This window comes from Salmo salar, chromosome 20, assembly GCF_965601325.2.
Source record: "Salmo salar chromosome 20, fSalSal1, whole genome shotgun sequence".
Taxonomy (NCBI): Eukaryota; Metazoa; Chordata; class Actinopteri; order Salmoniformes; family Salmonidae; genus Salmo; species Salmo salar.
The window spans coordinates 21,441,145-21,563,040 of record NC_138310.1 but is presented as its reverse complement, the minus strand read 5'-3'; the positions used below and the strand labels follow the sequence as shown (position 1 = coordinate 21,563,040).

Here is a 121,896-nt window from a genome sequence, read left to right as displayed (position 1 = left end):
GTTCCGTCACGCTTGTGTGGTTTGAATCCAACCACCAGCCTCTATCAACTGTGCTATATAGGAAACGGCCCGGCGCTGTTGCCTCGGCTGTAAGGCCTCAGCATTACCGCATGATTTGTGATGTGGCGATTTCAATCCCAGTCTGACAAAACTATGAAGAAATATGCCTCCTCTTCACTGGAAATGCCAAACTTGACTCATGAGTCACAATAAGATCTCATACCGCTGTGTTATGCAAACTATTATATGACAACCTGCCAAGGGGTCTCCCATTTCTAAGAGAAATAATAGGGCCACACTGGACGAGAAGTGGCATGTCGTAATAGCCACATAACATAACCCTGATTATGGCAGATATACGCAAACATATGTTTTACAACTACGGTAACTTATAGCATCAATATGACTAAAATGCTTAAAGTTTGGCTTTTGCCCAGGTTTAAAAGTCGTGCAAGAATTGATGTCAATCATTGCATGTCAAGTCCTAAAGGATAGGATTAAAATAGTGTTTAATTTAGAGTTTCAAATGTAGAAAATTACCAATTTAAAGGCTTGTAATAGACTTTATTGGCAAAAATAACAAACCACAAAAAAAAAACACCATTCAACCAACAAACACTGTAATAACGACCAAAATGGTTGTTTTCAGCCACTGTCATTGAGTTAGTAAGTGGTTCCAATGTGATAGCTAAAGGTAAACTCAAGCCACATACCTGATAAATCTGTAAACAGCTATGTCATAAGATCTCAAAAGTAGTATACTAACTCTTCTTAACAATTGTATTGGTAGTCTTTAATAATTAATTATTCCACATCCCTTGAGCCCAGAGTGGATTTTGGTTATAAAATACCTTACTTTCAGCTTTCACTTCTAGATAAAGCAAAAATGCAGATCACTCCCCCCCAAAAAAATCACTTGTTGGGTCAAACAACAATACATTGTGGATCTTGCTGCTTAACAAAACACTCAGAAAACCTGGAACATTCCTACGACATTAGCGAACATTCCCATTAAGTTTAAGTGGTTTACTGAACATTAGGATAACATCCCAAAAACATTCAAATAATGTTTTTCAGAAAATGTTTTAAATGAAATGTCCTCCAAACATTCCTTAAACTCTTTTGCACAATATCTGTAACAACCACCACAGAACCTTCCCCTAAGGTTTTTAATAGGTCTCCAGGTAATGTAATAAATGTGTGTTCTGGAACGACACCAAAAGGCACCAAATTGGTGGAACGACCCAGAACATCCCGTTTCAGGAACACCATGTTGTGCTTTTGCAGGCTAAGGGTGGTTAGTCTAGGAGTAAATGATGGTAAATAAACCAAAATGGTATACAAGTTCAAACAGCTGGCACTACATCCATTTAATATGTAATTGTTTTTTTCTGTAATCAGATTAAAAGAGTGATTTAAAATCATTGCATAGTGGAAAAGTAAGTCTAAGCCTTATTTATGGATTTAGCAGACAAATGTAATTCAATAAATACCTTTAATATTTAAGTACCTCTCGATCTGAAAACAAAGTGTATGTATATATGAACAGCATGACATTGTTCAAAATTATGAGACGGAATACATAGTACCATGGTTAGTAAAAGCCCCTGTTCTATTTAACCCATACATGTCAATCATAACCACAAGTTAAAAAAAAAGCTATATAGCAAATGTCAAACACCAAGGCCCTAATCACAATTTTGAGTAATGTTCAATACAGTTTGAATATGGCACAATTCCTCTACAAGAAGAAAGGCTTTAAGAGCAAACAAACAAGTACAAACCAGATCAGTCAATAACAAGTCGATGAAGCCTCTAAGGTTTTTCAAAGTTGTGTGTCTGGGGGGTGTTTTAAATTGTTCATTGATCTATGATCAGAGTGAAAAGGCCACTCAGTTGTATAATGCCATACTTATCTGACAACAGGAGTGAGTTATTTGAGCAGCTTACATTAAATAATTGGTTTAAATGATTATAAATTACACCATTCGTATTCAAGGGCAACCTGACCTCTGCAGATAGAACAGGTTCAGACACAGTAATGATCACTTAAATAAGGTTACTGTACAATAAATAAACATTCAGATGAACTTGATCTCATGTGAGGATGTGTGAGTGTACAGTAAATGTACAGTACCAGTCAAAAGTTTGGACACACCTACTCATTCAAGGGTTTTTCTTTGTTTTACATTGTAGAATTATAGTGAAGACATCCAAACTGTAAAGAAATAACACATTTGGAATCATACAGTAAAAAAATAAAAATTAAAAAAGTGTTAAACAAACCAAAGAAATGTTATAACTGAGATTCTTCAAAGTAGCCACACATTGCCTTGATGAACGCTTTGCGCAATCTGGCATTCTCTCAACCAGCTTCAAGAGGTTGATCTATGTTTAAACAGCAAGATCCACGATGTATTTGTGTTAACAGGTGTGCCTTGTTAAGTTAATTTGTCAAATTTCTTTCCTTCTTAATCTGTTTGAGCCAATCAGTTGTGTTGTGACAAGGTATGGGTGGTATACAGAAGATAGCCATATTTGGTAAAAGAGCTTGCCATTTTATGACAAGAACAGCTCAAATAAGAAAAGAGAAATGACAGTCCATCATTACTTTAATACATGAAGGTCAGTCAATCCAGAACAAAGAACTTTGAAAGTTTCTTCAAGTGCAGTCGCAAAAACTATTAAGCGCCATGATGAAACTGGCTCTCATGAGGACCACCACAGGAAAGGAAGACCCAGAGTTACCTCTGCTGCAGAGGATACATTCATTAGTTACCAGCCTCAGAAATTGCAGCCCAAATAAATGCTTCACAGAGTTCAAGTAACAGACATCTCAACAACTGTTCAGAGGAGACTGCGTGAATCAGGCCTTCATGGTCGAAGTGATGCAGAGAAACCACTACTAAAGGACACCAATAAAAATAAGATACTTGCTTAGGCCAAGAAACACGAGCAATGGACATTATACCGGTGGAAATCGGTCCTTTGGTCTGATGAGTCCAAATTTGAGATTTTTTATTCTAACCGCAGTGTCTTTGTGAGACACAGAGGTGAACGGATGATCACCGCATGTGTGGTTCCCACCATGAAGCATGGAGGAGGTGGTGTGATGGTCTGGTGGTGCTTTGCTGGTGACACTGTCAGTAATTTATTTAGAATTCAAGGCACACTTAACCAGCATGGCTACCACAGCATTCTGCAGCGATACGTCATCCCATCTGGTTTGCACTTAGTGAGACTATCATTTATTTTTCAACAGGACAATAACCCAACACACCTCCAGGTGGTGTAAGCGCTATTTGACCAAGAAGAAGAGTGATGAGTGCTGCATCAGATGACCTGGTCTCCACAATCACCCGACCTCAAACAAATTGAGATGGTTTGGGATGAGTTGGACCGCAGAGTGAAGGAAAAGCAGCCAACAAGTGCTCAGCATATGTGGGAACTCCTTCAAGACTGTTGAAAAGCATTCCAGGTGAAGCTGGTTGAGAGAATGCCAAGTCTGTGCAAAGCTGTCATCAAGGCGAATAGTAGCTACTTTGAAGAATCTAAAATATTTGTTTAAACACTTGTTTGGTTACTAAATGATTTCATATGTGTTATTTCTTTATAGTTTGGATGTCTTCACTATTATTCTACAATGTAGAAAATAGTAAAAATAAAGAAAAACCCTTAAATGAGTAGGTGTGTCCAAACTTTGACTGGTACTGTTTTTTTTTATTGCATTAAAATGTAATAGTCTTACAAACCCATTGAGGAGGAAAAATAAAAACTCTATCCCATACCAAATCACAGAGGTGTTTTGGCATGAACCACTATGCACTAAGGCAGGTAGGGTGAAGTCAGATGGACATGGGTCAGTCCTGGGGTTAAGAGGGAGTGATGCCCAGCCTTTGGCTTCCTGCTCTACTACTCTTCTGTTTGTCGTATTTGACCGACACGATGAGGAAGACCAGCAGGGTAACACACTGGATCCCCGCTAGCAGGAAGAAGTAGTAGTTGAGCTGGGAGTCATTGATGTTACCTGGAAAGAGGGATGGAGAGAGGGAGATGGTAGGAACAGTGCCATTGTTATGACAGAATTCAAGTGCCACACCTCAGAAAGAGACACCACAAAAAGCTGTAGGGAGGAAGAGATGGGTCAAAATAAAGAGGCATATAGAAATTATTAGAAATAAATGACAAACAGCAGTGGTTGATGCATCCTGCAGAGGGAAAAAGAGGTAGAGAGGGATGGGAGCATGACACCAACATCACAAAGCAACATTCCACATTAAAGGGATACATACAACTGTTCATTCGCATAACCTGGCAATGTCACATGGCAACGACAGTTGCTTTGTCTCCATGTTTAGCTCGTTCTTTTAAGAGAAATTAAATCTGTCTGAAGTGGCTTATGCTTGAGAAAAAAAAGACAGCTCTGTCAGTGTAGCTGGAAGCCACTTCTTGTCTTATTACTATGAGATGCTTAACGCAGTTTGACCCCACACTTCAATGATCATATGAATTGCATTATTGATTATCTGGGATTGAAGCATGAGAAAATAACAGAACATTCTGGACCCTCAGCTGTGAGGACAGGCAAGGAGTCTCAATACTATGAAAGGATTGTTTGTTTCCTTGGGGGAACGGATTCAATAACAAGGCGTAAAAACACAATGATGCGCACTTAATTGTTTGCCTTCATTCTGGCTTAGCGGATTGAAATAATGAGTTTGTGTCTCACGCTAGATTTGGATTGGAGATACTGGCATCGTATGTTATAGAAAAGCTATTTGACCGTTTACAGTACAAACACCATCTCCTTAACAAAGACCCGCAATAGAGCAACTCCGTAACCTTAAGTCATATCACCACCTTATAATCTATAATACTGTACTGTGAAAAAAAATTGTTTCAAACTGTCCATGATGACCCTTCTGTCTTCATGAGATATAAAATTGTCACCCTCCTTTCTCAGCTAACATCACCAGTCTCCGCAGTGCATTGTTATGAACAAGCCTCTTTCCGAGGTTTATGCTTGCACCCAGCTATTGCTGTCTGCTTCTGAATGCTGGCACTGCTGATTGGAGTGGTTGTCCCTATTCATCAAACAAACACCGGAGGGCAATTCTAAACAAAATCTAGCCCCCCCCCCCACCCCCACCCACCCGCTACAGTTTCACATGAAGGGAAAAGCCGACAGCTGCACTAAATCAATGATTTTGCAAACTAAAACAGTGCTTTGTTTGACAATTGTGTTGGCGTTAGAGAAGCCTTCCACCCCTGGCCATGTTAAGCAGTGGTTTACTGGCCTTAATGTTTAACCAGCAGCACATCTGACGCAAATCACAGCTATTCTTTTGACGGCTTCCCAATCAGAGTACCCAGCATAGGGTTTTTCTCACGTTTATTAAAAAAGGGTTTGAGTTTATACAATAGGCACACAGCATGGCACGGTTTCTTAGCCTGGAAGGATACATGGGAGAACGGACAGCGCTCAGCTAGCTAGCCTACATACTGTATCTTCAAATGAGGAAGTCCAAAGCTCCAGGACAGTGTGCTGTCAAAATGCACCTATTAAGTTCTCCACGTGGGACTGTCACAGTGAATAACGACCTAGAGGAGGACCAGGCTTAATTTTAATTGGAGAAGGGGGTAATCCCACAGAAGTCTTGTCATTTCCCATGGTGAGGGTGGGCGGCGCGGGCGGGCTGGGAGAGAGTGAACAGGGAGAGTGGTCTGACGGCCCTCCGAACCCTGGGGTTCAGAGACCGTCCAATTATACTGGTCCATCCAGAGCTGGGGGCCCCGGGAGCCAGGAGAACACAAGGACTCACACAGTCACCATGTACACGACAGGGGGAAGAGGTCAAACTCACACATGATACTGGTGCGGTCATCAACATGACCCCAATTAACCAAGGGCTTGAACTTTTGACTGGACATGCTTTGGAATTTGCTGAAATCATTTTGACAATTTGAGTCACGAGGCATGACCAAAATATGACACTAATACATATACCGTTGGATTGCATATATATTTTTTTGTGTGCATAATTTTCACTAACAATTAACTTATTGGTGACAATACGGCCAAATACGCAAACCAATCTATACAAAGTTGTTCCTCCCTGGTAGGGAAGACTCTGTATAGTCTACCATCTGACCAGAGCAGTAAAAAGGAGACATGATTTAAAACGCAGTACCAAGACCCCTGATATCTCATTAATTTCCAAAACACAAAACCTATAAACTATACTCACTCAAAGCCTAAACTGAAAATAAATCACGCCTACAACTCAACAGATCGCTGCTAGCAGCACTTCACCAGGGGAGGCAGAAGACATGCAAGTTGGGATATTTTAACCGTAAAGAACCTCCAAAACGTAACGGAGGACTCACTCTGCAGGCCGTCTAAATAGTGTCCTTTGCAGTTCATCATACGATTGTTTTCACCTTTATATGAGTGGTGCAGTACTGCATCTCCTGTCACTAGCACATCTGAATCCATATCATATCCAAACCCAGAGATGTGTCTCACTGCCTCGGTCTGTGCTCTTTATGGATAATTGGAAAAGGAGAAGACCGGCAGGATAATGTTCACGGGGGGGGGGGGGGGGGGGGGGGTTTATGCCGGCAGAGTCTGCTGCTTGCCTTTCAAATCGATAATTCGCTTTAACCGACACTCAGTCTGCAAGCACAGCCTTAATTAACACAAGGGAGTTGGCCTTAAGGAGAATGGGAGAGGAGAGAGGGCATGACAGAACTGCAGCTGAATAAATGCATGTTGAGGGGAAAGAGCCACCCGTTCATTGACCTTAATTGTGTAGTGTTTTATAGATTCAATAAACATCACCAGAGAATAAGTTATATAACTGGATCCTGAGAAATATCAGGGGACGACTGATGAAATCAAATGAAAATAAGTCTTTACATCTCAGTTTATGGAGTAGGTTTGAAAAATTGTGCAGGGTTTACATTTTTGTAATGGTACCTTCTTAATTTCATTATGTCTGCCTCTGCTTACCTCCTTCCCACTCATGCCTCCCCAGGGCCCACTTGGCTGGTAATTACAGCAGCAAAAACAAAACAAGGACTTGTTGTACAAACCATTAACGAACCCCATACATATTTGACAGGTATTTAGGGAACTCGATCGATATGGAGGAATGCAGCACTATCCAGAGGTGGGACACTGAAGGGAACTTCTATGTCTGTTTGCCTCTAACTGAATAATATTAGCCACCATGATGCATTCATTTAGGCAGAGAGCTGCTGCAATAATAACAACAACAACTGAAACACACAGACCTCCAATGATCTTCTGCCCCAGCTGTGGACATGAACATACTTTGTCTGACTTCCCTTTCTTGTACTGTAAAACTTCTGGATGGACTAGAGACGAAATGGAAGCAGTTGATCAATAATGAGTACCGGTAATTGTAAATACATTGATAACTATCTATCAATACCATTATTAACTTATCAATGGATAAATCACTACCCTGAACTCTGACACCATTAAAAGGAAAGAACAAGCGTCTGCTGCTAGATAGGCTGGAAATAGCATTAGTCAGTTGAAAAGCTGCCGTTTACAGTATTTAAAACATACATCTCACATTGATTATTCTTTCATTTAAAGAAATACCTTCCCTTATACAGTACATGTATTATATTAAGCAGGAAGACTTGAGCACCAATCTCAAGAAGAGCTCCTTATAAGAAGAGCTCATGTGACCATTTTTCCTGCTTTGGCACCGTTGCCCTCCATTAAAAACAGTCTTTTCATGAAGTATCATCAAAGGAGTCTTGAGCAGGATATGTGGGTCTCAACCCAAACTGTGAATGTCTAAAAGATCCCGACATCTGATCCTGGACCAGTCAGGACTTGAACCAAGTACAATTAAAATAAAAAGGCCATTTCCTGGTCTGTGACTGCAGCTACCTACTCAGAGCTCAAGCTTTGTGTTCCTTAAAGTCAATGGTGGATGAATACATTGAGCAGCAATTCAAAGGAGCACACGTTTCAGCAGAACAAAACATCTTTATGTATACAAGCCAACTCATGAGGCAGAAGGAGAGAAGGTTGACCTTTCATTGACTGACCGTGGGGTTAACTCCGCACAATGCAGTCTCTGTCAAAGCGGAGGTGAGATGGCTGCCTTTTCTAGGACCAAATAAAAGGATTGTGATGAATGACCAGTCAGATGTGATGTCAGCCTGACTGTGGAAAAAGCCCATTGGGATTTTAACCCTCCTGTTGTGTTCGTTTCATGTTAAATAATTCTGTGTTCCCGGTCCAAAATGACCGCCCCATTATAGCGGATTATAAATCCATAATAATACATATATGATCACCTCATGTTGTGTTAGATCTTTTTATCAACTTAAGTTATTGTGAACATTACAAGTTTTGAACTTCTATTTGCTATTTATGGCCTGTAGGCCTCATTGACCTGAACTCATACAACTTGTTTTTGAGTAAAAAAAGCATAATGTTTGGATTATTTTGACTATAACAAATACTCAGATTAAACATATTGTGCTATTTATCGCAGACTACTTTGTGTCAAAGTTTAACAAGGACTCTCTCCTCCTCACCAGTGTCATGATCCTCACATACAGTATATCGTTTGGTCATTGTGCTGCCACAGAATGAATTGTGAGCAAGGCCTCAAAATGCTTAATATACCAGAGCTGCGAGAAAAGGTTGTATACATTATTGAAACAATGTTGAGATTTTGTAGTCTCACCCATTCATTTCTAATGACAGGTCATTTTTGACAGGGAACACCACAGGTGTACAAAAGTTAAATAAAACACCCAAAATGTAATGAAAATCAGCAAAATGTATTTTGTGTGTTCAGATGCCCTGTGTGGACAAAGTCATGGAACCTTATGATAATCAGATTAAAGGAACTACATTTTTCAGAGAGAAAACTCAGTCCAATTTGACCAGAACACAGCAGGAGAGTTAGAGTCACCAAGTCGAAAACATAATACAAATACAGTCACGACCAGAATAACTGACACCCTTGACAAAGATGAGCAAAAAAATACTGTATACAGTAAGGTAATACAAATACTGAGCTATATTGTATGCAAAAATATATATATTTTATACTGATACAATTGGCCACAATTTTTTGTTTGTTCAACAACTAATACTTATTAAACAAAAAATACAAATTGGGGGTCAAAATTATTGGTAACCCTGTTTTCAATACTCCAGCACCCTCCCCTTGCGAGGAAAATGTCACAGACCCATTTTATAAAATATTTTATGAGATTGGAGAACACATTGGGAGGGATCTTAGACCATTCCTCTACACAGAATCTTCCCAGATCGTTGATATCCTTCATTTGCGCTTATGGACTACCCTCTTCAATTCAAACCACAGGTTTTCAATGAGTTTCAAGTCCGGAGACAGATGGCCATTGCAAAGTGTTGATTTATTGGTCAATTAACAATTTTTTTATGGATTTTGATGTGTGTTTGGGGTCATTCTCTTGCTGGAAGATCCACAGCCAAGTTACAGCTTCCCGGTAGAGGCAACCGGGTTTTGGGCTAAAAAAGTCCAGGTACTGGGTAAAGTTCATCATTGTTTTGAGCATACAATAGTATTGGTATTATTTATTGTACCGTTTTATTTTCTCATCTTTCTCAAGGGTGCCAATAATTTTGGTTGTGAGTGTACTACAGTTCCCAAAGGCATATGCCTTTACATTTGGACAGACGGACTGTATCGTTGTATCTTACATTGCTTCTCTACCTGTGCATGCCTGCTGCTAGTTTGTGAGGACAAGACGTGAAGAGAGAAGGTGGTGTAGTGAGACAGAGGTGAGTAGTAGCCTCCAGCTGCCAAGGTAGCTAGCTAGCTGGCTGGCTGTGGCAGCTCTATGGTGCGCACTCCAGGGGCAGTTTTACTTAAGAGGAGAGGGCTGTGTAATCAGGCCCCCAGCTTGTCATTAATACTGGGTGTCTATCCCCAGGTCTGCACCACTTTGCTCACCAAACCTCCTGTTTACTCCACGCTTCGCTCTGCCTCCGCATCACACAGCCCTCAGCCATGGAAATGAGGAGGATACGCTTCCATCGCTCCTGCAGAGCGCTGAGCCAAGGGGGGTGGGGGGGATAAAGACAGGTAAAGCCCAGCAAGGTATGTGAAGGAAAGACAAAAAGCAACTGCACAACAAACTGACAGGCTTTGAGGCCAAAGCTTTGGCCACCTGGATGTTTTATTCTGTTTGTTCACCCACCCCTACTCTGTGCGGTTTTTCTTGAAAATTACTTTTTCAAAAAGCAGCGCGAGATAGAGCGAAAGAGAGCAAGAAAGCTTGCAGGCAAGCCAGGCTCTCGTTTAACAATCAAATTATGCTTACTAAACAAACGGCTCCTCGGGCGAGGCTAGGCAAGTCGAAGGATGGATTTATGAAGCCGTGCCAAGCATCTCCAAGTGCTAATGTCATCAAAAATACCTCCCAACCTGTCGGCACACTGTATTAATGAGCTATTAGGTGTTTGTGGTTAAACAATTTACAGTGCAGCGTATATTCCGCATGCTCCCTGGAAAGTGCATCTGGGCCGGGGGGCTCCTTTCACCAGGGAACACATCCATCTGCTGCCACCGCCACACTATTTATTCCTGCACTACGACAGATTTACACAAACCTTTTGTCGTAGAGTCTGACATCTCTATTTATTACAGGAAACACTTAAAATAAGACAATTGCACCAGGATCATTTTTTCCTGCTTTGGTGCAACCAATTTACAAACTCCTTAAGTGGAATTTAAATCAGGACGACATGATAATTCTTGTGACGCGTCCCCCCAGGAAATACATTTCTGTTGATGTGAAAGTAAATACTGCAGATGGAATCCAAATGTCAATACTGTGCTCTTCTATACGAGGACAACAGTAAGCTATGACACAGTGCTGATGTTTTTGTCACACCATTTTTACAGTAACATCTATAAAAACTCTAGACAGTGTGCATGAGTGGAGCCAGAACATTATACTATTCCTCATCCCTGGAAAACTGTGTTCATACAGATCAATGGCCAGGGAGTTGAAGGTAGTTTTCAGAGGCCATGTTTAAGGCTGATTGTGATGGCAGGCTTCCCTAGAGTCTGTATACAGATCATTATACAGGCTGAGGCAATACAACGCACCTTCATTCTCACTCACATTTTTTTCTCCCTGAAGAGCCTGTCCAACTCCTATTATATGAGTAATGAACATTGTCTCATATGAAGAACCTACTTTAAGAACTTGTATTGGATGAGTGTTTTCTCTCTCTTACCAAAGTCCTTGTGGGAGGACATCCAGCCAATCCCCTTGAGGGAGACGATGGCCAGTAGGCCGGAGCCCACGAAGGAACCAATCCCAGAGAAGAAGAAGAACAGTCCCATGATGGCACTCTGCATGGACCTGGGGGCGGCTGAGTAGGCAAACTCCAGACCTGGGAGAGGAGACGGACACTGAACTCAACAGAGATCCATAGAAAAAACAAGGAATAAACAAGAAATACTAACAAGTAAACAAACACAATCATGCAGTACATCCGGTCATACTGTGTGGTGTGTGTATATGTAGTAGGCTTGGGAGTTATCCAGATTGTCATACCAACCTTGTGCTATACCGGGGTATTCGGTAATAATGGCACTGAACACAAAGGGTGCTGTTTTCAAACTCAATGATACTCTGAAATCCGAAGGATAGCAATGCTAACAAGTACATGTCAAATCCCATAGAGAATGCTAACTAAATGCTAAGGAGCGCATTGCAAACATTTTGTACAGTTCGACCTAAACTATACAAGTAACCAAAAATGCTACTCCCAGTTTGCTGCACGCACAAAACAAATATTAGCCAGCAAGGCTCTTGAACCAGGAGAGGATTCTCTGCTGTTACCAAGCAAATGCTTGATTTTGGAAGAAGCTAACCACTTTGCTAGATAACTAATTGGCTACTAAATTAGCAAACCAAATGCACAACTGCAGAGCATTTAGCACATTTTGGACAGTTAACTTAGATATCTAGTTGGCAAAACAGTTCCATACTGTAATTAGATCACCTGGTGCATGCTACACAACAGTGAGTGACTCAAGGCTAACGGGTTCGTTGTGCGCTTTTAAACAAACACCACGTGACGGGGGACTACCAGGTGAAATGAAGAAAGCGATTGTTTTTTATTTCCTATATGATTTGCACAAGTTAACTGCAGGTAACTATTTGTATCTACAAATATAAAAACTGATTTAAAAACGTCAAATAAATAGTTTCAACGGTATTGAAAAACCATCTCGTGGCTTTTTCCAAATACCTCGGTATACCGTCCAAGCCTAGTAAGTAGTGTAGTGGTCAGCAGCAGACAGTGTGTGTTACAGTGAGGATGACTTATTATCCATGGGTCCCACCCAGACAAAGTAGCCAGGGGGCGATCACTATGGAAACACCTCTCATGCAACACTGTAGAACTCCACTTACAGGAGATTAGATTTGCATCACAATAACAGGCCTTTCATCCATAACAACAATGTGATCAATTTATATACATGAGAGACTTGGCCTGCCGCTGCACTGTTTGACTGCTAAATATCAGTGAAACATAGGGCTGTTCTCTCCTCCTACACCCGCAGGCTACCTTACAGCAGCAGGGGACCATCTCAAGTACCTATTCAGCTGCAATTGTTTCTGGAAAAGGTCTCTCAATATTTTATGTGTCATGAGAGAGGAGGGGGTTGAGGGGGAAGGAGAACGAGTAAAAATAAAAAAAAGAAGATAAAATCATTTTTCTTTTGCCATAAGAGCTGCCTGCTAGCTGACATTGATAATTTCATGGTGCCTCAAACTTGTGATTTTTCAAATAAGGCCCTATAGCTGCAGCTGTCAGGAGAGATAAAGGAGCCTCTTAAGTACGGATGCCTTTTTAGGCATTCCTCCGAGGGGAACATTACAAGAAATCCATGTGACACAACTCCTCGTACACCTACCTGGTCTGAGACTAATGTAGCTTGTTACGATACAAAACACTTTCCTAATAGAAAAAAAATTATCTGGTGTGGAAACTTTATTACACTGTGTCAAACGCCCTGCCACAACACACCTGACCTTTCCATTTGTTTCCACCTGAAAACATTTAGTTATATCGTCAGGTAACCTTTTGACAGCCAATAAAAAAAAAGCTCTGGGCTTGGTTACTATTTAATGAAATACATATCATAGGGTGAATGCATTAGTTCTTTCTGACAATGCACAGCAGTACAATGGGACATGTTGTGAACAGAGGAATTTGCAGGACTATTTTCAATAGGGGTGTGAACGGTTAAACAAAATTGGGATGGTTTAGAAAAAAATCCCTATCCGATGTATTTTTTTTACAAAATGTACAATACCGTTCAAAAGTTCGGGGTTACTTAGAAATGTCCTTGTTTCATTAAATAGTATCCGCAAAACACCAGTCTCAACGTCAACAGTGAAGAGGCAACTCCGGGATGCTGGCCTTCCAGGCAGAGTTCCTCTGTCCAGTGTCTGTGTTCTTTAGCCCATCTTAATATTTTCTTCTCATTGGCTAGTCCGAGATATGGCTTTTTCTTTGCAACTCTGCCTAGAAGGCCAGCATCCTGGAGTCGCCTCTTCACTGTTGAAGTTGAGACTGGTGTTTTTCCGAGTACCATTTAATGAAGCTGCCAGTTGAGGACTTGTGAGGCGTCTGTTTCTCAAACTAGACCCTCGAATGTACTTGTCCTCTTGCTCAGTTGTGCACCGGGGATTCTCACTCCTCTTTCTTTTCTGATTAATGCCAGTTTGCGTGGTTCTGTGACGGGAGTAGTACACAGCGTTGTATGAGATCTTCAGTTTCTTGGCAATTTCTCACCTGGAATAGCCTTAATTTCCCAGAACAAGAATAGACTGACGAGTTTCAGGAGAAAGTTATTTGTTTCTGGCCATTTTGAGCCTGTAATCGAACCCACAAATGCTGATGCTCCAGATACTCAACTAGTCTAAAGGCGGCCAGTTTCACTGCTTCTGTTTTCAGCTGTGCTAACATAATTACAAAACTGTTTTCTAATGATCAATTATCCTTTTAAAACGATCAACTTGGATTAGCTAATACAACGTGCCATTGGAACACAGGAGTGATGGTTGCTGATAATGGGTGTCTGTACGCCTATGTAGATAGTCCATTAAAAATCTGCCGTTTCCAGCTACAATAGTCATTTACAACATTAACATTGTCACCACTGTATTTCTGATCAATTTGATATTATTTTAAAGGGACAAAAAAAAAGTCACTTTTCTTTCAAAAACAAGGACATTTCTAAGTGATCCCAAACTTTTGAATGGTAGTGTACATCGCAGTGCAGATAACAAAACTACCACTAACAGGTCCAGATCATCATCAAGTGAAAAATAAAAATTCTACAAATACCTAACGCAACAATTCCATAACATTAGAAGATATCCTTTTTTTAAATGATTTGCCACGGATATAAAGTCCTCCGCACGTCATCTTCATTAACAGTTTGGAAAATGGCAGAGAGTGAGACAGGGAAGTGACAGCAAAGTCCTGTCTGCTAATACTTTGAGGTTAAAAGAGAAGGTGGTGAAATACAAACTTTGCGAGGTGGAATTGAGCTACAGTGGCAGTACAGGTGTAAAGCTTAACCATCTGAAAGGGAGGCACCGTGAGACCCAACCCGTTGTTGGCAGCAGTGCAGTAAGGGATGAAGTGAGAAAATCACAGATCACTGACTACAAAAATGATTGCAGTTGATATGCAGCCATTGTCAATGGTAGAGGATGTTGGCTCGCTGTCCCGATGGCATATATAGAAGCAGACTACAGGATGCCATGTCGAAAAACTTTGACACCCCGGATGAAGAAAATGTACAATGATCGCTCAAAGTATAAAGCGCAAGCTCTCAAACACCATACGTGGCTTTAACAACAGATTGTTGGATGTCAAAGAACACAGTCATACATCACTGCAACGAGACATCACATTGATGAGAAGTGGGACATGAAGTCCCAACATGGAGGACAGGCACACAGAGAACCTAAAAATGGCATTAACTACCATCATTGCTGAGTGGGTGGGGACAGCAGTAAGGTCAGCGCTGTCTGGCAGCCATGACTGCAGTAGATTGAACTGCATTGCCCCCTAGTGGTCATACGCAAGACCAAATCTGAAGTGTGAATTCACATGTCATTTTACGATTTTTTTTCTTATAGTTTAAAAATAAACATTTTACATTTGTCACATCCCTAATTTTCAATCCCTTACTTGTCTATGTGGAGGTAGATAGAATGAGTTGAGATTTAATTATAATAATAATGTCCGCTTCCCAACCACACGCAAAACAAACAAAGTTAAAATATTTTATTTTGCCTTCTCCCGAGGGCTATGTTGGAGGGGTCGATTTTTTTTCTTCTTGAGAAATAACATTAGCTTTAAAAAAATTCAAAAGATCAATCCCAGAGGGGATCATTGTACAATGTTTTTGCATATCCTTAATGCCCGAAAGCAGGCAAACTGCGGGTGGTGCATAAGGAAAGAATTACCATAGTCCCTCCAAGGATAAAGGAATTGTAATGGGGTAGGAGGTGGGCCCTAGATGTATTAAAAAGGATGTACTCAAACAGAATAAGACCAGGGGAAAACTGTTTTTTTCCAGACATATGTCACAATTCTGTCATCTAATTTTCCTTGAAGATATCCCCAGTGGGGTGGTGTGGAAAAAGTGCAGAGGAAGTTTATTTAAGGGCTCCCCACAGCTTTATTCTGTCTGTATTTGAATTTCATGGGTGTACTAGTACAGAAATAAAGTATGACTGCCAATTGTTTTTAATAGACACCTGGGCAAACCAGTGTGTACACTGTTCCAAACATAACTTTATTATGTTCAATTTAACTGATAATGTGGATCTAAAAAAAAATAATTGTGAGTACATTACTTCAGGTGAATAAATGATCTGCCCTCAGCCACACAACAGCTACTGTACCTACAGTGTATTTTTCCCTGGTTAGGGTTTGTCCTGGTTGCAGTTGTTAGCAGTAATGCCTCCAGGGGACATAATGTGGAAGAGCTGCCATTGGCACCAATCCCTCCACAACAGTCAATATGGTTGACCTGTGTCATGGTAGGGGATCCACAGAGATTATGACCATAACAAGACAGGGCACCTGATGAGAGGACATCAGCTGCAGACAGCCAGTCATATACACTTCCTTAGAATGAGTCAGTAGCTAAGGGTGCCAGGAGTAAGTGGCTAAGTGGATGCTGGAGGTTTTACTCAAGACAGTCTTGAACAGTCAGTCCTCTGGCTTACATTTCAGTCTACTCGCCTAGGCACAATACAAAAGACTAAACACTAAGTTGCTAAGGGTCTCCTATGTGGCGACGCCATTGTTGGGCTGAGGAGGAGAAACACAATCTTCAGTAACAACTAGCACTAACTTATAGAGAGGGTATGCATGAAAGACATGTTGAAGAAAATGAGGAAAAAAAGCATTCCTCTTATATGAAACACTAGACCTTGAAGACTTACAAAATATATTTTTGTATGCAATGTAAAATATAGTGAGGAAGTGACGACGAGCCAAATAGACAGACGGGAGGATGGCTCAATCATGGACCGATGTCTCAACAACCCCAGTCATCCTGGTAATTGAAATCTGTCCCAAACAGAAGCCTTAGCCTGGTAATGATCATGACTGCAGGAGAAATAGAAAGAAAATAATAATGAGGTAGGATTCTATTGATTTCAAATGGTGCTCTGCTCAAAGACCCAAGATGAACAGCTTATGTAATATCTCGCAATAGCTTAACCTTCAAAGATGTGAGGGAGGAGAGATTATATGCTAGACAAGATTTGCTAATACTGGTCATGGTGCTACTACAGTATGTTGTTACAGCATAATCAGAGTGAGGACAATCGGCGAACTGCTGTATACTTATGGCCTATTGTAACACCTTTAACACTACTCCTCACAGCACCCCAAACTCTACCCTTACCATTAAAAAAAATGAGGTGTTTATCTATAAAAAAAAACTAAAAACATTGTGACCAAAGAGAACAGACGAAATGGACATAGAAATAAGCTGGCTTGATGAAAACTATGGTGCTACCCATTCCAAGGTTAGAACTAACCACCAGAGGACTTGAAAATGAGCCGGAGCTGAGAGGATCACCAAAACTAAAAGGTATTTTGGTTTCAGTGCATTTTCTTTAAAAACTAAATGGTATAGCCTATCAATGTGTTGGCATACTGTGTAATACAATAGATAATTGTGTACTAAAAACGTGAATGTGTTTTTGCAGAACATACAACCATGCCGACAACCATCCGTGGAGATCAGTGGACAAAGGGCTGGACAATGGGCTGCACCGAAAAATGCATGGTCCCCAAGAAAGCAGATTCTTAAAAATGTGTTTCTGTACGCGGCATGTGTGTTGGAGTCACTTAATTCTTAATTGATCTACCGTTTCTATCATAGGCCACTGTAATCAATGGGGGCTCAGGGCGATACCATTCTGATCATCTGATGAAGGTGCACATGGATCAGATTCAAACTTTGAACACCGAGATCGAGTCATTGAAGGCAGACCAGCAGAAAGAGAAACATTCTCTGGGGGCAGAGATACAGGCGACAGCTGATGCATTGGTTCAGAGCCAGGCGGCATTGGCGGAGAGCCTGGCGGCATTGGCGGAGAGCCAGGTGGAGAATGACGAGTTGAAGAGGGAGAGGAAAGAGATGGAGTCACCATCCATGCCAGGCCAGTCTGGAATTCCACCTCCGACAGGCAGAGTCAACATATGTGGCAGGTTCGTCAGGTCGTCGGTTCACCCTGACATTTCCATTCCTCTTCTGACATTAGAACTTGACGAACTGCTCACCAGGCACAGAATGGGGACTGGTCTTGATAAATCAATGAGATTTTTATTTATTTTCACAGATTCTCGATTGGCTATTGGTTAGCCTACAATTAGGGTGTGGATTATTTTGCTCTTCACTTGCAGTCACTTAGTGTCCTAGGCCTACTCCCGACCAGTCACGTGGTACAGCGCCATATTTTCCTACTATTAAAAACAGTCAAATGCATTCCTGATTTCAATCGCTTTTGCCGACATGTTGACATTTATTTATTGTTTAAATAGTCAAGGCTCCCTTTGTTCTTTTATTTTATAACTAAAATGCTTGAATGTGTTTAGAAGACATGTACGACTTGTATGCTGTGTGCTGACATGCACAAATGAATGAATGATAGATATACTGTCAATCGAAGTAGGCCTGTATGCCAATAAGTAAGTTAAACAGGACTCTTACTGTATGTCTACAGCTCCTTAACTTCTCAAAGATGCCCTCTGGTGGCCAAACTAGTATTAACAGCAACAATAGCTGACAAATAACGTGCCATATAATTCTTTATTCATTTTTAACCCTCCCCTAACCCGGGTCGATGCTGGGCCAATTGTGCACCGCCCCATGGGTCTCCCGGTCTGCTGCGGCAGAGCCTGGACACGAACCAGTATCTAGTGACACAGCTAGCAACTGCGATGCAGAGCCTTAGACCACAGCGCCACTCGGGAGGCCCCATGCCATAGAATTCTGCGGCACCCCGCAAGCTGTGCTGCAGTATGACGCAACTTTTAAAAGGAAGAACCACTGTACATCTAATATAGTTGTGTAAATTGAAGTTCAAAGTTTGCATTTCACCACCAAGGTCCAATGCCGATGTTCTCAATATGAAATCATTTCCGGGTAACGATTACGTACCTTACTAACCACGTTTCCATCCACACATTTTATGCGAGTAAAGTCATATCGTATAAAAAAATAAATGACAGCTATAATTTTATAAAATCCGATAGAAAATGTTTTCATTCGACATGGTGGGATCTTTTTGTGTCAGTAAAATATTAATGTTTTATACATTAAGTGTACAAATGCTTTCTGCACAACTGACAATTCATATCCACAATTCAAAGCATAATGTTCCTTTACTTTCGATGAGTGGATCAGCGTGAATTGGTTTAATTTCCAAACAACAAATATGATTGTTGGCATAATAGTTATCTATAGATCCATATTGTTAGCTCTTCTTTTAGCTTTGCCATGCCCATGCACAGAGCCCATGTATTTGTCTCATACTATTGTGTTACTGCTTTGACTTTGTCATCAACCATATAACGGCTCTCTGCAATCACTGAGGGAGAGTAAAGACTTTATGCTAGAAATTGAGTGACACTTACCTGCTTACTACATTACATTTACATTACATTTTAGTCATTTAGCAGACGCTCTTATCCAGAGTGACTTACAGTAGTGAATGCATACATTTCATACATTTTTTTTTGCTGGCCCCCGTGGGAATCGAACCCACAACCCTGGCGTTGCAAACACCATGCTCTACCAACTGTTCCAGCAAATATGTGTATATTTGCTGGAACATGAAACAGATTTTTTTTTGTCTGAGGGTACAAATCCACATAAAGAGATCAAATGAATTAACATCTGCTCAACCAGTTTCTACCCAGAGAATGAGTACACCAAATCCACAAGATAGACAGGAAAGACATTTAAAAAAGTACAGTCATTAAATCAGTTTAGATACATTCTTAGTACAAAAATATGTACAATTGTAAATAGTGCACACATGTAACCCTATAAATGAGCTAAAATCAGTGTCACCAGGGCACATATGACAAAGCTTTGGTTATAGTATAGCACAGGGTCAGTGTTCCTTCATCTTAGCAATCAAGTACCACCACAGTCATAATTGGAACCCAGCCAGGTGTCTGAAGCAATAATTGTGTAGGTCTCAGGTGGTGCTCAAGGCCCTCCTGTACATGTTCTTGTAGATGAGTCCCAGAATGTCCTCAAACACAGCCCTGTGGGGTTTCCCTTTGTAGCAGGCAACCTAACTGCTCCAGAATGTCCCATTGTCCAGGTGGACAGATGTCTCTCCAGGAGTGTCCCTGTCCTGGAAGGCCTGGCTATCACTTAAAGAGTCTTCGGCTAAGCGGGGGCCTCCGCTCTCCTGTGAACACCCATCCTCGTCAAAGTGTAGTTTCCTGTCAGTAGAATGGGGGTGGAGAATCTTCTGGACTCGACTGTGGATCTCCTTAGATGGACTGGACTCACTACTATGGAACCGCTCTCTGAGGGAGGAGCGGCTGAGCAGGGGACTCATCGGGCCACACACTGGGGTAGAGGACTGGGCAGCCAGGGCTGACCGGGCCTTCCTGACTGTGGTTCTGGAACAGTCCTGTCTGGAAGACTTCCCTGGTGATTTCTGAGTCTTCAGACAGCCAGTGCCTACTTTAACAGGCTTTGGTCTATAGCTGCCAAGGAGAGAGGAATCTCCTAAGGGGTCTAGAGCAAAGCTGGTGGACCTGCTGTGGGGAAGGCTTATTTTAGAGGAGAGACGAGATGAAGGAGTCTCGATCATAGAGACACGCCGAGTACTGGTGACCACAAAGGGGATCTGGGCCTCTGTTTCCTTCTTGAAATTGTAGGGCCCAAGTTGGAGGTAGCTGAGTCTCTGCCTGGCCTCCTCAGACAGTTGACACATCCTGCGGTGGGTGTAGGGAGAGAGAGCACGGGCCTGGGAGGCCACAGTGGGCTGCTCATAACCACTGGATGGACCAATCAGACTCAGATCCTTCCCTTTCAGCGTCTGTCTAGGGCTCCCGACAGCCTCTCTGACTGGTCTACGCCTCGCTGGGGACTGTTTGGCTGGGGATGGTCTACAATACGGAGGGGAGGCAGGCTGAGGCTGGATATCTTTCCCATCACATTCCTCAATGACGGACATGGTTGCAAACTCCACTTTAGGAGAGATTCCAGGGAAACAGATAGATCTCCTCATCAGCATCTCTCTACTATCAACCATCATGATGAAAATGCTAACAGAAATCATAGGGTTTTATTTTCTCTCAGGGGAAAAACTGGGAAATACAATTTAGACAGCATACCACAACAAGCTAAAACTATAACTTAATAAATGTCCTTGTGAAGGGTAAGGAAAGCATAATTCCTGCAGGTCCTATTCACTGTGAGAGGGTATGAACCAGGATGACCTTCTAAGGAGAGCTCTTGCAGCCATAGAGAAGAGATCCTCCTAATTCTATGATTGCAGCCTACATGCTGTGTTCAAAATAGCATACATACAAAGTAATTTGAATCAAATGGTCAAGACCAAAATCCTTGTTTACTACGCAACGTATTCCATTCACTCAGATAGCAATTCATGTATGTATTTTTGCCATTTACTCAGACGGCACCATTCACTGCAGGTCCAATTCACTGTGTGAGGGTGTCAACTAGTGTGGGTGAACTTCTGAGAAGAGCTCTAGTAGCCTATATGATGTGTTCAAAATACTTGAACCAAATGGACAATGTATTTTTGCCATTCACTCAGATGGCATTTCATGGACAGGGTCAATGTTGGGGCGGCAGCGTAGCCTAGTGGTTAGAGCGTTGGACTAGTAACCGAAAGGTTGCAAGATCGAATCCCTGAGTTGACAAGTTAGAAATCTGCCGTTCTGCCCCTGAACAGGGCAGTTAACCCACTGTTCCTAGGCCGTCATTGAAAATAAAAATGTGTTCTTAACTGACTTGCCTAGTTAAATAAAGGTTAAAAATAAATAAAAAATGTTATAGAATGTAATGTTACCCTTAGTAGCCGTACAGGTACTAGAGGTAGAACTAATGTAGCATGCCAGCACTGGTGGTGGTTACAGAGAACAATCAAACTATATGAATGTGGTTGTCCATTGTCTGTAGAGGCTGCAGATCATGCTGCTCAGCAAAGTATCTCTTTGTGGCAAACTCTATCCCTACTAATGTATCCCTCCCTGGATTCCTTACCTAGCCATTTCAACAGTTGCTATACATATGTAAGGATGCAGGAAGGGTTTTGTGTTTTAGAACAGAAAACCATTGGGGCATAAGGATGAAGAGGAAAACAATGTCAGGTTGTTCAAAGGCTGGAGGAGAGGACTATTAATCACAATGCATACTAAAAGGTTGCTTTACCATTACATAGACTACTGCACTTCAACTTCCCCTTTAACAAAACATTATATAATTGGCTACTGGATAATAGTGGTGGTGCAATCAAGATACATTTTAACAATTAAATCAACATCTATTAGTAGTGACTGTATGACTGCAAGACCAAATTATCACTTGTAACCAAATCTGTTAAGACAATCATTGTCATTATCAGATCTCTGCATCTCTTTGTAATGCTATATACGCTTCCTTTAGACATTTCTATATCCTCTGGGCAACAGAACAGCATTCCACTCACCTGCGATGCTGGCAAAGATTTCGCTGATTCCGATGAGCACATACTGGGGCACCTGCCACCATATGGGTAGATCTGCTGCGTAATAGATGACGTCGCCAAAGACCTGGTCGATGGTGCCATTAGATTTGATGATCTCAAGTCGTTTTGTCTCCAGTATACCTGTAGTGAAGGAGGCACAAAATGTGTATATAATGTAATTCGGCCTAGATGCTCGAATTATGTCAGTGCACGAAAACCAATGGGAACAAAAACTTGAACAACTCTTGTTTTTATGGATTATGAAAATACGTAATGGTTAATTTTGTTTGTAAACACTACAAGATAAAGCAATGGCTATCACCCATTGTTATTATTGATCGGCACCATCTAAAAGATGAGGACTTTCAACTTTCTATGCCGAGATGCAACACTTTTGCCCTCAATATTCAACAGTCATAAAAACAGAATACTTGTACAAGTCCATTAGGGCTTAAGTGTCAAGTCAAAGCCAGCGCTTAATTAAGATCACATCTGCATGCTCACACTCAGACATTACAGCAGATCGTAATGGAGGAGAGAGCCGACAACTCAACAATAACACCCCCAGCAGTCGTCATCAGCAGCTGCTTCCTAAAAGCTTTAAATCGATAACCATTATCATGGAACCAGCAGCTATTTCCAGATAACGCCCAGAGACAGCCTCCTATCGTTGCCCCACACTTAATGCTGTATTTGAGAGGGGATGGGGCCTTCTAATCCAGCTATCCTATAATACCGCCTGTCCATCCCAGGCAAGGCGGTCGCTGCCCTGCCCAGTGCAACTTCTTACACTCGCCATAAAACACACATATACTGCTTTTACAACATCATATCAGGCATTTAAGCTCTATCCCTGGGTGCTTTAAAAAAAATTAAACTAGAGCTACTTTTGCATATCAATTATAGAACACATTCAGCACTAGCTGAAGCAGATTAGAATTGAGTTTAACAGATTGTCAAAACTGATAAAAGGCAACGTCAATGGCCTTCAAAGGCAATGTCAACGCAGCTTTGCCATGTTTCCCACACCATGTGGTGAGGGCCAGCTTATTGCTCCACCACTCAACAAGGGCATAGCCATAGATGTCAACCCTGTGAACTGAGGATAGCAGGCGTGCAAGACAGTGTTGATGCTAGCTGTGCCCGAGGCAACAGATACCACTATGGCAGACGCACAGCTGCCAATCTGTGTCCTACGGTGTGAGTTCCCTATAGACCATTAGGTCAGTTACTGCGCAGCAGAGGATTAAGGCCTCTTTAATATAGTAGTTAGCAGGAGTAACAGAGTACAGACCATCAATTAACTATAAAAGGCACTCTCCAAAGTAGCCCATAGCACATTACATACACTGAAATGTATAGGACATAAATCAGTGTTTCTGAAACGAATTATTATACTATAATAGCTATGTGATTTGCTGCCTTACACATTAAAGAGAGCATTTCACAACTAAATCAGTGTGTGACGAGGTGGGGGCATGCAAGAGTAGAGTAAAGGAGTTATGCAGCATTCACCCCCTACCTGTCCACTGTGTGACCAATGGCCACAGTAGAGGCTGCTGTACTGCCATAAACCCTTTATCATCATTACTTTGAGTTCAAATTGTTTAAAAAAAAATATATTCTAAATCAAATTCAATTTATTTATATAGCCCTTCTTACATCAGCTGATATCTCAAAGTGCTGTACAGAAACCCAGCCTAAAACTCCAAACAGCAAGCAATGCAGGTGTAGAAGCACGGTGGCTAGGAAAAACTCCCTAGAAAGGCCAAAACCTAGGAAGAAACCTAGAGAGGAACCAGGTTATGAGGGGTGGCCAGTCCTCTTCTGGCTGTGCCGGGTGGAGATTATAACAGCACATGGCCAAGATGTTCAAATGTTCATAAATGACCAGCATGGTCAAATAATAATCAACCTTTTTCTTCTCCCTACTTTCAAGTGCTGCAATTTTCTACTTTTTTCTTCTCCCGACTTTCAAGTGCTGCAATTTTCTTTTAAAATGTTCTTATGGTAAATAACTGGCAAGAAAAGTCTTTGACCATATGAAACAAACATACACTAAATACATTTCCTTTTTGCAATAGTACTGGCATAGTGAGCATCTAGACAGCATTGTCTGTGTCCAAAGAATAGCATCATTAGAGGTGGTTAATATAAACGATACAATAGCAAAAAATCTAGTGTATATAGGTTCTTTATCAGACAGATTTTTCATTTAGCCTTTCTCACACAAATACACATCCCCACCTACCTACACTACAGTACCTAGTATAGATGCACACACATGCACACACACACCCATGTTTAGACAGTAAGTTGGTAAGTAATTCCTTCTGCAGGGTGCCTGTGGTTGGCTGTGGTTTATTAATGACAGTGCTGCAGTAGTGAGTGGGATCCTGCCGAGCTGGTCTGTCCATTGGGAGGGAGGGCTGTGTCTCTGGGGTCTTCATTAGGCTCTGATGACATCCCCACACCAGCTAGCTAAAGCCTCTGGATCACTATCCCTCTATCACACTGTCATACGCCTCATACAGTAGAATGTAATGCAATATCTATACACTGCATTAAAAAAGTACTCAGACCCCTTCACTTATTCCATTTTGTTACGTTACAGCCTTATTCTAAAATTGATTAAATAAAATTGATTAAATAAAATAAAAATCATTGATCTACACACAATTATACACATTTCCACACAGAGGTTGGAATAATACTGTGAAAATGATAATGCCCTTTTAGTGTAAGAGCAGGTACAAAAGAACGCCTGCAATTTCAGCCTGTTTTGGTGGGGTGGAGTTTTGGCCTACCTTATGCCATCAACAGGCGGTAAATTAGTTAATAGACCAATAAGAGTTCCAAACCTCTCTGCCAATAGCAGCTAATTTTCAGTTTTCCCCTCCCCAGTCATACCACTCCCAGACAGTCCAAACAAATGTCTTGCTTGAGAAATTGCTATTTGCTTAGAAGCTATTTTCTTTCTTTTTGAATATTTTAATTGAAAACATTTACAGTAGATGTTTCAATTGGCAAAACATTTTCATGCAAATATACTAGAATCTGCATAAAGAAAATGCAGTGCATTCAGAAAAGAATTCAGACCCCTTTTTCCACATTTTGTTACGTTACAGTCCAATTCTAATGGATTAAAAAAAAAATTATAATAATAATAAAGTCCATTAATCTACACACAATACCCCATAATGACAAATTTTTGCAAATGTATTAAAAATTAAAAACAGTATTACATGAGTATTCAGACCCTTTGCTATGAGCCTCGAAATTGAGTTCAGGTGCATCCTGTTTCCATTGATCATCCTTGAGATGTTTCTACAACTTGATTGGAGTCCACCTGTGGTAAATTCAATTGATTGGACATGATTTGGAAAGGCACACCTGTCTTATACAAGGTCCCACAGTTGATAGTGCATGTCAGAGCAAAAACCAAGCCATGAGGTTGAAGGAATTGTCCGTAGAGCTCCGAGACTGCACAGATCTAGGGAAGTGCACCAAAAAATGTCTGCAGCATTGCAATTCCCCAAGAACACAGTGGCCTCCATCATTCTTAGAATGGAAGAAGTTTGGAAACATCAAGACTCTTCATAGAGCTGGCCACCCGGCAAAACTGAGCAATCGTGGGAGAAGGGCTTTGGTCAGGAAGGTGACCAAGAACCCAACACTCTGAAAGAGGTCCAGAGTTCCTCTGTGGAGATGGGAGAACCTTCCAGAAGGACAACCATTTCTGCAGCACTCCACCAATCAGGCCTATATAGTAGAGTGGCCAGACGGAAGCCACTCCTCAGTAAAAGGCACGACAGCTCACTTGGAGTTTGCTAAAAGGCATCTAAAGGACTCTCAAACCATGAGAAACAAGATTCTATGGTCTGATGAAACCAACATTGAACTTGGCCTGAATGCCAAGTGTCACGTCTGCAGGAAACCTCGCACCATCCCTACGGTGAAGCATGGTGGTGGCAGCACCATGCTGTGGGGATGTTTTACAAGGGCAGGGACTGGGAGACCAGTCAGGATCGAGGGAAAGATGAACAGAGCAAAGTACAGAGAGAGATCCTTGATGAAAACCTGCTCCAGAGCGCTCATGACCTCACCTAACAGGAAAACGACTCTAAGCACACAGCCAAGACAATGCAGGATTGGCTTCAGGACAAGTCTCTGAATGACCTTGACTGGCCCAGCCAGAGCCCGGACTTGAACCCGATCGAACATCACAGGGGAGACCTGAAAATAGCTGTGCAGTGACACACCCCATCCACCCTGACAGAGCTTGAGAGGATCTGCAGAGAAGAATGTGAGAAACTCCCCAAATACAGGTGTGCCAAGCTTGTAGCGTCATTTTAATTCCTTATGTGACCCGTTTCAGGAAACTAGGCGTATGTCGCGGGTCACTACTTCACAGGAGAGCCATTTGAACATAAATTTTTATTTTTAATCAAAATGTGATTTTTGGCAGAAATGCCTTCTTGAATATGTGAACTTTCATGTGCCTTAAAAACAAACTTGTATGCCATCTGTAAATACGAATAAAATTGTTCAATTACGAGCCTAGTTGGTTTAGCCAAAGAAAAAGCGGCAACCTTCCCACTTGCCATGATATGCTGAGATGCCAAGAGATGAGTTCGGATTGGTCTACCATTTAGCACACTTCTGTCTATTTGAGCTGGTCAGTATGCCTAGGTAATCCTGTCTAATGCGTAAAAAAACGAATGTATTGTGTATTAAAACTGTATAAGTGTTGCTCTCCATTTTCTGGAGAACTGAGTTTTGAAATCAGTGGAATTTGAGTATGATAGTTTCCGGATTACATCTTCAAACTAAGGGCAACCATGGCATCCGACAGGAGATGCGTCCAACCATGAATGATGTATACGGGTAAGAGTCTGGCTAGCTACATTATCAGATATTAGTTTTCTAATTTTGACAGAGCCATTTACTTGGCTAGCTAACATCGAACCTGGTTGTTAGCTACCTGCAGATTCATGCAGGGTAGTAATGTCTTGAGTTGTGATTATGGTTCATTGTTTACCTATCTAGCTCCACTATGCAAGTAACCATTTCGCGTGCATTTGTAAATTCAGTCTGGCCATCAACTCCGATTTCAGAGCACTCTCGTCTGAGTGTGCCAGAGAGCGCAGAATAACCAATGTATTTACACTCAACACCGATTGAAATGGCCAGTGTCTGTAAACGCGAAACGCTCTGAATTTACAAATGGACAATCTGACAGCACAGTTGCAGTCACCAACGCTCTGGATAACATAAAATAACAGCCTAACCAGCTCTGCTTGGGCATGTAATGTTCTGTGAGCTGTTCTCTCTCACTTAGATGTCTGGAAGTAGCTAGCAAGTTAGCTTGGGCGCTTGACTGCTGCTGTTAGTACATTCGGATCAACCCCTTAAAGAGATGGGTGGGGCTAAAGCTTAAGAGGGTGTGAACGATGCTGAATGGGTGTAGACAAAGGGCTCTCCAATAGTAGTACCAAAACATTCAAAGGCCATTTCCTCAAAAGTGAGTTTACAAGTTTATCAACTTTCAAAGCAAAATTACTTTCCCACTGTTCCTCAACTGTAGCGCATGATATACAATTTTGTAGCTAAGAGTCTCCACTTTTATCCAATGTAAAAAACACAATTCATAAAATGTTGCTACATAAGACCAATTTGAGCCGGTCGGTCACATATTAAGCAAACCAGATGGCACCATTTTATTGGTTTTTAAATTTACGGAAAGCCAGGGGCACACTCCAACAGCATGTATGTTAAGTGAGTCCGCCAGATCTGAGGTAGTAGGGCTGACCAGTGATGTTCAGCTGATAAGTGTGTGAATTTGACTATTTTCCTGTCCTGCTAAACATTCAAAGAAAATGTATGGAGTAAAAAGTACAATATTTTAAGGAATGTAGAAGTACAAGTAGTCAAATATATAAATAGTAAAGTACAGCTAACCAAAAAAACTACTTACGTAGTACTTTAAAGTATTTTTACTGAAGTACTTTACACCACTGCTATTAGCCAATGTGCAATCATTGGATAACAAAATGGATGTGCTCTGATCAAGACTATCCTACCAACGGGACATTAAAAACTGTAATGTTATGTTTCACCAAGTCGTGGCTGAACGACAACATGGATAACATACAGCTGGCGGGGTTTTCAGTCCATTGGCAAGATAGAACAGCTGCCCCCTGTAAGACGATGGGTGGCGTCTATTTGTAAATAACAGCTGGTGCACAAAATCTAATATTCAGACTGTCTCGAGGTTTGGCCCGCCTGAGGAAGAGCATCTCATGATAAGCTGTAGACCACACTATTTACCAAGAGTTTATCCATTTCCCACCGCAAACCGATGCCAGCACTAAGATGGCACTCAAAGAGCTGTATAACGCCATAAGCAAAGAAGAAAATGCTCATCCAAAGGCGGCGCTCCAAGTGGCCGGGGACTTTAATGCCAGGAAACGTATACATTTTACCTCATTTCTACCAGTATATTAATGTGCAACCAGAGAAATTAAATTAAAATAAAAACTCTAGACCACCTTTACTCCACACAGATACATAGTGTACAAAGCTCTCCCTCACTCTCCATTTGGCAAATCCGACTAACTCTATCCTCCTGATTCCTGCTTACAAGCAAACAATTTATTTTTTATTTTTTTGTCATTTAGCAGATGCTCTTATCCAGAGCGACTTACAGTAGTGAGTGCATACATTTCATACATGTATTTTTTGTATTTTTTCCCCCGTACTGGTCCCCCGTGGGAATCGAACCCACAACCCTGGCATTGCAAACACCATGCTCTACCAACTGAGCCACACGGGACCAGAAGTCAGGAAGTACCAGTACCACGGGATGAAAGCAGGAAGTACCAGTGACTCGCTCAATAAGGAAGTACCAGATGACCCAGATGCTAAGCTACAGGACTGTTTTGCTAGCACAGACTGGAACATGTTGAAGAGTACACCACATCAGTCACTGGCTTCATCAATAAGTGCATCGATGACATCATCCCCACAGTACATTCCCTAACCAGAAGCCATGGATTACAGGCAACATCCGCACTGAGCTAAAGGGTAGAGATGCCGCTTTCAAGGAGCGGGACTCTAACCCGGAAGCTTATAAGAAATCCCGCTATGCCCTCCAATGAACCATCACAGGCAAAGCGTCAATACAGGACGAAGATTGAATCGTACTACACCGGCTCCGACGCCCGTCGGATGTGGCAAACTATTACGGACTACAGAGGGAAGCACAGCCGCAAGCTGCCCATTGACAAAAGCCTACCAGACGAGTTAAATAACTTCTATGCTCGCATTGAGGCAAGCAACACTGAAGCATGCATGAGAGCAACAGCTGTTCCAGGCAACTGTGACCATGCTCTCCATAGCCGATGTGAGTAAGACCTTTAAACAGGTCAACATTCACAAGGCCGCAGGGCCAGACGGATTACCAGGACGTGTACTCGAGCATGCGTCTGAATAACTGGTAAATGTCTTCACTGACATTTTCAACCTCTCCCTGACCGAGTCTGTAATACCTACATGTTTCAAGCAGACCACCATGGTCCCTGTGCCCAAGAAAGCAAAGGTACCGTCCTGTAGCACTCACGTCGGTAGCCAAGAAGTGCTTTGAAAGGCTGGTCATGGCTCACATCAACACCATTATCCCAGAAACCCTAGACCCACTCCAATTTGCATACCACCCCAACAGATACACAGATGATGCAATCTCTATTGCACTCCATACTGCCCTTTCCCACCTGGACAAAAGGAACATCTATGTGAGAATGCTATTCATTGACACAGCGTTCAACACCATAGTGCCCTTAAAGCTCATTATTAAGCTAAGGACCTTGGAACTAAACACCTCCCTCTGCAACTGGATCCTAAACTTCCTGACGGGCCGCCACCCAGGTGGTAAGGGTATTTGACAACACATCCGCCATGCTGATCCTCAACACGGGGGCCCCTCAGGGGTGCGTGCTCAGTCCCCTCCTGTACTCCCTGTTCACTCATGATTGCACGGCCAGGCACGACTCCAACACCATCATTAAGATTGCCGGTGACACAAGTGGTAGGTCTGATCACCAACAACGATGAGACAGCCTATAGGGCGGCGGTCAGAGACCTGGCAGTGTGGTGCCTGGATAACAACCTCTCCCTCAACGTGATCAAGACAAAGGAGATGATTGTAGACTACAGAAAAAGGAGGAAAGAGCACGCCCCCATTCTCATTGACAGGGCTGTTGTGGAGCAGGTTGAGAGCTCCAAGTTCCTTGGCGTCCACATCACCAACAAACTATAATGGCCCAAACACACCAAGACAATCGTGAAGAGGGCACGACAACGCCTATTCCCCCTCAGGAGACTGAAAAGATTTGTCAGCTGCACCATCGAGACCATCCTGACTGGTTGCTTCACCGCCTGGTATGGCAACTGCTCGGCCTTCAGAAGCATGGCAGAACAGAGGGTAGTGCGTACGGCCAAATACATCACTGGGGCCAAGCTTCCTGCCATCCAGGACCTCTATACCAAGTGGTGTCAGAGGAAGGCCTTAACCTGTTAGGGCTAGGGGGCAGCATTTGCACGTCTGGATAAAAAAAATGTACCCGATTTAATCTGGTTACTAATCCTACCCAGTAACTAGAATATGCATATACTTATTATATATGGATAGAAAACACTCTAAAGTTTCTAAAACTGTTTGAATGGTGTCTGTGAGTATAACAGAACTCATTTGGCACTCAAAACCCTGAGACATTTTCTGACAGGAAGTGGATACCTGATGTGTTGTATTACCTTTAAACCTATCCCATTGAAAAACACAGGGGCTGAGGAATATTTTGGCACTTCCTATTGCTTCCACTAGATGTCACCAGCCTTTACAAAGTGTTTTGAGTCTTCTGGAGGGAGATCTGACCGAACAAGAGCCATGGAACGATGATGTCCCATTAGACACCTGGCGCGCGAGTTCATGTTGGGTACCCTCGTTCCAATACGTTATAAAAGAGTATGCATTCGTCCACCTTGAATATTATTCATGTTCTGGTTAAAAAAGGCCCTAATGATTTATGCTATACAACGTTTGACATGTTTGAACGAACGTAAATATATTTTTTCCCCTCGTTCATGACGAGAAGTCCGGCTGGCTTAGATCATGTGCTAACAAGACGGAGATTTTTGGACATAAATGATGAGCTTTTTTGAACAAAACTACATTCGTTATGGACCTGTGATACCTGGAAGTGACATCTGATGAAGAGAATCAAAGGTAATGGATTATTTACATAGTATTTTCGATTTTAGATCTCCCCAACATGACGGCTAGTCTGTATCGCAACGCGTATTTTTCTGGGCGCAGTGCTCAGATTATTGCAAAGTGTGATTTCCCAGTAAGGTTATTTTTAAATCTGGCAAGTTGATTGCGTTCAAGAGATGTAAATCTATAATTCTTTAAATGACAATATAATATTTTACCAATGTTTTCTAATTTTAATTATTTAATTTGTGACGCTGAGTGGACTACCGGTTATTGGAGGGAAACGATTTCCTTAACATCAATGCCATAGTAAAACGCTGTTTTTGGATATAAATATGAACTTGATAGAACTAAAAATGCATGCATTGTCTAACATAATGTCCTAGGAGTGTCATCTGATGGAGATTGTAAAAGGTTAGTGCATCATTTTAGCTGGTTTTATGGTTTTGGTGACCCTGTCTTTGAATTGACAAAACATTACACACAACTCTTGTAAATGTACTGTCCTAACATACTCTAAGTTTATGCTTTCGCCGTAAAACCTTTTTGAAATCGTAAAACGTGGTTAGATTAAGGAGATGTTTATCTTTCAAAGGGTGTAAAATAGTTGTATGTTTGAAAAATTTGAATTTTGACATTTATTTGGATTCAAATTTGCCGCTCTTGAAATGCACCTGCTGTTGATGGAGTGCACCACGGGTGGCACGCTAGCGTCCCACCTAGCCCATAGAGGTTAAATTGTTAGACTCCAGCCACCCTAGTCATAGACTGTTCTCTCTGTTACCGCATGGCAAGCGTTACCGGAGCGCCAAGTCTAGGTCCAAAAGGCTTCTTAACAGCTTCTACCCCCAAGCCATAAGACTCCTGAACAGCTAATCAAATGGCTACCCGGACTATTTGCATTGTCCCCACCCCCCAGTTTTACACTGGTGCTACTTTTTATTATCCATGCATAGTCACTTTCTCTCTACCTACATGTACATATTACCTCATCTAACCAGTGCCCCCGCCCATTGACTCTGTACTGGTAGCACCTGTATATAGCCTCGCTTCCGCTATTTTGTTGCTTCTTATTTTGTATTTTATTACTGTTTATTTTAGTAAATACTTTAAACTTTTTTTCTTAACTGCATTGTTGGTTAAGGGCTTGTAAGTAAGCATTTCACTAAAGTTCTACACCTGTTGTACTCTGCACATGTGACAAATAAAATTTGATTTGTGACAATATGTGCATTGGTTCTCAAGTGTGCCACTGATTTGAGAAAAGGCTTGTCTCACTCAAAATATTTTAGCCTGAATACATCAATGCAGCAGCCAGTGACAGGCTAGGCTGGGTCTATTTCAAAGATAATCCACAGGCTGGAACTGGACTGAGCAGTGCTCTATGGGTGCAGTCAAACAGAACCAGAGTAGAAGATAAATGGCATCCTATCTACTCTCTTTGCTATATAAGGATGAGAAAACAAAAGTACACCTTTGGGACTTTTTTTATTTTCCAAGTCTGTATGATACCATCTTACCAGAGAGCTGTGTTTTGAGGCAAAGAATATGAATACCTTTGACAGACTACCTGCAGCGACTTGTGAAGGTCAGCTCCCCTTTGTAGAGGACAGTGGGGCTGGTCAAATATACAATACCTTCAAAAAGTATTCACACCCCTCAACTTTAAACATTTTGTTGTTACAAAGTGGGATTAAAATGGATTTAATTGTCCTTTTGTCAACAATCCACACTGTCAACTCTGTCAAAGTGGAAGAAAAATATTTATTAATGAAAAAGAAAAAACACTCATCTTGATTAGATAAGTATTCAACACCGAGTCAATACGTGTTAGAATCACCTTTTGCAGCAATTACAGCTGTGAGTGTTTTTGGATAAGTCTAACATGCTGACCAGACCGGACACATCGCGTGCGCGAGCGTTGCAAAATAAATTTAGAAATCCATGTTATTCAATTATTGCACCCACACTGCTCGCACGCGCCAACGAGCGTCTGCGTTGCCAAGGGCTAAAATAGAAGTAATTCCTATTTCTGACGCAGATCGTGCTGCAAGTCCTGCCTCTCCCATCTCCTCATTGGTTTATAGAAGCAGGTACCCACGTGCCATCTCCTCATTGGTTATACCCACGTGGGTGATTGAACGACTAACTGTTTTGCCGGTTGTCGTGGTAATACTATGAAAGTGTAGATGCCAATCACCATATAAGTTCAAAGATGGGAAAAAGCCTGGAAGGAGATATGGCTAGAAACGATTCGGTTGACCGTTTTGTGTGGATTAATTGTCGGAGTAGAGGACCTTGTGAATTTCAGGTAAAATAACAATGTTTATATCCCAGGACAGATTAGCTAGCAACAGCAAGCTAGCTAAATAGGAAAAATTAGCTAGCAGGTGCAAACTAACTAGCTAAATTGCCATACATGTTTAATGCTTTTCAACCTGTCCCCAAATTAATGTAATTGATTCAGAGTTTGTTTTGATATTTTAACCTGCGTGTCATGACCACGTTTGGTGTAGGGGGACAAAATAAATGTATGCACGATAGCGCACGCGCGCAGCCGGTTTGGGTTCCGTGTATGATCTTTGTATACCTGAATTGTACATTTGCCCATTCTTTTAAAATTCTTCAAGCTCAGTCAAGTTGGTTGTTGATCATTGCTAGACAGCCATTTAAGTATTCCTATAGATTTAAGCCAATTTAAGTCAAAACTTTAACTAGGCCACTCAGGAACATTCAATGTCGTCTTGGTAAACTCCAGTGTAAATTTGGCCTTGTGCTTTACGATATATTCCTGCTGAATGGTAAATATCTCCCAGTTTTTCCCTCAAGGATTTTGCCTATGCTTAGCTCTATTCTATTCATTTTTTATCCTAAACGCCAAACATTTTCACTCAGGCCCCCCTTCCGGAATTGGGGAACATCCCACGCCGCCTTTATTTTTTTACATTTAACCTTTAAGTCAGTTAAGAACAAATTCTAATTTACAATGACGGCCTACCCCGGGCCAAACCCGGATGACGCTGGGCCAAGTAGGAGTCCCATAGGGCGGCGCACAGTCACGGCCAGATGTGATATAGCCTGGATTCGAACCAGGGACTGTAGTGACACCTCTTGCACTGAGATGCTGTGCTACTCGGGAGCAATATAGGAATATGAAGTGTGGTACTCAGTGATGTGTTGTATTCAGGACAAAAATATATATTTTCTTTGCCACATTTTTGCAGTATTAGTTTAGTGGCTTATTGCAAACAGGATGCATGTTTTAGATGATTTTTATTCTGTACAGGCTTCCTTTTCTCTCTGTCAGTTAGGTTAGTATTGTGGAGTAACTACAATGTTGTTAATCCATCCTCAGTTATCCTATCACAGCCATTCAACTCGGTAACTGTTTTAAAGTCACCATTGGCCTCATGGTGAAATCTCTAAGCAGTTTCCTTCCTCTCCGGCAACAAAGTATTGATACACCATCCAAAGCATAATTGATAACTTCACCATGATCAGAGGGACATTCAGTGTCCTTTCAGCTTTTTTTTTTTACCCATCTACCAATAGGTCAAATCCAGTCAGGGAGGCATTGGAAAACCTCCCTGGTCTTTGTGGTTGAAATTCACTTCATGATTGAGGGACCTTAGAGATAATTGTATGTGTGGGGTATAGAGATGGGGTAGTAATTCAAAAATCATGTTAATCACTATTGCACACAGTCCATGCAACTTATTTAGGCTTGCCATAATAAAGAGGTTGAATACTTATTGACTCAAGACATTTCAGCTTTTAATTGTTAAATAATTTGTAAAAAAAATTAATAATAATCTACATTATGGGTTATTGTGTGTAGATCAGCGACACAATCTCTATTTAATCAATTTTAAATTCAGGCTGCAACAACAAAATGTGGAAAAAGTCAAGGGGTGTGAATCGTTTTTGAAGGATCGAATCCCCGAGCCGACAAGATAAAAATCTGTTGTTCTGCCCCTGAGCAAGGCAGTTAAATTAACCCCCCAACAACAACTGCTCCACGGGCACCGATGACATGGAGGTCGATTAAGGCAGCTCCGCGCACCTCTCTGATTCAGAGGGGTTGGGTTAAATGCGGAAGACACATTTCAGTTGAATGCATTCAGTTGTACAACTGACTAGGTATCCCACTTCCCTTTCACTCAAATTACATTTTTTTTAAGTTGTACGAATGTTGAATTTTTACAAATGATCCCTGTCTTGCTATCCTTTCCCTTCTCAAAAGTAATTGAACATGTTAAACATGCGCGACATACTGCTTAAGCAAAGCAACATTGGCTTGCTTGTCCTGTTTGCCTCGTGAGTCATGACTCCTGACCCTGACATCTTCTCAGCGACAGAATAAGGAACAGCAACACATCTCATTGAGAGATGAGATCAAGGAGATGGGTTTTCCCCTAACATGTGACATTTGAAATGTGTGACATTTATTATGGTGAACAGTATGACTGTGACATTGTGAAACTGTGGGTTGAAGAGGATGAGGAGTGGTTTAAATGGAAGATTTACTAGCATGATCTACCATGACAGGCTCTCAAGACATGCCATAGACACAGTAAGGATTAGCTGCTGCACTCCACTCACCAGCCGCTACAGCTGACCACATGACAAAGAACATCCCCACTGCAATCCTTTTGAGGGAGGAGGGCAGCAGGCCTCTGCGTTTGAGGATGGGGTCCACCACTTTGTCCTTAAGGGGGATCAGCATGAGAATAAGCACTGCGTCGAACATTGTCAGCCAGGCAGCAGGGAAGCGGAATGTGATCTGTCAGGAATCCAGAAGAAGACAAACATGAGAAACTATTTACAAGAAGTGCACAAGGCATGGAAAACAATACAGAGAATGTCAGTGCACTCCTGTCCAGTTCCTCAGGGGTGAGGGAGTGCTGTGCTGATGGCCTTGACACCGTGTTGGCGCCCTCAGCTGGATAGAACTAAAACTGAACCAAAACTGAAGTTAAATATATTCAAATAAAAAAATGAAAGTATCATTTAAATTTCACAAAATCTATTGCACACAAACTAAATCTGGTAAAACCATCTAAAGAACAATGAATCATGTATTAGAATAATTCAGAGTTACATGGGTAACATATTGTCCCAGCAGCAAGTGTGTTAGGGTGAAATGATAGACTGTTGCAGTGGCAATTAGTGTTAGCAAAAGACCAGAGATGGAGAAATTATTATTATCATCATCAAGAAGTCCATTGGCAGAACATTCTTTGAAATTATACATACGAATACACTGGATAACAAATTAATCCACATGGACAACAAAATGTGTTATTTGAAACATAGCATTTTCTTTCAATTGTAGGCTACAGGAAACTGCAAGGCGTAGTCCTTATTTATTTTGCAATTCAAATGTTAAGTGCCTCCTGATCTCCCAAAACATCTCTAGTTTTAAACATCTGACGGTCCCGTTTATTCCCCGATTGAATTTACATTTCTTAGACTAACCGCTGATAATTTATACATTGTGCCTTTGAGGTTTGAGAGTATGTCTGCCCCCCCCCCCCCTCATTATCATATCCGAAACATGAAAGTGTGCTAAGAATTTGCACCCGGGTGAGTCTAGTTTGATTGGCAGAGGTGCCCCAGTAGCCACGACTCAGTAGCGACCAGAGGGGGAGCACATTAATATCGGTAAGTGTTAATTAAGCAGAAAAACTTCCCACAGTGGAATGGCTCTTCATCCTGCAGCTACTCTTCCCTTGGACTGAGTACGCAGAGAAGTGACCCTAAAAACACAGGTGGACCAAACTTTTGAGAGTGTTGGTTTTTACTCAAGAAGTCTCTGCACTTTGGAAGACTAGGATTAATGAAATAATTACTTATTACACTTTTGGACTTTTCTGTCCATTACCTTACAATGTGCAATTGTCAAGAAAGTAATTGAACCAGAAAGAATACACATGACTGCCTCTCTACTGTACCCATTTGGCCTTGCCTCAACACTTACACATTAAAACTAACTGGGAGGGGAAAATACTAGAAAACTAAATTATTTATTTATTATTTAGGGTTATATTCTGGCCAGTAATATAAAATCTTCCATTTCCGCTTTGATGTCTTCATTGCTTGCCCTTGCTTTGCCAAGCTTACCCTGGCTACCTGCTCTCAGCTATCATCAGAGTAGGATATGATTTCCTGAAAAAATATATTCTCTGTAAATTACAGCTCAAATGTATCTCCAGAATTAAAGGTGCACAACATCACTGTGGTAAAGATATCTAATCTCACTTCCATTTTCAATTTGATGACTGCTTAGAATATGGTAAAAGCACTTCCTTTTTTTTGGAAACAGAAATACTACATGCTGAGAATTAAAATAAGCAATAACATTTCCTGTTTAAATGATACTTGAATGTAAAGACCATTTCATAAAATCACTTGCTGAGAAATGGCCATTTCACCTGAAAGCTGTTTTGACAGATAGTATTGAAATACAAATGAAAAACAGAATAAGTGGCATGTTTTTGCTCTTTTTTAGATCTGTAAAAAAAGGGGCAACCTGCAGTTGCTACATATATTTTTGGACATAAAAATGCATACGTACCCATTGAATCTTGAAGAATATAACTTATAAATGCCTCATGAGCTTAGTTCAAAAGTCGTACCCCATCAGAACACAAAATATAGGACTATTGGTCTCCAATGTTTGTAAACAAAGTAAAAGTAAACAAACACTATTGCCTCAAAACATGGTTAAAACTATAGTGTTGATATCATGCATGGTCAGTCCTTGCATCCATAGCTCTGTCTATGAATTTGAGAGTGGTTACGTTTCTCAAGCCCCATCCCTCGACTTTTTACCGAAACAGTGGCAGGGAGCGGTTTTGTTATTGTTTCAACTGTGGATTTCCCCCTTTAAGATGGTGGATGTTTTAGCACCATAGAATGTGTGGTTAAAGAGTTTCAGTTCACATTTTAGCCTACATACTTCCCTTACCACCCTATGCATGTTCAAATGCCTGACAGACTTTGAATCTAAAAGTAGCAACAAACCCAAACAGGTGCTAGTCTCTTAACCATTTGTAGTCAAAGTATGTGATGCAGATTAACCAAACACTTCACATAAACTACTCCCTGGGAGATAATGGGACACACACTACAACAGAAGATATATGGCCTAGTCTAGTCAGAGGCATCACCCAGGAAAAAAAAATGTCTGACCGAAGCACAAGAGACAACGGAAAACCAGGTTGTTTATCTGTGATTAGGGACTGGGTCAAACTTTTGATTTAATCCTCAGGGGTTTTAGCAACCTTGACTGCTTCCAGCTGTTGTCTCTGATGCTTTTTTCACTGGCCTACTGACTCATCTCTACTCTACAGGGAAACAAATCCTTCCCATTCTAAATCAGGTGAGACAGAGACAGCCAACTGGACCTGTGGGCTGTCTGCCAACAAACAAAACGTGATATTTAACCTTCAAGTTTGAGTAATGCCCAAAATGTGACAGACTATGTTTTATAGCATTTGTTCAGAGCAAAACATTTACTACCCACTGGGCAAAGACTGGTTGAATCAATGTTGTTTCCACGTCATTTCAACAAAACAATTCAATGTGATGCCGTTGAATCAAAGTGGAAAACTGATTGGATTTGCAAAAAGTCGTCAACGGAAGGGATTCAGTCGTTTTTTCACCTAACTTGTAACCTAGATCCAATGACATGGTGAATGTTTTTGCTGATTTCACATTAGTTGTCAATTCAACCAAATGTAAATCAAAACTACATATTGAAATTACATCTCTGCCTAGTGGGAATAATCATAGCACACATGCAGGCAAATCAGCTGGGGTTCAATTTGAGATTACCTGGAGGGTGCCGTCACTGCTGTTGGTGCCTGTGCTGGTGTCAGGAATCCTTAGATGTAGGCTCTGGAGGAAATATGTTGTCTGCATCTACAGAACAGTGAAAAGAAAATTCCTATTTCTTAACTGATGGCATTTTGCTGCAAAAACACTGAAAAAACCTACTGTACTTGATCCTGATGTAATTAATGTTGCTTAGATCTATGAAAACGAAAGGAGGGGAATAGATAAATAAATCTCTCACCTGAAAGTATACAGTCCAGTATGGGATAAGAGCAAAGAACACCGGGAGAACTTTAAGCATTGCTTTCACCTCCTCCACCTTCTCCTCAGGGAATCTCCCTCCATATGTCACCTTGGCACTGTCCAGCATGGTCGGTTTAGCCCTTAACAAGAGAAGAAATACAACACATTTTAACAACTTTAAAGACATACAAAGTTGTTACTGCATGTTTTGATAAGGGCCATACAATTTAGTAAATATCCCATAAACAAACTCAGCTACAATTCAACTAAATTCTGGAGTTAAGAGACTTAAATTTGGTATTTTTTGTGAATGTCTCTCCTTTAAAATAACAGCACTTCTAGTGAAAGGGCAGAAATGTTATACTAAAGCCTATAATCCCCATCTCTGGATAAAAAGCCTTAATAAGGAATTCTTGAAAGGCTGCAGGATTGACCAACTTAAAATATTCAATGTCAAGTTTTTGGACTGATTGTGCTACTTAGGTTCAAAGTCAAGCAACAGAACTTTGGAATAACTTTCCTCCACCACGAATGATGATGAACGCCAGGAAAAAAAATAAATAAAAATACTTCTACAGTACAGGCTGGGGATCAAAGAAAGGTTTAACATAAAGGGCTACCAGCAAAACCAAGTGGTGCGATCTTGGACCAGAGAAGCACCATACCATACATAGACACACGCTTTTATCCAAAGCGACTTAGTCATTTTACATATGGGGGGTGCTGGGAATGGAACCCACAACCCTGGCGTTGCAAGCGCCATACTCTACTAACTTAGCCAAACAGGAGCGCAGAGCCTTATTTTTTTTATCCTAAAGTAGATTTGAAGATGTTTGCTATAAAGTTAAGAGTATTGGGTGTCCATAGCGATCAGAGAGAGCCCAGCCTCATTCACACCCTTGATCTAGCCCACATCCAGCTACTGATATAGTATTACTAAGTAAGAGCAACACAATGGTGATCTGGCTGGCCCCTCTTACCGTAGCAGGTTGGGCTCTTTGGGCTGTGCAGTGCAGCAGGCGTAACCCAGGATCTTGAACATATCAGTGAAGGCACTACCGTCAGCTGGCTTGTTGATGAAGACTGTACGCCCCAGCAGGAACACCAGGAAGGAGACACCCAGGCACACGGCTGGGATGATGTACCCCAACTGGAAGTTGATGTTCTGCTGGATATAAGCCACGCCACCTAGGGACAAGATGGCCCCTAGGTTGATGCACCAGTAGAACCAGTTGAAGAACCTGCGAGTGGCCTCTGGGCCACGATCTTTTACCTGTGAGGCAAAATGGGTTGTCATGGCAACCAATATCATTCAACCTCTGCAATCCGTCAGCCTTTAGAAAAAAAACTGAATTGTAGTATTATAATCAAACTCAATAGGCTAGACCTAAAATGGGCATGCATGGCCATCTAAAATAAACAGTAGGCCTAATCATCATTCAATCTTGGACCATTAAATAAGAATTTGTTCTTAACTTACTTGCCTAGTTAAATAAAGGTCAAATAAAAATAAAATAAATTAGTGTATAACTACCATGTGATGCAGCCTACAGTGCTAATATATTCCTTCTATTCCGTGCTTCAAAAAAGGGGAAGTAACCTTGTGAAAAGCAATGACTGTCCGCTAAATCATGAATGGGTTAATCTAATAATGTTTTGAAGGTGAACAACTAATTCTACTCAATGGCATGACCATTTTACCCAAATATTACTTTTGTATCCCACATGAAACATTTAACAATCAAAATGAAAGTGTCTAAACCAATCACACACTAAAAATGTGGCAAGCAAAAACAATTGAAAATCATATGACGATGGAATTGAAATCTGTGCTAATCAAAGTCACCACCTCTGAAAACTATTTTGGCCAGCCTGGTTTAGCTAGATTTGAATAACAATGACCCCTTTCAGAGATTTCCCACTGAAATGGGCTTTCCTCCTTCATGACGGGTCTTATAGGTAGGCCTAATACTTCATTTCGATGAGAAAAAGAACGAGACACATGTGAGTTTCGCTTCCTATGCTGATGTAAAATTACTCATCTAGCATTCTTCTCAGCCTTAGATGACTGGTGTGTTGACCAGATTGATGGCATTACCCAAATGTAAACCTCATGATACAAATTGCCAATGGCTACAACTAGCAGGGGTCTTGCGGATTGAGTGATCATGGTAAACCTAGAGAGATGACAGGCATAGTACATCAAACATTTTCCTATTCCACGATTACCCTTTCAGTCCATATACAAGGCTGACCAAAGTAAGATCTTGTTAGAACCTTTCAGGCGTTATAAATTAGGCTGTGTTAGACGGGATCGCATTAGCAACAGTGTTAAGCATAATACATTGAGCATTCATTAAGTTTTCATAAGAGATCTTACAGAGATTGCTTTGTTCAGTCATAAGATATACTGTACCTGGTCTGCCCCAAATGGAGTGATGTTAGATTTCACTGTTCCCACACCAAGGGCAATGAGAACAAGGGCAGTGTAGATCACTGGCCCACAGTAAGGTGCCCGTGTGGGGCAGGTCACATTGCTTGGAAGGGTACCGTTTGTGCTCAAACACTCAGCCGGTTGCACTGGAAATGCCATTTCATCACCACACAGGGTATTCCGGGAGTCTGTACTTGCGATAAATGGGAAAAACAGCATGCCAAGAAAGTACAGGATCAAACTGCCAGCAATGGTCCAGAACTTTCCCAGATATGCATCTGCCAGCCAGCCACCAAATGGTGAGATCAGGTATGTAACCCCCATGAACATCAGTGGTGCCTGGCTGGCCTGAGTTCCCTCCCAATAAAATGGGCTACTGTTGAGGAAAAGGACCAGGTTGGAAGTGATGCCATAGAATGCCACTCGTTCCAATGATTCTGCCAGCAGAATAGTCGCACATGCCAGTCTTCTGCCCTGGAACACTGACACAGGCCTGTTCACAGTCACAGAGCTGCTGTCCAAAAGAGGGGTGCTCTCACTGGCATTCCTGCTGGCCATCTTCTGCTGACTTGTTGACTTGAAATGTTCACTGGAAAAACGTCAAACCTAAACAAAATGAACACGGGATGATAAAAATACAACGATACTAGGTGTTAAGATGTTGGAGAGATTACAACAGGGTAGTCCAGTTCAGTTTGAGAGATACTTGTTTTCTTAGATAGCTAAGTAAGGCATGGAATATTTGCTAGTTTACAAAGTTTGGTGTGGTTCATGACATCGGCATGCTAGCTTTAGCACGATGATTAACATCAAAACACTGAGAAGTAGCATACAGTACCTTTAATGAATGACACACGTTCCAACGTCTGCCATTTAGCCTCTTATCCTAACAGTTTTCTTGCTCGACCTGACACAAAATCAATGTGATAAGAAAAGAGAATATCTAGCAAGCTAGCTACTCGCGTAACTGTAATGAACCTGACACTCACACTGCCTGTCACAGCACTGGCGCGTGACTGTAAGCTCCTTCAGCAGTCTAAATTGTGCTTGTTCCCGAATAACATAAACAGATTAAACGACTTCACATAACACTACTGACGGTTTGAGCGACAGAGGCAGTCAATCCCTACTTTTACACATTTGTGATTCGTGCAGTTGTTGCGTTGTTTAGATGCACATAGTTGAGTCATCTTAATTCCTCCCACTGTCGTATTTTAGCCTAGATCCATTGGCCAGAATGGTAACATACTTATAATCTATTGGTCGAAAAGGAGCCATTCAATACTAACACTTCCTGCAGGGCTTGCAGTTCCTCTTTCTTTTGAGTAGAGAGTGTCATGAATGAAAATCAGATTACTCAAAATGGAATGAAACAAATTAATAAACATAGCCATATAAATAATTATATAGCTATATTGTTTTTTTTAATGGTCGCTAGGCTTTTTCTGGAGGGGGCAGAGAGAGCGTTCCTCGTGTCCAGGGGAACATTATGAAAGACGGACTGTCATTTGTAAACAGTCCCACGTGTGCCAACGATGACGTAGCTCATGGTGTCAACAGGATGAGCTATAAACAGCCTGTAACTCAGGCAACTCTACACTAATTGAACATTCTTTTTATATCTAACCTCTATTCAAATTGTAAATGTAGAGACGGCCCTGGGTGTAGCTATGAAATTGCTATTTCTTGCATGCCTCAGTCCAAAAACGGGAAACTGCACCACAGCCGAGAGAATAAGGTAACGTTAGCGAGCTAGTTTTTGGGTTGTCTTGAAAATAAGGAAGTAACGTTAACGTGCTAGCTAGCTCACTGTCAGGAAAATGTGGATCATTAAATATTGGAAACCGGAGATCAATTAATTTACCTAGCATATAATAAGGAATCATAGTATGTTGGATCTGCAATACATGCCCAGTATTGGCCAATGATTCCCATTGCCAGAGCCATGTATTTATCGAAATGCACGACTCTGGTCAGTACCCACCTCACCTGTCATTGGTTGTCAAATCTATTGGCTAACTTCAGCTGGATCAACGCTCCCATCGGGGAATCAGTTGTGATCAATCAAAAACATTAACGTGTAGAGACTGATGATAACCTGTGGAGGTAGAGGGGGGTTCGTTTCCGGAGAAATGTCAGTGCCGAACTGCCGATGAAGTGAACATAACAGAATAAATGAATTAAAGTATTTTGTTGATAGGAGATTGGAGGTGGAGTAAAATGGCGGAAGTGGATGCTGAGTTCAAATCAAGCAGCGAGTTGAGTAAAGTTGGTGAAGATGAATGTCCTGAATGGACAACCGTAGTTTTGAAAACTGGATCAAAAAGGAAATTGTTTAAAATGAGAGTGGAGGATACGTCTATGAATGATAATGATTCACATCTTCTTTGGATGCGTTTGTTGAGTAAGGATGTGTATGTGGGAAACCCATTTGAGGTGTCAAATGGTGAAGTATATGCTGGGAAAAGTGTCAGAGTGACCAGGACTCTGTCAGAGTGACCAGGAGTGGTCTTATTTTGATTCATTGTATTTCTGAAGAACAGAGGAAGATTGCAGTGGGCCTCAAAATTATCCCGACAACAGAAGTTTTGTGCTTTGAACTTCAGAGTAGACCACCTGTCAAAGGAGTCATCTCAGTGGTGACCACGGATGTTCAGGTTGAATACCTGAAGAGAATTCCTGGTGTGGTTGGTGCCCGGCGTTTGACCTGCTGGGTGACTGGAGAAAAAGAAGAAAGTCTCTGGCGGTCCTTTTGTTTTTTGATAAAGAGCATCTACCTATGCATGTGAAGCTTGGTTATGTAAGATGCGTTGTAAGAGCTTTTGTTCCCAAACTACTGCAGTGTAAGAACTGTAAAGGTTTTGGCAATGTTTCAAGTGTGTGTAGACGGATGGAGTATACTGAAAAACGTTGTGTAGAAGGACGACGGACTTGCAATTGTGGTGGGGATCATGATCCCGAGTTCCTGGGGTGAAGGAGTTTGAGGTGGCAAAAGTTAGAGCGACCAATCGAATCTCGTATGCGGAGGCGATTAAAAGATTGGAGAAAACAAGTAATCCTAGTGAAGTAATCCTAGGTAGTGGATCCACCACAGCCTGTTGTAAATGTTTGCTGTCAGTCAAAAGATGCCCTGTGTTAAAAAGGAAGATTTTTTGTGGCGTTCATTGCCACAGTTATAAACTGTATGGCTCAAGTCTCAAAGAAGTCTAAGAAACTGGACATTATTGTGGCTGCAGCAGAAATGTTTTTAGGACTTAAGAATTTTACATCTGAAGACTAGCAAGGGGTACTGGCGCCAGAAGACGGCCCGCCCGCCCTCCCAGGCTCCCCTTTAGCCTCTGTAGGGATCAGATCTGTTTATTTTTATAACAGTGAAGTTGTTTTATTTATTTTAAGTAGTTTTTTTGCCAGTAGTTCCATTTTTTGGGGGGGAATTCTTTTTCCATCCTGCACAGTAGGTGGCGGAATGCACATTTAAATGGTTGCCAATATACCATAGAAGAAGTAGTGCTCCCAACTAGCTAGCTATCCAGTTAACCTACACATAGAGATATAGCTATAGTGCTAGTTAACTGTAAGCTACAATCTTTTCATTTCAGGGCACACATTGAATCAGCGGGTCACACCTGTGAGCTTCGAGATGCTGCGGATTTCAAGTCATCGGCAGAGGTGGCCAGTTTGATAGAACAGAAGCCACCCTTCGAGGGTGCTATTGCCATTCACCTGTTCAAAGGAGGCAGGCTCCTTCTAGGTGAAGCTACAGTACCTTCAGAAAGTATTCATTCCCGTTGACTTATTCCACATTTTGTTGTGTTACAGCCTGAATTCTGAATTGATTAAATCTATTTTTTACACACAATTCCCCATAATTAGCCTTCCCTGTAGCTCAGTTGGTAGAGCATGGTGTTTGCAACGCCAGGGTTGTGGGTTCGATTCCCACGGGGGGCCAGCACAGAAAAAAAAAAGTATGAAATTGTATGCATTCACTACTGTAAGTCGCTCTGGATAAGAGCGTCTGCTAAATGACTAAAATGTAAATGTAAAAAAATAATAACAAAGTGACAACATTTTTTTAGAAATGTTTGCTTATTTATTGAAAATGAAATACAGAACCTCATTTACATCAGTATTCAAACCCCTTTGCTATGACACTTCAAATTGATCTCGGATGCATCCCATTTCCTTTGATCATCCTTGAGATGTCACTACAATTTGATTGGAGTCCACCTGTGACTAGGGATGCATATTTTGGGGAATATTCAGAGGTCGAAACTTTCCGTGGGAATTAACGGGAATATATGTGAATTAACGGAAATGTATGCAAATTAATATTAATACCATTTAAATGTAGATGTTTTTTTGCATTGATTTACAGTTGAAGTCGGAAGTTTACATACATCTTAGCCAAATACATTTAAACTCAGTTTTTCACAATTCCTGACATTTAATCCAAGTAAACATTCCCTGTCTTAGGTCAGTTAGGATCACCACTTTATTTTAAGAATGTGAAATATCAGAATAATAGTAGAATAAATGATTTATTTCAGCTTTTATTTCTTTCATCACATTCCCAGTGGGTCAGAAGTTTACATATACTCAATTAGTATTTGGTAGCATTGCCTTTAAATTGTTTAACTTGCGTCAAACGTTTTGGGTAGCTTTCCACAAGGTTCCCACAATAAGTTGGGTGAATTTTGGCCTATTCCTCCTGACAGAGCTGGTGTAACTGTGTCAGGTTGTAGGCCTCCTTGCTTGCACACGCTTTTCCAGTTCTGCCCACAAATGTGCTATAGGAGTGAGGTCAGGTATTTGTGATGACCACTCCAATACCTTGACTGTTGTCCTTAAGCCATTTTGTCACAAATTTGGAAGTATGCTCAGGGTCATTGTTCATTTGGAAGACCCATTTGCGACCAAGCTTTAACTTCCTGACTGATGTCTTGAGATGTTGCTTCAAATATCCACATAATTTTCCTTCCTCATGAAGCCATCTATTTTATGAAGTGCACCAGTCCCTCCTGCAGCAAAGCATCCCCACAACATGATGCTGCCACCTCTGTGCTTCATGGTTGGGATGGTGTTCTTTGGCTTGCAAGCCTCCCCCTTTTTCCTCCAAACATTACAATGGTCTTTATGGCCAAACAGTTCAAACCAGAGGACATTTCTCCAAAAAGTACGATCTTTGTCCCCATGTGCAGTTGCAAACTGTAGTCTAGCTTTTTAATGGCGGTTTTGGAGCAGTGGCTTCTTCCTTGCTGAGCAGTCTTTCAGGTTATGTCGATAGGACTCGTTTTACAGTGGATATAGTTACTTTTGTACCTGTTTCCTCCAGCATCTTCACAAGGTCCTTTGCTGTCGTTCTGGGATTGATTTGCACTTTTTGCACCAAAGTACGTTCAACTCTAGGAGACAGAACGCGTCTCCTTCCTGAGCGGTATGACGGCTGCGTGGTTCCATGGTGTTTATACTTGCGTACTATTGTTTGTACAGATGAACGTGGTACCTTCTGGCATTTGGAAATTGCTCCCAAGGATGAACCAGACTTGTGGAGGACTATCATTTTCTTTCTGATGTCTTGACTGATTTCTTTTGATTTTCTTATGATGTCAAGCCAAGAAACACTGAGTTTGAAGGTAGGCCTTGAAATACATCCACAGATACACCTCCAATTGACTCAAATGATGTCAATTAGTCTATCAGAAGCGATTAAATCCATGACATAATTTTCAGGAATTTTCCAAGCTGTTTAAAGGCACAGTCAACTTAGTGTATGTAAACTTCTGACCTGCTGGATTTGTGATGCAGTGAATTATAAGTGAAATAATCTGTCTGTAAACAATTGTTGGAAAAATGACTTGAGTCATGCACAAAGTAGATGTCTTAACCGACTTGCCAAAACTATAGTTTGTTAACAAGAAATTTGTGGAGTGGTTGAAAAACGGGTTTTAATGACTCCAACCTAAGTGTATGTAAACTTCTGACTTCAACTGTATTTACCATATCATATGGAGACAGAAACATAAACCTTTTACCTTATCATAAGTAGACATAATTGCAAATGAATAAATCCTTCCAATATAAATTTTAAAAAACAATTTAGTTACGAATTTAACTTTAATGAAATGAGTTGACTCTTCACATGGGATGGTTTCACTGAACAACAAAGGGAAGGGAATATTGAATGATCCATTGCATCTCCCAAAAATGTTTTCAACATACATCTGTAAAATGATAGTCTAGAAACTAAAGCTTTGGTTGTCTTCCTCTCAGGCTTCCATGTCTTCTCCCTGGACCTCCTCAATGTCCACCTCTTGAACATCAGACTCTGAGGCCTCGTCTTCACTGTCACTTTCCAACCTTTTTGAGGATGGCTTGTTGTCAGGCTCAAAATGCCTAATTTGCCCGGCTGGCCACCAATTTTTCAACCCTTGTATTGGTCACCCTGTTGGGTGCTTTGGTGTGTGTGTGTTCCCAAACAAAGACCATTTGCGCTCTGAGGTGGCTGATGTTGGTGGGATTTGGAGGATGATGGAGGCAACAGGGGAAAGAGCCTCAGATCCACAAAGTCCCTTCCACCAGATGGCTGATGAGATATGTTGGCACGACTGCCACATTGCATCTCCATCCCAAAGCCTTTGCTTGGAAGTGTACTTCGCCAGACTTCCAGGAACCTTGCCCTCATCCAGGCCAAGGTGGCGAGACACGGTAGTGATGACACCATAGGCTTTGTTGATCTCTGCACCAGACAGGATGCTCTTGCCAGAATACTTGGGGTCCAACATGTACGCTGCAACATGTATGGGTTTCAGGCAGAAGTCTTCACGCTTTTTGATGTATTTCAGAACTGCAGTTTCCTCTGCTTGGAGCAACAGTGAAGTGGGCAGGGCAGTACGGATTTCTTCTCTTACATCTGCAAGCAGAGTCTGAATATCAGACAGGATGGCATTGTCTACCTCAATCCATGCAATGGCTACTGCAATAGGTTTCAGGAGTTTTTCAGGCTGCTTACCACTCTCTCCAAAAATACATAATCCAGGAGGATCCTCTTGATGGAGCTGTCCATATCGGCAGACTGTGATGTGGCCATTTCTTGGAGCGACTCCTTCCCCTCCAGGAGACTGTCAGACATGATGACAACACCACCCCATAAAAACTCAGTTTAGCTGGCGCGCTTCAGTCAATAATCCACTCAGTTTCCCTCCTTTAAAATGAATCCCAAACATTACCAATAAACTTATCCAAAGTCAATCAACGTTTCTAATCAAATACGCAAATAAACAATACAATTTAAGACGGAGAATCGTTATTGTCTTTAACAGAGAAAAATACCAAAGAACGCGCTCTCATTCACGCGCTTGGAAACACTACAGCCAAAATGGGAGCCACCTAGAAAAACAACAAAAATTTCTGGCTCGTTTTTCCAAAAACCAGCCTGAAACTCTTTCTAAAGACTGTTGACATCTAGTGGAAGCCCTAGGAACTGCAATCGGGCACGATTTCGCCCTATTATAAAAGTGCCAGCTATTGAAATCAGTGGTAGGATGATATTTTTTTTAGGTTTGTCCTCGGGGTTTTGCCTGCCATTTCAGTTCTGTTATACTCACAGACATTATTTTAACAGGTTTAGAAACTTTAGAGTGTTTTCTATCCACATCTACCAATTATATGCATATCCTAGCTTCTGGGCCTGAGTAGCAGGCAGTTCACTTTGGGCAAGCTTTTCATCCGTACGTCAAAATCCCGCCCCCTATCCCAAAGAAGTTAACAAGTTAGAAATTATTTAAACACACTTTACTGTAGGCTACTATTTACTAGTTAACAAAAATGTATGTCATTTAAAATATATTCACCCCACCCAGTATTGTAATCAAAACTTACCAGAAAGCATGTAGTCCTTGGCCCAGACAGTGTAGTAGTGTGGGCTCAATAGCATCTCACCAGTGTGCAAGATCTTGAGAATCAGCTGTACATGTGATGGAAGAGTGCACAGCATATGTGATGGAAGAACGCACTGTGCATGCAGAGGGTTGCAATTCCATTGAACTGGGGCTAGTTTCATCAAAATATGCCAGAAGACCTAGAATTGCTTTATGTGTATCCCACGAAAAGGGTTCACTGTTATAAGCAAACTTTTTTTGATGAATTTAAGGAAAATTCCCAGGCTTAACTTACCATGGAAAATTTCCAGAACAATTCCGGAAATTTACGGGAAAGTTTTTGACCCTTTGCAACCTTACCTGTGACCAATTCAATTGTTTGGATGTGATTTAGAAAGAAACACACCTGTCAATATAAGGTCCGACAGTTGACAGAGCCGAAACTAAACCAAACTATATCTCGGCGAATTGTCCATAGATCGTTGAGATATAATTGTGATGAGGCATATATCTGGGGAAGGGTATAAAACTATTTCTAGAGTGTCGAAAGTTTCCAAGAGCACAGTGGTCTCCATCATTGGGAAATGGAAAAATATGGAACTACACAGACTCTGCCTAAAGCTGGCCAACTGGGCAAGAAGAACCTTGGTCAGGGAACCCAATGACAACTCTGACAGAACTACAGAGTTCCTTGGCTGAGATGGGAGAACCTGCCAGAAGGATAACAGTCTCTACAGCACTTCACCAATCTGGAGTTTATGGGAGAGTTACCAGACGATGCCATTCCTGAGAAAAAGGCACATGACGGCACACCTGTACTTTGCAGAAAGACTCTGAGAGCATAAGGCAAAAGATTATGTGGTCTGACGAGACATAAATTGAACTCTTTGGCCTGAATGCAAAGCACTATGTCTGGAGAACCAGGCACAGCTCATCACTCGTCTAACACCATCCCTACTGTGAATTATGGGGGTGGCAGCATCATGCTCAAATCAAATTTTATTTGTCACATGCTCCGACTTTACAGTGAAATGCTTACTTACAAGCCCTTAACCAACAATGCAGTTTTAAGAAAATCCCCCAAAAAGTAAGAGATAAGAATAACAAATAATTAAAGAGCAGCAGAAAATAACAATAGTGGGGCTATATACAGGGGTACCAGTGCAGAGTCAATGTGCAGGGGGCACCGTGTTGAGGTAATTGAGGTAATTATGTACATGTAGGTAGAGTTATCAAAGTGGCTATGCATAGATAATAACAGAGTAGCAACAGTGTAGGGGGGGGGCAATGCAAATAGTCTGGGTAGCCATTTGATTAGCTGTTCAGGAGTCTTATGGCTTGGGGGTAGAAACTGTTTAGAAGCCTCTTGGACCGCTTGCCGTGCGGTAGCAGAGAGAACTAGGGTAGCTGGAGTCTTGGACAATTTTTAGGGCCTTCCTCTGACACCGTCTGGTATAGAGGTCCTGGATGGCAGGAAGCTTGGCCCCGGTGATGTACTGGGCCGTCGCACTACCCTCTGTAGTGCCTTGCGGTTGGATGCCGAGTGACGCAACCCATCAGGATGCTCTCGATGGTGCAGCTATAAAACCTTTTGAGGACCCATGCCAAATCTTTTCAGTCTCTTGAGGGGGAACAGGTTTTGTCGTGCCCTCTTCACGACTGTCTTGGTGTGCTTGGACCATGTTAGTTTGTTGGTGATGTGCACACCAAGGAACTTGGTGTCAACCTGCACCACTAAAGCCCCGTCCATGAGAATGGGGGTGTCCAAGGTGATCCTTTTTCTGTAGTCCACAATCATCTCCTTTGTCTTGATCACATTGAGGGAGAGGTTGTTGTCCTTGCACCACATGGTCAGGTCTATGACCTCCCTATAGGCTGTCGTTGTCGGTAATCAGGCCCACCACTGTTGTGTCATCAGCAAATTTAATTATGGGGTTGGTGTCGTGCCTGTCCGTGCAGTTATGAGTGAACAGGGAGTACAGGAGGGGACTGAGCACGCACCCCTGAGGGGCCCCCGTGTTGAGGATCAGCATGGCTGATGTGTTGTTACCTACCCTTACCACCTGGGGGCGGCCCATCAGGAAGTCTAGGATCCAGATGCAGAGGGAGGTGTTTAGTTCCAAGGTCCTTAGCTTAGTAATGAGCTTTAAGGGCACTATGGTGTTGAGCTGAGCTGTAGTCAATGAATAGCATTCTCACATAGGTCTTGCTTTTGTCCAGGTGGGAAAGGGAGTGAAATAGCGATTGCATCATCTGTGGATCTGTTGGTGCGGTATGCAAATTGGAGTGGGTCTAGGGTTTCTGCGATAATGGTGTTGATGTGAGCCATGACCAGCCTTTCAAAGCATTTCATGGCTACAGACGTGAGTGCTACGGGTCGGTAGTCTGTGGATGCTTTTCAGCAGCAGGGTCTGGGAGACTGGTAAGGTTAGGGGGAACAATGAATTAAGCCAAATACAGGCAAATCCTTGATGAGAACCTGCTTCTGAGTGCAAACAACCTTAGACTGGGCGAAAATGTATGCTCCAACAGTACATTGACCCCAAGCATACAGACAAAGCAATGCTGGAATGGCTTCAGAACAGGAATGGGAAAGTCCTTGGGTGGCCAAGTCAAAGCCTGGACTTGAATCCCATTGAAAATATTTGGAAAGACTTGAAGATCGCTGTTCACCGCCGCTCCCCATCTAACTTAACAGAGTTTGAGAAAATCTGACACGCAAGGCTGATAGACATACTCAATTTGTCTCAAAGCTCTAATCGCCGCCAAAGTTGCTTCTACAAAGTATAGACTCGCGTTTGAATACTTTTGTAAATGAGATATTTATGTATTTCATTTTCAATACATTTGCAAAAATGTAAACAAAAACTAAAATAACTGTCATTATGGGGTATTGTGTGTGTTGAATTCTGTCTTTAACTATAAAATGTGGAATAAGTCGGTAATGAATACTTTTTGAAGCCACTGTATATTTGCATCTTATCACCTTTTCTTATTCCCTTATTGATTCACCCTTTCTTTGTGGTGAATTGTACCGATAATGTCATTGATAGTAGCTTAACTAGCTAATAATAGAAGGATAAAGGTTCCAACTTTATCAACATCCCCCCTTTTCTGCTCTTTTATACCAGATACTCAAGTGCCCTTTGGAGTAGTCTTCGGAGGAACAGACATTAATGAAGATGTGAAAGTGGAGCAGAAGCGTGCAGTTATGGAGCAGGTGTTGCTGAAAGCCAGGTGAAGTCAAGCCTCTCAGACTCTAGATTTGGAAACCATTAATGTCCAGTTGAACCACAGACTCAAATCAAATGTCTTTATAAAGCCCTTCTTACATCAGCTGATGTCACAAAGTGCTGTACAGAAACCCAGCCTAAAATCCCAAACAGCAAGCAATGCCGGTGTAGAAGCACAGTGGCTAGGGAAAAACTCCTTCGAAAGGCCAGAACATAGGAAGAAGTCTAGAGAGGAACCAGGTTATGAGGGGTGGCCAGTCCTCTTCTGGCTGTGCCGGGTGGAGATTATAACAGAACATGGCCAAGATGTTCAAATATTCATAGATGACCAGCAGGGTCAAATAATAATAATCATAGTGGTTGTTGAGGGTGCAACAGGTCAGCACCTCAGGAGTAAATGTCAGTTGGCTTTTCATAGCCAATCATTGAGAGTATCTCTACCGCTCCTGCTGTCTCTAGAGAGTTGAAAACAGCAGGTCTGGGACAGGTAGCACGTCCGGTGAACAGGTCAGGGTTCCATAGCTGCAGGCAGAACAGTTGAAACTGGAGCAGCAGCACGGCCAGGTGGACTGGGGACAGCAAGGAGTCATCGGGCCAGGTAGTCCTGAGGCATGGTCCTAGGGCTCATGTCTTCAGAAAGAAAGAAAGAAAGAAAGAAAGAAAGAAAGAAAGAATTAAAGAGAGCATACTTAAATTCACACAGGACACCGGATAAGACAGGAGAAATACTTCAGATATAACAGACTGACCCTTGCCCCCTGACACATAAACTACTGCAGCATAAATACTGGAGGCTGAGACAGGAGGGGTCGGGAGACACTGGCCCCATCCGACGATACCCCCGGACAGGGCCAAACAGGCAGGATATAACCCCACCCAATTTGCCAAAGCACAGCCCCCACACCACTAGAGGGATATCTTCAACCACCAACTTACCATCCTGAGACAAGGCCGAGTATAGCCCACAAAGATCTCCGCCATGGCACAACCCAAGGGGGGGCGCTAACCCGGACAGGAAGATCACGTCAGTGACTCAGCCCACTCAAGTGATGCACCCCTCCTAGGGACGGCATGGAAGAGCACCAGTAAGCCAGTGACTCAGCCCCTGTAATAGGGTTAGAGGCAGAGAATCCCAGTGGAGAGAGGGGAACCGGCCAGGCAGAGACAGCAAGGGCGGTTCGTTGCTCCAGTGCCTTTCCGTTCACCTACACACTCCTGGGCCAGACTACACTCAATCATAGGACCTACTGAAGAGATGAGTCTTCAATAAAGACTTAAAGGCTGAGACCGAGTCTGCAGCTCTCACATGGGTAGGCAGACCATTCCATAAAAATTGAGCTCTATAGGAGAAAGCTCTGGCTGTTTGCTTAGAAATTCTAGGGACAGTAAGTAGGCCTGCGTCTTGTGACCGTAGCATACGTTTAGGTATGTACGGCAGGACCAAATCGGAAAGATAGGTAGGAGCAAGCCCATGTAATGCTTTGTAGGTTAGCAGTAAAACCTTGAAATCAGCCCTTGCCTTAGCAGGAAGCCAGTGTAGAGAGGCTAGCACTGGAGTAATATGATCACATTTTTTGGTTCTAGTCAAGATTCTAGCAGTCGTGTTTAGCACTAACTGAAGTTTATTTAGTGCTTTATCCGGGTAGCTGGAAAGTAGAGCATTGCAGTAGTCCTAACCTAGAAGTGACAAAAGCATGGATTAATTTTTCTGCATAATTTTTGGACAGAAAGTTTCAGATTTTTGCAATGTTACGTAGATGGAAAAAAGCTGTCCTTGAAACAGTCTTGATATGTTCGTCAAAAGAGAGATCAGGGTCCAGAGTAACGCTGAGGTCCTTCATAGTTTTATTTGAGACGACTGTACAACCATCAAGATTAATTGTCAGATTCAACAGAAGATCTCTTTGTTTCTTGGCACCTAGAACAAGCATCTCTGTTTTGTCCGAGTTTAAAAGTAGAACATTTGCAGCCATCCACTTCCTTATGACTGAAACACAGGCTTCCAGGGAGGGCAATTTTGGGGCTTCACCATGTTTCATTTAAATGTACAGCTGTTTGTCATCTGCATAGCAGTGAAACTTAACATTATGTTTCCGAATGACATCACCAAGAGGTAAAATATATTGTGAAAACAATAGTGGTTCTAAAACGGAGCCTTGAGGAAAACTGAAATTTACAGTTGATTTGTCAGAGAACAAACCATCCACAGAGACAAACTGATATCTTTCCGCCAGGCCAGGACTTGACCATACATACAGAATGCATGATATCAATTTTCAACTACTGTACTCTGGACAGTTCCCTTGCTTTTTTGCAATTTTAAATGTCTACCCCTGAACACATTACCAAAAAGCCCATGCTGAAAAATATCTGAAAAATATAACATCAATAAACTTGCTATTGAATGAATGCGTTATAATTTACAGTATCACATTTTAAGACCACACACAAAAATAACAATTGTATAATTGCTGCCTTGACTGCACTATGTTTCTTTATATTGTCTCAGTAGTGGATAGTGCACCATAGAGGTTTGGCTGAAGTACAGTGAGAATGTGTGGGAAAATAAAGGCGGATTACTATGAGCTACCACTAGGAGACCTTCTGGGTCTTTATTACTGGCATGAAACAGTGAGGTTGAACTGTCTTACCAGTGAAGCTAACCCCATCTGGGCTGGTTATGTGTTCTATCTTCGTGGGATCCCGCCTTGTCTCTAATGCTGCTGGCTAGTGGTGCATTGGCTCAGTATCTGAGCGTAGGCTATACATCTTATTTCACAGAGAACTTTGTGTCTTTATTTTCAAGGGTGTTGTTTTGATTTTACAGCCCGTAAGACACCCATCTAGTATGAGTCTAGGGATAATTGCTTCTGGGGAACACTGGTGTAATCTGGGTCACATGACTTCAAACGTCTCAGTCATGGCGCCTCCTGCTGTTACCGCCTCTCCTCACAAACCTTGATCATGAAATTCAGTCACCCATAACTAGGCCTGTTGGCCCAATTCACAATCCTTACGAAATATAGCACATTACTGCCTTTTGTTCAACATTTCCTTTGTATTCTTAGTAAGGCCCGACCGATATATCGTTTCACCGACGTTATCAGCCGATATTGGCCTTTTATCGATATCGCCGATAATTCTATTCCACAATATACATTTAAGTAGGGTGAGAAAAGGGAATGTCATGCTTCTCTGAACACTTGTGGCCATTCTCATATTGGACAATTGCTCCTTTGAAAGGCTGTGTGGTAAATGTCACTTTTTCATGTCCCTGCTGTAAAACAGTATATCGGCAGATATTTTGGTATCAGTTAGGTTTGTCTCCCAAAAAATTGGAATTGTTATCAGACCCACCCAAAAGAACATACTGATTCACGCACAAACCCTTCCTCAAACCAGCAGCAGCAACTTCTCCTACCCACCCTCACCTACGCATCCTCAGTTAGGAGGTTTTTGTGGAGTTCCTGTCATATGCCTTTGATTTCTGCTCTGATATTTTCTCAACTGTTATTGTTTGGAAAGGAGTGACGGATGCCAACCCTGAAAGACAGTTGTGTTATCATACTGTCCATGACCATTAACTGAAGTAATGGATTTCCTTTTTTTTTTACAGATTTGCTGTTGCATTTACTGACAAACTGAAAGCAGAGGCTGAAGTATTTCTGGTAGCTATGATTCATTCATCAGTTTTAACTCTGCTTGTATTAGTGCTCACATATGACCATTTTAAACCGAGCAAGCACACTTACTGTAAAGTGGGGGTTCAAAGATGGCTCATTCAAGTACATGGCCAGGTGTGTTTTATGTCTACCATAGTGTTTAATTACAGTATGTATCTCAGTTATATAGTAGCTGGTTAAGTGAAATGTTCATATAAATCTGTGTTGAGAACATGGCAGTCGTAAAGGAAATTTCTGCAAATATTGTGCCAAATGATGTGTGTGATATGTGTAATGATGGCAGTCTAAAGGGGCAAGCCATCTCAGAGGTCATTGTGGAAGCGAGTTAAATATTTTTCACTTCCAATTTACAGCACATCAAGAGACAGCAGGAACCTGACAGCCACAGTAAATAAAACAGAATGGTTTTACTAACCAAAACACAATATCCTGGCCCGTCCCATAATAGTGTGGCAATATAACAATATTACCATGTTTTATTTCCAGATTAAGGCGAATAGCAAGCTTTATCGCTGTCATCTAGCAGTGACAGCATGCAATCAGGGCAGGCGCAGGGAGACTGTGCCACGCTTTTTATTGAGACAGAAAACACATGGGGGATAGATCAAGTCTAACTGTGTGATAACATCCAGTCAATTACCTTTCCATCAACTGTGAATTATTGGCTTGGGCTCACCCCTTTTACTTGGTGATGACTGTTTATGCTTATTTTGCGGTGGTGATGCACAGTGCCTTCAAAGTTTTCACACCACTTGACTTTTTCCATATTTTGTGTTACAACCTGAATTTAACATTTATTAAATTGATATTTTGTGTCATTGGCCTTTAATACCCCATAATGTCAATGTGGAGTTATGTTTAGACATTTTTACTAATTAATTAAAAATGAAAAGCTCCAATATCTTGAGTCAATAAGTATTCAACCCCTTTGTTATGGCAAGCCTAAATAAGTTCAGGAGTAAAAATTTGCTTAACAAGTCAGGGTACATGTTGGTAGATGGGTAAAAATAAAAAAAAGCAGACATTGAATATCCCTTTGAGCATGTTGAAGTTATTCATTACATTTTGGATGGTGTATCAATACACCCAGTCACTACAAAGATAAACGCGTCCTGACTAACTCAGTTGCCGGAGAGGAAGGAAACCGCTCAGGGATTTCACCATGAAGCCAATGGTGACTTTAAAACCGTTACAGAGTTTAATGGCTGTGATAGGAGAAACCTGAGGATGGATCAATAACATTGTAGTTACTTCACAATACTAACCTAATTGACAAAGGGAAAAGAAGGAACTCTGTACAGAATAAAAATATAAAAAATCATGCATCCTGTTTGCAATAGGTCACTAAAGTAAACCTGCAAAAAATGTGGCAAATAAATGAACTTTATGTCCTGAATACAAAGCGTTATGTTTGGGGCCAATTGAAAACAACAAAAACATCACTGAGTACCACTCTTAATTTTTCAAGCATTGTGGTGGCTACATCATGTTATGGGTATGTGTGTCATCGTCAAGGACTCGGGAGTCTTTTAGGATAAAAATAAACGTAATAGAGCTAAGCACAGTCAAAATCCTAGAGGAAAACCTGGTTGTCTGCTTTCCAACAGACACTGGGAGGCAAATTCACCTTTCAGCAGCACAGTAACCGAAAAAAAGGACAAATATACACTGGAGTTGCTTACCAAGATGACATTCATTGAATGTTCCTGAGTGGCCTAGTTACAGTTTTGACTTAAATCGGCTTGAAATCTATGGCAAGAGTTAAATGGCTGTCCAGCAATGATCAACAACCAACTCGACAGAGCTTTAAGAATTTTACATTTCTAAAAACATGTTTTCACTTTTTACCATTTTGAATTCTGGCTGTAACACAAATACATTTTGAATAATTCAAGGAGTATGAATACTTTTTGAAGGCACTGTATAAAAATATGCCAAGGTTAAATTAGACTACCAAGAAAGATAGATTTGCTGTGGAAATTAGCTCAAAATGATTTTTAATTTAGGAAATCTGTTCCCAAATATTCCCACGCATAGAGAGGTATATGTGATCGTATCCCAATGTAATCAAGATTTGAAATGATTCTGTTTTTGTCAAATACTATATCTGTTTGTGATTATTGCAGTCAATTTTCAGTGTATAAATTATTTACTGCTGTATATTCCGGCCCCCTGACCATCCCCTTTTCCTTGAGTGGCCAGAACATACAGCACATCATTTGTACACTGCAAATTGACCGAAAAAAAGGAAGAAAAAAAAAAGATAACGTACACTTTATGTTAACATATTATTGCTTACAGTTATCTGTGGGAGAAAAAATTCTGTTATGAAACTGCCTGTCACCATACTTGTTAGTTCTCCTTAATGGGGTATGTCTTACCATGCAAATAATTGTGTATGTTTAAATTGCTGCATTAAACGTTCAGGATTTTTTCCAATATCATATTCTCTGTTTTCATTCCCCCAGCTGTCCCAAAGCAGCAAAATCTACGTCCAGCCTCAAGGTAAGCTCTGTAGGATGAAATATTCACTGCCCATAGTTGTGCTTCCCTGTGTGTCTGTGGCAGTATTTGCTGTTGCATTAAGCAGCTTTGGCAGTTCTCCCACCACAACATGCTGCAGTAGAGTATTTTGAGTCGCTCTTGCCATTGGCTATCTGTCACGCCACATGGGTCAGCACAAAGCAGCACAGAGAGGTGTACTGTAGGTCTCCAAGCCGCATGTCTGCTGAGCCAATAGTGCCCAGCCCCAGCAAAACAGACCAGACTGCTGCTAGTGTCCTCAGCAAAGCCTGGTTACAGAGAGATGTGCTAACCAACTGTATTACCCACTAAACATGTCGGTGACAACCCCCCCCCCCCCCCCCGGAGAAGTACAGTAATGATGCATGCACCCACCTGTGAAAGATGTAACATGTCAGCAGGTAGCAATCCCAGATGTGTTATCTTACCTCAAATGTCACAGAGTGGCTCATTGTCATCACCCAATGTGGAGTATGTGTGATAAGTTCCATGGAGATGCAGAGCACATTAGCGTGTTCATATGGAGGCCAGCCTAATGATAGATATGACCTTTAAGAAAGTCAGGGTTGTCAGTAAATGATAATTAATCCTATGACCCCCGCACTTAGCTCCCACAGATGACCTACTGTATGTCTGTATTCGGGGCAGTGCAGTCAAAAAATGAGATTTTTCTGTGTTTTATCTTTCCACACTATGAGGTTGGAATAATATTGTGAAAATGATTATAATGCACTTTTAGTTTCTGAGCTGTTTGAAATAACCGTCTGAGATTTCATCATGTTTGGCTGGGTGGGGTTTTTGAACTGTCTGGTCAAATCAAATCAAATTGTATTTGGCACATGCACCAAATACAACAGGTGTAGACCTTACTGTGAAATGGTGTAAAAAAGTGAGTTTAGCCCTCTGCTTACATTCAAAACACTCACAGTAAGGTACTTAATTGTTACCCAGAAATTATTTGATATTGAGATAAAAATGGCTGCATTGGACCATTAATATGACTTAACTCTTTCTTGGAAAATACAATGACCTATCTCACAGACACACTGTTTATTTTCTTTGGTTTTGAAGGGATCAAGACTGAGGCGGCTCAGAGTTTCTGCTGGAGTGAATTTCTAAGGCGCTCAGGTACTTTTTTCACAAAAGATAACATGGAAAGAAATAAAGGAAATAAACCAGAGATGACAGGTTTTTAAGCAACAAACTGAAGAAGACCTGGAGGACATGCACATTAGCCCTTTTCTCTCTCTCTCGCTCTCACCCATTTCCCTCTCTCCTCGCTTGCTTGATCTACTCCTCTGTCCCTATCCCGCCACCTCCATATTAAATGCATGTCATTACTCAAAGTAGCTTCCCCACACACAGCCCTGACTTTAAATTGAACATTGTAAGAAGATTTCCATCCCAGGTATATCAGAGTTCAGGGCAGTTCGGGGATGCAGCTCTCCAACACCCTATGATTAATAGCTCTCCCGTACAGGGCCATTCCTAACCAGGTTTCTACACTGGTGCCAGTAATACTGATTGCCAACGTTCACTTCCCCATTCAGTATACATGAGATAAGAGTGGCTGCTCAGCTGTTGTGTTTTCTATGTAATACAGCTTCTGTATGATTCTTTGTAGTTTACTACTTTCTAATATATAGACTGCCTGTGCTGTTTTTCTCTGCATGTCGGTGTGTGAGAAAGCATACAATAGCCTGGCTACCTGGATGTTGGACGGCGTATACTATGTGTATCCTGTATATCCATCTAGTACAACTTCAACTACCTTGTAACATGTAAACCAGAATTAATTAACAGTTAGAAATTGTAGGCTCCTTTTAGTATTTTAGAAAAATACTTTATTTTCATGCAGTCTTACGGTTAATAGATTCTTGTCGGATGCCTTTGTTTCCATGTTGTTTACCAGATTAGTTGTTATATTCCCTCTTTTGTACTTTGACACACACTGAGGTCCTATTTCTACTCCCAGAATAATAATTATTCAATCTTCATAACTTTAATTCTCGGCTCTTCTCAGACACAACAAAACGCGCTGGCAGAATCAACGCCTCCAGCGTCAGAAAGAGATCAATCCTTTAGCCTTTCCTGTCAACACTTGTCCCCTCCATGTCTTCACACACACTCAGGCACAGCGGGGGACCCTTTCTCATCTGCCTGTTTTCCTTTTCAATATCACACTTTTTTTCTTTCCTTTTGTTTTGTCTCAAAGTAAATCAGAACATGTTCGTTCTGCCAAACAAGGCTTGTTGTGCCCTCCCATGAAATTGCACCATGACACACAGTGAGAATGGCAGATATCTAAAACTCTCCTATTGTATGTAGGTTAGAGTAGGCCATTTTCAGCTCAAAATGTGTGTGGGGGGGCTTTGAGGGTAGAATGTTAATCGAAGGGAGAGTCATGGCCCAGTGAGCGCGCTCCAAGATACTTTTGTACATATAGTGTATGTGGACCCCCCTTCAAATTAGTGGATTTGGCTATTTCAGCGACACCCGTTGCTGTCAGGTTTATAAAATAGAGCACACTGCCATGCAATCTCCATAGACAAACATTGGCAGAAGACTGGCCTTACTGAGGAGCTCAGTGACTTTCAACGTGGCACCGTCAAAGGATGCCACCTTTCCAGCAAGTCAGTTTGTCAAATTTCTGCCCTGCTAGAGCTGCCCCGGTCAATTGTAAGTGCTGTTATTGTGAAGTGGAAACGTCTAGGAGCAACAACAGCTCAACCGCGAAGTGGTAGGCCTCACAAACTCACAGAACGGGCCTGCCGAATGCTGAAGCGTGTAGCATGTAAAAATCGTTTGTCCTCGGTTGCAACACTCACTACCGCATTCCAAACTGCCTCTGGAAGCAATGTCCGTACAAGAACTGTTCATTGGGAGCTTCACGAAATGTTTTGTTGACCGAGCAGCCTCACACAAGCCTAAGATCACCATGCACAATGCCAAGTATTGGCTGGAGTGGTGTAAAGCTCATCGCCGTTGGAAACGCGTTCTCTGGAGTGATTAATCACTTTTCTACATCTGGCAGTCCGACGGACTAATCTGGATTTGGCGGATGCCAGGAGAACGCTACCTGCCCCAATGCATACTGCCAATTGTAAATTTTGGTGGAGGAGGAATATTAGTCTGGAGCTGTTTTTCATGGTCCGGGCCCCTTAGTTCCAGTGAAGGAAAATCTTAATGCTACAGCATACAATGACATTCTAGACGATTCTGTGCTTCCACCTTTGTGCCAACAGTTTGGGGAAGGCCCTTTCCTGTTTCAGCATGACACTGCCCCCGTGCCCAAAGCGAGGTCCATACAGAAATGGTTTATCGAGATAGGTGTGGAAGAACTTGACTGGCCTGCACAGAGCCCTGACCTCAACTCCACCGAACACCTTTGGGCTGAATTGGAACACCGACTGTGAGCCAGGCCTAATCGCCCAACATCAGTGTCCGACCTCACTAATGCTCTTGTGGCTGAATGGAAGCAAGTCCCCACAGCAATGTTCCAACATCTAGTGGAAAGCCTTTCCAGAAGAGTGAAGGCCGTTATAGCAGCAAAGGGGGGACCAACTCCATATTAATGCCCATGATTTTGGAATGAGATGTTCGCCGAGCATGACTTTTGGTCATGTAGTGTACCTCCTCAGTGGAACATGAGAGGCCCAGTCAACCCAGCTGCCTGATTGAAGTTGCTTCTCTCTGTATTACCCTTTGGTTGTGGTGAAACAGCCAAGGGCAGAGAGTGTAGTGTTAGGAAGATCCTGAGGCTGCAGCTCCATCAAAGGCAGAGTATCAGTAGAGTGTTGCCCCACTGCTGTGTGCGCTGTGGGGTTGAGGGTGTAGGCAGGTGCAGGGCCAATGACAGCAGGCTGGTGAGTGACAGACAGCCCTGGGGGATCACGGAGGGTTTTTATTTATATATTTTTTTTTTCACCTTTTATTTAACCAGTTGAGAACCAGTTGAGAACAAGTTCTCATTTACAATTGCGACCTGGCCAAGATAAAGCAAAGCAGTTTGACACATACAACAACACAGTTACACATGGAGTAAAACAAACATACAGTCAATAATACAGTAGAAAAATAAGTATTTATTTTACCAGGTAAGTTGACTGAGAACACATTCATTTACAGCAACAACCTGGGGAATAGTTACAGTGGAGAGGAGGGGGATGAATGAGCCAATTGTAAGCCGGGGATGATTAGATGGCCGTGATGGTATTAGGGGCAGATTGGGAATTTAGCCAGGACACCGGGGTTAACACCCCTACTCTTACAAAAAGTGCAATGGGATCTTTAATGACCTCAGAGAGTCAGGATACCCATTTCATGTCCCATCCAAAAGACAGCACCCTACACATATCCCAATGCCCTGGGGCATTGGGATATTTTTTTAGACCAGAGGAAAGAGTGCCTCCTACTGGCCCTCCAACACCACTTCCAACAGCATCTGGTCTCCCATCCAGGGACTGATCATGACCAACGCTGCTTAGCTTCAGAAGCAAGCCAGCAGTGGGATGCAGGGTGGTATGCTGCTGGCTATTATATATATATATATATATATATATATATATATATATATATATATATCTCACAACTAGGAACCTACAAATCTACCATTCCAGTGTTTTACTTGCTATATTGTATTTACTTTGCCACCAAAGTAGGGCTGTTGGTTATATATATATATATATATATATATATAATGTGAGCAAATGAGGTGATATAAGGGAGGTAAAGGCAAAAAAGGCCATGGTGGCAAAGTAAATACAATATAGAAAGTAAAACACTGGAATGGTAGATTTGTAGTGGAAGAAAGTGCAAAGTAGCAATAGAAATAATGGGGTGCAAAGGAGCAAAATAAATAAATACAGTAGGGGAAGAGGTAGATGTATGGGCTAAATTATAGATGGGCAATGTATAGGTGCAGTGATCTGTGAGCTGCTCTGATAGCTGGTGCTTAAAGCTAGTGAGGGAGATAAGTGTTTCCAGTTTCAAAGATTTTTGTAGTTCGTTTCAGTCATTGGCAGCAGAGAATTGGAAGGAGAGACGGCCAAAGGAGGAGTTGGCTTTGGGGGTAACCAGAGAGATATACCTGCTGGAGCGCGTGCTACAGGTGGGTGCTGCTATGGTGACCAGTGAGAGTTTAGGGGAGGGGGTGAGGGCCGGGTATAGGCAGGGGTCTTCTGAGGTAGGGCAGGTTTTGCACTGTAGGGAAGGGGGTTTCTGAGTCTGTCCAGAGGGAATACGCTGGCACCAACCTCCTCTAGAGGCATAACTAAACTACACCGTCTCTTCTAGAAAGGCATGGGGTGTGCGGCATTAGTTAAGCTGAAAGAGGCCACAATTATAAACAATATCGTGTTTATTTTCTCTAGTGCTGCCGAAGTGTGTAGGAATAGTAGATTTCATTGCAGTCGTTAGGAATATCCTTAGTGGTGATGGCAGTCCCAAGTCTAACTCCCTATGGTTTTCCCTAAATTCCGTTTAAATTAAGTTTGAAAGCTGCAGTGTTTCAGAAGCTCTTATTTAGCCTCTGTGTTCAGTATGTTTTACACTGTGGCGGTCTCCAGACGTACTGACAGGAGCCACGGAACACACACACACTCAACAATGACAGGGAGCTATGCAATGTGCCCCTCAAAATCAAAGGCAGAAGAACAAAAAAGTGTTTCTGCGATATAAGGGACAGGAGACAGGCAAAAAAACAAATGCTGCTGGCAAAACAGACAATTTGTCCAATTCAGTTTCTCCCCTCAAGAAAGATGAATTGTTTCTAAGTCTCCAGAGGGTTTTATTTTCTCTATTTGTATTGGATTCTTTTGCCCACTTTGACAGGCCTGTGAACTATTTTTCCAGCACTCCTCCATTCTTCCTCTGTCTCCATTTAGATCTGAAGTCGTGAAAAGGTTGCATCCTAACTGACACCCTTTGTCCGCCCCTGAATTGGTGCGAGGAAATTCAGTTTAAATTAAACATAATTGTATTATTTCTCTATTGCATCATAGACATGTGGACATTTCACAAGGCAGGTAAGGAAGTCACAAAAACAGGTTCCTAGTTGTGGTATTCCTCCAAGTCCTATAGGGCTGTTGGTTAAGAGAGGACGGAAGGGGAAAACAGGGAATGCTGAAGTATCAGGTTTCCATGTCTGCGCTGCAGAGTCTTATGCTGCATAGCCTGTATGGGGTGGATGGGAGATTTTGCTGATCTCACAAAAGTAACCAATACCCCAAAGGGCTCCACATCTTTTTTACTGCTTTGTTTTATATTAATAGAAGCTGTGATACAGTAGGGCCCCGTTCCCTACCTCACCTGGTGCTGCTTATGTCTTTAATCATCCCTTTGTGAACAGTGCAGTGTTTTTGTATTTTATTTTGTATTGGTTTAGGCTGGGATTCAAGTGCTTGCTTCCTCCCTACGCTCCAGCAGACCTGGGGTCAGTGGCCTGACTGTCACACACTCTGTGCGCTGTCATTTTAAGATGCTCCAATAGTATTAAAGGGCTGCCTTATCCTCCTGAGCTGGCCTTATCTGTCAGGAAGGGATTTCACTGTCTGCCACTGCAGCACTGTCACATGTTTACAGGCTCTGTGTGTGTGCAAGCAATTTTATTTGCTTGTGAGTGGGATTATATTTTCTAGAGTCCACGTCAAGCGTGGGTATGTATAGTATGTGTAATTGAGGTAGAGATTTGTTACGAATTGATTGGTAGCTATTATTATCTAATATCCATATTATTATTATTATTATTATTATTATTATTTTCTAAATTAGAAAATATAGACAAGTATACATGATTTTAAGTCTAATTTACTGACCATGCCAATCAAACAATTGTAGACAATTAGACATAGGTAATAATAGTACATAGTATTATCCTCCATTGTGTAATGGCTATCAGTCAGATTTTTCTGGGTGTGCTGACGGCACCTGTTAGGTCAATGACAATTACACAATGTCAGAGACTAATGTTGATTTACAGACTCTTAAGTTAGAATTGTTGCCCGACCTAACGTGAGAAGGCTCTGGTTACTTTAATGCATCAGTTGCATGTTGGTCTAACATAGTCCTGGTTTGTTGACAACCTGTATTATTTTTTTCCCTATGGTCAACCCTTTTTAGTTGCTGTAGTTGCCACTTTTGTAAACTATGTCATTAATTGCTGGTTGGCCAGATTGCTAACACACTTCATAATTGTAGACCTTTTAAAGTAATTGTATCACCCCTGTTTCATTCCAAGAAGCTGTCTGTATATGTTATTGTTTACTTGAGCGCTTATATTAAGCAGCCATAATAGGATGAGTTTAAATCTGTGATGCACAGCACATGAACCATCAGCTAAAGTAAGGGTCATTATTAAACCTCCTATTATTCTTAGAAGTTGGAAAGAATTCCAAAATACTTTGACACAGAAATGGAATTCTGTGATTTTCTATGGGTTGTCTCCGGTAAGGGCACTCTCAGTTGTATCCTGAGTGCCTGTAACAATAGATAGTGGTATAATCTTTCCACATGCCTCCATATTCATTCAGACCTTGACACAGCTGTAACCCCCTACCTACACACAGCTGTAACCCACCTTGACACAGCTGTAACCCACCTTGACACAGCTGTAACTCCCTACCTACACACAGCTGTAACCCCCTACCTACACACAGCTGTAACCCCCTACCTACACACAGCTGTAACCCCCTACCTACACACAGCTGTAACTCCCTACCAACACACAGCTGTAACCCCCTACCTACATACAGCTGTAACCCACCTTGACACAGCTGTAACTCCCTACCTACACACAGCTGTAACCCCCTACCTACACACAGCTGTAACTCCCTACCTACACACAGCTGTAACCCCTACCTACACACAGCTGTAACTCCCTACCTACACACAGCTGTAACCCCCTACCTACACACAGCTGTAACTCCCTACCTACACACAGCTGTAACCCACCTTGACACAGCTGTAACCCCCTACCTACACACAGCTGTAACCCACCTTGACACAGCTGTAACCCCCTACCTACACACAGCTGTAACCCACCTTGACACAGCTGTAACCCCCTACCTACACACAGATGTAACCCACCTTGACACAGCTGTAACCCCCGACCTACACACAGCTGTAACCCACCTTGACACAGCTGTAACCCCCTACCTACACACAGCTGTAACCCACCTTGACACAGCTGTAACCCCCTACCTACACACAGCTGTAACCCACCTTGACACAGCTGTAACCCCCTACCTACACACAGCTGTAACCCACCTTGACACAGCTGTAACCCCCTACCTACACACAGCTGTAACCCACCTTGACACAGCTGTAACCCACCTTGACACAGCTGTAACCCACCTTGACACAGCTGTAACTCCCTACCTACACACAGCTGTAACTCCCTACCTACACCTTGACACAGCTGTAACCCCCTACCTACACCTTGACACAGCTGTAACTCCCTACTTAGACCTTGACACAGCTGTAACCCCCTACCTACACCTTGACACAGCTGTAACTCCCTACCTACACCTTGACACAGCTGTAACTCCCTACTTAGACCTTGACACAGCTGTAACCCCCTACCTACACCTTGACACAGCTGTAACTCCCTACCTACACCTTGACACAGCTGTAACTCCCTACTTAGACCTTGACACAGCTGTAACTCCCTACCTACACCTTGACACAGCTGTAACTCCCTACCTACACCTTGACACAGCTGTAACTCCCTACCTACACCTTGACACAGCTGTAACTCCCTACCTACACCTTGACACAGCTGTAACTCCCTACCTACACCTTGACACAGCTGTAACTCCCTACCTACACCTTGACACAGCTGTAACTCCCTACCTACACCTTGACACAGCTGTAACCCCCTACCTACACCTTGACACAGCTGTAACTCCCTACTTAGACCTTGACACAGCTGTAACTCCCTACTTAGACCTTGACACAGCTGTAACTCCCTACCTACACCTTGACACAGCTGTAACTCCCTACCTACACCTTGACACAGCTGTAACCCCCTACCAACACCCCTGCAACCTCTCCACTATCCTGCAGATCATACTTACTGTAGCAGTATTTCCACCTCTGCTGGTCCCTTCTATTACGTTGAATGACAGGTGGGTGATGCCACTAGGAGTGTCATACTGTTGACAGTGAGTCACACTGCTGTGCCTAGTAGAACAAAGTGTGTTATTAGGGGCAGGGTTAGCTGGGGAGATTGTGTTTTGATCTTCTTGGCAGGTCAGGTGTAGCTGGCAAGGAGGTCCAGTCCCACTGCAGCTAGCCAGTCCCTCACTAATCTGGGGGAGGGGGGGCATAGAAGGTGGATGATCTGAGAAAATAACATATTTAGTTTGTCTGTCTCTCAATTAATGTTGCTTCTACAGTATAAAAACACCGATGTGGTTAGTCTGATATTGAGTCAGTCAATTTCAATTTAGAAATGCACCCATGTGACTCCCAGCTGCTGTATTGCACATTTCATTGAAACTGATCTGTCTGTATGACTCAGTTTACAGTACAACTTCCCAATGCTTTTCAATAAACCACCGCTTCTGTTCGCCGTCAATGTTTCTGCTGTGATGTGAAAGATATGTTAGAGCATTAGTCACTGCTGTCTCTTCCTCATTCCCATTGGCTGATGAATGGCTGTCATTATCTGCTGTGGTAGTTCCCCTGTTCATTATAATGGATTGTGATACACTGCTGTCTGTCTGTGTCATACACTGCTCTAGCTACCTGCCTATCTGTCTGTTCCCAGGTGTGAGTGGGGAGGATGTGGAGGACCTGCATGTATTCCTACTGGTCTGTGGCCTGAGAAGAGTGAAGGATCCTCTCTATCTGCTGGAGGCATTCTCAGGTACAGGGATTACCCCCTAGGACACCATATTGGGGCTAACTACATCCTCTGCCATCACTTTCACTAGACACAAGCCCTGCTACAATTACATGCTCTGGTCTTGTATTTGAGCTAATATTACATTTGTATTGCCACACAGAAGCACTTGGAGAAAGTACATTTAATTCTGGTTGGCTGTCAGTCACTGTCTCTGGTTGATGTCTTTCAGAGTGGCACACTGAGAATCCCCTGGTAGTGCTCATCATCATCGGGCCTAAGGTGAGTGACCATAATAGGATCAGGGTGATTGTACAGCTGAGGTCAAGCCTTCTTTACCTCCTTTACTGTCTGCATATGTCTGTTAAAGCAGATCAGTGCATGGCCAGCAACCTGCCTCCGGAGGTAGGTCAAAGGTTCCTCTAATTGGATGTAGCAGAGATAACAGCATTAGCCGGCATAAGCTGGAATAACGAGCGGCTCGCTAGCCGCAGACTTAGGAGCCAGTGGGAGTTACAGTTTCAGTGCTGGGCTGGCCCCACCCACCCGACTCTCTGCCTTCCTGTTCTCTCATAGCAGCCAGCCCACTGTGCTGCTGCAGTGCAGACGCTGGACGAGCCCCAGCACCAAGACATCTGCTGGGCTAGTCTGGGCCACCCAGGGGTTTCCACCCTGCCAGGTGTACGGTCACACTCCACTGGGCCCCGGTGTCATAGAGGCCAGCATGGGATCAGGCCACTGATGTCTCTCTCTCTGTCACATATTGTGTGTTAACAGAGGGCAGTAATTTCAAAACAATTATTAATTTCTATATTATATTTACAATTATTATGACCAGCTTATGAAATAGCATTGATTTCAAAATGCACTTTCACTGTCGTGATTCTTTTGTTGCTATTTTTCAAAGTCTCTGTGTTGCATTGACATGATAGTTGATAAAACATGGTCAAAAAGAGTAGTGCCAGAATGCCCGATGACATCACCATTACTGCATAGTAGCAGGAAGAAGGTGGTCTCACCTCTAGCACTAAAACACAAACGTTTTCCACTGATTTGATTGTAGTCTACTTTCCGTGGATGAGTAATGATCTTCTGAGAAGTGCTGCCAAAGAAAGGCTGTATCTTAGCTGTCAATGGCCACCTTGTTGCTTTTACTCCTTCTCTCTTTTTCTGTGTGTTCTCCGCCATTGGCATTTTCCTATTGATTCTGTGTGGGCCTCCTCCCACAGGCTGCTTTAATCACGCCGTCAAATAATATTTTTTTATATATATTTTTTTCCGACTCAAATGTTATTTTAAGTGATTAACTGTCTCTCAAACGGCAGTATCATTAAAGGTATGTTGTGTTTTTGCATTGTTCAAAGGCGTCTTTGAGTAGAATTGGCCAGGGGCACACTGTCTAGGCTGATGTTTTACATGTTCTTCCTGCTCTGCTATGGTTTGTGTTGTTTGATAAGAAGATTCAGTGAAAGCAGAGCCTTTTAGTGATTTAATGTAGACGACATCAAATGAAACAGTGGTGTCTGTGCTCAAATGTATTTGTGTTCGCTAAGATATGAAGGCAACAAAATATCCATCCTTCCTACGTTAAATTAACAGTAAGCTGGAGATGTATTGCTAATTATTAAACGCAAGATAATGTAGTTGTTTAAGGGAAGATATGAAGGTATGATGTCTCTCTCCAAACAATTTCACACAGGTTCTGTTATTCTGTCTAGTTTGTTAAATTCATTATATTACCAGTAATCCCTTCATTTATTGATCTCTGTGTCAGTACAATATCAAGAACTAGCAATCACTGATTTCATACTTATATTGTCTCCCTGACCCTTTTTTATCTTTGTAAATCCTAGCTTTGTTTCTGGATGTTGAGTATTCTCAAGTAAGATTATTTGCATGTGAAACACAAATGCGCATTAAATATTGCATTTAAATTCTGAAAAGCGATAAGCATGACAATAAAACCCCAAAAATGAAACAGCAACTTGCGTGCAGCATCTTTGACCTAAATTGCTATGATGCTAGGACTTTGCGGTGGGCCAGCTAATGCACGCAAATCCCACAGCGCAATTAATCAGATTGGGCACCCACCCCATCCTGACCCCAATCTCTGAAAATACAGGATTTTCAGATAATGATTTGGGCATGATAGAAATGATAAGCTGTAACATTGTTGTATCATGTATGGTCATGATTAAGGTATGGCTGTCGTATGTCATGGAGGGTAGAGATACAGAGCCTTCAGAAAATATTTACACCCCTTGAGAATTATTCCACATTTTGTTGTGTTACAGCCTGAATTCAAAATGGATTAAATAGATGTTCTTTCTCACCCATCTACACACACTACCCTATAATGACAAAGTGAAAACATGTTTTTAGAAATTTTGACAAATGTATTGAAATACAGAAATATCTCATTTACATACAGTGCCTTCAGAAAGTATTGACAAACCTTTACTTTTTCCACTTTTTGTTATGTTAGGGATGGATCGAAATTTACAGAATGGTTACCTGGAGGAAAATGGGGGAGGGTCATGGTTTTTCAATTTCAGTTAAGTGGAGGCTTTAGTATTTTTTTTAATCTAGTTCAGTGGAGGGTCATGTAATTTGTAATTGATGAAATGTCTATATTTCTCTGTTTTAGGCTATATATCGATGTGTGCCCGATGCCACCCCTCATCTCTGATGCTCTGCTGGGGGTGCAATATCAAGTGCGCCTATAGACTATTTACAGTGGCAAGCAAAAGTATGTGAACCCTTTGGAATTACCTGGATTTCTGCATAAATTGGTCATCAAATTTGATCTGATCTGCATCTAAGTCACAACAATAAACAAACATAGTGTGGTTAAACTAATAACACACAAATTATTGTATTTTTCTTGTCTATATTGAATACATCATTTAAATATTCACAGTGTAGGTTGGAAAAAGTATGTGAACCCCTAGGCTAATGACTTCTCCAAATGCTAATTGGAGTCAGGAGTCAGCTAACCTGGAGTCCAATCAATGAGACGAGATTGGAGATGTTGGTTAGAGCTGCCTTGCCCTATAAAAAACGCTCACAAAATTTTTGAGTTTGCTATTCACAAGAAGCATTGCCTGATGTGAACCATGCCTTGAGCAAGAGATCTCAGAAGACCTAAGATTAAGAATTGTTGACTTGCATAACGCTGGAAAGGGTTACAAAAGTATCTCTGAAAGCCTTGGTGTTCATCAGGCCACGGTAAGACAACTTGTCTAAAGATGGAGAAAGTTCAGCACTGTTGCTACTCTCCCTAGGAGTGGCCATCCTGCAAAGATGACTGCAAGAGCACAGCACAGAATGCTCAATGAGGTTAAGAAGAATCCTAGAGTGTCAGCTAAAGACTTACAGAAATCTCTGGAACATGCTAACATCTCTGTTGACGAGTCTACGATACGTAAAACACTAAACAAGAATGGTGTTCATGGGAGGACACCACGGAGAAGCCACTGCTGTCCAACAAAAACATTGCTGCACGTCTGAAGTTCGCAAAAGAGAACCTGGATGTTCCACAGCACTTCTGGCACAATATTCTGTTGAGTTGTTTGGAAGGAACACACAACACTATGTGTGGAGAAAAAAAGGCACAGCACACCAACATCAAAACCTCATCCCAACTGTAAAGTATGTTGGAGGGAGCATCATGGTTTGGGGCTGCTAAGCTGCCTCAGGGCCTGGACAGCTTGCTATCATCGACGGAAAAATGAATTCCCAAGTTTATCAAAACATTTTGCAGAAGAATGTAAGGCTATCTGTCTGCCGATTGAAGCTCAACAGAAGTTGGCTGATGCAACAGGACAACGACCCAAAACACAGAAGTAAATCAACAGAAGAAATTACGCTTTCTGGAGTGGCCCAGTCAGTTGATTTTAAAATGTTGTGGCATGACGTCGAGAGCTGTTCACACCAGTGATCCTAAGAATATTGCTGAACTGAAACAGTTTTTGTAAAGAGGAATGGTCCAAAATTCCTCCTGACCGTTGTGCAGGTCTGATCCGCAACTACAGAAAACGTTTGGTTGAGGTTATTGCTGCCAAAAGAGTGTCAACCAGTTATTAAATCCAAGGGTTCACATACTTTTAACACCCTACACTGTGAATGTTTACACGGTGTGTTCAATAAAGACATGAAAACGTATAATTGTTTGTGTGTTATTAGTTTAAGCAGACTGTGTTTGTCTATTGTTATGACTTAGATGAAGATTAGATCAAATTGTTTGACCAATTTATGGAGAAAACAAGGTCATTCCAAAGGGTTCACATACTTTTTCTTGCCACTGTAGTGTGGTCTCAATCAAATGCACTATAGGCTACGAAGTGTATGCTTGGAGAAGCACAGAGTAAAGTTATATTTCTAAGATAGCTGCTGGGATGCTGTAAATAAAACTAGGCTGCATTACACACTGCAATGGATATTTGAATACTGAGCCCAGCCTGCTCTGCTCTTGCTGATCAAAAACTTTTGTTGCCTAACCAATGCTGTGTAGGCCTACAGTGGCATTTTCAGAAGGAGAGTCAAAGGCTTCTTCTGAATTGTATTTTGATTAGGCTTCATCCCAAAAATTCACTGTCTTGCACGCGGACTAGCCTATGTTCTGTTCAGTTTGAGAAGGAGAGCGCAGATGAAAAGGAGGACCGGAGGACAACTTGGATAGCTAGCTACTACTATAAATGATTTTATGAAAAACAATGTTTCTTGCCCATGATGTGTGTATATATCAGAGTTATTGACAATAAGCCAGATTCGAGTAACTTTAATTGTCATGCTGAAACTTGAAGCAGCAGCAATGCACCCACAATGCACTCTTTAAATAGCCTACCTCTGTGTCAGTGAATGTCTGTTAAGTTAAAACCAAGGCTCAAATTGAGGGAGTATGAGAGGGTATGCCATGGGCCTACCTTTTTATTGAAGAAAATGGCAAAAAGCACAGGCCTACCCCTTGTTAGCTTAAGATTTTAAAGAAAATGAAAAGGATCCGATTATATAAAGTGATCTACAGTATAACAGCGCTTTGGTCCGTGATGCTAGAAACAAGCTGTAAAATACCCAGGAAAATGTGACTCCGTTGCATATGAGGATATCCTTGTTTTTCTTCTTTGACATTCAGAAGCTACAACCTTCTATAGCTGAGGATACTTTGCTTGGGAAGTAATTAAATTCTATCAATTGATTAAGCTGTTCACTTTTGGTACAATAGAATATGTTTAAACCCAAACAGCTTTTAGGGAAACACTTGGGTTAAGCAACAGAAGAAGAGTAGCTAGCAGTTAAAGCTTACATTTTTCTGCATCGGTAGGCCTACTCAGTCTGGGGGGGGGTGGAAGATAGGCCTAACTTTTGAAAATACCATGCTCAGATTCCTAAGTATTTGCAAACAGGGACAGTTTTGTTGCAAACAAGACACTTATTTGGCATTGGAACAATATAAGATGAACACAGGCCTATCTCTCTGTCCATTCTTAGCTTGTCATTTCGGTAATTTGTGTGGTATTAAATAATATTCTGCTAATGTGTAAAATGACGTAGAATTGCATGAAATGTTTTAAAGATTATTTTATTTTCTCAGACTTCCAAATACGATGATAGGTTCATGCATTGTGTTTACTATGAAGGAGATCTTTCCACCCCTACTCTTGTCCACGATGGTCTGCGAACCCACAACCTGGCCCGCAGCCCTTCCTGTGTTGCCATGTAATGCTTACAGGACGAAAAACAGTTCCTAGAACTGCATATCTACGGCTCTGGTCTGTCCAAGAATTGAGGGTAAACGGTAGACATGTTCTCTGCTATCCATTTTGTTTTAATTATTATTTTGGGTATAGGGGAGGGTCACTTTTTTGGGAGGGGGGGTGTTCAGGGGGGGGTTAGGTCAAATATATTTTGCTGGAAGGAGGGCCATCAATTTTCATTTCAGAAAGGTCTGATTTTTTAAAATGTTTTTATTTAACTAGGCAAGTCAGTTAAGAACAAATTCTTATTTACAATGACAGCCTACTTCATGTAACCCTTATTATAAATAATGTTCACTCCCTTACAGCCTGAATATTTAAAAGATTTAGTCACTGGCCTACACACAATACTACATAATGTCAAAGTGGAATAATGTTTTTAGAAATGTTTACAAATTAGTAAAAAAAATCAAGAGTCAATGAGTATTCAACCCCTTTCTTATGGCAAGCTCAAATAAATTCAGGAGTCAATACATTTTACAATCATGTACAGAATAAAAACACCCCTGAGTCATTACATGTTACAATCACCTTTGGCAGTGAGTCTGTGAGTCTTTCTGGGTAAGTCTCCAAGAGCTTTGCACACCTAGATTGTACAATATTTGCCCATTTTATTCTTTAAATAATTATTCAAGCTCTGTCAAATTGGTTGTTAATCATTGCCATAGATTTTCAAGCATGTTTAAGTCAACTGTAACTCGGCCACTTGGGAACAACTCCAGTGGGGATTTGGTCTTGTGTTTTAGGTTATTGTCCTGCTGAAAGGTGAATTCATATCCCAGTGTCTGGTGGAAAGCAGACTTAACCAGGTTTTCCTCTAGAATTTTGCTTGTTCTTAGCTCCATTCTGTTTATTTTTTACCCTGAAATTCCTCAGACCACATCGATTACAAGCATACCCATAACATGATGCAGCCACAACTCTGCTTGAATATATGAAGAGTGCTACTCAGTAATTCCCTTAACATAACTCTTTCATATTCAGGATTTATTTTGCAGTATTACTTTATTGCCTTGTTGCAAACAGGATGCATGTTTTGGAATATTTTTATTCTGTACATGCTTCCTTCATTTCAGTGTGTCAATTAAGTTAGTAATGTGAAGTAACTACAGTACAATGTTGTTGATCCATCTTCAGTTTTCTCCTATCACAGCCATTAAACGCAGTAACTGTTTTTTAAAGTCACCATTGGCCTCATGGTGAAATCCCAGGGTGGTTTCCTTCCTCTCCGGCAACTGAGTTAGGAAGGTGCCTTTATCTTTGTAGTGACTGGGTGTATTGATACACCATCTAAAGTGTAATTAATAACTTCACCATGCTCAAAGGGATATTCAGTGTCTGCTTTATTTATTTTTTACCCATCTACCAGTAGGTACCCTTCTTCTTTGTGAGGCACTGGAAAAGGGAAAGGGGATACCTAGTCAGTTGTACAACTGAATGCCTTCAACTGAAATGTATATTCTGCATTTAACCCAACCCCTCTGAATCAGAGAGGTGGGGGGGCTGCCTTAATCGACGGCCACGTCTTCAGTGCCCGGGGAACAGTGGGTTAACTGTCTTGCCCAGGTGCAGAACGACAGATTTTTACCTTGTCAGCTTGGGGATTCGATCCAGTAACCAAGCCAAAACCTCCCTGGTCTTTGGTTGAATCTGTGTTTGAAAGTTACTGCTCGACTGAGGGACCTTACAGATAATTGTATGTATGGGGTACAGAGATGAGGTAGTCATTCAAAAATCATGTTAAACACTACTATTGCACACAGAGTGAGTCCATGCAACTTATGTGACTTGTTAAGCACATTTTTAATCCTGAACATATTTAGGCTTGCCGTGACAAATGGGTTGAATACCTATTTCAGCTTTTCATTTTTGATTAATTTGTAAAATTTCCACTTTGATATTATGGGGTATTGTGTGTTGGCCAATTCAGGCTGTAACACAACACAAACTAGAAAAAGTCAAGGGGTGTAAATACTTTCTGAAGGCATTGTATATTTCAATACATTCTTGAAATAGAAACGAATGCTCAAGCTCATTAAATATAGTGAACAAAAATATAAACGCAACATGTAAAGTGTTGGTCCTATGTTTCATGAGCTGAAATAAAAGATCCCAGAAATGTTCCATATTCACAAAAAGCTTATTTCTCTAAAATGTGCACCAATTTCCTTACATCCCTGTTAGTGAGCATTTCTCCTTTGCCAAGATAATCCATCCACCTGAAAGTTGTGGCATATCAAGAAGCATGATCATTAAACAGGTGCACCTTGAGCTGGGGACAATAAAAGGCCACTCTAAAATGTGCAGTTTTGTCACACAAAACAAAGCCACAGAGTGCAATTGACATGCTGACTACAGGAATTTGGCAGTATGTCCAACCGGTCTCACAACCGCAGACCACGTGTAACCATGCCAGCACAGGACCTCTACATCCGGCTTCTTCACCTGCGGGATCATCTGAGACCAGCCACCCGGACCGCTGATGAAACGGTGGGTTTGCACAATCGAAGAACCGTCTCAGGGAAGCCCATCTCCATGCTCGTCGTTCTCACCAGGGTCTTGAACTAACTGCAGTTCGGCATCGTAACCAACTTCAATGGTTAAATGCTCACCTTCGATGGCCACTGGCACGTTGGAGAAGTGTGCTCGTAACAGATGAATCCCGGTTTCAACTGTACCGGGCAGATGGAAGACAGCGTATATGGTGTTGTGTGGGTGAGCGGTTTGCTGATGTCAACATTGAACAAAGTGCCCAATGGTGCCGGTAGGGTTATGGTATGGACAGGCATAAGCCATGGACAACGAACGCAATTGCATTTTATCGATGGCAAGAGATACCGTGATGAGATGCTGAGGCCCATTGTCGTGCCATTCATCCACTGCCATCACCTCATGCTTCAGGATGATAATACACGGCCCCATGCCGCAAGGATCTGTACACAATTTTTGGAAGCTGAACATTCCCCAGTTCTTCCATGGCCTGTATACTCACCAGACATGTCACCCATTGAGCATGTTTGGGATTCTCTGGATCGACGTGTACGACAGTGTTCCAGTTCACACCAATATCCAGCAACTTCGCACAGCCATTGAAGAGGAGTTGGACAACCTTCCACAGGCCACAATCAACAGCCTGATCAACTCAATATGAAGGAGATGTCGTGCTGCATGAGACAAATGGTGGTCACACCAAATACTCACTAGTTCTGATCCACACCCCTATTTTTTTTCAATTGACTGATTTCCTTATGACCTGTGACTCAGTAAAATGTTTGAAATGGTTGCATGTTGCGTTCATATTTTTGTTCAGTGTAGTTAAACAGCATAAAGTCTAATGTCCTTTGAGTGGAACATACACTTTTTACCAACAGATGTATATATATTTGTGTGTGTGTGTGTGTGTGTATATATATATATATATATATATTCAGTTTAAGTCGGAAGGTTACATACACTAAGGTTGGAGTCATTAAAACTTGTTTTTCAACCACTCCACACATTTCCTGTTAACAAACTATAGTTTTGGCAAGTTGGTTAGGACATCTACTTTGCATGACACAAGTCATTTTTCCAACAATTGTTTAGACAGGTTATTTCACTTGTAATTTACTGTAACACAATTCCAGTGTGTCAGAAGTTTACATACGCTAAATTGACTGTGCTTTTAAACAGCTTGGACAATTCCAGAAAATTATGTCCTGGCTTTAGAAGCTTCTGATGGGCTAACTGACATAATTTCAATCAATTGGAGGTGTACCTGTGGATGTATTTCAAGGCTTACCTTCAAACTCAGTGCATCTTGGCTTGACATCATGGGAAAATCAAAATAAATCAGCCAAGACCTCAGAAAAAAAATTGTAGACCTCCACAAGTCTGGTTCATCCTTGGGAGCAATTTCCAAATGCCTGAAGGTACCACGTTCATCTGTACAACATTTTTACATTTTAGTCATTTAGCAGATGCTCTTATCCAGAGCAACTTACAGTAGTGAATACATACATTTCAATTCATTTCATGCCATTTTTTTATTATTTTTTGTATTTTTTGTACTGGACCCCCATGGGAATCGAACCCACAACCCTGGCATTGCACACACCATGCTCTACCAACTGAGCCACAGGGAAGCCAAACAATAGTACACAAGTATAAACACCATGGGACCACGGAGCTGTCATACCGCTCAGGAAGGAGATGCGTTCTGTCTCCTAGAGATGAACGTACTTTGGTGCGAAAAGTGCAAATCAATCCCAGAACAACAGCAAAGGACCAAGGCCGGTCAGCAAGGAAGAAGCCACTGCTCCAAAACCGCCATAAAAAAGCCAGACTACGGTTTGCAACTGCACATAGGGACAAAGATCGTACTTTTTTGAGAAATGTCCTCTTGTCTGATGAAACAAAAATAGATCTGTTTGGTCATAATGACCATCGTTATGTTTGGAGGAAAAAAGGGGAGGCTTGCAAGCCAAAGAACACCATCCCAACTGTGAGGCATGGGGGTGGTAGCATCATGTTGTGGGGGTGCTTTGCTGCAGGAGGGACTGGTGCACATCACAAAATAGATGGCATCACGAGGCAGGAAAAGTATGTGGATATATTGAAGCAATATCTCAAGACATCAGTCAGGAAGTTAAAGCTTGGACGCAAATGTGTCTTCCAAATGGACAATGACCCCAAGCATACTTCCAAAGTTGTGGCAAAATGGCTTAAGGACAACAAAGTCAAGGTATTGGAGTGGCCATCACAACGCCCTGACCTCAATCCTATAGAAAATGTGTGGGCAGATCTGAAAAAGCGTGTGCGAGCAAGGATGCCTACAAACCTGACTCAGTTACACCAGCTCTGTCAGGAGTAATGGGCCAAAATTCACCCAACTTATTGTGGGAAGCTTGTGGAAGGCTACCTGAAACGTTTGACCCAAGTTAAACAATTTAAAGGCAATGCTACCAAATACTAATTGAGTGTATGTTAACTTCTGACCCACTGGGAATGTGATGAAAGAAATAAATAATTTATTCTACTATTATTCTGACATTTCACATTCTTAAAATAAAGTGATCCTAACTGACCTAAGACAGGGAATTTTTACTAGAATTTAATGTCAGGAATTGTGAAAAATTGAGTTTAAATGTATTTGGCTAAGGTGTATGTAAACTTCCCACTTCAACTGTATGTGTGTGTATTTTAAAGTAGTTGTTTTCACTGATTCTTCTCTTAGATTGATCCTGTGTTTACTGAAGAAGTAGAAGCAATCAGTAAAAGGTAAAACCTTTCAAACTTTTCTTTCATGGTTATTAGTTTAGTAGAACATTATCGCTGACTAAAGATCTGCCAAACTGATCTGGACCCTGCATTATCGCTGACTAAAGATCTACCAAACTGATCTGGACCCTGCATTATCGCTGACTAAAGATCTGCCAAACTGATCTGGACCCTGCATTATCGCTGACTAAAGATCTGTCAAACTGATCTGGACCCTGTGTTATCGCTGACTAAAGATCTGCCAAACTGATCTGGACCCTGTGTTATCGCTGACTAAAGATCTGCCAAACTGATCTGGACCCTGTGTTATCGCTGACTAAAGATCTGCCAAACTGATCTGGACCCTGTGTTATCGCTGACTAAAGATCTGCCAAACTGATCTGGACCCTGTGTTATCGCTGACTAAATATCTGCCAAACTGATCTGGACCCTGTGTTATCGCTGACTAAAGATCTGCCAAACTGATCTGGACCCTGTGTTATCGCTGACTAAAGATCTGCCAAACTGATCTGGACCCTGTGTTATCGCTGACTAAAGATCTGCCAAACTGATCTGGACCCTGTGTTATCGCTGACTAAAGATCTGTCAAACTGATCTGGACCCTGCATTGTTGCTGACTAAAGATCTGCCAAACTGATCTGGACCCTATCGCTCTTGTGAGAAATTCAAAAGACACCTGATTTATCTAACGCTTTATCCCATGTGGCCCAAGAGAGCATGTAAACTAACTTTGCTTATGTCTTCAGTAGAGTTAGCAGAATGTAAATTAAAAATATGTAGTCTAGCTTGTTATCTTTCCACCCCCAGACAGAGGCATGGCTCAGATCTGAGAGATAATAACCAAAGGGATTCACCTCCTGGTCAATGTGGTTTCAGACAGTCAGGAAACAGCCCTGTCTCTCTCTGGTTAGGACTTCATGTACTTTCAGAGCATGTCATGTCAATCATACTGCATCGTGGCGCCAGCGGTCTGTGCGTCATGCCCTGCACCTGTTACTCCTGCCCATCATTCACAGCTGTGTGCGCCCTGTGGTGAGCCCTGTGGTGAGCCCTGTGTCATGCAGAGTGCTGCTACTGCTGTGTTTCTCAAGGTCAGCAGGCGTTTACCTGGCCCAGGAGAGAAGCCAAGAGGAGCTCCATGCTGCTATGAGGAGGTCAGCTGCCCTGGTTAACAGTTCAGTCTCCGAGGGGATGTCCGCTGCCATTTTAGAGGTGAGGGGTGAGGGATCACTAAATCGGGCAAAGTCAGCAATCATCTTTTTATCATTACAGTCATCATTGTCATTATTTCCACTGGCATGCCCCGCCCACAAAATATATCACAATGTATATTTTTAATTCAGCTCAGAATAAAATATGTTGGTGTCACATGCATCTCTTTCAAGGCACCAATATTCCACCCTGGGAACCTTTTTATTATTTGTACCAGAGCAATTATGAGAATGACTAGCTTGTCATACTATCTTTCCAGAATTGGATGTAAACCTGTTAATCTATTTTAAACACTGTAGATTAAAACAATCCACAGAAGGCTTAAACACTGATTAGCATGTTTCACTTCCACAACCTGCTGATGACGTATTACCTGAATGAATGACTGTTAAGTCCCAAGGGGATACCAACAAGTAAAGTAAATTAAGGGCTAGAAGATGCCAGCTAGTCACGTGTGTGTGGAGTTTGATGTAGCTATGTCTGTGTCATGTATTGTGTTCAGGCAATGGATCTGGAGGTACCGGTGGTGGCTCGTGACATCCCAGGCAACACAGCGGTGGTGCAACATGAGGTCACTGGTCTGCTCTACTCGTCCCCTCAGGTAAGAACCCTTCCCGTGGTTACCAGTCAAAGCTGTAAGATGGCTTTCATATCCACTGTGTAAGAGGCTGATGCAGAAGAAAGACAGCCACCAGCAGTAGCAACGTAACTGAGCCTACAACTGAGGTGTATCAGACCCACTTAAAATAATAATATGCCACTTAGCAGACACTTTTATCTAAAGCAACTTAGTCATGCGTGCATACATTTTACGTATGGGTGGTCCCGGGAATCAAACCCACAACTCTGGCATTAAAAGCGCCATACTCTACCAACTGAGCTACAAAGGACCACGGAATGCGACTGTCTTTCCCCTGACACAGCCTGCTGTTTCTGAGTATTAACCTACTGTGCTAGACACACTCTTTATGCTGTTGTTTTTTGTAAGGCTTAAAATAACAACTGAAAATGACATAATAGTTTGGTGGTGCGTAAGTCAGTAAAAGGGATTCAACATGTCCTAGGGGCCTAGACTTTAGTGAGAATGTAGACCTCAGGGGAAAGAGTCAAGATACAACCGTATCCAGTGAACTGTATAATGGTACACGGCAGCTACCAGGCATGTGGAGAAAGCGAGAGGTCCTTGGAGGGTCACTTTAACTAACTGCTCAGAGAGGTTTTATGTGAGAGCAGCGGTAGGTGTCAGCCGGCAGGGGGTACGTCCTCGGCATGGTATCGTGGCAGGCAGCAGGGTGACATTAGCGTAATGCTGCTGTGATGCCGAGAGATAAGTCAGTCCTCTTCTCTCCAGGGGAGGTCGTGTCACGTGTGCTCAGCTGAGCCGTGGAGAAATCCCTCCAAGGGGGAACCTCACACAGTAGGCTGAAGAGACGAGGGTTAGCTAAATCATGGCTTAAAGCTAACAGCTTCAGCTGTTTCAACTGAAACTCTCTCTGGGTGACACAACTTTTTCACACAGGATAATGTACATGTTGCACAAGCCTTTCCCAGGGCTGATAATGTGTTATTGGCCATTCATCCGTTTGTGGTGGTGCCTTTTTCATTTGATACTCTACATAACTCCTCAAGAGTATTGAAAATGTAATACAAAGGCTGTCAAAAGATCAAGCACTTGAATGCCTGTAGCACTATAACCAGTATGGAATTTTCAGAACGACTGTAGTATATTTTTTATGGAGTCCATTGATTATAGAATAACTTGACTTTTAGTGGTTTTGCTGGGACTTCATGGCTCTCTCATATGGCTTAATCTCAAGTGAAGAGGCACTCCAAACATGGTCACATCACTTGAGTGAAGTGAAACGGCCTGATGCTCTGGCGTTGGCTGCAGCTCTGTTTACCCACAAGGCTCTCTGCTCCAGGAGATCTTGGATGCTGTGCTAGAGCCCTCACTGAAAGGCTGTGTGATTCTGTGTTATTACAGCCCTGGTTACAGCCTCCCAGGCCACTAAAAGAACTGCCAGAATTCAAGAAGGACCTTATGGGCTCCAAACATTCCCACCAGCGCTCAGGGAGAATGTCATTACTCATTTTGTAATTGCTTGATATATTTCTCCCCATCTCATCCTGACAGCTGGTGTGGCAGAGCCATTAAATAGCAGCAGACAGACACTGTTTGTGTTCCACTCCCTTCATAAGCAAATAGGAAGCAGCAGCCATCAGAGTAGGTTGGAAAGGGCCATTGCACCTGCCTATTTGAAACCGGTCACAGATGTCTCCATCAATTAGCAAGGCAGAGCACATTCAATGAGTGTTTACAAGTCAGAATAGCAACACTCCCTCATGTCATTCACTGCTGTGGTTGGTTACACCTCATTAACTCACTGCTTTAATTGGTTCTTAGAGGCTTGTTAAATTTGAAAAAATGTTAACAAGTAGAATTTTTCTTTTGGGGTAAAATACTAGTACAGATGTATGCTTCATTCAGTAAGTTCTGAAGCATTGATTGTCCTTGCCCCACCTCTTCCAGGAATTTGTGCGTGTATCTCAGAGGCTGCTGGTAGACGGGGAGCTGCGGGAACGTGTGGTGGCGAACGGGAAGCGCTACGTTGAGGAGCACCACAGCCTGGACCATGAGAGGGAGGCTTACCAGAGGCTGGTGGACACACTACACTAAGGCTGCACAGAATAACCAGATCCTCTGTCTCAACCTTCCTTTCTCTCAGGAACAACTCCAAGGGCTCCATTCAATCTGTATACGATTCATCAATACCGGTTGAATAGAGTCCTAAGTTGACGGAACTACACAAGCAGAAGATACAAATCCATATCCAGTTTGGGTTAGTGCTATCATGGATCCTTGGGACATACCTACCCTAACCTTAACCGTTACCTAGCCATAACATTTACCCTAACCTTAACCCGTACCTTAAAGAGCCACTGAACACGCCGATTGGCACATGTTTTTCTGTTGCTCATTAGAAAAACAAGATTTCAGTCTTGGAGGTATGTTTCCTGACCGATTCAGTTTGGTTAATGATCCTTGTCCCTCATGAGACATTTCCTCAAAATCCCCAGAATGAATCTAAGATAACTCCAGAAATCTTTCATTCATTTTGACGTTTTTGCCGAGGATGTTTTATCTGTTCAATTTTACATCTAACTAAGGTGTTTGGTGCAGTCTTAAATAAAAATAAAATGGGCAATGTGTTGTCTCATGTAAACAAAGTCGGAGCCGCGGGGCAGGTCTGTCTCACTGTCTATGCTATTGGATAGAGAGCATTCACCGCAGCTGTTCATCCCATATTAATGGAAAAATGGGCATTGTCAAATCAAAACCCAACTTCCAACCGTTTTGACGCACCGATAACCCAACTTCCAACCGTTTTGACGCACCGATAACCCAACTTCCAACCGTTTTGACGCACCGATAACCCAACTTCCAACCGTTTTGACGCACCGATAACCCAACTTCCAACCGTTTTGACGCACCGATAACCCAACTTCCAACCGTTTTGACGCACCGATAACCCAACTTCCAACCGTTTTGACGCACCGATAACACAACTTCCAACCGTTTTGACGCACCGATAACCCAACTTCCAACCGTTTGACGCACCGATAACCCAACTTCCAACCATTTTGACGCACCGATGTTCCAGACGAGACTGACTTAATGGTCAAAATGATCCTATTTATTATTTTTATTGGATTTTGACACTAGAATAACTTTCTGACTCATATCGATGCCATGTTTTTAAAGGGATTTGTTGCATTTCAAAGGCTGTCCCTCTTTAACCATTTTACATTTCAACTTCAATGGGGTTGGGATGTTCCAAGGATCCCGGATAGCAAGGACCATCCAGTTTGTCTACAAATTAATAATTGATATGTTGGCTTCACGTCTAGACATCAACAAAAAATCTACGTTTAAAGAATACTATTAAATCTAATCAAACTTGAAATGCACTTTAACCTCTTGTCGTTCGCCTAGGATAGGGGGCGCTACAGCGATCTTTGAAAAAAAATTGTGCCCATTTTAAACGGCCTCCTACTCAAACTCAGAAGCTAGGATATGCATATAATTAATACTTGTGGATAGAAAACACCCTAAAGTTTCTAAAACTGGTTGAATAGTGTCTGTGAGTATAACAGAACTCATATGGCAGTCAAAACCCCGAGACCGATCGTAACAGGAAGTGGAATTCTGAATTGCGGACTCAACTTCATCAGTTTGCCTGTAAATCACACAGTGAGCAATGGTTCATTGAGCACTTCCTATTGCTTCCACTAGATGTCCCCAGTCTTTACAAAGTGATTTGAGCCTTCTACTGTGAAAACTGAATGAATAAGACGCAGTGGAACGTGGTCACACGGAGAGGGCCATCACCATTATGACGCCGGCGCCCCTGGCTACCCTCCCCTTTCGAAACATTTTGAAACACAATGCAATCGTCCCCCTTGAATCTTATTGGAGCTCTGGTTGAAAAAGGCCCTAAAGATTTATGTTATACAACGTTTGACATGTTTGAACGAACCTAAATTGAAAAAAAATGCTTTTTTTCGAAAGTGGACTCCCGAGCACGACGGAACTTTTGGTGCAGCCTTCAGAACGCGCTAACAAGAACAAGCTATTGGAACATAAAGGATTAACTTTTTCGAACGAAAATACATTTGTTGTGGACCTGGGATTCCTAGAAGTGCTTTCTGATGAAGATAATCAAAGGTAACGGATTATTGACAATAGTATACAAGACTAGATTTGATATGCGATTGTTCCAAGATGGCGCTGACCTGTAACGGTAGCCTATTTTCTGAGTATCGCATCCCCTTTTATCGCAAAGTGTGATTACCCAGTAAAGTTATTTTTAAATCTGGCATTACAGGTGCTTTCAAGAGATATTAATCTATAAATCTTAGAATGACAATATTACATTTGTGTTTTCGAATAGTAATTTAGTAAATTGTAGCGCTGTTTCACCGGATGCATTTGAGGGAAAATAGTTAGTCAACGTTACGAGCCGATGTAAAATGCTGTTTTTATATATAAATATGAACTTTATCGAACAAAAGAATGCATGTATTGTGTAACATGATGTCCTAGGGGTCTCATCTGATGAAGATTGTCAAAGGTTAGTGCTGCATTTAGCTGTTTTTTGGTTATTTGTGATGCATGTGGTTGGTCGGAAAATGGCTATGTGGCTACTTTTACGATATACTCCTCTAACATAATCTAATGTTTTGCTTTTGCTGTAAAGCCTTTTTGAAATCGGACAACGTGGTTCGATTCAGGAGAAGTGTATCTATAAAACGATATAACATAGTCCTATATTTGAAAAAAACAATATATTACATTTCGTTATGCTAATGCCGATAGGATTTTTCGCTGGATATGCGGGACGGAGCCCGACCAGGGGTTAAACAAAGTTTGATTTGATTTAGTCCTTTACATTTCAGTCATTTAGCAGATGCTCTTATCCAGAGTGACTTACAGTTGGTGCATTCATCGTAAGATAGCTAGGTGGGACAACCATATTTCTCAAGTCATAGTAAATCGATTTTTGCTCAATAAAGTAGCTATCAGCAAAATAAGTGCTACTTACAAAAGGAAAACATTCAAACTTTTTAGTATTTTTGGTTGAGATGGAGGCGTGAATCCAAAATGTTAATGATTAACTTGAAGATTACATTTGAAATCAACCAAAGCTTGAAACCCTAGGCCTATATGTTTTGTCTATATTTTGTTGAACCCTGGGTTAAATTGAAACAATATCTGTTGATGACTGCTATATGTATTGGCCCAAATTGTATCATTGATGCTATATGACTTATAAAGTATGGTTACATTTAATTTACTCTGTTAAACCTACCCTTTGGAATGACTTTGATAACAACAGTGGATATATTTAATTATTAAGAGATCTCAACAATCATTCTCACGATAGCATATTGGTAGTAGTCAGTGACATATCAAAGCTAAGCAGGGCTGAGCTTGGTTAAAACCCTGGATTGGAGACCAAATGAATAGCTATAGATAGATCAACTCTCCAGTAAGAGGTGCTGCCCAGCCTATAGTTCTTTTTCTGATAGTGGATATAATGTTGAAGATCTGACGTTGTTTCAAAGGTACAAATTCAACATATTTTATACACGGTTGGTGTATGTTGAAAATTGGCAACAATGATGACATAATCCTGTGGTTGAAATTCCACCCTCAAAACAACTGTTTACATATGACTTTTTTCAAATCCATGTATTTTCCACATAGATTCCATGTCACAATACACATTACCTTGAAACAACATTGATGCAACCAGTTTGTGCCCAGTGGGAAAGGCCTAAAGAGGTGCTTGCGTCCATAAAGGGATAAATAGCTTTAATGATCAGGTATCATTTCTGAATTTTTTACAAATATTTTCTAGCTCTCAAGCTTTAAAGGCAGACTCAGCGAAATGACATTGCCACGAGCAACACCGCAGATATTGAGATGAGCGATCACACCCCACTGGGCACACACTGGTTGAATCAACGTTGTTTCCACTTAATTTAAATTAAATTACGTTTTACAAACGTGGAATAGACGTTGAATTGACGTCTGTGCCCAGTGCGACACAGTATCTGCATGGGTGCGCTTCACGCTGTTGCACCGTGGTAGCCAGGGCTCCAAAACAGCGGAGAAATTGAGCCTCGCGCTTCGACGCTCTTAGTTGTACAGGAAATTGACCTACCATGCGGTTTACTTTCGGCATCTATGTCATATCGTTGAGTCTACCTTTAATTCTATGCGGACCAATCTACGCAGCACGATTGAAGTTGATTAGCGAAATGTACTTTAAGTGCTGGAGGTGGAAGTTACATTAATTCAAAGCACAGATGTAGTCTCATTGAATGAATGGTGAATTGATGTCCAATAAAAGAAGTAGGTGCTGTGCTGTTACTCTGTCATGTTTACTCTACTTGATATTTTCCAAACAGCCTAGAGAAAAACTTTTTGAAATGGATTAATTACATTTTTGTAATGAAAGTTTATCAATGAAAAATATGTACATGCTGATTATTTATGTATCATTTTCAATAAAATATGGTTAAATGTTGTTTTGCTACTGTTAAGGTATCCTTCAAAATGAATAATAAAACAGAAAGTATACAAAAGTACCAGAGAATCTCTTGAATAGAGCATTAGGCCACCATAACCTCTTGAGGATAACCTAGGATAGGGGGCGCCACAGCGCATTTTGAAAAAAAATCGTTCCCATTTTCAACGGCCTACTAATCAAACTCAGAAGATAGGGCATGCATATACTTATTATATATGGATAGAAAACACTCTAAAGTTTCTAAAACTGTTTGAATGGTGTCTGTGAGTATAACAGAACTCATTTGGCAGGCAAAACCCTGAGACATTTTCTGACAGGAAGTGGATACCTGATGTGTTGTATTGACTTTAAACCTATCCCATTGAAAAACACAGGGGTTTAGGAATATTTTGGCACTTCCTATTGCTTCCACTAGATGTCGCCAGTCCTTTCACAGTGGTTTGAGCCTTATAGAGTCAAAACTCAGTGAATGACACGAGTTTGAAATTGGTCACAGGGGATGGGCCATCACCATTATGACGCCGGCGGCCATGTCTGCCCCCACCTTTGGAAACGGTTTTAAAGGCCATGACATCATCCCCCTCGAATCTTATTGGCTCTCTTGGTGTTAGAGGCCCTGAAGATTTATTTTATACAACGTTTGACATGTTTGAACGAACCTACATGCGCGAGGATTGCTTTCATTATGAACTTCAGAGCTGCGCTTGGAGAGAGCCATAGGACGCGCTACCAACATCAGGCTAATGGAACGTGAAGTATGGACTTTTTGACCGAAAATACATCTGTTGTGGACCTGGGATGCTTTCTGATGAAGACAACTAAAGGTAGGCGATTATTGACAATATTATAGAAGATGAGATGGTTCATACTGTTGCGTCCAAGATGGCGCCGAGCTCTGAATATTAGCTCATTTTCTGAGTATCGCATCTCCTTTTATCGCAAAGTGTGATTACCCAGTAAAGTTAATTTAAAATCTGGTATGACGGGTGTTCTCAAGAGATATTCATCTATAAATGTTAGATTGACAATATACATTTAAAAAATCGTTATAGTATAGCAATTTATTGAAACGTAGCATTGTTTACCGGGACGCTTTTGAGGGGAAATTAGGTAGTCAACGTCAGACAGAGATGTAAAATGCTGTTTTTATATATAAATATGACCTTTATTGAACAAAAGAATGCATGCATTGTATAACATGATGTCCTAGGGGTGCCATCTGATGAAGTTTGTAAAAGATTATATGTGATGCAAGTGGTTGGTCGGAAAATGGCTATGAAGCTGCTTTTTACGATGGACTCATCTAATATAATCTAATGATTTGCTTTTCCTGTAAAACCTTTTTGAAATCGGACGACGTGGGTCGATTCAGGAGAGGTGTATCTATAAAAAAAAAATATATATATATATATATTTTTTTTTTTTAATTATGATATTTTTTTAATGCTAATTGGCGATATGATTTTTCGCTGGATTTTGATCCCGCTAACGGGATCAGATGCGCCCTGGCATAGATTCATAGAAGTGTTTGGAACTCTATTCCAGGGATGCGACACCATTCTTCCACAAATTCCATAATTTTGTGTTTTGTTGAAGGTGGTAGAAAATGCTGTCTCAGGCACCACTCCAGAATCTCCCATAAGTGTTCAATTGGGTTGAGAGCTGGTGACTGAGGCTACTTTTAGAAAGGCACCCCAATTCTGACCTTTTTTTGGTCTTTTGACCAATCAGATCAGCTCTGAAAAAGAGCTCATGTGATTGGTCAAAAGACCAATTACTGGAAAAAATATCCCTGTGGCCAATTCGCTCTGCATGCGCTCTGCTCATGGCGCTCTGAGTCTGAGTATCCATAGCAACGGCTCCACTTGGGCTGCTCGGCTCAATGAATTGACATGAGAGCAGTTAGCTAACTATATAACTGTAAACTCAGACAAAACTTAAGGAACACTTCTGACACCGTGTTATGATCTTAGTCAGATATGACTACTGCGCAGCAGAACACGGGCAAATGGCTCAGCTTCAAAATGTAATAAATCAAAATGTAAATCAATTTAGCAATAACGGAGCCCTGCCCTTACACTAGTTATTGATGAAAAAAATAGGCCCTACCCATCCCTCACCCAGGGTGTATAAGTTTGGGGCCTGTCGGCTCTGGTTGGGAAGCAGAGCTCTATAACAGATTAGTCAAAATGTCTAGTCTACAATCAAACATTTCACATGATCAGTACCATAGAACTACATATGCAACAGTGGAACTATTGAATACAAACATCATTCAGATATACAGTACCAGTCAAAAGTTTGGACACACCTAGTTATTCAAGGGTTTTTCTTTATTTGTACTATTTTCTACATTGTAGAATAATTATGAAGACATCAAAACTATGAAATAACACATATGGAATCATGTAGTAACCCAAAAAAGTGTTGAACAAATCAAAAATATATTTTATAATTTAAAGTAGCCACCTTTTGCCTTGATGACAGCTTTGCACACTCTTGGCATTCTCTCAACCAGCTTCATGAGGTAGCCACCTGGAATGCATTTAAATTATTTTGTGGAATTTCTTTCCTTCTTAATACATTTGAGCCAATCGGTTGTATTGATTCAAGGTAGGGGTGGTAAACAGAAGATAGCCCTATTTGGTAAAAGACCAAGTCCATATTATTGCAAGAACAGCTCAAACAGAAAATACACGAGCTCTGAAGCAAGCTTCCAGAAAATTGGAACGGAAATGGCGCCACACCAAACTGGAAGTCTTCCGACTAGCTTGGAAAGACAGTACCGTGCAGTATCGAAGAGCCCTCACTGCTGCTCGATCATCCTATTTTTCCAACTTAATTGAGGAAAATAAGAACAATCCGAAATTTCTTTTTGATACTGTCGCAAAGCTAACTAAAAAGCAGCCTTCGCAAATGGAGGATGGCTTTCACTTCAGCAGTAATAAATTTATGAACTTCTTTGAGGAAAAGATCATGATCATTAGAAAGCAAATTACAGACTCCTCTTTATATCTGTGTATTCCTCCAAAGCTCCATTGTCCTGAGTCTACACAACTCTTCCAGGACCTAGGATCAAGGGAGATACTAAAGTGTTTTAGTACTATATCTCTTGACGCAATGATGAAAATAATCATGGCCTCCAAACCCTCAAGCTGCATACTGGACCCTATTCCAACTAAACTACTGAAAGAGCTGCTTCCTGTGCTTGGCCCTCCTATGTTGAACATAATAAACGGCTCTCTATCCACCAGATGTGTACCAAGCTCACTAAAAGTGGCAGTAATAAAGCCTCTCTTGAAAAAGCCGAATCTTGATCCAGAAATTATAAAAAACTATCGGCCTATATCGAATCTTCCATTCCTCTCAAAAATTTTAGAAAAAGCTGTTGCACAGCAACTCACTGCCTTCCTGAAGACAAACAATGTATACGAAACGCTTCAGTCTGGTTTTAGACCCCATCATAGCACTGAGACTGCACTTGTGAAGGTGGTAAATTACCTTTTAATGACGTCAGACCGAGGCTCTGCATCTGTCCTCGTGCTCCTAGATCTTAGTGCCGCTTTTGATACCATCGATCACCACATTCTTTTGGAGAGATTGGAAACCCAAATTGGTCTACATGGACAAGTTCTGGCCTGGTTTAGATCTTATCTGTCGGAAAGATATCAGTTTGTCTCTGTGAATGGTTTGTCCTCTGACAAATCAATTGTAAATTTCGGTGTTCCTCAAGGTTCCGTTTTAGGACCACTATTGTTTTCACTATATATTTTACCTCTTGGGGATGTCATTCGAAAACATAATGTTAAATTTCACTGCTATGCGGACGACACACAGCTGTACATTTCAATGAAACATGGTGAAGCCCCAAAATTGCCCTCGCTAGAAGCCTGTGTTTCAGACATAAAGAAGTGGATGGCTGCAAACTTTCTACTTTTAAACTCGGACAAAACAGAGATGCTTGTTCTAGGTCCCAAGAAACAAAGAGATCTTCTGTTGAATCTGACAATTAATCTGGATGGTTGTACAGTCGTCTCGAATAAAACTGTGAAGGACCTCGGCGTTACTCTGGACCCTGATCTCTCTTTTGAAGAACATATCAAGACTGTTTCAAGGACAGCTTTTTTCCATCTACGTAACATTGCAAAAATCAGAAATGTTCTGTCCAAAAATGACGCAGAAAAATTAATCCATGCTTTTGTTACTTCTAGGCTGGACTACTGCAATGCTCTACTTTCCGGCTACCCGGATAAAGCACTAAATAAACTTCAGTTAGTGCTAAATACGGCTGCTTGAATCCTGACTAGAACCAAAGAATTTGATCATATTACTCCAGTGCTAGCCTCCCTACACTGGCTTCCTGTTAAGGCAAGGGCTGATTTCAAGGTTTTACTGCTAACCTACAAAGCATTACATGGGCTTGCTCCTACCTATCTTTCCGATTTGGTCCTGCCGTACATACCTACACGTACGCTACGGTCACAAGACGCAGGCCTCCTAATTGTCCCTAGAATTTCTAAGCAAACGGCTGGAGGTAGGGCTTTCTCCTATAGAGCTCCATTTTTATGGAATGGTCTGCCTACCAATGTGAGAGACGCAGACTCAGTCTCAACCTTTAAGTCTTTACTGAAGACTTATCTCTTCAGTAGGTCCTATGATTAAGTATAGTCTGGCCCAGGAGTGTGAAGGTGAACGGAAAGGCTGGAGCAACGAACCGCCCTTGCTGTCTCTGCCTTGCCGGTTCCCCTCTTTCCACTGGGATTCTCTGCCTCTAACCCTTTTACAGGGGCTGAGTCACCGGCCTACTGGTGTTCTTCCATGCCGTCCATGGGAGGGGTGCGTCACTTGAGTGGGTTGAGTCACTGACGTGGTCTTCCTGTCTGGGTTGGCGCCCCCCCCTTGCGTTGTGCCATGGCGGAGATCGTTGTGGGCTATACTCGGCCTTGTCTTAGGACGGTAAGTTGGTGGTTGGAGACATCCCTCTAGTGGTGTGGGGGCTGTGCTTTGGCAAAGTGGGTGGGGTTATATCCTGCCTGTTTGGCCCTGTCCGGGGGTATCATCGGATGGGGCCACAGTGTCTTCTGATCCCTCCTGCCTCAGCCTCCAGTATTTATGCTGCAGCAGTTTATGTGTCGGGGGGCTAGGGTCAGTCTGTTATATCTGGAGTATTTCTCTTGTCTTATCCGGTGTCCTGTGTGTATTTAAATATGCTCTCTCTAATTCTCTCTTTCTCTCTTTCTGTCTTTCTCTCGGAGGACCTGAGCCCTAGGACCATGCCTCAGGACTACCTGGTATGATGACTCCTTGCTGTCCCCAGTCCACCTGGCCGTGCTGCTGCTCCAGTTTCAACTGTTCTGCCTGCGGCTATGGAACCCTGACCTGTTCACCGGACGTGCTTGTTGCACCCTCGACAACTACTATGATTATTATTATTTGACCATGCTGGTCATTTATGAACATTTTAACATCTTGACCATGTTCTGTTATAATATCCACCCTGCACAGCCAGAAGAGGACTGGCCACCCCTCATAGCCTGGTTCCTCTCTAGGTTTCTTCCTAGGTTTTTGGCCTTTCTAGGGAGTTTTTCCTAGGGAGTTTTTCCTAGCCACCGTGCTTCTTTCACATGCTTTGCTTGCTGTTTGGGGTTTTAGGCTGGGTTTCTGTACAGCACTTTGAGAATATCAGCTGATGTACGAAGGGCTATATAAAAAAAAAATATTTAAAAAAAAAATTATAATTGAAATAAGCAAACGGAAACGACAGTCCATCATTACTTTAAGACATGAAGGTCAGTCAATACAAAACATTTCAAGAACTTTGAAAGTTTCTTCAAGTGCAGTTGCAAAAACCATCAAGCGCTATGATGAAACTGGCTCTCAAGAGGACTGCCACAGGAAAGGAAGACCCAGAGTTACCTCTGCTGCAGAGGGTAAGTTCATTAGAGTTAACTGCACCTCAGATTGCAGCCCAAATAAATGCTTCACAGAGTTCAAGTAACAGACACATCTCAACATCAACGGTTCAGAGGAGACTGCATGAGTCAGGCCTTCATGGTCGAATTGATGCAAAGAAACTACTACCAAAGGACACCAATAAGAAGAAGATACTTGCTTGGGCCAAGGAACACGAGCAATGGACATTAGACCGGTGGAAATCTGTCTAAATGTTTTATTTTTGGTTCCAACCGCTGTGTCTTTGTGAGACCACCGTGAAGCATGGAGGAAGAGGTGTGGTTGATGCTCATTTATAAAAACCCTCTTAGGCCTCACTCCCCCCCATCTGAGATATCTACTGCAGCCCTCATCCTCCATATACAACACCGTTCTGCCAGTCACATTCTGTTAAAGGTCCCCAAAGCGCACACATCCCTGGGTCGCTCGTCTTTTCAGTTCGCTGCAGCTAGTGACTGGAACTAGCAGCAAAAAACACTCAAACTGGACAGTTTTATCTCAATCTCTTCATTCAAAGACTCAACCATGGACACTCTTACTGACAGTTTTGGCTGCTTTGCGTGATGTATTGTTGTCTCTACCTTCTTGCCCATTGTGCTGTTGTCTGTGCCCAATAATGTTTGTACACTGTTTTGTGCTGCTGCCATGTTGTTGTCATGTTGTGTTGCTACTGTAACATGCTGTGTTGTCATGTGTTGCTGTCATGCTATGTTGTTGTCTTAGGTCTCTCTTTATGTACTGTTGTCTCTTGTCGCGATGTGTGTTTTGTCCTGTTTTGTGCTGCTACCATGTTGTGCTGCTGCCATGTTATGTTGTTGTCATGTTGTGATGCTACCATGCTGTGTTGTCATGTGTAGCTGCCATGCTATGTTGTTGTCTTAGGTCTCTCTTTATGTAGTGTTGTCTCTCTTGTCGTGATGTGTGTTTTGTCCTATATTGGATTTATTTATTTTTTTAATCCCAGCCCCCGTCACCGCAGGAGGCCTATTTGCCTTTTGGTAGGCCATCATTGTAAATAAGAATTTGTTCTTAACTGACTTGCCTTGTTAAATAAAAGAATGGTGTGGTGGTGCTTTGCTGGTGACACTGTCAGTAATGTATTTAGAATTCAAGGCACACTTAACCAGCATGGCTACCACAGCATTCTGCAGGAATACACCATCCCATTTGGTTTGTGCTTAGTGGGAATATCATTTGTTTTTCAACAGGACAATGACCCAACACACCTCCAGGCTGTGTAAGCGCTATCTGTATGTTTAATAAAAAATCATATCAGACATTATCAAAAATCAAATCAAACATAAATGTACACAATATAAAGACAAACAGTGCATATACAAAAATTCCTTGTTAGGTTGCGTCGCTGTCGGATGAAAATCTCTCATATCCAACAGAAATGTTTCAGGAAATTGAAAAAAGCCATATTGTCTCATTAACAAACATACAGTTATGAAATGACAGAGGCTATTTTGAATACATTTTATTGTTCCTAGAATATTTTCAGAAAACATTGAAGGGAGTTACTGCTTTCAATACATGTCAGTTTGAGTTATGAGGTTTTCATCAGACAGCGATGTTATGTTTGTTTACTGGCGGCCCGCAGGTGATTTTTATTTCCAAAGTACTCCCATGCATTATAGATAGACACTATATATACACAAAGGTATGTGGATACCCCTTACAATTAGTGGATTTGGCTATTTCAGCCACACCCGTTGCTGACAAGTGTATAAAATCGAGCACACCGCCATGCAATCTCCATAGACATTGGCAGTAGAATGGCCTTACCGAAGAGCTCAGGGAATTTCAAAGTGGCACCGTCATAGGATGCCACCTTTCCAACAAGTCAGTTTGTCAAATATCTGCCCTGCTAGAGCTGCCGCGGTCAACGGTAAGTGCTGTTATTTTGAAGTGGAAACGTCTAGGAGCAACAACGACTCAGCTGCGAAGTGGTAGGCCACACAAGCTAACAGAACGGGCACACCGATTGCTGAAGCTAATAAAAATTGTCTGTCCTCGGTTGAAACACTCACTACCGAGTTCCAAACTGCCTCTGGAAGCAACGTCAGCACACAAACTGTTTGTTGGGATCTTCATGAAATGGGTTTCCATGGCCAAGCAGTTGCACACAAGCCTAAGATCACCATGGGCAATGCCAAGCGTCTGCAGGAGTGGTGTAAAGCTCACCGCCATTGTACTCTGGAGCAGTGAAAACGCGTTCTCTGGAGTGATGAATCACGCTTCACCATCTATCTGGCAGTCTGACGGACGAATCTGGGTTTGGCGGATGCCAGGAGAATGCTACCTGCCCCAATGCATAGTGCCAACTATAAAGTTTGGTAGAGGTGGTCTGGGGATGTTTTTCATGGTTCGTGCTAGGCCCCTTAGTTCCAATGAAGGTAAATCTTAACACTACAGCATACAATGGCATTATAGACGATTCTGTGCTTCTTCCAACTTTGTGGCAACAGTTTGGGGAAGGCCCTTTCCTGTTTCAGCATGACAATGAATTGGAACGCCGACTGCGAGCCATGCGTAATTGCCCAACATCAGTGCCTGACCTCACTAATGTTGTTGTGGCTGAATGGAAGCAAGACCCCACAGCAATGTTCCAACATCAAGTGGAAAGCCTTCCCAGAAGAGTGGAGGTTGTTAGAGCAGCAAAGGGGGACCAACTCCATATTAATTCCCATGATTTTAGAATGAGATGTTTGACGAGTGGTCATGTAGTGTATGTGATTGTGTACAAATGTAAGCAAGGTTTGAAATTATTATGCTATAGTCAAGTACTATATCTGTTTTGGCTTCTTGCGGTCAATTTGCAGTCTACAAAGAAAAGAATTGGCCGGTGGCTGAATCTAGTTGATGATCCCTGCTTTAGGGGGTACCACCATGTGAGTGTAAAAGGTAAGATAATTACATTTTTCACATGCAACAAGACCCTCTGTGTTTTTTTGTAAAAAAATATATTTCAACTGGCCTGAGTCAAACGTTTTATCCTCTCCACCACACAAAGTGCCATCAGTAGGTTGATGAGAAGCATCCTCACATGTATTCACAGTGTTTTCTCTAATATCGAATATAAAAAATGTCTCTCACAAAGCATTTGAGATATTTACATGTAAGACGCCTTGACAGATATTTAAAACTAACCACAGATAATGAATAAGTATAACCACTTGTGGTGATGCTCATTATGTTGTGTCTACTTTTATCCATAAATAAAGGCATTGAGGCAATCAACGCCACATACACACCCACAGTTGGGGTGAAACGGACCCTTTATGTATTATAAATTGTCCACAGGTTCTGTGATGGGCACTTGGGGTTCAACATAGTTCTCCTCCTTCCCCACCCAGTGGATGCCATGGCCGTTCTCTCTGGGGAGGTGTGGGGAGTGCTCACGGTCCAGAGAGGCAAAGGTGGTGAACTGGACCCTCTTCCTCTTGCTTGTGGGGGAGTGGAGGGACTCAGTGCGGTTCATGGGCTTGGCCCCGAGGGAGCCCCCACAGACCAAAGGAGAGGAGGGTCTGGAGGGGGCTAGGCAGCTGGGCTGCCTGGGCAGAGAGGCAATCTTATCAGGCCCAATGTCTATGACTGTTGTGGTGCTGTGGTCGTCTTGCTGGAGGGGAGTGCCAGGCACGTTCATCACCAGCTCTGCATCAGTGCCCAGCCACACCCAGTCGTGCCTGTGCCCCGTGGGCTCCTGGCCATGAGAGGAGGGATGTTTGTGCCTGAACTTTACTACGTAAGAGATGCAGTTCACCAAGAAGACCAGGATGGCCAGGCAGAAGACCCCCAGCAGAGCGTACATGCCGATCTCCAAGTCTGAGAGAGGCCGGTTAGACAGCATATCCTCATTGCCCATGTCCATCTCGACTTGCTCCTTGTCAGGCACCTCCACCTGAGAGGGGAAGTTATTGTAGTTGATCAGGTTACCAAGTGTCTTCACAGTGCTACTGACTGCAACACTACCTATACCTACAATTAGCCCATTGTCTGTCCCCTCAGCTGTGCCATAGTCACTAGGGCTGCTAACATCACTGTCATTGATGGGGTTGGCAGGACTGTTGATGGTTGCAGCATTTAAGAAGCTTCCTGATTCACTCGCCCTGGCCATTCCGCCCTGGCTGCTGCCACCGCTGGACATGCTCCCCGGAGCGGCGTCTGACTCACTGGATTTGGCTGTTGTGGAGACCTTGCGCATGGCGCTCTCCTCCCGCTCTGAGGCTGAGCTGCTGGGCAGGGGCTGCTGGGGCTGCTGCTGCTTCCTCTCACTGTCCACCTCCTCCCCATCATTCCCATAGTCACTGCTGCTGTCCTTACTGCTGCCACTGCCAACCCCACCTCCACTACTGCTGCTACTGTTGCTGCTACTATTGCTGGAAAAGCGCCGGCTGTTGACCTGGAACTTGACCTTGAGGCTGACGCTGCCCACGGCCAGCGAGCTCTTCCGTTTGGACTTCTGGCAAGCCTCACAGATGGCCATCTCCACCCTGACCAGCACACCCTGTCCCTCGCCCTCCGCCACCACTGCAGGCGGGGAGCCCTGCACCGAAACCACGCCCTGGTCCAGAGAGGTCAGTGTCACACGGTAGTAGGCTGGGTCATAAATGTCCAGAGGTGTCAGGGAGCCATCGCTGAACTGGACCCAGGAACTAACCACAGCCTCCTGAGGAGACAAAATAACAAACAATATGTAATATTATTAAACTCAATCTAAAGTATACCTGTGTCTGATCTGATTGTCATTCAAGAAGATCATAAACAACACCTGTTTGGGGCTCTGCAGCACTTCCTGTATGGTTGCCGTGGCGAGGATGGCCCTGTTGCTTCCTGGGCTGAGCTGCAGGGACAGAGCCAGGCCGGTGACCAGCTGCACCCCCAGCTCTGTGATGGTTACTTTGTTATTCACTACCGTCACCGTCTTCTCTGCCAGGATGGAGTCAGAGAGGGGGGAGAACACCTTCGCGGGCACAAAAAACAGATTGCATTAAATATCACGTCATGATAATATCCAATGTCGCCTCTATAGATAAAGGCCCATTTAAACATGCAGTCAGTCAGGCTTCCCACCAGGCCTGATGGTTACCTGGACGGAGGTGGTCCCCATGTCTTGTCCTGACAGCACCCTGCCTGCCTGCAGTCTGGCGATGCGAGGGTCCTCCACCTTGAGGAAATGGCGCACAAGCCTGGTGACGTCCACCTGCCAGTCTGAGCCCAGAAAGTAGACCTGGGGCTCCCGGGGGTCCGACTGCTTGGCTATGAAGTGTGTGATCACACGCACAAGGGCATGCTGGAACTGCAACATGCAGCCTTTACCCTTCTTATCCTCCTCATCACTGTTCCAGCTGAGCCTAGGGAATTAATAGAAACACTCTGAATTAGGCTACAGCACACGTCACACCTGTCACAAAACACACACGCAAGCATGCACACACACATATTCTGTGCCCTGTCCCTAATCACTGTTTCCCATTTTAATTCTCTCACTCTGTAGATTGGATCACATTGAGGTATTTTAATACATTATGTAATGGAATTAAAACACAAGCCTGATCTTGTTGAGAAATACTATTTGTGATAAAACATACACTAATTTTAGAGTTAGGGCTTCCTTTTAAGCCACTAGACTTCACTGTGTGCCAGGAATGGGGGTTACTGGTGGGCTCTAATGTACCTCTTGCTGGTCATGATGGGCACCCTCCATCCCTTGATTTGGCTGAGCTCTGTGTCAGACACCTCGATCTGGAGGGGCAGCCGTGGGATCCACACGTTCATCTCCAGCTGGGCACTCAGGTAGCTGTAGGTGAAGTTCACCATCATCCTCACCTTGCCCTTCATCTCCTTCCCATTCACAAACACGTAGTCACACCTGTCTGACACCTGGACAGGGGACGAGCAGAAATAACAGCAATAGTTAAACATCAGAACAGGCCTTACCAAAACATACGTTCCCTGTCATTTATGCTATTTAGGGGTGAATATGTTATACTATATATTCAGATTAAGCATGTGACCAGCTTCTAAATTAAACTACTGTATGTACAGATTTGTTCTATTACACATGAAATACAGCATTTATTTGTAAATGAGTGGTGTGAAAGTGGGACTCTTTAAATGATAGAGAGATCTTATATGATGCTAAGTTACACCAATGAAAATGAGAGATAATGAAACTAGACATTAAGTTATCCTTAACCGAGGACAAATAGTTCCCAGATCTTTAATGAACTCAACAAATGGCTCTGCCGTATCTTAGCAGTGCATGCCCCACTATGGTAATATAGTCAATCAGCTGTAAGAAACTGCTACACTGAACACAAGGCGAAGGCCATAATAAGATATAACATTGAAATGTATGTTAATCCAATAACACACTGTGCTATATTCATTACATTTTCATTTTTTATGTAACCTTGGTAAGTCGTTTCTGTCAGCCCATTGAGAAATTTCATGGTTTTTTTTAAACCATGGAAAACATACTGCAGGTTCAGCCCGGTTCTATCAAAGTTCCTTGCTTGAAGGAATTGGATCATTTATGGAGCATTGAAATTCCGTTATCATTGGCTCCCGTAAGTGCTCAGGGGAGTAAAGAAAAATGGCCTTGACTTTGACAGACTCAAGGGAGGCATGCAAATGGAAGAGATTCCTACTCTACCTATCCATGAACTCAGCAGTTAGAAGATGCATTGTCAGAGTAATGTCCTGTTTGTTGTGGGTGATCCTGTGATATCATAGTCAGCAAGTAGCTGACAACAATTACCTTGCACACTAACTAAATCTCTGGTTTGGTAAAAAGGCTATCGAATGTTCCACATGGAAAATTGAGTTGGAAGAGGAGTAAAAGTGTGTTGCTGCAGTTTCTCATCCAAGCAAATTTATGAACAATTGTACAACGGGTGGTTCTAATCCTGAATGCTGATTGGTTAAAACCATAATCCAGCAGGTGTCTATTCCACAAGTTACCACCGGCTAAATCTATGACGTTAAAATGACTATTTACTCTGTTCCATCTGACGGCGCAATCCACTGTCTCATCAGCCCAGCCAAGCAATTTATCAACTTGATCTCCACTATAAAAAGCATCTAGATATTATCTCACATTTCTTTTAGACTAGTATTTAGTTTTCAACAGTGGAGATTTGCATAAACCTTGCTGTCTGTCTCTCCGACATTTGCAACATTGTTTCAATATTCAAATTCGATCTCCAGCTGTCCCATAGTAATGAACGTGTCGGGACGGGACAAACAGGTAGACAGCGTTTCTCTGTCAGTCGAAATCATGAATCAATTGGCATCATTTTTAAGGATATATACAAAGAAATGTCAATTGAAAAAGGGTCAAACGAAACAAAGTGCAGCTAGTTTGCAGTCTTTCCAGCTTCAGTTTGAAGGGATTGTGTTAGCTGTGTTGTTGTCTATCTCCTATGAACAATAGTGTCCTGACGAGGAGCACATTTTCTATGCCAGGCGAAATCGCGCCTCATTAGCTCATTGTTATGGATGTATCCAAATAAATGTCTCTAGAAAACACTTTAAACAAATGCAAAGGCTGCTACTGTTGTTATTCTGGCTGCACTGTTTGACTTGACTGTAAGTTAGCCATTGTTGGCAAGCTAGCAAGCAAGGGATAGGAACGTTGCCAGCCAGTATGGCAATCGAACATTTAGAACGAATGACTGGGTCACGTCCATAGATACAGAACAAAAAGACTGAACGACTGGTTTGTGTCAATAGATACAGAACAAAAAGACTGAACGACTGGTTTGTGTCCATAGATACAGAACAAAAAGACTGAACGACTGGTTTGTGTCAATAGATACAGAACAAAAAGACTGAACGACTGGTTTGTGTCAATAGATACAGAACAAAAAGACTGAACGACTGGTTTGTGTCCATAGATACAGAACAAAAAGACTGAACGACTGGTTTGTGTCAATAGATACAGAACAAAAAGACTGAACGACTGGTTTGTGTCAATAGATACAGAACAAAAAGACTGAACGACTGGTTTGTGTCCATAGATACAGAACAAAAAGACTGAACGACTGGTTTGTGTCAATAGATACAGAACAAAAAGACTGAACGACTGGTTTGTGTCAATAAATACAGAACAAAAAGACTGAACGACTGGTTTGTGTCCATAGATACAGAACAAAAAGACTGAACGACTGGTTTGTGTCAATAGATACAGAACAAAAAGACTGAACGACTGGTTGCGTTTCTGGCAACCGAACCGATAGAACAAACGACCAGCCAGCTTGGGTAGCATTCTTAGATTTGTGTCGGGACTATATCTTGTGGAAGGATGAAATAAATTCATCAAAATAACATTTTTTAATGAAAATATGTCAACCATTATTTGAATATGTTGGTAACTTCGTTTTGGGCCTAACAACACACGTGCTAATGTATCCTCAGGCATTATCACTTAATTGCCTGTGCTAGTATGCACCGATCTTTTTCCAATGAGATCATGAAGAGTTTTCATTAATAGTTTTCATCCATAGACAGTAGACAAGGTCAGTCAATCATCCCTAATCTAAGAGCCCAGTTACTTTCTTAGGTAAGAGTTCTCGTCCTCCCATCTCCAAGCTACTCCATATTAGTTAAATCTCACTGACAGCCTCAAACTCTTCCATGTTTACATGGCAACATAACCAAATCATTTTCCAAAGATATTTACTTCAAAAGGTGTTTTGAAGTGCTGATCCAAGTCTCTTGCAAGTCTCCAAAGACATAATCTCAGCATGGAGCACAGAATATCACTCAGTGTTCTACCATGAAAACATGTCTGAAATGTACGTTTCATTTGATCTATGCCATTTGTCTTTCATCACTTCATGCAGTATCAAGGCAGAGTGAGAAAATCTCTCTTTCAGGTCAACAAGATTAATTTCATTTGCACCTTTCTCTTGACTCACAAACATTTATCAGTAACTGTGCTGACAGAGTGAATACCAACTGCATGGATAAGTGATCTCCACCCCCCAAAAATCTAAGGCAGCAGTGAGTAGACTGTATTCATTACACAAGAAGCTACAAATTGACAGAGAATAGACTTTTATTAATACCTATTTTAAAGATAACTGGTTTTGATATTTGACGTGCCAGATTCATCTTAATCTCAAGGCATTTCACACAAGTACCCAAGTGTCCATTGCTCACAACTGACAAAGCAAATGTTTCTATACCTCTGAAAAGCCTTTTCATCATGGCAGATTTTACTTTGTTTTAGCATTTCAGACCAGAGAAAATAAAATGGAATAAAGCCTTGCCATTTATCATCGGCAGATTTCATACTCTTTTCACATGCGTCATAAGAGCAAAGATATCTGTGTAGAGCCGCTAAACTAAGAAGCTTAGGGAGAATTTTTGCTACTAAAGCTTACTTATACATCTGATCAGCAAACAAACACTATAAGCTTTAAGTCTAAGCTTGGGCCAACTATAAAGGGTCATTCATCTTTTAAATGCATGAATAGTGATTTACATTTTGTTGTCACTATCATAATCCCAATGCTCTCGTATCTATTCCATTTCTTTACAAAACAGACATCACTTATTTCCTGTGGTCATGTACTAATGGATTTCTTCAAAAACAAAACAACAACAGACAAATGGGTGGATAAGCCTTTGTTTATGTTAAACTTATGTTAGTACACAGAGCAAGTTGTATAATTACACTTACATTGGCCGAATGTAGATCAATGGCTGTAATAACAAAGGGATATTGTGCAACAACAATAAGCACCGTGAAGTGTTTGTTCTTCCTTTGTTTCCCTGTCATGTCCTGTTATGTGTTAATTTCAGTTCAGCAGCTGATGGGCATGATGGAGGACATCACTGGAGAGTCACTCACTGTTTGTTTTGTGATGTGGAAGAGAGCATGTGCAGAGGTGACTTTGGTACAACTTATTTGCCTTTAGCAGTCACTCCCCCCTCTTACACCCACACTAAATGGCCCTCCTCCTGTCTCATAGTCTTGGGGCAGCTAGACAGGACACACACACTCTACCGGCACTCTAACCACAGTCAAAACAGGCTGGTAACCACGACTAGAAATCTCCTTGGTTGTTGGACATGTTTATTCACACCACAGATCTGCAAAGTATCCTGGCAGTGACACCTGTGTGTAAAGTAAGGAAGCTTTCAGTGAAAGAAGTGAAGGTGAATGTTAGAGTAGCCCCATAATCTCGGTGTTGGAATGCTCTGTGTTTAGCAACTGAGTCTGACAGCTTCATATCAACACCTTAGAGAAACACACTCACCTTATTTGTGTGTCAAAGTGCTAAGTACCTCCACCACTAAGCCATGGTTTTAGCACATATACACCCTTTACCCAAGGATAAATTCCAGGGGACAATGTGGCATCAAGCGGTAGGCAGCCTGCAGTACCTTCAGGATGTCCTCGTCAGTGGAGCTGCAGTTGGTGAAGTCTGAGACGTCAGTGACTGACCCGTCCTCCTCCACAGCCACAGTCCTGACAGGCAACACCACCTTCTTCCCAGTCAGCACCGCCGTGTTCAGGATCTCTGTGTCCTAAAGGGAAGACATCATCAGTCTGGATATAGGTTTAATAAGTTATCAACCTAATGGAACCATTAATGGTTAAGATATAAACTTGTTGTAGGCAGGGGGAGCAGGGGAGAAATTGTGAGTGGAAACAACATGACCTGAAGTTGTCATTTCCCATCGCTAGTACAAATACATATTTGATTAATTAAACGGTCAAATTAAATGTTATTAGTCACATGCTTCGTAAACAACAGGTGTGAACTAACAGTGAAATGCATTTCCCAACAATGCGGAGAGAAAGAAAATAGAGAAATAATAGAAGCAATAATCAATACGCAGTGAGTAATGATAACTTGGCTATATACATGGGGTACAAGTACCAAGTTGATGTGCAGGGGTACGAGGTAATTTAGGTAGATATGTACAGTACCAGTCAAAGGTTTGGACACACCTACTCATTCAAGGGTTTTTCTTTATTATTTTCTACATTGTAGAATAATAGTGAAGACATCAAAGCTATGACATAACACAGGTGACTACCTCATGAAGCTGGTTGAGAGAATGCCAAGAGTGTGCAAAGCGGTCATCAAGGCAAAGGGTGGCTACTTTAAAGAATCTCAAATATAAAATATATTTTGCTTTATTTAACACGTTTTTGGTTACTACATGATTCCATATGTATTATTTCATAGTTGTGATGTCTTCGCTATTATTCTACAATGTAGAAAATAGTAAAAAATATAAGAAAAACCCTTGAATGAGTAGGTGTGTCCAAACCTTTGACTGGTACTGTAAATATATATAATCCTTCTTTTATTGGCAATATAACTGTAGCTCCAACCAATATTTCACAATTTTCAGCAGCTCATAGTGCTGAGTGCTAGATCAGTACAGACCTAATGGCCCTCTTGCCAAACATCTATTATCCTCATGTTTGGCTCTCAGCCTGAGGTCACCATCTAATCCGTGATTGAGATGAAGGAAGTCAAAGTCCTGAAAAAAATCACAGTACCAATACCTTCATATTTCAGTGCCTTTAATCTGTATTATATTTTCAGATACTGTTTATTGTATGATATGACAAGATTGTCTTTCAATCAATCAAGGTTTTTCCTGTTCACAAACATTAATTTTACATGAAGCCATTAAATACATCTATGAACAAAATGCCCAAAAGATGTATCACAAAATAAGATTTTTTTTGGGAAGATATGGTTTTGAAAAAAGTATTACTACACAGAAATGCTAAATCTCCCATGACAACAAACAATAGTGGTTTAAGAGGTCAGCAGGGCCTGTTGATTGCAGTAGCACAAAGGGCTAAGAGCAGATAGAATATTGTAATGACAATTGCTCATTACATTTCTTATTTAGTTACGGTATAGAGATTATATGATGTATTAATTGCAGAGATCCTATAGTAAGAGAAAGAAAACACACACACAAAAAAAACAATAGTGAAGCATTGGTCAGAGACTGGCAACCTCCTTGTACATCATTATGACACAGAGGCATCAATGTCATGAGTACACAGTGAATTAGGTCCTGTTACCAACAATAGATCTCATATATACAATTGTTGTTGGATGCCTCGTTCAAGGCAAACATAATTTACAATAGCACATTTCACAGGTGAAAATAATACATGCATATTCAAATCAGGTATAAAATCATTGGCACGCTTGATAAGGATGAGAAGAAAAAAAACTGTATAAAATGATACAAATACTGAGCTTTGTTGTACGCTAAGGCTTCGAGTTCCTCCTTAACCTTATTTAATGGTGAGAAAGTGGAAAATATCCATACCTTTGTTATGAAACACCATTTTCTACCACCATGCTAGAGTGGCTAAATGCTAAATGCATCAAGAATTTGCATTTAGCCACTCTAGCATGGTGGTGGAAAATGGTGTTTCATAAAAAAGTTACGCATATTTTCTGCCTTCTCGCCATTAAATAAAGTTAAGGAGGATATCAAAGCCTTTGCAGCCTGAATGGAGATTGTTTTATGTACGAACTGGTCGCCGGGGCTAACAAGTGTATTATCGGCTGGCCACATCAAGCCCAGACGATAGTGGAGATCCATAAAGCCCACTCGAGTCTGCCCAGGCTAATTGGGAGGGATCTTAGACCATTCCTTTATACAGAATCGTACATATCTTTCGTCTGCACTTATGGACTACCCTCTTCAATTGAAACCACAGGTTTTCAATGGGGTTTAAGTCCAGAGACTGAGATGGTCAAAGCAAAATGTTTTGCAATGGCCATTTCAGTCTCCGGACTTTGAAAACCTTGGAAAGGGCAGTGCATAAGCGCAGATGAAGGATTTCAAGGATCTGGAAAGATGTATGAAGGAATGGTTTAAGATCCCTCCCAACGTGTTCTCCAATCTCATAAAACCTTTTAGAAAAAAGTCTCAATAGCCGTTATCCTGGCAAGGGGAGGGTGACAGAGTATTGAGAACAGGGGTGCCAATAATTCGGAACCTTATCTTTTTCAGATTTGTGTTACTTGTTTAAACAAAATATATTTCTCTGAGCAATTGTATTAGTATTAAATAATATAATTTCTTACATTTTTTTGCAAATCTTTATCAATGGTGCCAATAATCTTGGGCCTGACTGTAGATGCTAGAGATGAGTTGTCAGTCGGTGCTCACCATGACGAGTGTGGCCAGGCCCACAAAGTCTCTCTGGGTGGTGTAGATCCTCATGGAACCCTCCTTCCCCCCATCCCTGGTGTCTGCGGGCAACTCCAGGCGCCATGTGATCACCTGGCTGTCTGATTGACTGCTCTGCTCCTCCACCTCAAAGTCCATCTGTAGGACCTCCAGTAGACTGCTGTCCAGCCTGAGAGAAGATAGAAGAAACAGGATCAGAGTGGGACTGTCACTGCCAGAGGAACTCATTCAGCGCGTCTTAACTCAAGCTATTATATGTGGTTGTTTCGGTAAGTGCAGATAAACATTATTCATGGCCGGAAAGTAAACAATTTTAAAAGAAAGGAGAAGAATGGTGCTACCATAAACAGTCAAGGTTGGACAGCAAAGCCTAAAGTAATCAAGATGGCACAGCAGTGATCCTGACACAGCAGCCACAGTGTAAACAGAGACAAGAAAAGCAATAAAGAATTGATAGAGGGTGGGAGGATCTGGGTTCCTCAGTCAAATATGCCCTGGAACACTAGGAGGCTGTTATCATTAGTGTATGGATAGCATTGTTTACACTCAAGAGAAATAAGGAAATACTCATTTGATTGTCTGTTTCATCATGCAATAATAATGATTTAATTCCATCAAAATAACAACAAAAACGTATCTTCCTTCCAAAGTCATCAGAAGCATAAAACAAGATTATCCACACAAGGGGGTCATTTAATGTTCTTTCCCACAATCATTTCCTGTAGGGCATGACCAGCCGAGCATGACAAATGAGCATCAGGGATTTGATTGTGTGTGAGACACCAGATTAATGAGATGAACAATCCTCCTCCCCTGAAACCTATTACCTCTAAAAAGACACATGTGCCACTGCAGGCGCCAGGCAGAGGGAGGATGGAAGCATGAGCAAAATAGGATAGATAGCTCATAGCTGTAGCAGTAAAGTTCTCTGATAGCCTGATGCTCGCAATGTACACTAGAATGCCTTGAATAGGACTAGGATAGGATCCCCTCTAATCTGATGAATCTGTCCAAAGTCTCTAAAGTGAAACATCTGTAAAGCATTACAGAGAGTGTTAGGCCTGTTTTAACTGAAATTATGTTAGATCATCATCATTAACATGGGGATTGACAGTAATGGGTGAGTGCAGTGAATGGGTTTAGACAGCTTTTAACTATGGACTTTGAACACAGAGTCAAGTGAGGTGTCATGAACTCATGAGATCTCACTTGTCTCATAATATTGCGCAGCTGGAACTTTGACAATACAAAGTATAATTTCTATTCCTTTGCATCTCTCTATGAAACACACTACTGAATAGAACCTGCTCCACTCACTCTCAAGTAAGTCCTGTATCCAGCACACCCCCTCCTCCCCACATCAACCCTTACATTTGCACACAACCAACTGTCAAATCTTTACAAATGTACCGTGTGTGTCGCCTTCAAAGTCAAATGCAAGCACAAAGCACCTTCTAATGAGTTCTCTAAGAGCTTTTTAAAAATTCTACACACCATATGTAAAGACATCAAAAAAATAGATTTACTGTAATTGAATAATCTTAGCAAATTAAACAAAAATAGAGACACAAACAAACTATAACAGTATTTTAGTCAAGTATCAAAACAAGATGTGCATGATTTAAAAGGTGGTCTCTATCCCCTAAAGCAGGGATCATCAACTAGATTCAGCCGTGGGTAAAAAGTTTCTTGAGCGGATGGTCATGGGGCCTGAACATAATTACATATCATTTGTAGACTAACTTGAACGCAAGAATATATAAAAATGTATTAAAATATAATTATTTTAAACCTTGCTTATATTTGTATACAATCACATATACAGTATCTCTCTATTATGGGGCAAATCCAATAAAGCACATACCACTCTTCATATTTCCATGCATAGTAGTGGCTGGATCAAGTTGTGCATATGTTTGTAATTGTTAAGGACTGGGGAGTTTTTCCAGGATACATTCTTTGTGGTTGAATGGAGCTAAGCACAAGCAAAATTCTAGAGGAAAACCTGGTTCAGCCTGCTTTCCACCAGACACTGGGAGATGAATTCACCTTTCAGCAAGACAATAATCTAAAAACGAGGCCAAATCTACACAGGAGTTGCTAACCAAGAAAACAGTGAATGTTCATGAGCGACCAAGTTACAGGTTTGACTTAAATCTTCTTGAAAATCTATGGCAAGACCTGAAAATGGTTGACAGAGCTTGAAGAATTTTTAAAATAATGAATGGTGAGGAATGCTCACAAAGACTTACCCAGAAAGACTCACAGCTGTAATCACTACCAAAATGTGCTTCTACAAAGTATTGACTCAGTGGTGTGAATACTTATGTAAATGAGATATTTCTTTATTTAGTTTTCAATACATTTGCTACAATTCCTAAAAATATATTTTCACTCTGACATCATGGGGGATTGTGTTTAATCAATTTTGAATTAGGGCTGTAACACAAAATGTGGAATAAGTCAATAGGTATGAATACTTTCTGAAAGCACTTTATACCCCCCCAAATAATTATGACTTGGGTGGCCAAATAAAATCCCGTGGCCTGCCAGTTGGGGCACTCTGCTCTAAAGTATACATTAAAATGGATTACATTGAATTGTACACATTACAATAATTGTACCAACTACAGAAAAAAGATCAGCATTGTCAAAGTGTTTTCATACATATTGTTAAGAAACCATGAACTATCCTGTTCATATGGGTGCACTCGTAAAGTCTATGGGTCTTGGTCCTATTTAACTACTCTGTAACCTGATTTAAGATGTGCAGCTATGGGAGAAATCAACGTATGTGCCTAGGTGTTCAATGTACATGTTCCCAGGGAGACAGCAACCTTACATTGGTCCAGGGCCAGCCCTGTCTCTGTTGATCTCTTGGTCGGTCAGTCCAAGCGGATTATTATTTGTTCAGCTGGTGACAAAACATAAATACTGTATGTACAAAAATGAAAAATATCAAAGGAATGCGCAAACTAAAAAACAAACAAACTAGCAGCCTGAGGCTGTGGGATGCGATGGGTCCCAAATGAATACAACCACTAACATGAAAAAAAAACTTTTTACGCAGTGTGGCTGAGGCAACAGATCAGAACGTTTAGCTTAAAATGTTGATAAACTATTAGGCTATTTCTTCACATTATAAGCGCAGCAATGCACACATAGTGGTAGGCTATAAGCGTGATTGTTTCATTAGCAGAAAACACCATTATCAAATGTGAAAGCAAATGCAATTATGCATGTAATGCTTCCGTTATAAAGGTGCATTTTTATGGTGAAAAGGATCTTCCCAAACTTGAACCTCACACGCTGCTTAAGTATGCCAGTTACGCTCAACACCCCTTGTAAAGCCGATTAATGTGCTTATTTTTAAGAAGTTATTTGGCCACTTTAGTTGTGATACAAACCTTATTAAAACATATAGGCCTATGGGCTAGCCTACATGAGGTGTGCGACTATGATTCATGAGGTGTGTGACTATGATTCTAAAAAGTCGCGCATAAAAAGGCATTGTTTCTTATGACGGGGATCATTCACAAGTGATAATATATCATTCACAAGTGATAGGGTAATATTTTCACCCATCAGACTATTCTTGATTTAATCTTGTCTTTACATATACTAAATAATATATGTGTAAAATTTGTTTTGATTTAGAATAGACCATTAACAAGCACCGGTATCAGAACATGCATGTAATTTCTGCACTTAAATAGTGAATGGAGTACGCTTTTCCCCGTGGTTTATTTTCATGCCAGCACGGTAGGCTATACTCCTGTTGTAAATATAAGTAATGAGCTTAATATTAGGAAAGTTGAGAAGTAAATATAGTAGGCCTAGTCTATAGAAAGCTGATCCTTCTCTTTTTAGCAGAGGCCATCACTGTTTTCTCCTGCAATTGCATAGGCTATTGAAATGTAGCGCAACATGAGCTCATGGGCTATTATGAAGTATTTGATTAGATTTCAAATACATTTTCATTGATGTCAGAGTGATTAGAGGGACAATAGAGTGCTGAGTACCAGGCAGTTATCAAGTTTGGTAGGCTACTAATGACTATCAGCAGCATCAAAGCTTGGAGAAGCCTAATTACCGTGAGTAAATGGTCACATGGAATTTGAGTGCCTTCATGACTCGTGACCACCAGTGTGGTGGTAATACCTTCACCGCAACAGCCCTAGCAGGCTCACGGCTTGTAAGCTGGGACACTGAGTGACGATCACCTATTTGGCAGTACCTGATGTGCTTATCAACCAGGCTCAGGACCTGGATAAGGTTGGTGCTGCCCCCTGGGGGAATGAAGTGTGGAAGTGGTAGTGAGCTGTAGTGTGCTGTCTAAACTACCTATTCCTTAACAATATGGATAATAAGAAAACACTAATTTAATTGTTGCCTCTTTCGTCATGCAATAATAATAATGACTTAATTCTTTGGTCTTTTGTCCTTCATCCAAATAACAACAAAAGATGGGATTTTCCTTCCAAAGCCATCGGTAGCATGAAACAAGATTATCCACACCGAGGGTGTCAAATAATGCTCTAACATAAATGTCCTGTTACTCTAAAGTAATCACTTTGTTTGTGCACATGTAAGGTATGACCAGTCGAGCATGGCAATTGAGCATCAGGGATTTGATTGTGTGAGACAACAGATTAATGAGATGAACAATCTCCCTCCACTGAAACCTATTAACTCTAAACAGACACACGTGCCACTGCAGGCGCAAGGCTAAAGGTGGATGTACGCATTGGGCTAAATAGGATAGCTCATAGCAGTACATTTTTCTGATAGCCTGATCCTCTCAATGTACACTAGAATGCATTGAATAGGACTAGGATAGGATCCCCTCTAATCTGATGAATCTGTCCAAAGTCTCTCAAGTGAAACATCTTTAAAGCGTTACAGAGAGAGTTAGGCCTGTTTTAACTGAAATTATATTAGATCATCATCATTAACAGGGATTGACAAGAATGGGTAAGTGCAGTGATGGTGTTAACATAGCTTTTAACTATGGACTTTGAACACAGAGTCAAGCGAGCTGTCATGAACTCATGAGATCTCTCTAAACTCATAATATTGCCCAGCTGGAATATTGTGCTGCTGGAACTTCGACAATACAAAGTCTCCATTTTATTCTTTGTCATTGCAACTCCCTGTGAAACACACTACTGAATAGGAACAGGTCCACTTACTCTCAAGTAAGGCAGTCCAGTACAGATGTTGGATCTTAACTTGATCACTCTTGTCACAGAGAATTTTCCTGTTGCATCAGAAAATTGAAATGAGCCTCATGATTTCTTAAAAATGAGCAGTTCTCTTTCTCTCAATGTGGGGGCAGTCAAGACATTGGGATCAGGCCGGATATCAAAATAATGTTCTCTCTCGCTCTCTCAAACGCTAGGCCTAGATCCTATTACTGCAACATTCAAATGCACAAACATGGATCTGAAACGCAGCCATACACAGTTGAAGTCGGAAGTTTACATACACTCAATTAGTATTTGGTAGCATTCCCTTTAAAGTGTTGAACTTGGGTCAAACGTTTTGGGACCATTTTGAGGATTTCACCCGCCGCTTCCGGGCAGTCTTCGACCATCCACCCGAGGGTAGTGCAGGGTGAACGTCTCTTCCATCTGAGGCAGGGGACGAGGAGCGCCCAGGAGTTCGCCATGGATTTTTGGACCCTGGTCGCCGGCGCGGGATGGAACGATAGGGCCCTGATCGACCACTATCGCTGCAGTTTGAGCGAGGACGGCCGTCGGGAGTTGGCCTGCAGGGACACCACCCTCACCTTCGACCAGCTGGTGGACCTGTCCATTCGGCTGGATAACCTGCTGGCCACCCGCAGACGTCCAGATCGGGTTTTGTCGGTTCCATCCCCCAGCACCGCCGCTCCGGTGCCCATGGAGCTGGGAGGTGCTGTGCGTAGGGAAACTGGAGGAGGTTCCGGCTCGTGCACCATCTGTGGCCGCAGAGGTCACACTGCCGGTCGGTGCCGGGTTGGTTCCTCTGGGGATCGAGGCAGCAGGCAGGGCACTCTGGCATCATCCCAGAGCCCTCTGTTGCACACATGTTTTTGTATGTTTCTTTTCCTGAGTTTTCCCCGCATTCCCAGCATAAGGCGTTCGTCGATTCAGGCACAGCTGGGAATTTTATAGACAGATCGTTCGCCCTTAGTTTAGGGATCCCCATTGTTCCCGTGGCTGTGCCCTTCCCCGTTCACGCCTTAGACAGTCGACCATTAGGGTCAGGGTTGATTAGGGAGGACACCGCTCCTCTGGGTATGGTGATGCAGGGGGGTCACAAGTAGAGAATCAGTCTCTTCCTCATTGACTCTCCTGCATTTCCCGTGGTGCTAGGCCTACCCTGGTTAGCTTGTCATGACCCTACTGTTTCTTGGCAACGGAGGGCTCTCACGGGGTGGTCGCGAGAGTGCTCAGGGAGGTGTTTAGGGGTTTCCGTTGGTGTTACTATGGTGGAAAGTCCAGACCAGGTCTCCACCGTGCGCATTCCCCCTGAATCTGCCGATTTGGCTCTCGCCTTCTCCAAAAAGAAGGCGACTCAATTATCACCCCATCGACGGGGCGATTGTGCGATAAATCTCCTGGTAGACGCTGCACTTCCCAGCAGTCACGTGTATCCCCTCTCACAGGCGGAGACAGCGGCTATGGAAACATATGTCTCCGAATCCCTGCGTCAGGGGTACATTCAGTCCTCCACTTCACCCGCCTCCTCGAGTTTCTTTTTTGTGAAGAAGAAGGAGGGAGGTCTGCGCCCATGTATAGACTACGAGGCCTAAATCAGATCAAGGTGAGGTACAGTTACCCGCTACCTCTTATCGTCAACGCGTCAAGTCAATGCACGGAGCGCGCTTCTTCACCAAACTAGATCTCAGGAGTGCTTACAACCTGGTGCGTATCCGGGAGGGAGACGAGTGGAAGACGGCGTTCAGTACGACCTCAGGGCATTATGAGTACCTTGGCATGCCGTACAGTTTGATGAATGCTCCATCAGTCTTCCATGCCTTTGTAGACGAGATTTTCAGGGACCTGCACGGGCAGGGTGTAGTGGTGTATATTGATGACATTCTGATATACTCCGCTACACGCACCGAGCATGTGTCCCTGGTGCACAGGATGCTTGGTTGACTGTTGGAGCATGACCTGTACGTCAAGGCTGAGAAATGCCTGTTCTTCCAGCAGTCCATCTCCTTCCTAGGGTACCGCATTTCCACCTCGGGGGTGGAGATGGAGAGTGACCGCATTTCAGCCGTGTGTAATTGGCCGACTCCCACCACGGTAAAGGAAGTGCAGCGGTTCCTAGGGTTTGCCAATTACTACAGGAGGTTTATCCGGGGTTTTGGTCAGGTAACGGCTCCCATTACCTCACTGCTGAAGGGGGGCCCGGTACGTTTGCAGTGGTCGGCTGAGGCGGACAGGGCTTTTGGTCACCTGAGGGCTCTGTTTACCTCGGCTCCCGTGCTGGCCCATCCGGATCCCTCTTTGGTGTTCATAGTGGAGGTGGACGCGTCCGAGGCTGGGATAGGAGCCGTGCTCTCTCAGCGCTCGGGTATGCCACCGAAGCTCCACCCCTGTGCCTTCTTCTCAAAGAAGCTCAGCCTGGCGGAGTGAATCTATGACGTGGGGGACCGGGAATTGTTGGCTGTCGTCAAGGCTCTGAAGGCGTGGAGACATTGGCTTGAGGGGGCTAAACACCCTTTTCTCATCTGGACTGACCAACGCAATCTGGAGTACATCCGGGCAGCGAGGAGACCAAACCCTCGCAAGGCAAGGTGGGCAATTTTTTTCACCCATTTGTTTTTTTCCCTTTCCTATAGACCAGGTTCCCAAAACGTGAAGGCAGACGCACTGTCCCGACTGTATGACACAGAGGAGCGGCCCATGGATCCCACTCCCATACTCCCCGCCTCCTGCCTGGTGGTGCCGGTAGTGTGGGAGCTGGATGCGGACATTGAGCAGGCATTATGTGCAGAGCCCGCTCCCCTCCAGTGTCCCGCTGGGCGTCTGTATGTTCTGTCTGCTGTCCGTGACCGGTTGATCTATTGGGCCCACACGTCACCCTCCTCTGGTCATCCTGGGATCAGTCAGACGGTGCGCTGTTTGGTTGGGAAGTACTGGTGGCCTACCTTGGCCAAGGACGTGAGGGTTTATGTTTCCTCCTGCTCGGTGTGCGCCCAGTGTAAGGCTCCTAGGCACCTGCCCAGAGGGAAGCTACACCCCTTACCCGTTCCACAGCGGCCTTGGTCGCACCTGTCGGTGGATTTTCTTACCGACCTCCCCCCCTCACAGGGAAACACCACGATCCTGGTCGTTGTGGATTGGTTCTCTAAGTCCTGCCGTCTCCTCCCTCTGCCCGGTCTCCCTAAGGCCCTACAGACTGCGGAGGCCTTGTTTACACACGTCTCCGGCACTGCGGGGTGCCTGAGGATATAATGTCTGATCGAGGTCCCCAGTTCACTTCGAGGGTCTGGAAGGCGTTCATGGAACGTCTGGGGGTCTCGATCAGCCTTACCTCGGGGTTTCATGCCGAGAGTAATGGGCAGGTGGAGAGAGTAAACCAGGATGTGGGCAGGTTTCTGCGGTCTTTTTGCCAGGATCGGTCGGGGGAGTGGGCAGCATTCGTGCCCTGGGCTGAGATGGCTCAGAACTCGCTCTGCCACTCCTCCACTAACCTCTCCCCCTTCCAGTACGTACTGGGGTACCAGCCGGTTCTGGCGCCTTGGCATCAGAGTCAGACCGAGGCTCCTGCGGTGGACGACTGGTTCAGGCGCGCGGAGGAGACATGGGACGCCGCCCATGTTCACCTCCAGCGGGCCGTGCTGCGCCAGAAAGCCAGACAGATATTGGTCACCACTAGGCTACAACATACAAGTGTGGAGTGTATACTACATTTTGTCCAATCATGGCCTGGGGTGGTCTAGTGGTGTGTCACGACTCCCACCGAAGTCGGGTCCTCTCCTTGTTCGGGCAGCGCTCGGCGGTTTGCGTCGCCGGTCTTCTAGCCATCATCGATCCATTTTTCAGATCCCTGACTAAGGTAACACTGACATCATCTTTTTGGGAGTGGTAATGAGATGACCAACAATGATTGCAATTGAGATCAGCTGTGCGCGTAAATTTAACGCATATTGATGGTTTACTTAGACATCAGCTGGCGATAATCTAGTGCCATCGATGGTTGTGATAGGCCCCTTGTTATTTGATTACATTCCAATAGGCTACATTTTGTAGTCTTCCTGTTAGCCTATCCATTGTCACATAATGAAAGGTGTGAAAAGCAATAATAGCCTACTGTTCGTGTTTCCCTGGCTGAGTTGATGAGCTGATTTGGGCAATCAGTTGATGGTGTGGATGCTCGCTCACGTTTTAAAGGCTATGTATAATTTTCAGAGGTGTGTAGAATATTGAAAGTCTGATTGGAATTTAGTCAAGTAAAAGTACTAGTTACAAATTTAGTACAGTAATTTGTTCTACCTTATGATAAACTGTGACAGTAAACAAAAAGGACAACTTACTGCAAATTACTTAAACATGCCAGCACCATCTTGCAGATCTCTTCCAGCACGGGTATTCTCCAATGAACAATGACATCAAACAAAGTTTGTAGGCTATACAGTTTAACTTAGAGTCTTATTACAAGTTGACTTAATATGTATCAATGTGCTCAATTTTATAAAAAGGTAAACGGTACTTGAGACATTGGAATGTTACAATTTCAATAGCATTAATACAAGTCATTTTTAAAATATAATTTCAAGTACATGTGATGGTGAATGCGTACTAAAAAGATATACACCAATTGTGATTTTTCATTTTCCACTCAGAATGAAATATCAAGAAGGACCAGGTAAGTGTTACAACAGTCAAACAACAATCAATATCAGTCATGTTACAAGTATGCAAATCAGACACATTTTTGCATGGAATTAAACATCGAGGTAAGTATTCAGGTAAGAATCATGTAAGCAATAAATAATCATATTTTTCCTGCCATGGAATGATTTACCCTGCCCCTATAATCGCCAAGCCTATCTCTGACCTTTTTAACCTGTCTAGCCTCTCTGAAGAGGTTCCCAGTGCTTGAAAGGCAGCCACAGTTGGTCCTTTATTTAAAGGGGGAGAGCAAGCTGATCCTAACTGTTATAGGCCTATTTCTATTTTGCTCTGTTTATCAAGTGTTAGAAAAACTTGTCAATAATCAACAGACTGGCTTTCTTGATGTCTATAGTATTCTCTCTGGTATGCAATCTGGTTTCCACTCAGGTTATGGATGTGTCACTGCAACCTTAAAGGTCCTAAACGATGTCACCATTGCCCTTGATTCTAAGCAATGTTGTGCTGCTATTTTTATTGACTTGGCCAAAGCTTTTGATACGGTAAACCATTCCATTCTTGTGGGCCGGCTAAGGAGTATTGGTGTCTCTGAGGTGTCTTTGGCCTGGATTGCTAACTACCTCTCTCCAAGAGTGCAGTGTATAAAGTCAGAACATCTGCTATCTCAGCCACTGCCTGTCACCAAAGGTGTACCCCAAGGCTCAATCCTAGGCCCCACGCTCTTCTCAATTTACATCAACAACATAGCCCAGGCAGTAGGAAGCTCTCTCATCCATTTATATGCAGATGATACAGTCTTATACTCAGCTGGCCCCTCCACGGATTTTGTGTTAAACACTCTACAACAAGCTTTCTCTGCCCTTAACCTTGTTCTGAACACCTCCTAAACAAAGGTCATGTGGTTTAGTAAGAAGAACGCCCATCTCCCCATCGGTGTGATTACTACTGAGGGTTTAGAGCTTGAGGTAGTCACCTCATACAAGTACTTGGGAGTATGGCTAGACGGTACACTGTCCTTCTCTCAGCACATATCAAAGCTGCAGGCTAAAATGAAATCTAGACTTGGTTTCCTCTATCGCAATCGCTCCTCTTTCACCCCAGCTGCCAAACTAACCCTGATTCAGATGACCATCCTACCCATGCTAGATTACAGAGACGTAATTTATCGATCGGCAGGTAAGGGTGCTCTCGAGCAGCTCGATGTTCTTTACCATTCGGCCATCAGATTTGCCACCAATGCTCCTTATAGCACACATCACTGCACTCTATACTCCTCTGTAAACTGGTCATCTCTGTATACCCGTCGCAAGACCCACTGGTTGATGCTCATTTATAAAACCATCTTAGGCCTCACTCCCCCCCATCTGAGATATCTACTGCAGCCCTCATCCTCCACATACAACAGCCGTTCTGACAGTCACATCCTGTTAAAGGTCCCCAAAGCACACACATCCCTGGGTCGCTCGTCTTTTCATTTCGCTGCAGCTAGTGACTGGAACGAGCTGCAACAAACACTCAAACTGGACAGTTTTATCTCAATCTCTACATTCAAAGACTCAATCATGGACACTCTTACTGACAGTTGTGGCTGCTTTGCGTGATGTATTGTTGTCTCTACCTTCTTGCTCATTGTGCTGTTGTCTGTGCCCAATAATGTTTGTACACTGTTTTGTGCTGATGCCATGTTGTTGTCATGTTGTGTTGCTACTGTAACATGCTGTGTTGTCATGTGTTGCTGTCATGCTATGTTGTTGTCTTAGGTCTCTCTTTATGTACTGTTGTCTCTCTTGTCGCGATGTGTGTTTTGTCCTATATTTTCATTTAATTTATTTATATTTTTCATCTCAGCCTCCATCCCCGCAGGAGGTCTTTTGCCTTTTGGTAGGCCATCATTGTAAATAAGACTTTGTTCTTAACTGACTTGCCTAGTTAAATAAAGGTTAAATTAAATAAATTAAAAAACACCCTCCTAGAGGTCTTCACGGATCCGCCTGTACCCAAAATACCAGAGACCCGATCCAGGACCGGATCCAGAATTCTAAATAATGTCACGGGTGGGTCCAATCTGATATGATTGTCATGGGGCTTGGGTATGTGTACATTTAACTGACTTGTCCTGAAGGGCCCATTCAGAGCCGAATACAACTGCTTCAGTAGAGAGAGAGAAATGTTATAATTTATGCTTCTGCTCTTGCTTTTCAATAGAGTTGAGCTTGGCACGTGTAGCGTGTTGATGTTGTTGGCCAATCATAAATCATCAAAGCGGCAATAGGCTACAGTCATTGAGCCCCTTTGTGTGGCAAAAGTTAGAAGATATCTAATCAATGGCAGATTAAATTAAAATGACAGAATTAAAAGTTAAAGGAGGAGGATAGGCTACAAGGACAAAGAGCCAACAACAACGCTACTTGTTGTTGTTTGTAACTGTAGAATGAGAAAGCGCATGCACTGCAGCATCAGTTAGCCTAGCTAGTTAACGTTAGCTAGTTTAACTAGCTTCTCCCGGTTTGATGCAGTCAAGACAGGTACTTCCTAATAATATTTGATAATAAATAACCTAGCTATGGCAGCTTTTAGTCTACTATAGCGTGAGTCGGCTTGGTCGGTTGTGGTCTCTCATCTCTCCCTCCCTGTGCCCTGTGTAGCTAACGCACAGTACTGCCCCTTCCCCACCTGCTAGAACGGCACCTCTATCTCCCGCCACTCGCGCATTATCAGCTTCGGTTAATAAAGTAGCTTAAACAATTCACTCGATCGGGTCTGGATCCGACCAGGCCTATACGGAATGGTTCTAGTTGTCCTTGGGTCCGGGTAGGAAAGGTCCAGATCCATTTCGGAATAGGCCCGTGAAGACGGCTGCGTGGTCCCATGGTGTTTATACTTGCGTACTATTGTTTGTACAGATGAACGTGGTACCTTCAGGCGTTTCGAAATTGCTACCAAGGATGAACCAGACTTGTGGAGGTCTACAAGTGTTTTCTGAGGTCTTGGCTGATTTCTTTTGATTTTCCTGTGATGTCAAGCAAAGAGGCACTGAGTTTGAAGGTAGGCCTTGAAATACATCCACAGGTACTCATCCACAAATGATGTCAATTAGCCTATCAGAAGCTTCTAAAGCCATTACACCATTTTCTGGAATCTTTCAAGCTGTTTAAAGGCACAGTCAACTTAGCGTATGTAAACTTCTGACCCACTGGAATTGTGATACAGTGAATTATAAGTGAAATAATCTGTCTGTAAACAATAGTTGGAAAAATGACTTGTGTCATGCACAAAGTAGATGTCCTAACCAACTTGCCAAAACTATACTTTGTTAACAAGAAATTTGGTTGGTGATAGAAAAATGAGTTTTAATGACTCCAACCTAAGTGTATGTAAACTTCCGACTTCAACTGTATATACTATTACAAAGGCAGACAGCCATTAAAGTGTAACTTACCTCTGATCACATCTGACTACGAACACACAAACAAAATTATCGTCAGGAGTGAAGACGTGCGCTTCACTTCAAGAGCTGTGGTGGAGATACAGGGTTTGAACACATTTCATTGGTCAAGGGGTCATGAAACATTCATAGAGACGTAAAGGGGAACCAATAGTATCGGTCCATGTACAAAAATTAAATAATCCGACAGCGATGATATAATGATATAAATCTATGTAACTGAAGTGATTGGTAAAATGTTACGGAGTAAAAAGTAAGTTAGTTCCTTCAGAAATGACTTGATTAACATGCTGACCACACACTCACGTCGCAAAATAAATGTAAACATACATGTTATTCAATTATTGCACCCACACTGCTCGCGCGCGCCAATGAACGTCTGCCTTGCCAAGCGCTAAAATAGAAGTCAGTTCTATTTGTGACGCTGAACGCGGTGCAAGTCCTGCCTCTCACATCTCCTCATTGGTTCATAGAAGCAGATACTCACGTGCCATCTCCTCATTGGTTATACCCACGTGAGTGATTGAAAGATGAACTGAGTTCATTCAGTCGTCGTGGTAACTATGAAAGTTAGATGCCAATTGCCATGTAAAGTCCAAAGAAGAAAAAGTCTGGAAGGAGGAGAGATGACAAGAAACGATTCGATTGACTGTTTTATGTGTGGATTAATTGTCACAGTAGAAGACCTTGTGCATTTCAGGTAAAATAACAACTCAACGTTTAAATCCCAGGACAAATTTGCTAGCAACAGCAAGCTAGCTATATAGGACAAATTAGCTAACAACTGCAAGCTAGCTAGCTAAATTTCCATAAATGTTTAATGCTTTTCGACCTGTCCCCAA

At 42.2% G+C, this 121,896-nt stretch overlaps 3 protein-coding genes and 1 pseudogene across 3 annotated transcripts; 1 reads left to right on the top strand and 3 right to left on the bottom strand.

Annotated features, from left to right (window-relative positions):
• Positions 1-543: 543 nt before the first annotated feature.
• On the bottom strand, positions 544-43,310 carry slc15a4 (solute carrier family 15 member 4). Its single transcript, XM_014160265.3, has 9 exons — positions 42,958-43,310; positions 42,102-42,725; positions 40,666-40,958; positions 39,684-39,825; positions 39,443-39,529; positions 36,206-36,386; positions 22,315-22,473; positions 11,291-11,449; positions 544-4,027 (listed from the first exon to the last, which is right to left on the bottom strand). The coding sequence occupies exons 2-9, from the start codon at positions 42,675-42,677 to the stop codon at positions 3,873-3,875; spliced, it is 1,752 nt and encodes a 583-aa protein (XP_014015740.3). The 5' UTR covers positions 42,678-42,725; positions 42,958-43,310; the 3' UTR covers positions 544-3,872.
• LOC106579908 (spermatogenesis-associated protein 6-like) lies at positions 19,354-21,097 on the bottom strand (annotated as a pseudogene).
• Positions 43,311-43,493: 183 nt separating the features above from the next.
• glt1d1 (glycosyltransferase 1 domain containing 1) lies at positions 43,494-95,627 on the top strand. The gene is made up of 12 exons (XM_014160266.3): positions 43,494-43,857; positions 45,719-45,870; positions 53,128-53,233; positions 56,846-56,897; positions 59,381-59,417; positions 60,507-60,563; positions 69,205-69,303; positions 69,512-69,561; positions 80,251-80,294; positions 81,386-81,506; positions 82,009-82,107; positions 84,037-95,627. Exons 1-12 carry the CDS (start codon positions 43,790-43,792, stop codon positions 84,181-84,183), a joined length of 1,032 nt encoding a protein of 343 aa, XP_014015741.1. The 5' UTR covers positions 43,494-43,789; the 3' UTR covers positions 84,184-95,627.
• Positions 95,628-95,788: 161 nt separating this feature from the next.
• LOC106579910 (transmembrane protein 132D) lies at positions 95,789-105,095 on the bottom strand. The gene is made up of 5 exons (XM_014160268.3): positions 104,957-105,095; positions 100,236-100,441; positions 99,648-99,912; positions 99,330-99,521; positions 95,789-99,227 (listed from the first exon to the last, which is right to left on the bottom strand). Exons 2-5 carry the CDS (start codon positions 100,397-100,399, stop codon positions 97,845-97,847), a joined length of 2,004 nt encoding a protein of 667 aa, XP_014015743.3. The 5' UTR covers positions 100,400-100,441; positions 104,957-105,095; the 3' UTR covers positions 95,789-97,844.
• Between the last annotated feature and the right edge of the window lie 16,801 nt (positions 105,096-121,896).

Coding starts and splice junctions, on each gene's coding strand:
- LOC106579910 (XM_014160268.3), bottom strand. CDS start 100,399: ATGAAGGGCAAGGTGAGGATGATGGTGAACTTCACCTACAGCTACCTG. Junction 99,913..100,235: donor CCCATCATGACCAGCAAGAG/GTACATTAGAGC, acceptor TTAATTCCCTAG/GCTCAGCTGGAACAGTGATG. Junction 99,228..99,329: donor TGCTGCAGAGCCCCAAACAG/GTGTTGTTTATG, acceptor TTGTCTCCTCAG/GAGGCTGTGGTTAGTTCCTG.
- glt1d1 (XM_014160266.3), top strand. CDS start 43,790: ATGAAATTGCTATTTCTTGCATGCCTCAGTCCAAAAACGGGAAACTGC. Junction 43,858..45,718: donor ACCACAGCCGAGAGAATAAG/GTAACGTTAGCG, acceptor TTTTCATTTCAG/GGCACACATTGAATCAGCGG. Junction 59,418..60,506: donor AATCTACGTCCAGCCTCAAG/GTAAGCTCTGTA, acceptor TTGGTTTTGAAG/GGATCAAGACTGAGGCGGCT.
- slc15a4 (XM_014160265.3), bottom strand. CDS start 42,677: ATGGCCAGCAGGAATGCCAGTGAGAGCACCCCTCTTTTGGACAGCAGC. Junction 11,450..22,314: donor AATCTTTGCCAGCATCGCAG/GTGAGTGGAATG, acceptor CTCCTCTCCCAG/GTCTGGAGTTTGCCTACTCA. Junction 4,028..11,290: donor GTCCTCCCACAAGGACTTTG/GTAAGAGAGAGA, acceptor CCCTCTTTCCAG/GTAACATCAATGACTCCCAG.